The sequence below is a fragment of the Xenopus tropicalis genome, chromosome 2 (assembly GCF_000004195.4).
Source record: "Xenopus tropicalis strain Nigerian chromosome 2, UCB_Xtro_10.0, whole genome shotgun sequence".
In the NCBI taxonomy this organism is placed as follows: domain Eukaryota; kingdom Metazoa; phylum Chordata; class Amphibia; order Anura; family Pipidae; genus Xenopus; species Xenopus tropicalis.
The window spans coordinates 155,284,807-155,428,985 of record NC_030678.2 but is presented as its reverse complement, the minus strand read 5'-3'; the positions used below and the strand labels follow the sequence as shown (position 1 = coordinate 155,428,985).

The window sequence follows — 144,179 nt, the reverse complement described above, 5'->3', positions numbered from 1 at the left end:
ACTATTGTGGCTAATCTAATTGCAATAAAATGCCTCTGTAGTTTCTTCTCTTTTAATGATGAATTGACTTTGCTCTACTAGTTTTATCACAGAAGTACTCTAAGTGAAGATTTAATTCCATTAAAGATTATCGAATTGATTTCAATTTATGCACTAATCATATATTTCATATTCAGGTTCATGTATACAACAGGCTCTGATAGGGCACGATTATTGAACTTTGTAAACTTTAGTGGGGGAAGCTATCCTTTTTTTTTTTTTTTTTTTAATTTCTGATATAAGTGGGTTGTAAACTCACTGGCATTATGGCTTTGTAGACTTTGTACAGTAAATATAGTAAATTATAGTAACCTATCAAATATTTGATGCATATGACCAGTAAATGTTACCTGCTATGTGGTGTAGAATATTTTGTGGTTTTTGAAACTTTTGTTTTTGTTTTACTACTCTTAAGCTTAGAAGTTGAATTGCTAACTGGTTGCTAGGGCTTTATTCCCTCCCCAACCAGGCAGTGGCTTTGAATAGAAGGTCAAAAGCACAAGGCCTGAAAGCAAAGGTTAGCAGTAAAACTGAATCCTCAAAGCTAATGTTTTCTAATCTACAGAATGGGCAGTTTCATACAGAATGAGTTTTTTTTTTTTAATGGAAAATTTCATATTTTTTTTTTTTTCCCCCTGCTTTTCTAGAAACCGTTTCACTGTAAGGCAGAAGGATGTGATAAAGAATTTACCAGACTCTATCATTTAACCCGTCATTCACTCTCTCATAGTGGTGAAAAAAATGTCAAGTAGGTATTTAGTTTATTGTATTTTGGGCTCACGTTTGCCTGAGAGTACGGCATAAAGAAAGGGCTGGTGAAACTTCCCCTTCCTGTGTATGTGATTGTCATCATACAATTGCTTTGGTCTGTGGTGTGGATTGAGATGTTGCATGAGCTGCTACATTTCACTGCACACATGTAACATTTTTTTTTTTATGCTTAGACAAACTTGTGTTTTATTCCCACAATAACTTGGAGGAAAGGGATGCTGCTTCCCCACCTCTACGCTCGTTAGTGGGGCAAGTACCAGATAAAATGCACCAGTATAGCAGTAAATCACACCCAAGTATAAGGGCCTTGGTCTCTGGGGAGATTAGTCACCCACGTTAAGTCTGCACAACAGCAGTTGACCTCCCCAAAATGCTTTCCTGCTGGTGGGAATACAAGCGCATTGCTTTGTTTTTTGAAGTTTCCTCGTGAGTAATCTTCAGGCAACTTAGCAACGCATATGTTTTTCCACCAGGGACTGACTTAATCCTGGGTGGGTGCTGCATTGAACATCCTTTATCGCAGTGATCCCTAGCCAGTGGCTCTTGCTCACATACCCCTTGGATGTTGCTTTCAGTGCCCCCAAACAAGTAGTTATTTCTGAATTCCATGGAGGCAAGTTTTGGTTGAAGATTTCCTACCAAATAAAACCTCCTATAAGCTGATAGTGTGCATATAGACTGCCTAATAGCCAATCATAGCCGTTATTTGGCACTTCCATAAACTTTTATGCGTTGCTCTCCAAATCCTTTTTACATATGACTGTGGCACCTAAGTTAGAAAGGTTGGGGACCCCTGCTTTATCAGCTTCTTGACAATATCTTTCTCCTTTTTCACTTGCAGATGTGAATCAGAAGGATGTGATTTAAAGTTTTGTACAAAGGAAATCATGAAAAAGCACTTTAACAGATTTCATAGTCCCTCAAGCTGCATCTATGTGGTAATGTTGCACACTGGCACTCCTTTTGCTACAGATAATTATTTGTGGTAGATTCTGTAAATATTGCACTTTGTATGTGAAAGACTATTCAGGTAATATGTGCAGCTTTAGATTGTTTGGTTTTACTACTCTAGTCAAGTCAGAATCTGTTACAGACCACCTGTCAAACTTTTACATCTTTATTTTTTTTTTTAGTGCCATTTTGAGAACTGTGGCAAGATGTTCAAGAAACATAATCAATTAAAGGTTCATCAGTTCACTCATACACAACAGCTGCCATACAAGTAAGAACCTTCTGTTACAACATAATTATAATGGAGACTAGACTAGGAGGATGCTTTCAGGCAATTCAACTTTCTGGTACTGGTTTTGATTTCCCCTTCAGAATTCAGAAGCATGTGACCATTTGTATTGGATTTATATAGCACCAAAAATGTATACAGTCCGTTGCAAGATGTGGATCCAAACAGGAGTATAGCTATGTATTACTGTCTAATTTATAATAAGTGCTAGGAGTTAAAATGCCTTTCTTCTTATAGGTGTACTCATGAAGGATGTGACATGAGATTTAATGTGCCTTCTCGTTTAAAACGCCATGAAAAAGTCCATGCAGGTACCCTGACTATAACGTCCATTTCTAAAATGAACAGCATTCAGTATTTCTAGAATTCAGTCGGAGGCAATTTTGGGTCCTCGGAAAAAAATGAACCGACTCAGTCTCCTACTAAATTTAAATGGGAATAAAATTAAAAAAATAAAGCAACTTTAAATATCCCAATTCACAAACAGTCATAATTAATTACTTCTCTGCTATAAGAATAAAGCCCAATGCACGCAGTGAATAAACGAACACATTGAGTGACCATGAAGCATGCTTTTCATTGATTGTATGAATGTATAAAATACACTAGCATATTAAAAACGGAGTCGGGGTCTGAAGTATCAGAAACTGAGGAGTCGGAGAATTTATCTACAGACTCCACAGCCCTGGGAGTGTTTCAGTTGGGTTGTGCAGTACCCCAAGCAGCCTTAAGGTGGAGTGATCACTTGTAGGTCATAGGAACGTAATCTGCATAGTCTTATACCCTACTGTTGCTGGTCAAGGAATACTTGTTTGTATTGACATATCTAACATGAAATCTGATTTGAACCTTTACTTTTCAGGTTATCCCTGCAAAAAAGATGACACTTGCTTGTTTGTTGGAAAGACGTGGACTTTGTACTTGAAACATGTAGCAGAATGCCATCAGGGTAAGTGAAGATGTCTGTTGTGCTTGGTATGCCAGCTTTACCAGCCTAGCTCAATATATGTGAAGATTCTTTGACAATGCTTCCTATATTCAGCTATCACCACTTTCAACTGGAAGTCCATTGTTGCCTCATTGAGAAAATTGTTGCCCCCCCCCCCCCCAAAACAGGTGCCAGTTTTTGAATTTCTGACTTGGAGGCAAGTTTTAGAGGCCAAAAAAAGACCTGGATTATTGGCAACAAACATCACCAGTTATATGCCCAATTAGATTTAATGGTCACCTACAAGTTAGCAACCAATCTAATCTTTTGTGTTTGTGTTCTATGGGCACCACCACCGCTGTTTGTCTTCAATGTTATCAGCACTTTTTATTACATAAAATTGGGTTTTTCCTGAACTTTATGCTTTTTGGCAGATTTTCATGTGAAACTGGTACATTGTATGTAGAACATTGGTATATGCTTGATTACGCCAATTCGACAATTCTTTTACATGTCATCTAGAACAGGACCCAAAATGGCTCCCTCTGCTGTTTTAGTGTTGGTTCATGTGGTCTACTTTTAATAATAATCCAGTAAATTTTTATAAGGTACACGACCAACTATTGAAAATTATTCACTTATTTCATTTGGGTCCTCTTAGAAAAATGTTTAACACTGTTCTTGCATTAAGTGTATAGTGGCTAATCATGGGTTTGTTCTTTTGCCCTAAGTCTTATTCTGTCCCTGTTGTGAATGTGGTCTGGACAACTGGCTTACCGTAAACTACCTAGATTCTTATTTAATCTAATGTGCTTACGCAGACCAGTGCATTTGTGTATGGTTAGACTGGATAAGATAAAACTGGTTGGCATTGATCTGAACATCTGTGTTCTCTGCTTCTCTCCTGTCTGAATAACTAGGCTAATATATTAGTTGCTAATTGTATTATGATTTTAACCACCATGCTATCTCCTACCTACAAATTGAGGATTATATCTTTAACCTGCTTTCAGAGCCTCTAGTTTGTGATGTGTGTAAGAGAAAATTCAAGCACAAAGATATACTGAAGGATCATAAGAAAATTCACGAAAGAGAGAGAACAGTGTATCGCTGCCCTCGAGATGGCTGTGACCGGACATATACTACTGCATTTAACCTCCAAAACCATGTACTGGTATTCCATGAGGAACAGAAACCTTTTGCTTGTGAGCATGCTGGCTGTGGGAAAACTTTTGCCATGAAAGTGAGTACTAAGCTTTATGCTAGCTGCTGAAACACAGGCTGTAGCTTGTATGTTAGGTGGCAAATTTGGCAACACTTTATGGTTGCATAAAGCCATGTGTTGTGGTAATACTTTAACAAATCTCTAAGAGGTGCTGCATTCTATTTTATTCTGCCTAATAAAAGGAATAGCTGTACAGATGTTTCCAATAAACATTTTAGGCAGTTGGGTTGGGGGAGTTGGGGAGCAGTATAAGTTCATGGGAAGGGCTGTGATTGGCTATTTAGTAGCCTCTAGGCAAACTACCCACCTACAGGAGGCTGTTTGGTAGTACATCTTGTTTTTATTTAACCAAAACTTGACAAGTCAGGAATTCTAAAATAACCATCTGCTTTGGGAGCAATGTCGAACAGTTGGTGAGCAACATGTTGCTCACAGGCCCACGGGTCGGGGATCACTGATGTTAGAGGTCATTCACAACTAAAAATACTGCATTTAGGAAAATCATGGTGCCTGCTCAAAACTGCATCGCAGCGCATATGTTGTGAATTACCCCTTTTCAGGGCCGGAAGTAGGGGTAGGCAGAAGAGGCAGATGCCTAGGGCGCAACGATTGGGGGCGCCAGGCAGGAGCCTCTCGTGGGGGCGGGGGGGGGGGGTGAGTGGCCAACCAGGTTGCCTAGGGTGCCCGTTAAGCTTGGCCCACCCCTGCCCCTTTTACAGTCAGTCATGTAATTGCAATTGAAATCTTTATGCCTTCGTAACTGTTGCTGACCCCTGAAAATAGTACAAACCAACTCTTCGGTGAAATGAATTCCCTTAATGCATTGCATGCTTTACAGGTCTGTTAATTAGCTGTGTCCATTACACTGTTTTAGTAGTCAGAACTAGGAATTCAAAATGGCAAAACTACTATAGTGCTTTATAGCATTAACAAGTCTAAAACCACTTTTATTTTATGCTATTGTGGAAAGTTGCCAAAATATATTTAGGGGCAGATTTATTAGTGTGATTAGAACTTGCCACAAACTTAACCACCTTCTGTTCATTCCCATGAGATTTTTAGAAGCATATGTATCAAATGGTGAACTGTTTCGTATAATAAGCCTGTACACAATGCTGGGTGGTGCCAATGTTCCTTGGATACCTGGTGTGGAATCCCTGTAGAGCTGCATTATTGAAGTAAGAGCCACACATGCTGCATTTAAGGGAACGTACCCATTTATTTGCCCACAGAGTGCAACAGAATAACATTTTAGGTAAGCAAGCTACCCCTTTGTCAGAACTTCTGAAGAGGAGTAGCTTTCTTACCCAAAACTGTTTAACTGAATCAAAATGTTTTAGAGCCCCACACAACACAAACCCCCTAATACCTATCACTGTATAGTTATTTGGAGGATGCAGACTGGACAGTTGACTTACATTTTTTCTGAATTTCAAAGTACATTGGGAATCTTTAAAGGCTGCATATTTAATGTATCTTGCAAAATTGCCTGATTAAGCTTTTTGAATAGAGAATAATTTGGGTGGAGTTTCCCTTTAAATGCCAGCATGTTTGTGTGATTCCTACTTTTACAAAGCATAACTGTAAAGTTGCACCCATTGATACACTACTAAAAATCTCACATTTATCAATGAGTAAAAGTTAAGAGTTCAGTTTGAAAAATATACATCTAAAAATCCCATAAAGTAAGTTTCTGTGGTGAGCTCTGATCTCACTTTATCTGCCCCTATATTTACCACTATTAGAACTTATTATTGTACTTGTAAATAAAATAGTGTCTTGCCTTTTTGTATTCTCTGCTCAATGTAATATAACTGCTAAAACTTTTTTTTTTTTTTGTAGCAAAGCTTGGAAAGGCATTCTGTTGTACATGATCCAGAGAAGAGGAAGCTAAAGGTATTTACTTCATATTGGCCATTTCTGGGATTGTATTAAAATGGTGCCCTGCATGTTTGTTCTATGAGGGATTCATGTACTAGGTTTCTTTCTACTTTCTAATGGCCTTTTACTTATTTTCAGCACAGGTATACAGTGCTTTTAACTGTTTAGAATGCCATCTTTTATGGTGACTTGAATCTGTCTACTTTGGATATACTTTAAGTAGGGATGCACCAAATCCACTTTTTTGGATTCTGCAGAATCCCCAAATCCTTCATGAAGGTTTTGGCCAAGTACCAAATCAGAACCTAATTGGCATATGCTGGTTGAATATGCGTTTTCCACATCCGTGTTTACACGAGTCACGTGATTTTTAGGATTCGATTCGGCTGAATCCTGGATTCGGTGCATCCCTAACTGTTCAAATTCAGTTTAGTTAATTTTAAGCATTTATCATGTGCATACATGTGACATTTTCAAAGCAGAAGAATCTAGGCCAGTGTTATGAGGCATGTAAGGCTGCTCTTTAATGGGCTGCAGTTGTGGTCCTGTAGTAATAAGAATGAATTTGGCATGTTCATTATTGTCTTGTACTTTTGTTTTCAGGAGAAATGCCCCCGTCCAAAAAGAAGCCTTGCCTCTCACCTTTCTGGATATAAGCCCCCCAAGGGCAAAAAACAAACTGCAGCAGATAAAGGAACAGGAAAGACTGGTTCTTGTGGGAAAGATAAGCCCTCTGACACTGAAAAAAATGGCTCCTTGGTTCTAGAGAAATTAACTTTACAATAATTCTGTAAGAACACATTGAAGAATAATTTTTGTTAAAATTGCCTCAGGATGGTTAACCCATTTTTGTGGGTTTCTTATTTATAAACGGATGTTCTTTTTCTTTTACAGTTCTTCTGTATAAATGTTCTCTTTTCTGCTATAACACAAGGAATCTGTTCCAGACACATTAGCCAGTATTAGCCATGCCTACAGGTAAAGGCACAGTGTTAATGGCTACATTCCACTACCCCATTTTGCTATTAAAAGTGAGGTGCAGCAGTAGTTGGTGTGTTTTATTTGTAGTATTGCCTTAAGGCACTGGACTTCTCGAAAGGAATGGAAAGGTCTGAAATTCTTACCCCTCTACTGTATATAAGCAAACCCCCCAACTTGTGGTAAAAACACATGAGCTGCTTTGGCCCCTGTTGCTATGCCTGCTTTCTGACACCATTGTGTGTATGGAACACACTAGTTTGCTTCAGTTCAAGGGGCAGGAAGTCTGCACAACAGTTTCTTTTAATGGGAGTTTGTGGATTGTGCTTACTTTGGACATCGTTGAACATTTGCCTGCTTGCCTACTGCTGTTTAAAATACTTTTAATTTTTTTTCTTCGAAAAGACAAATATGTCAAAACTGCACATATGGTGTGGGTCAGGAATCACTCGGCTTGATCTTAACCTGTACCTGTAAAATGTTGCCACTGTAGGATTTTTCCAAGACTGGGACTCTTCAGTAGCAGATTTGGCGTTCCCCAGTCTGACCTGCTCTGTGCACAGCCAACTTCCTTTCAGGTCAACCTGCACGTAATTAAAACAAACTGCCTTCAGAATGTCAGTGTTTGTTTCATCCTAAAAGTGTAACTCCCTGTTAGGTTAAGAACCCATGGAACGGGTTACTTGTTTGCGATATATTGCTTTACCATACCTGAGTAAAGAGCTGTATAAGCTCCCTCTGTTTGCTTAAGATAGCAGCTGCCATTTTAGCTCAGCCTCAGTAGCTTCTGTGCTGCAGCTTTAGAGGCTGGTAGAATAAGTCACACATTCTTATGGGAATGAGTTATTCTGAATTCTTATGAAGGGCTGTGCAGACTGCCCAGGGAATTAACATTTTCTGACAGGAACTCTGATACAGAAGAACATGTTTACAAAGAAAAAACAAGAAATCCTGTGTTTCTTTTGATAGTGGACTCAGTGCAGCTTTTCTTCGAGTGCTTATGATAAAGCGTACTTTAGTTTACCTTTCCTTATTTAAGCTTCCACATGAATGTTTTGAGGCTGTCACAGCAATCTTCTTACTATTTTTGATGGTCCTCTATTTGTAGCTAAGCTTCCATGCAATGGCCTTTCTCTGTTGCTTTGTCCCAGAACGGACAATTTAGGTTTCATTTGATTCTTTCATAAGATATTCCCTATCATAAAGGAAACCTGAGCACTCACTTTGTATGTGGAAACAAGCTACAGCTACTGGCCCAGGGAAAGATTAGTTGCCCACAGTATCTGAAGTTAACTGCAGGCGGCTAGTCTCCCTGAAATGCTGTTGCTTCATTTGCCACAGTTGTGAAAAGTTTCTTGCTGTGACTCGTATGCTTTCCCAGCAGCAATCTGCTATATTGTCAATGGGGAAGATAATTCACCTGCAGTGGCTGAGGTTTTCCTAATAAGGGTGCGAACACTGATAAATATTTACATTTATCTAAGGATTTTTCCATGTTTTCACTTATGGACAGTTATGGAACACCTGAATCTTATCATTCAACACCATTGGATTTGCTTTATAGCGAAGTTTATAGTTACACCTCACCTTACATGCTGGGTATTGTCTCATGATTCGGAGGCAGATTTTGATATACTGTCTGAAATGTGGCGTGCATAAATCACTGTTTATCCGTTCCGGAGTGCTGCTGAGTCTTCCTTCCTAGTAAGGGTGATAGGCCACCTCTAATAGTGAGTTGTTCTAGAACACTTGCCACCTTCCCACCAATCTGTGTGCCTGTTTCATTGAAATTAAGTAGACTGGAATAGGATGAATAGAATTGTGCCTGAAGTGTAAATGTCCCCATACACAGGCCGATTATAGCTGCCGATATTGGTCCCTTGGACCGATTCGGCAGCTAATCGGGCAATGTATGGGCAGAACCGAGCGGCCTGGCCGACCGATATCTGGCTTGAAATTGGCCAGATCTCGATCGGCCAGGTTAGAAAACCCAGTCGGATCGGGGACCGCATTGGCTCGTTGATGCGGTCCCCGAACCGACTGCCCCATGGCCACAAATGTAATCCGATCGTCTGATCTGATTTTTTTTAAGCTACTTGCTACCCGATATCGCCCACCCGTAGGGATCTTATAGTGTATGGGCACCTTAAGATGTAATAAAAAAAAAAAAAAATCACAATTGAATGCTGTAAAGAGTCTATATTTGTAGAAAAATTAGAAACCAACTAAAAAACAAAAAAAAGCTATTATGACTGGTTAATTTACAAGTAAACCTCACCTTTAATACTGGTATCTCACTATTTGGATGGTACTTGTGGTCAACCTTGCTTGTGGTCATCTTGCTCGGCATGGATCCTTTATAGTCAGGGAACTGGTTTTTACGAACTAATATTTTGATAAAAGAACAGACTTCTTGGATGAAGCCTACTCTAGGAGGAAACCTGTTGGTATGGGTAGGAACAATCAACCTGGTAGAATGTGAGTATAAAGAATGGAAGGCAACCGACTACACAGACACTGCACCATATACAGGGCCGCTGCTCCCTATAAGCGGGGTATGCAGTCTGCATAGGGCACCAACTCCCAGGGGGGCACCAACTCCCAGGGGGGCACCATGCCAGCTGCTCAAAAAAATCATTTTTATATATTATAACATACTCCCCAACACTGTCCAGCCGGTTTTTATAGCGCATCCCGCTGTCCCAGATAGTTCAATCAATCTATGGGGGCAATTGGGGGCTCTTACTATGGGGGCATTGTCTATGGGGGCTATTGGGGGCTCTTTTTTACTTCCGTAAAATTTGGGGGAGGGGGCACAAAAGTAAATTTCTGCTTAGGGCACCCATTTGGCCAGCAGCGGCCCTGACCATATAAATCACAAGCTGCAGGGGTCTGAAAATGATTGCCGCAGCTCTCATGGTTTTGTGGGGGTGGGGGAAGATTGCACCACACTATCACAATACTCATGGAGCCCATTTAATATCATTGACTCCTGTTCTGTATACTATAATTAGTTTCTTAAACAAGTTATGGAGCATCAATGCCTATTCTGGGAAGTAGTATCTCTTGGACTGGCCTAAGTGAGTAGCTTATTAGAAGCTTTGAGCCTCAAAGGTCCTCCATGTCCTCAAATATAAGAAACTAATTTTTTACTAGAATGTTGATGTTTCACTTGTAACATGATTGTGAAGAAAAGAATAAAACAGCTGAACTGAACGTAACCATAATAAAGGACAAGTTGCTTTGCAATTAAGCTGTAGATTGCATTGAAGGCACTGCTCTGGGAAAGAGGTCAGACTTATTAAACACAGAGAAATAATTGTCTGATTCTTTACTGAATCTCTCATGTGATTTACAGCATTTTCTAAAAAATGCTCAGTAGAATGACCAGTAAGCACTGCTGTTCATCTTTTAAAGCTGCATATATTGATGCAACACGGTGGTGCAGTGGCGCCCAATGCTGCCTTGCAGTGCTGGGTCAATTCAATATCAACTCAGAGTTTGTGTGTTCTCTGTGCTTCCTGGTACTCCAGCTTCCTCCCATACATCAAAAACTTACAGGCAGGTTAATTGGCTGCTAACAAAACTGCCCAAACCCAAACCACAGCCCTTTAGCAGGGAAGCTCTGTGCCCCAAAGATGCCCCAGTATCTCCCCATTTTCTTTTCTGCTGATTCTCCGCACTTGATCTGTGCTGCTGTCACTTACCTGAGCTTAGGGACCCACTCTGATGTTACATGCTCTGGTTTCAGAGCTACCATGCACTATAAATCTGAATTACTTACTAATCAGCCCAGTGGTATCATCTTATATTACAGGCCAACCTCATTTTCCACCTGATAATTTACAACTACCGCTAAGCTCAGCTTATCAACAGCTGCCCAGAGCCCACTGAGCATGTGCAGTGCCACTGACAAATCCTGTGACAAATTTGAATGTCTGGATCATTGCTGTTATAGGGAGGCTCAACGTGGCAATTAGTTTTATATATATATATATATATAACTAATATATATATATATATAACTAGTATATAAAATATTGTATTTCTACCCATATTCATTTCAACAGTTTAGTTCTATTATAGACTCAATATGTCTGTTTAAGGGATAGAGGTTTGCCACATCCTGCAAAGTCTTGGGATGGAATGCCACCCACTTGCAGCGCTGCTTTGAGGTCAGGAATGCCTTTACAGAAATGAGGGTAAGCAATTTAATCCTACATTTACAATTTAATTAGGCAAATACAAAAAAAAAATTTGCACATGCAGTATCCTCAATATGAATGAATACATTGCTCTCTTCCATGCCAGCAGCAATGTGTATTTAAGCTTTTCAGTGCATTTTGTGCCAAATTTGTCCCCTGACAGGAAGTGGGTTCCAGAAAACAATATCATTCTAACTGTTATGGTTGTGCCCCGGAGTCTGTACTATTAAAGTCAGAACTTCCCCAGTGTGCAAAGTTATTCTTCACGCAGTTATTCCCAGCTTGGTCTGTGCAGCGGGGAGGACATTTGTCCCTCTATGTCAGACACTGCCTGTTGCCAAGTTCAGCTGGAAAGCTGCTTTATGCAGCCACCCGGGACATAGCTATGACCTTATGTGAGATGAACGGAATGCTCTTCTTTTGCTTCCTACTTTTTTTTTGGCAACAGTAATGCTGCTGATTTTACAGTTAACTGCACAGCAATGGATTTATTTGTTAAAACTCGGCTGGCACAAAGAAAAGCAGAGCCTCGGCTGCCTTGATTGCCACCAACCACCCTTGGAGACTCAGAGGAAAGAAACCATCCCAGAATAGGGAAAGATCTCCCTGTCACCTGCTAGCAGGCACAGGTGCTGACCCGACTGTCAGTTCCGACCATAGTACAAGATAAGCCGGGCTTTTGTGTGGTCAGGGAACACTTTGCCAATCACCGAGTTAGATGTCTTTATCAAACACAGAGGAACAGAGGAATGAAAAGGGTAGGGGCAACCTTGAGGTCACAAGGGGTTAAATTTAGTTAACATCTTAACAAGAGCACAAGGGAGGCTTCAGTGGAAGATGCAATTCGTTCCTTCTCTGTGGGCCATAATAGTTTTTTCATTCTATTGCCTGTCAGTGCTTCACAATTTTTTTTTTTTTAATGCCTTGGGGTCCATTCTCTTTTCAGCCTAAAGAAAAGTGTCTCTAAAAAGAAATGCAGGTGGGCGAGTGCACCATTTTTGTTTTATTTGAATTGGAGGGTTTGAAAATTGGCCCCCTGCCTGGGTGAGGGAAAACATAATTTGTTGGGGATAGCCGGGGCAAGTTTCCATGCCATTGCCTGTTGTAAGGTAAATACATTCAACGTGTGAATGGGCCCTTTGTCTTCCTATAGGTTGGCCACACGTGTTTCCACTCGGCATGCAGCACTAAGGCATACACTGGAATCACGGTCGCTGCTTTCATAGCAGGCCATTCTACTAGCCATTTAGTTGTAATAATCAGTGCTATTGATCTGGCCAGCATTGTTCCCTTAATGAGGAGCACAGTTATAGCTAAAGCCAATTGTATGAGCTACACATTGGGCTTTACAATGGGAAAATGACATTGTTTTGCTTTAATTAAATAAAGATGTAGAGCTTTAGTGCTGTAAATAACACTGGCAGGAAGGAGTAGGCACAAGTAAATAGGGGACTATTATAGTTGTTACTGTTGCTTTAATATTAAACATGCACAAAACCCAGTACAACTGCAAATAAATGTATTTTTTTGTTTTTTAGGGCGAGATGCAAGTCATTCAACGCAGTATTTTCTCCAATGCCAGTAGGTGTTAGATTTAACTGCAAGCTGAAGTAGTAGGAAAACAAATTTGTTGTTGTACCATCTTTAATCAGCAGAGGACGCTGCTTAATCGTTCTGTGTATTTACTAGATCAGTGCTGTCCAACTGGCGGCCCCCCTCTGTGTGGCCTCCCACCTGTCTGGCTGCTTTGATGGATTACCTTTGTGGAAGCTTTAAATGGTATCAGTACTGAGATTAACTGCCCCCCCGCATGGTTCTCACCTAATATTCAGCCTGTAATCCCCCTGTATTGTTTAAATATGTAATCTCCTGTACTGTTCACACCTTTTAATCCCTACATTGTTCACCCCCTGCATTGTTCACACCTCAGGCTCAGGCCCTAATCACGCACATTGTTCCCCTGTTCACACCTCAGACTGTAGGAGCAGTGCCAGCATTGTGTCAGTGTATGCTGTCTGTGTGTGCCATACACACAGGCAGCATAGGGCAGAGAGAGTATGGCACACGTAGGCAGGGTAGGGCAGGCAGAGTATGGCACATACTCTCTGCCCTATGCTGCCTGTATGTCCCATACTCTGCCTGCCCTATGTTGCCTGTGTGTGCCATACTCTGCCTGCCCTACCCTGCCTGTGTGTGCCATACTCTACCTGCCCTATGCTGCCTGTGTGTGCCATACTCTGCCTGCCCTACCCTGCCTGTGTGTGCCATACTCTGCCTGCCCTACCCTGCCTGTGTGTGCCATACTCTACCTGCCCTATGCTGCCTGTGTGTGCCATACTCTGCCTGCCCTATGCTGCCTCTGCCTGCCCTACCCTAGCATAACTAACCCATAGCATCCAATCAGCAGGTAGCTTTTACTAGTTATAGCAAACATCATTTGGTGGCTAAAAGTTACTGCTCCTGGGCAAATTTAGTGCCTTATATTACATGGAGGATAGACTGCTGGTAGTTGTCAGGGGGGAAGAACAATGAGGAAGTGCAGTCAAGGTGGCAGAAAATTGTTTGGCATGGAAGTTACACATGCTTCTATATGGGAATGGCTAAACTGCATCTATTTGGTATTTTGCCAGAGACTCCAGGTAAATGCCAAGGCACAGGGCAGCCAAGCAGGTATGGGGATGATTTGGGCACATCCTGTATGGCATAAATATTGCAACTAGTGTTGTATGGCTCTGGGGTGCAGTAGCAGGCCCGGACTGGCAATCTGTGGGTTCTGGCAAATTCCAGAGGGGCTGCTGTAAGGTGCCATAGACAGTCACTAATTATTGGGCTGGTGGGGGGTGTTTTGGGCCTCTGTGTACTTGGAATACCAGGGTCTAGTCTGAATTCCTGTCCAGACCTGTGAAGTAGCACCCTGCATAAAATAGTTCAGTGGTCCCCCATCAACAATCTAGAAAGCAGTGTACAAAGAACTCTAGTGCTTTTTATCTACTGACTGCTTGAAAGCTGGCTAAAATATCTTAACGTTTATTTAAGAGGATAATATAATAAATAAATGGGATACTGTCTGTAATTTTTCTTTATATATTACTATAATGCTATAGTGCTGATATGTTTATGCAGCACTTTACATAGATTATACAGAGATAGATAGACAGGATTTGTAGACAGGATGATGCAGATAAAAAACAATTTAAATAAAATACATTTCAAAAGGACAAGCTTGTTGTGGCAGTGTAAACCTACTTGAATTTGATCTCATGGTATCCTTTTTGTGTATTGGACTGACATGTTCCAGTTCACTTTGCAGATATTTCACAAAAGTCCCTTCCCCAGCAGAGCTTACAACCTAAGGTCCCTATCACATTCACACAGTAGGGCCAGGAGACATTTAACCTGCCTGTATGCTTTTAGAATACGGGAGGAAACCAAAGGAGAACCACAAAGACACAGGGAGGGCATACAAACACCTTAAAGACAGTGCCCTTGATGGAATTCAAACAAGGACCCCAATGCTGCCAGCAATGATATTCGCTATGCCACTATGCTGCCCACCAAAGGGTTTCTTTAGTCTGTAATAGTATCCAGAGCTTACACGGTACTTGCCCAGCAAAGATTCTTTCTCCTCCAACATCTGTTTCACTTCAGTCTCCTTGACCTGATTTTCTGAGGATGGCATTTTTGAATTGAAAATGATTTATTTGTGGTGGTACGCTGGCTCGAACGTCTGGGCATTTTGGGAGTTGGGTTACTTTATCTTAAGCAAGTGTACTGCAAGCCAACATCCTAAGGGCCAGGAATTTCAGGGTTCTGTGCTGTAGCGATGTGTGGGCCAGCCTTAAAACCTGAGGTTCAGACCACCTCAGCACATCATTGGCGGGTGGCTGGGGTTGGGGTTTGAAACAGGCAGGTTAGTGTTGGGTGTAGGTTGGTGAAAAGGATAGGTATGTTTATATAATGATCAGACACGAGTATATAAAAATGGTAGGGTTCAGGTTAGGAGCAGGCAAATTAGGGTTGGGTGTGAGTCAGTGGAAATCCAAGCGGCATATCACTCTTGTGCTGCTAAAGTCAGATGATTCAAAAAACAATGTCATCTCATCACCAAAAAATTGGGTTCTAAGGACTGTGTCGGAGTCGGAGGGCCCACTCTCCCACAGTAGCCATTGTAAGTCGTATTGCTGTTATACAGGGCTTTGGAGAGAACAAGTAAGGGCCCATTTAAAAGAGAAAGGGTCCACCAGGAAACTCCATGGATGTGGCAAGAAGGTACCTGAGGAAGGGGGTTGTCCCTGTAAAGCATCTGCCTTTGTTGTCTTCTATATATAATAGGTAGGATGATAGCCCACAGTATTCTATGTGCCTTCTCCCCTTCTTTTTGGGATTCAGAGAACATATCTTGTCGTTTTCTAAGTAACCGTTACAGTTTATAGCAAATAAATTATAGGTCAGAGTCTTGAATCCAAATGAAAAAATGAATTAGAAGCCACTGTTCTATGTACAGCAGCTCGCCGGCTTATTAGGCTGCCCAAGCATATTTATTTGCTTTTAGGCTCCATTATTGCAGGTATGCAGCTTCTAAGGTCTTCTAGCTCCATGCGCTTGTTATGTCACTGTAATTAGATAAATGTGTTAATCATGCCCCACTGGGAGAAAGCTGACAGGATTAATTAGTGGATGAATTTCACGTTAATAAAAGCTTGCATGGATTGTCTAATACAGATGGCTCTGTTTATCCTGTCGGCTGAATCCCCAGATCCACTTCATGTTCTAAATACCTGGGAAGTGTCTGGGAAAGTGGTTATATTGTAAGCGCTTCATGATACTGATTGCTGCAGGGACAGGGCTAAGGTTTCTCCTCGCTCTTTATGATCCAGTTCTTGGCAAAATGATGATAACCATTTCTACTTGTTTGTTCAGATATTTTAATTAAGAGCAAATATGGTAAGCAGCCGAGCATTAATTACTGATACTGTTGGTGGGAATCTATTATAAAGAATCAATCACTCTGCAGTCTGAAGGATGCCTGTTGAATGAGGCTTGATGGTTCTGGGATGTCATTAGTTAAAACATTTGAGACTGTTAGAGTTTAATTACTAAATAGAAGGCCTTGGCTATATTAATTAATTATACTGTTACCTTTTCTGAGCTCACTCAAGAACCTACACTCAGTAGGAGGAAGAGGGACAACATGGTGTTCATTGCCTTGGGATTCTTACACATCATTATTTCTAAACCTATTTGAGTTATCTAGGTTTAGCCATTACCCCAGCCAGTGTCGGACTGGCCCACTGGGATACCAGGAAAACTCCTGGTGGGCCCAGGTGTCAGTGGGCCCCCCTGCCTCTAACCATTTGGTCTAATTTATGGTCATTCGCTATTTCTCTATGAGAACAAAGAGAGTAAATATAAAGAAGAATAGATTATAGTATGTAAAGATAAAAGACTAGGGAAATATAGAGGTTGAGTGAGGAGTGGATGAAAAATAGTTTGGAGAGTGAGCCCATGGTCTAGGGGTTTTCTGGTGGGCCCCTGGCAACCCAGTCCGACACTGGCCCCAGCTATTCAGTTAAAATTCAGTATTCAGTAAAATTTGTATAAAAACACTTTTGGGTTTTAGACACAAATCGACTCATGATATTGGTTGTGCCCTAATAACAAAAAAGGAAAAGTTGTGCTCATCACTAAATTTTAAACCATTAAGTTGGGTTGCAATGAAGTTGGGAGCACAGACAGAAACAAGAGCCCCTCTGCACTCGCCCATTATCAATATATATAGGGCATTAAGACATTCTGTGCATTAAGCTACCAGGCAATACCCTCCCCTTTAAGCAAAACAGGGATTGTTTGTTCATATGTTGCAATGAACTTCAAGCTGGCCAACTAAGCCATCCCCGGTCTGGCCAGTCCTACACTCACTTTTATCTGATTCATTAGGAATTCTACTGCTTCAATATACATTTTTCACAGAGACTAAGTTTAACCTACAACTTGCTTGCTTTCAAGGTTAAAACTCCCAAACAGGAGCGGTGGCCAGCATCTTGTTGTAGCTTCCAGCCTTTCCTGCTACAGTGATCCCCGTGATGGCCAATAAAAGGGAAAATATTTTCTCTCCTCTGATCAATAGGACAGTCCAGCAGTTGATTACTCCCACCAGGGCCACAATTAGAAACTTTGGGGTCCCCCACAAGTGTACAGTACCAAAATCTTGACCGCACCCCTTGTTTGTGCAGTATAAACAGCTTATGTTACTCTAGAATAAGCAGTTCCATTGATTAATGTTTATTGGGGTCAGCAGCATTTTAAATCCTACACCCCTTTCTGCCCCTTCCTTTGCATTGTCGTTGCTTGATTTGAAAGTTACGTTAGTTTTTGCACAAGTTATGTAAACTGCGTTAGTTTGGGGAACCAATGATCTTGCTGTGGGGCCCCATAAGTAGTCAGTAGTTGATAAAAATAGTAAAAATAATTACTTAATTTCACAATGCAGCCAGACCCCCATTCCGAAGAAGATTTCACAGGGCCTGGCAAAACAACAACCCCCTCTCCCCCTAATGGCGGCCCTGACTCCCACCCACATGTACACATTTACGTTTATGGGTAGGGATAATCTCAGCCCATAAAATTAGTATGAATGTTGGGAGCCCTTATGTTATCAAAATGGCAGCATTTGACTAATTGGTTTAGGTTCATCAGTTGCAATTTGAAGCATGAATGTATGTTCTGGAAGTGATGCAATTTCAGCTCGGAAAGTTCTAGTCACAACTTGCACCAGATTCGCATCAAAATGCAAATGTTTTGATGCATTGGGTGCAATTGAAAGTGAGACTGCAATAACACTGAATTATGGGGGGAAACAACTAGATAGGCAGACCAATTATTCAGGAAATTAGGTATAAACATGTATTTAGAGTCACCACTTTCCACTGCATCTTTTTTTATAACTGATCCCTAATGAGAAATTTGAAGTTTTAGGTTTAATCAGCAAAAACTCTGCATTTGCTTATGCAGCAGAGCCAGCAGAGGGATTGTGGGACTTTTATTTCCTTAGTCGCTGGGGCATTTAAGGATCACTATCCTTCTGCCAAAGAAATTGTCTCAAATTGTCCAAAATCTAGAGAGGTAGGCAGGCCTTACCTATTAATGTGGCTTCTTAATGTGGCTTCATTAATTGTAGAATCCAAGTAGCATTAATCATATCAGTGGCAGCAGGATGGCAGCCAAAGTTAGCCAAGAATCACATGGATATGCTTCTGAGTTAGAGAGCTCATAGAAAACCAAAACAGATAAGAGATCTACGGATAAATAAGAGGTTTAAACCTTTCTCTATTTTTCCCAATCCAAGAATATTTTAGACATTAATCCGGTATGGCTAGGGCCAAGTCCAGACTGAGATTTAATACAGACCCTGGCATTTGAAGTACACAGAGGCCCAAACAGCCCCCCCCCAGCCCAATAAGTAGTGACTGCCTATGGCATCTTACAGCAGCCCCTCTGGCATTTGCCAGAACCCACAGATTGCCAGTCCGGCCCGGTTAGGGCATTATTGTTTAAATTATATTGCTGCTGAATTGCAAGCACTTTGTACAAGTTGTGTTCCTTCTTCAATCTCCAATCCATTTATCAGTGTAACACTGCCTTGTTCTGGGGTGAGTGTATCTCTACAGCAGAGAGTTGTCCCAAATGTATAGAAATTACGCAACTGCTGAGTTTAAACCAACCAAGCAGTATGTGCATGAGTGAGTGTTTTATGTGGTGCCATCACCCTCATCAGCATCGTATGCCACAAATTATATCACTATTAGTGAATAATATACCCCCTATTGTAAAATATAAGGATATTAGAAGCCACTTGCAAGGTAACTTCAGGCAACTATAGAAAAACAAAGCAACAAATGTTTTCCCACTGGAGATTTACTTATTTATTTACTAATTTATTATTGCCAGTGGGAAAGCATTTTAAGGAGATCAGTTACCAGCAGTCGAGCAGATATATTGCAGGTGACTAAGCTCCCCGCAACGATTGGGGGGGCGCCAAGCAGGAGCCTCTCCTGTCTAACCCTAGTCTGCTCTCTTAATCATTGCCCCCCGCCACTTGGCACTATCGCAAGCGGGCACTTGGCACTATCGCAAGCGGGCACTTGGCACTATCGCAAGCGGGCACTTGGCACTATCGCAAGCGGGCACTTGGCACTATTGCGCGCCAAAACATGTAGTGCCTATGGTATAATTGCTGTGCTTTTTTCTATAATTCAGTAATAGTACTGGGGTCTTACAGTGTGGCAGATCCAGCTCACACAAATGCAAATATTAAATAATGATGGTCTTTTTGTGCCAAAAAGTCCATTTCAATATTTTTTTTTATCTATGTTATCTCTAGGTATATTTACCCTTAAATGTTTTTTATAATCTATAAAGGGCCATATGTTATATTTTAGAAACCCTATCAACTTACAAAATGGCTAACTATCGCAGTTGGTCTCAAACATAGTTCAGGGTCATGTTGGCATGAAGCGAGGTGGCTCAGAGAGCCGTATGCCCTGCGTTGCTGTTACATAGTTACATAGTTACATAGTTACATAGGGTTGAAAAAAGACCTGTGTCCATCAAGTTCAACCCATCCAAGTAAACCCAGCACACCTAACCCACACCTACCAATCTATACACTCACATACATAAACTATAAATACAACCACTAGTACTAACTGTAGATATTAGTATCACAATAGCCTTGGATATTCTGATTGATCAAGAACTCATCCAGGCCCCTCTTAAAGGCATTAACAGAATCTGCCATTACCCCATCTCTAGGAAGGGCATTCCATAACCTCACTGCCCTCACCGTGAAAAACCACCTACGCTGCTTCAAATGGAAACTCCTTTCCTCTAATCTAAAGGGGTGACCTCTGGTGCGTTGATTGTTTTTATGGGAAAAAAGAACATCCCCCAACTGCCTATAATCCCCTCTAATGTACTTGTACTGTTACCTTCTAAAGTGTTTGTATTTGTTTGCCCAGTTCTGCATTCGCCATATATTCGCTGTAATAATTCTGTGTGTTTACAGAACAGATTTTGTACTGACAACAAACACAGCACCACAAAATAGTGAATGTTGATCCCCGGCTCTTTTCAAGGTTTCAAAAAGTCCCCTAATTGCCCAATTAGTTCTAATGCTCCACAGTGTTGACTGTTGAGTTGCTGCATATTGTGTACAGAACTAATTGTGATGAAAGTAATGGGCAAGAGACAAACAAGCTACTAGAAAATAATTACATGGAGTGTTTCTCTATAGTACCTGCACCGTCTATTTTATTTTAGTCAACAGCCTCTAGAGCTTGTAGAAAAAGTGGTATTTGTCATTTTCATAGAAACTTGATAATGACGTTAATTCATCTTAATGGCCCGTTCTATTGTTATAAATAGTAAAATTAGCTGAAATTGTCGTGCTTTTGCTGGTTTTGGATGGCTCTAGAGGGTCCCCACCGCAGCAGATGAGTAGATAATTTGGTGTGCTTGACAGATTTTCAATAATTTGTTATGTGGAACATGAGTAATGCCAGTACCATTAATGTTCATTTTCCTCTAAATTCATTACTGCCCTTTTCCCTTTTATCTTTTTTAATGCCTGGACCATTTTTCTACATTTCAAGTGGAACCACAAAGCCTATTCATGTAGCCTGCTTGCTATTAACATTCTGTACATAGAGAACATCTTGCGGCAAAACAAGTAGTTATGGAATGATTAGGTTGGTGGCTGTGTATGACGGAGGGGACAAAATGCTTTGCTTACAGGGATCGGAATATGTACTTAGCAATAAATAGGCACATTTAAATGTTTTTTAAACAGAGATATTCTTACAATACTAGAGAATTAAGCCACGTCAACATTTACCTGGTAACAGGGCTTTGTTGTAATAGTACGTGGGCATACGCTCAAGGCCGCCAAATGAATTGATCTTTATATGATTTGGATAACCGATGAACTGGACCAAATCAGTAGATATCGGACCAGTTTTCAGCAGGACCTCTGTAGGGCCCCATTCACAGCTCGATAAACTCCTGACTTAATCTGGAGTGGCCCAGTCAGCAGCTTTAATTGGTCTCTGTATGGTCACCTACAGAGAAGGAAAGGCTAGTAAAGAGTTAATCTCAAGCTGCAGGCATACCTTCAGTTCTCTCAATAGTGCCCTTAAGTCTCCCCATATTTCTCCCATTCAGATGATCAGAAGCCTCATAGGAAAAAAAAACGCTGAGCTCTTTAAAGAAAGTTCCCATAATGCCTCACTCCTGCACCGAGACCCAGACCGGTGTACATGCTTAGTTAGTTAGACTATGAGGAAGCTTGCTGCCGATTGGCTCAGATCCACATTCCTAAGGGGGAGAAGTGAGTTCTTAGCTTTCTTGAGTGAGGGGAGAGCAGGAGAGGGGGGAGAGCAGAGAGCTGCGTGTCTCTGGCACCGGAATTACAGACACAAATAATCTTTTTTCAGAGAAGTCAGTGCAGCGTTTCTGTGAGTGCTTATGGCTGTATTTACATAGACCTTTCTGATAAAGCTTATTTAGTTTTTACCTTTCCTTCTCCTTTAAAACTGAAGATTTGCTCATATGGCTCAAGTGGCCTGTTTAGACTCAATGGGATCCACGCCTCAGTGTGGTCCTCACCCAGCAGGATTTTCATGCTTTAATTGGTATCTGATTAAACCCTGACCAACTATCAATTGCAAGACCATCTTTATGGCCCCACATACAGAGTGCCCAAGTTGGCAGACAATATCTGCTTATGCACAGACTGGCTTTATATCTGGTGCTGCCATAGTTTTGGCCCAGTACATAAGTGGCCAAATCACTTCAATCCAATTGGAGCGTGTGTTTAAACTATTATGACCTCTTCCCCTTAGCTTTTGCTTTGGATTTCCCAGTATCTAGTGGTGAGATGAGGGCTTTAGAAATTTGGGAAAAGACTTCAAAGGGCCCAGTGGAAAAACAGTAGTCGTTGTACCAGTGGTATTATAACAATTGACCGAGCCACCCACCACTGCTTGCTACAAGTATATATTTTATATAGCATTTTAGACCCTTTTTTGGACAGGACTTATAGTCACTTTATAAATCAGCTTCTAGGTCCAAAATTATTCTTTAAATATGTAAATACTAAAAAAAATGGAGCAAGTAACCCTTATTGTCCCAGGGAGGTCAATTGGTTGATGAGAGCAGGGAAAAAGCAGAGATTCTGAACAGTTATTTTTTCATCTATCTAAACAAATCAGGAACTTGCTATGAAAGCTTCATTTTTATAGACCCAAATCTAATGAAACTTTAGTATTGATTCATGGGAGACTCAGTAAGAAATTCAAAAGAGACTAAAACTAAAAGTAAACAAAGGTCCAGGACCAGATGCTATTCATCTTAGGTTACTAAACGAGCTTAGCTTTTAGTTTTTTCCAAACCGTCTGGCTTGGTGCCAAAAGATTGGCGAATTCTTAAATGTTGTGCTGATATTCAAAAAGGTATCCTGTTCTCAGCCTGAAAACTAGAAGGAGTAATAAGATACAATCCTGAATACAATAAAAATAACAATACTATGAGTTTGTGCCTCATAGTTTTATGCATAATAAATCTTGCCAGACTAAATTTATTAGTCTAAAACAGTGCTGTCCAACTTCTGCGATGCAGAGGGCTGGAATTTCTCTCGCATACATGATGGAGGGCCACTAATGGAAGCCAGTTTTGGCTACTCCCCCATTTTAAACCACACCCACTTCAAACCACACCCATTTTATCACAATGGTTGCTGCAGGGATATCAACCATCATTCATATGTTAAAGAATTATATTATGTCATATTAAGACACACCCTTAAATCCATATGCCTCCTCCCCTGTGGATAGCACAGCAACCCTCAGCATATAATTACACACCTTAGGGACCATTTAATGTCTATTTCCAACTGCTAACAAACTCCCAGAACAAACCCCTGCCAGGTTCACCTCCCACAGGCAGCATAGGGTGGGCAGAGCATGGCACACACAGGCAGCACTCTGCCTGCCCTGTGCTGTCTGTGTGTGCCATACCCTCCCTGCCCTATGCTACCTGTGTGTGCCATACACTGCCTGCCCTATGCTGCCTGTGGGTGCCATACTCTGCCTGTCCTATGCTGCCTGTGTGTGCCATACCCTCCCTGCCCTATGCTGCCAATGTGCCATACTCTGCCTACCCTATGCTGCCTATACACAGGCAGCATAGGCCAGGCAGTACAAACAGTGTCTGAGGTGTGAACAGTGGAACAATGTGGGTGATTACAGCCTGAGCCTGAGGTGTGAACACTGCACGGGGTGAACAATGCAGAGATTAAAAGGTGTGAACAACACAGGGGATTACATATTTAAACAATACAGGAGGATTACAGCCTGAATCTGAGGTGAGAACCATGCAGGGGGGGCAGTTAATCTCAGTACTGATACCATTTAAAGCTTACACAAAGTTAAGGCATTAAAGCAGCCAGACAGGTGGGGGGCCACACAGAGGGGGGTCGAGGGCCGCATGCGGCCCGCGGGCCGCTAGTTGGACAGCACTGGTCTAAAATATAGACTCTGGGATGGCAGTGGATGTGATCTACTTAGACTTTGCTAAAACATTTGATACAGTACCACACAAAAGGTTACTGATTAAATTAAGAGGAGCACTGGCCTAGAACATAATATATGTACTTGGACACAGAACTGGCTGAAGGGTAGATTGCACAGTGTGGTGGAAACTGGAACATTTAGGAAGTTAGGAAAGATTTACTAAAGGCAATATTAGGATTTTAATGATTTACAAGTGATTTGTCTTATATTGAAAATGATACTTCCATAGTTAAAGATCTAAGCTGTACTAATTACTGGCAATATCTATTAGAGGCAGTGTTACTGAATCTGTATGGGCTAAGGAACTCTAGTTTGTATTTTTTACCTTGGTAATAGACAAACCGCAATATCTTGGAGGACATATTACCATAGATTACCAGTACTTGTAGAGCAGTGATCCCCAACCAGAGGCTCAGGGGCAACATGTTATTCCCCAACCCCTTGGATGTTGCTCCCAGTGGCCTCAAAGCTGGTGCTTATTTTTGAATTCCTGGAGTGGAGGCAAGTTTTGGTTGAATAAAAACTAGTTGTACTGCCAAACAGAAGCTCATTTTGGCTGCCAGTCCATATAGGAGCTATGAAATAGCCAATCACAGCCCTTATTTGGCACCCTCATGAACATTTTTCATGCTTGTGTTGCTTCCCAGCTCTTTTTACATTTCAGTGTGGCTCACAGGGAAAAAAGGTTGGGGATCCCTGTTGTAGAGGAATTTAAATGCACATGTATTTGAACTGCTGCTAATTTGGCTAAATATAAAGGAAGTAACAATAATAACAACAGTATATTAGCTCACATTGCTGAATAAATGACTAAACTAAAGCAATATAAGACTGCAGAGTATTTAAGCTTACCGGGTCTGTCGAGACAAGTCTTGTTGGTGAGTTCTAACTGCCGGCTACAGGTTACATGGAGTTGAGCAACTCTGCTTCTGTCTGAATGCTACAATGAGACTATTGGTGTAATATAGAAGCAGCCCAAATAGTTTTATGAATTATAGTAAAGTATGTGACTGTAAGGCTAATGTCACACCTGCTACTTTCTCACTAGTGGAGAAAACGCCAATCCGCTTTTTACTTTTTAGGGAATTACTATTAGCTGTGGCCCATCGTGATAGAGTAAAGAAAGAGACCTTAAGGCAAGGATAGGAGAGGCTCAAAATAGGAACAGAGGGAAAAGATGGGGGCAAAATATTTGGGAACAAAACCACAAGACAGCTGCAAAGGATGCTGGGAGGACACTGAAAAATTAAAGGGATTCTGTCATGAGTTTTATGGTGTAGTTTTTATTACTAAATGACACTGTGTACATCACAAATAATTCATTGTACAATAAAAAATGTTATTCTTGAACCAAAAATTTTTTTTTTAAGATTAATATTGGTGTGTGGGCAGCCAGCTCAGTGCATTGTACCCAGGGTCATACTGGGGGGTGCAGGGCTACTTCCTAAGGGGCTCCTGCACCCCCAAATGGCCCCTTGCCACAGCCTTCACACCCGCTTCAGTGGCCCCCACCACCCGTCCGCCCCCCTCCCCCGAGTGTGCATAAATTAAACTTACCTTCCGTGCATTGGGGGAAGGAGACCGGCAGATCGGGGGAGGGCCCGTCCAACCCTGATTGTGTCTGATTCTGAGCTCTCAGAAAGCACTACACAATACACCTGATTTCAGATAAGCTATTGTGTCTCTTACTCACTGTAACTGAAGGAGTCATGGTCAGACTTGGGTGTTTTACTATGAAGTGCTATTCTAATATCTACCACTAGGTGGGAGCATTTTTAGAAATACAGCTGTTATCTTGCTACCTTCCTATTGTTCTGCTGTTTGGCTGCTGGGGGCAAAAGGGAGGAGGTGATATCACTCCAACTTGCATTACAGCAGTAAAAAGAGACAGAAGTTTATCAGAGAACAATAGGCACCTGGGAAACAAAGAACATATCTAGCCCCATGTAAGATTTCAAAATAATATATAAAAAAATCTGTTAACCCTATAAAAAATGGATTTCAATGCAAGATTCTGCTAGAGGAGTGCTATTAACCGATACATTTTGTAAAAAACATATTTATCCCTGACATAATCTCTTTAAGTACTGGCTGGTAGGTACCATCAAGAAAATGAATTGTGTAGTTACCTTACACATGCACTTCATGCCTTTTGTCCCATGAAAGCCATACATGATTAGCCGGTGTGGTGCTGGGAACTGTAGGTAGATGGAGCAGTTGAGACATAATCTGGCTTTTAGACTGTCCTATTGATTTGCCTAGTATGTATGTATATCTTTTTTTATAAAGCGCTACTTTTATATGCAGCGCTATACAGTAGAATGCATTAATACAAACAGGGGCTCAGTCTAGTTCACTACCTGTCCTTCCTATTACTTTTACCTCTTTCTGTGGCTGTCACCTACAGTAATTCAGCCTTATTAACAGAATACTAACCCAACAGGGTGATTAGGAATGTACATGCTAGCCATGTGTTAACTGGCACATAGACAATAGGGTTGTGCTTATATAACCATAAGGGTTGTGCAATAACATGCTTATCTGCACTCAGGGGAGGGACTTGGGGGTGTGAGGCCAGGGCGGGAGCCACTTGTGGGGGTGTTATGCCCCTGGGATGGGAGCCCCGGTGGGCCCTGCACCCCCTAGTCCGACCATGGGTTGACCCCCTGATTAGTAGTGACCATAATGTTATTTCATTTGATTTTTGGTGCAAAAAACAAATACACGCTGGGGCAACAAAGACCCTGAATTTCAGAAAAGCAAATTTCAATCCCTTAAGGGCTGTGGAAATACAAATCAGATGGGATCAGAAGCTGCATTTAAGGAATATAAACACTATAACAAGTGTTGTAAAACAGCAGTCTGGAGGGCAAAGATAGAAAATGAGGAGCGCATTGAGGCAGAGTCTAAAACTAACCCCAAAAAGTTCAAGCATATTAATAGTTAAAAGATGCAGGCTGAGAGTGTGGCCCCATTTAATTATGGTAACAATATGGTTATAACAGATACAGAAATATGCTAAATCCGTTCTTTTCTTCTGTGTATACAATAGAGTAACAAGAGTGCCCACCCAATAGCTGCACTGTTGCCTCAGCCCAAACTAGTCAGCGGTTGACGCGGGATATGATACAGAAAGGTTTACACAAAGTTAATGTGAACATGGCAACTGGGCCAGATGGAATACACCCTCGGGTACTGAGAGAGTTTAGTTCAGTTTTACAATTGGAATAATGAGCAGTAATCAGCATGGCTTTATGAAGGACAGGTCATGTCAGACCAATTTAATTGCTTTTTATGATGAGGTAAGTAAGAAGCTGGACAGTGGGGATGCAGTAGATATAATCTATTTGGATTTTGCCAAAGCATTTGATACCGTTCCCCACAAACGACTGCTTTCTAAGCTAAGGTCTATTGGTCTTAGTGAAGCCGTTTGCACATGGATAGAAAACTGGCTACAGGATCGGGTACAGAGGGTGGTTGTTAATGGTACATTCTCTACTTGGAGTAAGGTTCTCAGTGGGGTCCCTCAGGGTTCTGTACTGGGTCCACTTTTGTTTAATTTGTTCATAAATGACTTAGGGGAGGGTATTATGAGTAATGTATCAGTGTTTGCAGATGACACAAAACTCTGCAGACCAGTCAATTCTATCCAGGATGTGACATCCCTGCAGCAGGATCTTGGCCAACTGGCAATCTGGGCAGCTAAGTGGCAGATGAAGGTGGATAATGGAGAGTGATTAATGGGGATAAATGTAAGGTAATGCACCTGGGATGTAAAAAATATGCAACCACTTATACTCTTAATGGGACTGCACTAGGCAAAGCTCCAGTGCTCAAATAGGATACTATTGAGTAAGAGAGGGTCCTAACTATTTATAAATATATAAGGGGATCATATAATAATCTCTCTAGTGCTTTATTCACCAGTAAGTCCTTGCACCTGACATGGGGGCACCCACTCCGATTAGAAGAAAGAAGGTTCTTTTACTGTGAGAGCTGTGAAGTTGTGGAATTCCCTCCCTGAACCAGTCGTACTGGCTGATACATTATATAGGTACAAGAAGGGGCTGGGTGGCTTTTTATCAAGTGAGGGAATACAGGGTTATGGGAGATAGCTCTCAGTACAAGTGAGGGAATACAGGGGTAGGGGGGATAGCTCTCAGTACAAGTGAGGGAATACAGGGTTATGGGAGATAGCTCTCAGTACAAGTGAGGGAATACAGGGGTAGGGGGGATAGCTCTCAGTACAAGTGAGGGAATACAGGGGTATGGGAGATAGCTCTCAGTACAAGTGAGGGAATACAGGGGTATGGGAGATAGCTCTCAGTACAAGTGAGGGAATACAGGGGTAGGGGGGATAGCTCTCAGTACAAGTGAGGGAATACAGGGGTAGGGGAGATAGCTCTCAGTACAAGTGAGGGAATACAGGGGTAGGGGAGATAGCTCTCAGTACAAGTGAGGGAATACAGGGGTAGGGGAGATAGCTCTCAGTACAAGTGAGGGAATACAGGGGTAGGGGGGATAGCTCTCAGTACAAGTGAGGGAATACAGGGGTAGGGGAGATAGCTCTCAGTACAAGTGAGGGAATACAGGGGTAGGGGAGATAGCTCTCAGTACAAGTGAGGGAATACAGGGGTAGGGGAGATAGCTCTCAGTGCAAGTGAGGGAATACAGGGATATGGGAGATAGCTCTCAGTACAAGTGAGGGAATACAGGGGTAGGGGAGATAGCTCTCAGTACAAGTGAGGGAATACAGGGGTAGGGGAGATAGCTCTCAGTACAAGTGAGGGAATACAGGGGTAGGGGGGATAGCTCTCAGTACAAGTGAGGGAATACAGGGGTAGGGGAGATAGCTCTCAGTACAAGTGAGGGAATACAGGGGTAGGGGGGATAGCTCTCAGTACAAGTGAGGGAATACAGGGGTAGGGGAGATAGCTCTCAGTACAAGTGAGGGAATACAGGGGTAGGGGAGATAGCTCTCAGTACAAGTGAGGGAATACAGGGGTATGGGAGATAGCTCTCAGTACAAGTGAGGGAATACAGGGGTAGGGGAGATAGCTCTCAGTACAAGTTGATCCAGGGACTAGTCCGATTGCCATCTTGGAGTCAGGAAGGAATCTTTTCCCCTCCGTGGCAAATTAGAGAGGCTTCAGATGGGGTTTTTGCTTTCCTCTGGATCAACTAGCAGTTAGGCAGGTTATATATAGGCATTATGGTTAAGCTTGTCTACTATATTACTATAAATGTTACTATGTAAGAGAATTAAGCTCAGCCTTGATTATTTTTCCAGGGATCCCTTAGCATGTTGCACCTACCCACGCAACAGATGCACCTAATGAATTACTGCATATGCTAACTCCATTTTTGCCACTGCAATCATTGTCCTAATGCCCCATAGTCAATAGACATATAGGGAGCAATACTGAATCTCACATATGTATTTTTTTATATGTTATATTTTTTTTATAAACCATGCTTGGCACCTTGCAACATATATATATATATATATAGTATAAAAAAGACCAGCAACTCCGGGATTTCTTGTGAAAAATCAAAACATATATTCAAAGTAGCATAAACAGCCGACGTATCGTTTCGGTCCCCATCGGGACCTTTCTCAGGCCCTGAGAAAGGTCCCGATGGGGACCGAAACGTTACGTCGGCTGTTTATGCTACTTTGAATATTTGTTTTGATTTTTCACAAGAAATCCCAGAGTTGCTGGTCTTTTTTATACTATTGGAACCCTTTACCGAGCACCCGAGGTATGTTATGTAGCGGTGTGCCATCCTTTGTGTATATATATATATATATAAGTCCAAATAAAGGTAGCACACCAAACAAAAGGGGTTGATACCTGGGTGCTTGTGCTAATGGTAAAATGTATAAACAAATAAATGATGGCACTCACAGGGATTTTCATGATTACATCACGCAAAGTCACTGATAGACAAAAAAAAAAGTCACTGATAGACAAAAAAAGAAATTTACCTAACAAGGTTTTTTATTACTCCAACGTTTCAGTTCCTTCCTCGAAATTCATCAGGGATATATATATATATACTGTATATATACACACAGTATATGCTCAGTTACAACCACAAGTGCAGTGTGCAAAGTGCAGTTTTAAAATAGCTTTTTAAATTGTTTTTTTTACCCATAATGCAACATTTGCACCCAAAGATAATTGCATCTGCAATTGCACCCAGGGCTCCATAATCAAAGCAATTGCATTCGGTTAGGGCTAGAACTAAGGGTAGGCAGAAGAGCCACATGCCTAGGATGCAATGGTAGGGGGTGACAGGCAGGTACCTTTTATGTCTGCTTACCCCTAGTTTAGACCCTAGTCTAGAATCCTGCCCACAATTGTGATGGTCCCCTCTGCCGCCTGCTTGTCACTCTACCCCTCCTTTGTCACCATGGGTCCTTGCACGCTCAAACAGGGGGCAAGTCCTAAGGTGGCTTGGCTAGAGCACCACTCCAGCTTGGCCTGGCGCTGCAATGGGTACCAAATTGTTCAGGGTGGCAGTAGCTCCAGGATCCGCCAGTGGCACTAAGTGGCCATACTCAGGCTGATAAGATATGCTCCTTTCGGATCCACAACAGGCTAGAATGGGCAGGCTTAAAACTCCTGTCAAAGTGCTCACCCCTCTCCAAATAGCAGATCTTTTAATGCATGGCCAGCAGTGTCGGACTGGCCCCCCAGGATACCAGGAAAACTCCCGGTGGGCCCAGGTGTCAGTGGGCTCTTCTGCTCTGGACCATTTGGCCTGTTTCATGGTCATTCCCTATTTCTGAATGGGAACAAAGAGGAGAAATAGATGGAAGAATAGATGCTAGCATGTAAATAAAAGAGACTAGGAGGTTGGGCAAGGAAAGGAGGAAAAATAGTTGGGAAAGTGGGCCTAGGGTCCAAGGTTTTCTCGTGGGCCCCTGGGGTCCCAGTCCAACAGTGATGACCAGCTTCAGAGCAACCATAGGGAAGTGCAAGGAATGTGGTTGGATGCAATTACCTTTAATAAATTGCCTCAAAATGCTCATCATTTGTGTCCATTTTAGCACCACTGCATTTGTGGCTGTATTCCAAAATGCACAATACAGGTATGGGACCCATTATCCAAAATGCTCGGGACTTGGGGTTTTCCGTAAATTTCCGTAATTTGGATCTCCATAACTTAAGTCTACTAAAAGATTATTTAAACAGTAATTAAAACCAATAGGATTGTTTTGCCCCCAATAAGGATTAATTATATCTTAGTTGGGATCAAGTACAGGTACTGTTTTATTATTACAGAGAAAAGGGAATCATTTAACCATTAAATAAACCCAATAGGGCTGTTCTGCCCCCAATAAGGGGTAATTATATCTTAGTTGGGATCAAGTACAGGTACTGTTTTATTATTACAGAGAAAAGGGAATCATTTAACCATTAAATAAACCCAATAGGGCTGTTCTGCCCCCAATAAGGGGTAATTATATCTTAGTTGGGATCAAGTACAGGTACTGTTTTATTATTACAGAGAAAAGGGAATCATTTAACCATTAAATAAACCCAATAGGGCTGTTCTGCCTCCAATAAGGGGTAATTATATCTTAGTTGGGATCAAGTACAGGTACTGTTTTATTATTACAGAGAAAAGGGAATCATTTAACCATTAAATAAACCCAATAGGACTGTTCTGCCCCCAATAAGGGGTAATTATATCTTAGTTGGGATCAAGTACAGGTACTGTTTTATTATTACAGAGAAAAGGGAATCATTTAACCATTAAATAAACCCAATAGGGCTGTTCTGCCCCCAATAAGGGGTAATTATATCTTAGTTGGGATCAAGTAAAGGTACTGTTTTATTATTACAGAGAAAAGGGAATCATGTAACCATTAAATAAACCCAATAGGGCTGTTCTGCCCCCAATAAGGGGTAATTATATCTTAGTCGGGATCAAGTACAGGTACTGTTTTATTATTACAGAGAAAAGGGAATCATTTAACCATTAAATAAACCCAATAGGACTGTTCTGCCCCCAATAAGGGGTAATTATATCTTAGTTGGGATCAAGTACAGGTACTGTTTTATTATTACAGAGAAAAAGGAAATCATTTTTAAAAATTAGAATTATTTGCTTATAATGGAGTCTATGGGAGACATCCTTTCCGTAATTTGGAACTTTCTGGATAATGAGTTTCTAGATAATGGATCCGATACCTGTATTAGGTAAAACAGAGACCTGGATCCCATCAGAAAGACACTGTGCAGATTCATTTGACTACACATGTTCCAATGTCATATTTTATAATATAAAAAAAGATTTAGTGTGGGTAAATTATATCTCTATTGAAAACGCAGATAATTTTGCAAAAATGGCATTAAACCCCATATTGTGCTGAAGTGCAGTGTTTTGTTCAATTAACTACACTCTGAGTCAACTTGAGGCTGCTGCTATTGGTTTCAGTGGCAGAATGAAATGCAGTTCATCATGGGTAATTGCAGGATGATCTGCCTAAAGAGCCAGTAAAAGCTTTTTATTCCAAGCTCATCTCAGCCAGGGATGACCAGAAATGCATTTAACATCTTATAACAAACCACAATTATCAAGAAAACATGAGGCTCGGGAGAACTTAGCAATGGACACACATTTTCAATGGTTAAAATGCTTTTCTAATACATTACTCGGCCGTTTGCTGGACTTAAGAGAGTAGAGCTTTCACGTGAAATGGATATATTTGGTACCAGGGCCAGGGGCAAAAAAGCGTTAGCAGGCACCCATTATTCCATACAATATTACTGTTATAATGCAGTGGTTTTTGGACTGTTTTTCCTAAGTCCTTATTTTATTTCCAAAATTTGAGCAGGAACCCCTTTACCTAATAACACAGCAGTTAAGTGTTTACCCCAAATCTCACCCTAGCTGACCTTCAAAAACAGGACTATCTTGTAGTGCAAATAGGCTTTGTCCCCAAATCTCAGGTAGGACTGGGGTGTGCAGGGCTGACACCCCAGGGACCCCCTTGTTGCCTGCACACACCCCCTGAAACACATATATGATACTTACCTTGGAGCATTCAGGAAGGGAGGTCGCGGTCACCAGTGGGAATTGGGTCTGGGTTGGCGGGGCCCATTAGGGCTGTGGCCCATCAGGTTTCCCACTGTCCCAGACTGACCCTGCCATAAGTGGTTTTCTGTCTGGTCCCCCTCAATTTACTGCTTGTGTAACCATAAGGTTAATGTCACACATGTTTTTTACTTTGCAAAACCACTGGTAAATAACATTCCACTTCCTACCATGCTTTCCCCATATCTTTCTCAGAAGTGATGTTGGGCTTGGTACCTGGGCAAAAACTTTTTACATCTGTTCTTAGGCCTAGGCCTGGATTAGTGGGAAGGTCACCATGGTCTGGGCCTAGGACGGCAAGGTTGTAGAGGCAGCATACTGACTGGGCAGCATCTTCACTGGGGACTGGGTGGGAGATATTAATTGCTGTCAAAAGCTCCGACGTCCCAATCCCCAATGACCTGTGAGGCCACGGGGGATGCAAGGTGTGAGCATGAGGGTAAGTGCAAGCAGTGACAGAGGGGGTAGAGTGAAGTGTGTGTCTGGAAACCCCACCATCAAATCCAGAGCCCTGCTTAAGCCTATATGTGTTCTCTATATGTGTCCTACCCCCCCCCCCCCCCGGCAGATAGAACCAATGGGGGGAGCAGAGGTTTATTTTAGAAGATTATATTGACTCCAAAAAGGATTTTCATGCCATACTCACATGCTCCTGTTATAATCTGGATGTACCAGTATTACTAGGACACCACTTCAGTTCTTTATTAATAACCATGATCAAAATGTTTTTGTGCATCAGGTAAAGCAGGCAAAGTATGAGCTACAAGTAGTTCCTTATATCAGTAATATCCAACATTCTGCTATCCAGCTGCAGCTGAACTAGTGTCCAACAACACAGCAGCCCGACCCGTGCCCTGGTAACAGCATTAGAGAAACAGGGACACCTTGTTAAGGATCAGCAAATCCTTCCAGTTTACCAACACCCCGCTGGCAAGCAATGCTGAGTTGCACATAATGTATGTGTTGGCTGCATTCCTGGCTTGTCCTTGTGATATTTAACTACTGCCTTTGTCATCATCTGGGACACTGAGTCTGCTGGTCAGGCTACCTAATGGCTTAATCGTGCTTTTGAGAAAATTCAACTTTAATTGATGTTTTGACAAGTACAATTTGTTTCCACCATGTAAATGTTACTGATAACCAAGGAAGGCTCAAGAGCAAAGTGATCAGGGGTGTAGCTAAGCCAATGCAGGCCTGCTGTTATACAGATCTAGTAGAATTAAGTCTAAGGGCTTTGGCACACGGGGAGATTAGTTTCCTCTCAAGGCAACTCCCGCGATTTCAGGGAAATCATGCCACTGCGTATGGCATCCCACGGACGATTTACATTTTCGCCGGTGGGGTGGCATTTTGGAGAGATTAGTCACCCACGAACAGGGAGATTTGTCGCGGGCGACTAATCTCCCCGTGTGCCAGAGCCCTTAGGGTGAAGACTGCTAATATTAGCAGCTAATTGTCATGGCTACTAAAATAGACAATACTGATCATTTACTGATAATTGTCTCTACGTTTGTTTTAGCAGAGGCAATTCTCAGTATTGTCTGTGGCAGGGGATTTTCTGGAGTTTAGTAGCAGTGACAAGTAGCTGCTACTAGTAACCCAGTATGTTTTTGCCCTAAAGCAACTGGACTTTCTGAGTTTTCTTGAAAACTTTTCACCACTCATCCAAGGAACTAATAAAGCCACTCGGATGAGTGGTGAAATATTTTAAAATCTAGTTGCTTAAGACTTAATTCTACTAGATACTGTAGGGTGAGAGTTGGGGAGAATGACCATTTGCTCTACAAGATAAACCTCAAAGCCCAACTTGAAGGTCAGTAAGGGTGAGATTCAGGGGGAAATATGTATTTGGTGTCCTAGATATTCTTGAAACAATGAATAAATGACTGGAACCAATATTTTCTATACTTCTACTCATTTCAGTGCTACGGGGGGCCCCTCAAGCAGGGCTTGAACTGAAAAAGTGGCAGCCACTGCATTGCACTGGATAGTCATCCCTAGGCTGTTGCCCATAGTCAGTGGCTCCCAAGCTGTGGTGCCGATTGCCTTAGAAGAACTCAAAGCAGTGAAACGAAAGGCCAAGCATGAAGACCAATAAAGGTATGATTTGGAGATTGTCCTTATTCAAGTCTGCCTTGATATGATGTTTTTCAAGATGTGGCCAGTGTTTGAATCAATTACATACATAGGACTCTGGTCAAAAAGATCAACTGTATCTTGGACTCAGATGGCAGAGCCACAGCTCTAGATGTGCTGTTCCGTTTGAGCAATGCCTTCTTCTGTGCTACACTCCAGTGCAGGCCATACAGTTATACAGAGCTCTGGGTATGACTGACCCATGTATAGTGGTAGCATCATGCTGTGGGGCAGGTTTTATCAGTAGGAACCCATTACCTTCCAATTTGTGCCTGTATGTTACCCAACCACTTAGATTGTAAGCTCTACGGGGCAGGGACCTCCTTCCTACTGTGTCCCATACCACATGGCACTTACTCCCTTTGTATTTATATATATATTTATTGTATTTATTTATTATAACACTTGTCCTCCCTGTGTGTAATTCCGTAAGATTGTACAGCGCTGCGTACCCTTGTGGCGCTTTATAAATAAAGTTATACATACATACATACATACATACATACAAGAGACCCTTTTTCAGTCTGCTAAAAGTAAAATATAGCAAAAGTTAATCTTTCTGGGGGGACAATGATCCCACACACAAGGCCAGAGTAACCCCAGAGTGCCCCAGGGAGTCAGTCCAATTAAGAATTCATGGCAATATTTGAAATTGGCGGCACTGTATGTAAGAATGGGAAGGGAAAGCTCAGTTGTCTCATAAACGTAAATGTATCATATTTGACTTTTAAACTGCTCAATTCTTGGCTTTTTAAACATATTGTTCTCAGTGGCGTAGCAATAAACGCTCCATGAACCCCCTGACACGGGGAAGGAAGATGGGAACGCCTGCCAAGGATGGTGTATTTAAACTCATTAAGGTTATAGGGCAGGTGCAATTACTGCCTTCATTACGGCAGCAACAGAACGCTGCTGTCATTGTATTTTATATATAAAGAGCCGGGGTAACATTTCAGTGCTATTACCCAAGAAAAGAAACCAATTTAATACCTCGATAAAAGCTGGAAGCATGTAACAATATCAATGAGAAATTGCTTTGCAGAGAGCAGGTTTCAGCTAATAATGTAATTATTTTTCTATTGCACCAACATTCAAACAACCATTCGCAGTGTAAGTACAGAGACAACTTAAATTACGGGTAATGAGGCAGCTGTAATAGTCTCACAGGAGCAGAAAACGGCACAGTCGGCGGATGAGATCCTTGCACCGAGTATGGGAACTTAAACAGCAGCATGTCTGGGGATGATGGTCATTGTAGTACTAGCAGAATACTGTAGGGGGCAGCGTGCATCTCACTACCTCTGCTAACGGAGCCTGCTAATTAAATGTACACCATCAAAACAAATTCATGTAAAAAAAAAAATCAGATATTAGTTTCTAAACTGTTATTATAATGATAATATAAAACCAGGGCCATTCGCTGTTCATTTCCCATTGGCTTAAAATTAAGTTAATGAGAAAAGGAAAGTCTTGTGATGTTGCTCTTCTCACCACATTAATTTTCAGCTGATGGGAAATGCAGGTGGCGTTGCTTTTCATATTCATTATATTAATGGTTTAAAAACTAAAAAAAAATTATAAAAAAATACTAATACATATAAATTACAAACAATTTTTTTAAGTTTTGTTTTGTGGGTTTACTAAAGTGTAATTAAAGAAGTAGAGCACAATTGCACATTATGTTTTGGGGATCTGTATCCGCCCAAGGCAACCACAGCCCTTTAGCAGGGAGTAAATTGTCTTTGTCTAAGTGGCAGGCCTTTTTAGCAAGCTGAAAAAATCCAGACTGGCGCAGAATCATTTTGACTCCTATGGAATCTCATCAGGGGAACAGGGGGTATTATTTTCATTTTTTTGCCTTTTTATGTTCTATATATAATAACACTCTCTCTTACTCTTCTGCCCAATGGAGAGACTGTTTCACTTAAATGGGTTGTAAACCCAGCCATGATGCTGTCCCACTGTGCCCCCTTGTTTTGCTGTAGTTGTTGTCAAAAAACATAATTATAGATGCAGGAAAATTCACCAATGAGCATTCTACTGACTAAAAACCTCATTATAAGTGCAAGAGAAGTGACCAATGAGAACACTGATTCCCAGCACTATGTCAGGCATCTTGCTGTTATCTTATATATAGAGATAATTATGTCATTTTTTTCTTTCATTATATGACACTGGAATCAGACAGGGGGATAAAGGGCAGGTTTGTTCAGTGCTGGAAAACTGTGCTTAAAGCTCCCAACTCCAATTGCAGGAACAGAACAGGGAGCCGGGTTTATACAGATCAGCTGGGATTCTTATTGGAGGATTTTTGGCATTTTAATGCAGCTACTGGCCCTGGAGATTTGGGGAAAAGTTTAGGAAACTTTTGTGCAATATTGCTTTAAGAATACAACAATGTAAAGAATACAACGATGTTGCTGGACTACAGCTCCCAGCATGCCTTTACCTTCATTATATGTTACATTATTCTGGGATTTGTAGTCCAGCAACAGCTGAGTAAAGTTTGGTTGAGCAGTGCCGTGCAGCAGGGTTTACTAGCCCTTTAAGGGACTGGATGGTGCAAGAGTTCCTGGTGACGTCTGGAGTTATGGAGGGGAGTCCTATACCATGTTTCGAAGTAAGATATACTTTGACTCAGCTTATACAAACTTCAGAGACAGTAACAGAAACAGCACAATCTGTATGGCCTCTATAAGTGTTGCTGAGGTTGCAGCCTTCTGAGAGTCTGATTCATTTATACACACTGCTGGGGTACCGGGAAAAAACCCTAGTAGGCCCCAGTGGCCCAGATCTCCCTCCTGGCAGAGGGTCGGAGGTGGTGGGGACCATTGGCAGGTGCAGGGGCCCCTGAGGCAGAGGCAGTGGGCCCTGCACTCCCCAGTCCGACCCTGCTTATACAAGGGATATATGGGATACATACCATACTTGTACAACAGCCCTGGTGCACTACACACGGATATCTAATAGCTCTACATAATACATTATGTTCTTTGTGCTTCTCTCCTCCCCCCCTCCCCACCAAGTCTATAGAGCCTGTACTGTAAATCTCCCCCTGTCCTTTTATCAGGTCAATATCAGCATTCAAAGAGCAAGATCTTTCTAATAACCACTTTAAAACTTTATTTAAGCATTTTTTTTGTGAAACACAAAATGTAAATCTTCCATTTGTCATCACAACAAATATCCATGCTTAAATAAATGACCCACAAGTATCCGGAGAATAAATATGAAGTTTTTTTTTTCCTTTAATACTCAAAAAGGTTCTGTTTCCATAGGTATTGCAAAGCCGGTCTGGAAATCAGGAGTTGATTGTTGGGACATTCAGGTTGAGAGAAGAAATGTATCGGGCACGAGACCCTTTCATTTCATGCACATGGTGATTATCACGAGCGTCCGATCAGAGTGCGAAAACTCGACGTGACTTCACAGCTCACCCAGCCAAGCACTTCCACTACCTGCTCAGTAAGAAAGGTCACAAGCACGTAGCACAATTTCATAGAAATATTGCAGTAAAAATATCAAAAGTTGTTCATACAAACAAAAAAACATTCATCGGGAAGATAAACCCGCGAAGGCGCAGGTGGCACATTCCTCTCCTTTGTACAATCCACGCCGAGTATGAAATTATTTTCTGACCAACAAAGAGAAAGCAATTATTGCACAGTACAAAACCCATTTGTTAAGAGTTGGCTTTGGACCCAGGTATAATGCTCAGATTGCTAAGCGACACAAGCAGATGGTTTGATATTATTTCTAAGGACATCTGTTACTGGCAAAGTTCCTGCGAGGTAAACCAATAACCGTCCAGTAGCAGCACATTATTTGGACACATGGAGCCAAGAAGAGTCTCAGATTTACAATGTAGAAAGCTGAAAAACTGAAGTCTCTGTAATAATTCTGAAATGAAAGGAATTCAGGGGCCGGCTGAGAACTTTCTGCATTGGCACAGACATACATAAATATGGCTTTAAAGACAATGACTGGCAGGACTAATTTGTAAAGGAGCTGGGGTGATATAAGGTACCAGGTACAATTTAATAACGATGTTTTTGTCAACACAGTAAAAAGCAAAAATATTGATTAGCCCTAAAGTTGTCTAGGAGTATGAAGAAAGGGTGACTAGGCCCAAAGTTAACAAAGAGACAGTAAGATGGTGACTGGACCCAGAGTTAATGAAGAGCAAGCAAAAAGAGTGAATAGGATCAAAGGTAACGAGCAAGAAATCTACCCTGGGAGGGCGATGGGTGGGCCAAATGATCAAATTACAATAAAGGGGGATACGATAAGTCACAAAGGTAACAGAGAATATGAAAATGGTGTCTATGGCCAAAATTAACAAGTGCAAGTGAAAAGGGTGATTGGGGCCTGAAGGTATCTAGGAAAAGGGTGGCTAGGTCCAAATTTAACAAATAGAAAGCAACATTGTGATGAGGCCCAAAGTTACCAAAGAGGAAGCTAAGAGAGCGACTAGGACCAAAGTTGGCAAAAGTACAAGCAAATGGCGACTATGCCTAAAGATAACAAAGCGAGGAAAGTGGGGACTAGAGCCAAAGCAAGCAAACGTGACCAAAGTTAAAAAAGAGCAACAACATGGTGACTAGACCCAAAACAAGCAATGATGATCACTAGGACCAAGGTTTACAAAGAGCAATAAAATGGCGATTGGGCCTAAAGTTAAAGCAAGGAAATGGTGACTATGGGCAGAGTTAAGAGCAAGCGAACATAGTAACTAGACCCAGAGATAAAAGAGAGCAAGAAAATGGTGACTATGGGCAGAGTTAAGAGCAAGCGAACATAGTAACTAGACCCAGAGATAAAAGAGAGCAAGAAAATGGTGACTATGGGCAGAGTTAAGAGCAAGCGAACATAGTAACTAGACCCAGAGTTAAAAGAGAGCAAGGAAATGGTGACTATGGGCAGAGTTAAGAGCAAGCGAACATAGTAACTAGACCCAGAGTTAAAAGAGAGCAAGAAAATGGTGACTATGGGCAGAGTTAAGAGCAAGCGAACATAGTAACTAGACCCAGAGATAAAAGAGAGCAAGAAAATGGTGACTATGTCCAAAGTTGGGGTGACTACACCCAGGGTTAACAAAGAGCAGGCTGAAGTCGTTACTGGGATGAGGAATAACTGGCCGGGCTTGAGGCGTGACAGCCGGCCCTCCTGCTTGAGACATGTCATGTAGCTGATTTGTAGAAAAAAGTTGTTTTATTAGCTCAGTATAAGCAAGTCAATCAAGGACAAATTGATTCTTGCAAAAGTAATCACAAACTGATTGGCAGAGATTTGGCCCAGCTTTTAACCAGCTATCACAGAGCACGAGAATTCACTCATGAAATCTGACGGTTCAAACAAGACTGCCAGGCCAAGAGATGACGCTGAGAGTTACTTTGTTCCGTTGCTCCTTAAGCATCGGTACCAGGGCAGAATGGCTCATTCCGACAGTCGAGAGTGCATTTACGGCAATAATCATATCCCCGCACCTGTACGGGAAATCAAAGGTGGCATTAAGGTGATGTTACAATGAATTTTATCATGCAAATAATCCATTACAAAGAGCTAACTGGCCTATTAAGGTATTAGTTTTATACCACACTAATGCCAATTACACCATTACTTAACATGACTCTTATCCTACAGTAAACCATTGAGGCCAACTGGGCGAGTTCAAGTGGAACAGGACTTACTCCTCATCACCCTCAGAATCTCAAGGGTCCGTCCACTTCTGCCATACCCTAAAACCAGTCCTGGTTGGCAGTTGTCTCTTACATATAAAAAATGGATTTTCTAATGGGAACAGTTTGTTTCTCTTTTGTTAAATATAAAGGTACTAAAGGCTGAGTGCTTTTCTACAGGTCATGGAACTTAGAGGTGACTTCTGATTTCCTCATATTTCTCAGCAGAGGGTACTATATTTATTATTATACACAAGTTTTAGTCACATCACTAAGCACCAATTATAACTGATGACATCATTAAGCACCATTTATAAGAATATAATTTACAGTTTATTCATGGCTCTTGTATATTATATCCTTATATTTTACAATAGGGGTTACATTATTCACTATATATATATATCCCTGGCCCCCAAGGAAACATACTTCAATCGGCCATCGTAATAAGCAGGAGTCCCGAGCACAATTGTCTTAATGAAGAAAGGCTGGTTTGTGTGATTCTCCTCGTAACCCCCGACAATACTAAAGCCCCAGCTCCCCAGGCTGCTCCTCCGCAGAACAACATCATGGCAGCTATGCAGGCAACTGCAAAAAGAAAGACAAGTCCATATTATTATATATTTATGATATCTAAATGTATGGCAGTAGTGATGGAGGCACAAGTACTATAGTAACATAGTAAGTTGGGTTGAAAAAAGACATACGTCCATCACGTTCAACCATAATGCCTATATATAACTTGCCTAACTACTAGTTGATCCAGATGAAGGCAAAAAACCCCATCTGAAGCCTCTCTAATTTGCCACAGAGGGGAAAAAATTCCTTCCTGACTCCAAGATGGCAATCGGACCAGTCCCTGGATCAACTTGTACTAAGAGCTATCTCCCATAACCCTGTATTCCCTCACTTGTACTGAGAGCTATCTCCCATACCCCTGTATTCCCTCACTTGTACTGAGAGCTATCTCCCATACCCCTGTATTCCCTCACTAGTACTGAGAGCTATCTCCCCTACCCCTGTATTCCCTCACTAGTACTGAGAGCTATCCCCCCTACCCCTGTATTCCCTCACTTGTACTGAGAGCTATCTCCCCTACCCCTGTATTCCCTCACTTGTACTGAGAGCTATCTCCCATAACCCTGTATTCCTTCACTTGTACTGAGAGCTATATCCCCTACCCCTGTATTCCCTCACTTGTACTGAGAGCTATCTCCCATAACCCTGTATTCCCTCACTTGTACTGAGAGCTATCTCCCATACCCCTGTATTCCCTCACTTGTACTGAGAGCTATCTCCCATACCCCTGTATTCCCTCACTAGTACTGAGAGCTATCCCCCCTACCCCTGTATTCCCTCACTTGTACTGAGAGCTATCTCCCCTACCCCTGTATTCCCTCACTTGTACTGAGAGCTATCTCCCCTACCCCTGTATTCCCTCACTTGTACTGAGAGCTATCTCCCCTACCCCTGTATTCCCTCACTTGTACTGAGAGCTATCTCCCCTACCCCTGTATTCCCTCACTTGTACTGAGAGCTATCTCCCATACCCCTGTATTCCCTCACTTGTACTGAGAGCTATCTCCCATACCCCTGTATTCCCTCACTTGTACTGAGAGCTATCTCCCCTACCCCTGTATTCCCTCACTTGTACTGAGAGCTATCTCCCATACCCCTGTATTCCCTCACTTGTACTGAGAGCTATCTCCCATATCCCTGTATTCCCTCACTTGTACTGAGAGCTATCTCCCCTACCCCTGTATTCCCTCACTTGTACTGAGAGCTATCTCCCATACCCCTGTATTCCCTCACTTGTACTGAGAGCTATCTCCCCTACCCCTGTATTCCCTCACTTGTACTGAGAGCTATCTCCCCTACCCCTGTATTCCCTCACTTGTACTGAGAGCTATCCCCCCTACCCCTGTATTCCCTCACTTGTACTGAGAGCTATCTCCCATACCCCTGTATTCCCTCACTTGTACTGAGAGCTATCTCCCCTACCCCTGTATTCCCTCACTTGTACTGAGAGCTATCTCCCCTACCCCTGTATTCCCTCACTTGTACTGAGAGCTATCTCCCCTACCCCTGTATTCCCTCACTTGTACTGAGAGCTATCTCCCCTACCCCTGTATTCCCTCACTTGTACTGAGAGCTATCTCCCATAACCCTGTATTCCTTCACTTGTACTGAGAGCTATCCCCCCTACCCCTGTATTCCCTCACTTGTACTGAGAGCTATCTCCCCTACCCCTGTATTCCCTCACTTGTACTGAGAGCTATCTCCCATACCCCTGTATTCCCTCACTTGTACTGAGAGCTATCTCCCCTACCCCTGTATTCCCTCACTTGTACTGAGAGCTATCTCCCCTACCCCTGTATTCCCTCACTTGTACTGAGAGCTATCTCCCCTACCCCTGTATTCCCTCACTTGTACTGAGAGCTATCTCCCCTACCCCTGTATTCCCTCACTTGTACTGAGAGCTATCTCCCATAACCCTGTATTCCCTCACTTGTACTGAGAGCTATCTCCCATAACCCTGTATTCCCTCACTTGTACTGAGAGCTATCTCCCCTACCCCTGTATTCCCTCACTTGTACTGAGAGCTATCTCCCCTACCCCTGTATTCCCTCACTTGTACTGAGAGCTATCTCCCCTACCCCTGTATTCCCTCACTTGTACTGAGAGCTATCCCCCCTACCCCTGTATTCCCTCACTTGTACTGAGAGCTATCTCCCATAACCCTGTATTCCCTCACTTGTACTGAGAGCTATCTCCCATAACCCTGTATTCCCTCACTTGTACTGAGAGCTATCCCCCCTACCCCTGTATTCCCTCACTTGTACTGAGAGCTATCTCCCATATCCCTGTATTCCCTCACTTGTACTGAGAGCTATCTCCCCTACCCCTGTATTCCCTCACTTGTACTGAGAGCTATCTCCCCTACCCCTGTATTCCCTCACTTGTACTGAGAGCTATCTCCCCTACCCCTGTATTCCCTCACTTGTACTGAGAGCTATCTCCCATACCCCTGTATTCCCTCACTTGTACTGAGAGCTATCTCCCTACCCCTGTATTCCCTCACTTGTACTGAGAGCTATCTCCCGTAAGTACTGTTCTAGATAGGACAGCTGAGTACATAGCGATTACACAAGGCTATAGCAATGGCTGCTGCTTGCTGCCTATCAGTAACATTGCTTCTGACAAATCTTCAAAGGGGAACTGCCATGCCCCTGGATAACCTGAACCACCAATTTAACTTTGTTAGAAATGGTGATTAGACCTGACGTTCCCTAGAAGCAGTGTTGGAGGGTTCCTTGTTCCTCAGAGCAAAAGCATGGCAGCTCCCACACATATCAATACATACATATGGGTAAATAAATATGGTAAGAATAACTCAGTCCTATGGTGAGAATAACTCAGTCCTACAGAACATTACAGTAAATGAAGACACTAAAAGCACTTTAAAAGAGAAAATCACCCTGTATTTATTATATGAATTCCAGTAAGTGCAGTAAGAAGGAGCATAACAGCAGCTCTGTGCCCCCATGTGCTATACATGACATGTTTTTATGGATTCATTCACTCATGAACTGATGGTTCTAATGCCCCCTGACACAAAAGGCAGTTCAGTTATTTAGTGGAGCTAAGTGACAAGAATCACAGTACAGGTAATGGATCCTTTATCTGGAATACTCGGAATCAGAGGAAGGCCGTCTCCCATAGAGTCCACTTTAATCAAATCATTCTGATTTTCAAAAATGATTTCCTTTGGGTTTATTTCATGTTAAATGATTTTATCAGACTTAAGGTATGGAGATCCAAATTACAGAGAGATCCCTTATCTGGAAAACCTCTGGTCCCAAGCATTCTTCATAATATATTCTATACCTGTACATTATAGGGCGTATTTATGTTTGCAGTGGGCTACTTGGGCTTTCCCCTGCAGTGAGTTGTGCATAAAGCCACTTTCATTAAAGGTTCTTGCATAAAAATGAGCTCCTTGCACTTCCGTAGAGTTGGGCCTGGCGCTGCTCAGTCTTTCCTGCCTTCTGTTCTGAATCAGGCGCTACTGCCCCGAGGCACAGGGGAGCCCTGGAGCTACTGCCACCTCCTGACCATGCCCTGTATCAATAGGAGCCTAAAGAATTGGGTGCAGACGTCACTCGCATGGCAAACACCATAAATGACACCAGACCCCCCCATATGTAATAAAAGCCACTAAGTTTGCCCAGGAACAGTAAAACATAACAACCAATAAGATGTTTGCTTTTAAACAGGTGATCAGTAACACTACCTGCTGATTGGTTGCTATGGGTTACTGCTCCTGGACAAACTTAGTGCCTTTTATTACATCACCCTCATAGAATCTATAGTGCTGACATAAAAGTACTATTGTGCCAACACTGCATATTCTACAGTTCCAGGTTTCCTTTTAATACATAACGTGTGGCGCGGCAAGACTAAACGTACCCACTGAAAGGGTTAAAGTGCAAAAAGTATTTTGCCCATTATTTACCCACAAGGAACATATTTCATTACAGCTATTGCAAGGCTGAGGCAGCTCCCCCTACCAAATGAGGCCGAGGGCTGAGGGAACGCTTCACGCAAGAGCGAGGGAGTATGAAGAGAGATAATTGAGGTGCTGGGAGAAATACGCCACTCAGTAGAAATACATATTAACAGTGCACTCCAACTGATAGAGCTTGCTAATGTGGCCTTTAAAAATAGAAAAAGGACCAGAGTGCCGGAGTCCATACAGGAACAGTGAACAGCAGAAAAATAAAATCCATTTCAGGATAAATATTTTAAAAAGAAACTATTACTCATTTTCATACTTTCAGTTGCAATGGCAGATAAAGCTAACGTCAAGGGACGTCAACATCTATCTTTGTGGGGCTTTTTTTCTGTAGCATCTTCCCCTTGGACTGAGCTATCTCCTTGGCCAACAAGGACAAACCCTTCTGGTTTCTTAAATGGGGACTGTAACACTACAGGAGGGCTATGGGTAAAGAGCTGCAGAATAAAAATAAAGAATGATAAATAAACATTTATAGGCACAAACCTGGGGAGGCCCAGCCACATTACCCATGATGGAGACCAACTGGCATCATATTCATTCTCACTAACGGTGCTCATTTCCTCTTTGCCTGGTGTCTGCTCCTCAATCACCTCCACCTCGATGGCTTTCAGAGAGACCACTGAGGAGGTAGCGCTGGCTTTCAGCATGGCCACTGCTTCGCTGTGACTGAGGTTGGTCAGATCAATGCCATTGATACTCAGCAGCACATCCCCTTAACAAGAAAGCAGGAGTCAATATTAAATATATAAGCAATAATGCCACCTATACGTGTAATATATGGTTCTATTATATGAACATATAGGACCTATTATCTTATAATTAAGGTACTATTTTAGAAAAAAGGAAATCACTTTTTAAAATTGAAATTATTCGATGGAGTCTGTGGGAGATGGTCTTCCAGTAATTCTTAGCATTCTGGATAATGGATCCCATACCTCTATATGAAATGAATATGTATAGATGCACAGCACAACTATATGAGGGACCCCGGCTGTAGGCTTAATGGGTAGAACAACAGGGGAGCAGAGTCCATTGTAGCAGGGGCTGTAAGCACTAGTGATCCTCCCCTTCCCCAGGCCCATGCAGCTAAATGAATATGAGCAGGGATGATGGAGCAGGGGGAACCTTGAGTCGTGTGTCAGAAAGGGAGCCCCCATATATTTTTTTGTTGGGTATCCTGGGACACTTGGGGTTGTAAAATCTTTAGCAACAATATACTGTGCCGCCAAGCTCTGGCCTGGTGTTGTAGTGTCCCTGTATCAGTGTGTAATGGCTGGTAATGCTGCCCGCGCACCTCGCTTGATTCTGCTGTCCCTTGCAAGACACCCGTGGGGTTGGACGCTCGTCACAAAGATTGGCAGCTCTCCGCTTTTGCTGCCTCTTCCCCCTGCCACCGTCATGCCCAGTGATTCCTGGGGCTCTTTCTTCACCGTAATATGCTTTTCTTGGCATTTAACACATTGTGCCAGATCCTTGGGAAAGCAAAGGCGTTTGCAATTAGAATGCGGTTTTATTTATACAGGGACATCTCTTATGCCCTATGCTGCTTTCATTAAATTCTATTTGTAGAAATGTTGCTAAGCAATAGCCTTGGGAGCTGATACTCTAGTGAAAACTTAAAAACAAGAAAAAATACATTCTAAAGAGGAGACCTCAGCCTCCCATTGTAACATCAGTACTGGCCCATATCATCTGCCATATACAACAGCCTATACAGCCTAGTGCAGGATCATTATTGTGAGTAATATAAATGTACACTGGGAGGTGTTTATAAAATTAGATATGCTTTCCATCCCACAATATTTCCCAAAATGGCAAGTGCTGCCATAAACACTGGAGCTCAGGGGTGCTTATTCTGTATACAGTATTTAAGATACAGTACTTACATGGCTCTACCATACGCCAGGCTTCGGTCCCATATATAAAATACAAGCCTGAGCACTGCTGGATGCACCTTGTATGCATGTCAAGTGCTGCTAAGCACCAACTGAAATGCAGGCAAGGCCTCAGAGATATTTTCTTGGGACGCCCCCCTTAAATCCATGTGAACTTGCCAGAAATGCTGTTTACACTTCAGATATAAAATACTGGGGCTACAATATTTCTACCAAAGATGTTTATCATGCAGCCCAGAGCAGCTGTAGAAGAAAGTGAAGGCCCTGTAGATACAAAGCTGCCAGATGCTATAGGATTGATGGGAGTTTGAAATTCGCAATCCTCAGGGACAGATATCTCTAAGGATGATTGTACAGGTGTTGCCATTACCTTATGTGCGCTGGGCCGGTGGTGATACACTTGCTGTGTGTGATGGTGGGGCTGGTTCATCCCCAGGTCTCTGGTTATATTCCCAGGTTGGTGCTTCCCAGGTCGAGATACAGTTAAATTCACACGCTCCCCACTGCCCTATACAGGACATAGAAAGCAAGACAAACTGAGTTACACACACACAAACACTTTATCTGTTATCTGTTGCCCTATTACTAGTTGTATCATAGCCAGTATAATACTTTAGTCAGCCACTACTGTAAGGATTAGCAGCCTTATTGCCCCCTAAGGCAAAACTCTAGTCTCCAAATTCACAGCATATTCAACTGTCATACAAAACTGAGCACCAAACACACCAGAAAGACTACTTTGTTGACTCAGAACTTTATGACTTTATTGAATCAGAAGCTGGGTGCACAGGCTTTTTTGATTTCACCCTAACCCACAAAACCCCTCAAACTCTGCCGCTGTTCAGCTAAGTAGGCTTCTGTTGTGCCTTGATGCCCATTTTGCTTGCTGTACTATGCTGTGAATGCTGTGAAACTGCTGACTTTTTGCGCACCCAACTTATATATAAAAGAAGGACAAACATAGCAACTACAGGGCTGTATGCATTTTAGCTGTGCAGAATGGGAGCTGTGAGACTGCCCCTTTATACCAAACCACACCACCCTCACTCCCAATACAGCCCTGTGCTCCCCATGCCTCATAATAAAAGGTAACTAGAGCAGCGGGGTGGTGGCTGCCATATCTGCCCAGTTGACTTCCCCTCCCTAGCCCTTTCTGGTGGCCATGAGAAGTTGAAGCCATTACTAAGGACAGAAGGACAGAGGCGCAGGTTACTCACCTAAAACAGCATGAGCCCAATCATAAAAATCTTTCAGAAATTAAAAAATCTAAAGGGAGTGAGAGAGACCAGCCCCACACCAGAGAGGCCAGTCAGAAAGGGCCAGGTGGATAAAGGGTTTTAAGGAGGCCGAAAACAAAACCCGCGCCATAAAGACGCCCACCGTGCCGCATCCATCCTCTGCCTCTCAAAAGAACGAATCTTCCAAAGCTCACCCAGTATGGAACCCACCACCTCTGAACAGGGGAGAACTTTGTGCCTAATGGGAACCCGGCTCCCTGTTCTGTTCCTGCAATTGGAGTTGGGAGCTTTAAGCACAGTTTCCCAGCACTGAACAAACCTGTCCTTTATCCCCCTGTCTGATTCCTGTGTCATATAATGAAATAATAATAATGACATCATTATCTCTATAGATAAGATAACAGCAAGATGCCTGACATAGTTCTGGGAATCAGTGTTCTCATTGGTCAATTCTCTTGCACTTATATTATAGTAATTAGAATGCTCATTGGTGAAGGGGGCGCAGTGGGACAGCATCATGGCTGTGTTTACAACCCCTTTAAGCCATGATGACGTCACTGACACCTGATTATCCCCTATGCAATGCTTCACCCTGACCAGCCAATACCTGGATAATCTGGGCTGCGAGTTCTGGAGTCCCATGCTTTAGGTCAAGGCCATTGATGGCGAGCACTCTATCGTTGCTGTGCAGCCTGCCATCCTGTGCCGCCAGCCCTCCTTCCAACAAATCCAGTATAAAAACACCCGATTCGTCAGTTCTGCGCACAAGCTTAATGCCGAGCTGTTCGTTGGAACCTCGTTTGTTGAGGGTGATATGAAAACTCTCATCTCTCTGAGAGCCGCCATCCCCGTGCCCATGGGCTCGGCTGCCAAACCGCCGCTCTCGCAGCACAGTGAGATGCAGCACAGTGCAAGGCTGGGACAGCACCCATCGGGCATAGTTATGCGACACATTGCTGATATCAAAGTTATTCACCTGGGGAGAAAAAATAAATGGCTGTAATACCTCCATCCAAACGGCATCTTATTTGATTATAATTATTGAATACTATTTAATATAAAATTAATATTTAAAACCAGAGAGTAAACAATGGAGACTTATGTAAAGCTGAAACTGCCAGCAAAGTTCACAGATGTTAAACAGAATTGTAATTAAAAATAATCTTACTTGAAGTATCTGGTCGCCGGCAAGAAGCCTCCCATCCCTGGCAATAACGCCGTCCCGATAAATCTCTTGGATCACGACATTTATTAGGGGCGTCTCGTTCCCTCCCACAATGCTGATTCCCAGCTCAATGTAAGGGTTGGAGCGATGGATTTCAATGGTCGTGATTTCCCCTTCGGGCAAGCTGGGAGGCGGATGTGTAGCTGTCAAGCAAGAACAGAGAGGGATATCAATAGCGTGTTTATGGGTCAAAACATTCAGTGGATGCGCAGCAAGAATCAATATTGTTCTACACAATGAGACAAACATTATATATTATGTATCAAAGGCAACGCTTAAGTAGTACATGTAGTCGGTCCGACCACCAGTGACTTCAAGCTCGGAACTGTGTCTGAATGATTTTAGACAAAGTCATTACTTGGGAGAGAGGTGTGAGCATTGGGAAGCCCCTGTCTGGGCCCCAGCCGCTGTAAGGGCCCCGCAGAGTAGGAGTTACAGAACTATGGAAGTTCCACACATTAAGCTCTTTTTTTTGGAAAGAGGTTGGAAATTCAGGGCAGAGTGTGTAATACAATGAAACAGTGTCAGCGTACAGCTACTATTCAACTACAACTCCCAGCATCCTCTCTCAAAAGAGGGGCTGCTGTAAGGTGCCATAGACAGTCACTACCTATTGGGCTGGTGGGGGGGCTGTTTGGGCCTCTGTGTAATTGAAATGCCAGGGCCTATTTTGAATCGCTGTCAGGGCCTGGGTTCCAGCCAGTACTAAATAATGTGTTTATACCATCACAACTGCACTGCTGCACTGGTACAATAACCTGTGTGCACACATGGCTATCTGCCCCAGTAACCCATCGCAGTCAATTAGCAGCTAGCATTTACTGGTCACCAGGCTGAATGCAAACATCTGATTGGCTGCTGTGGGTTGCACTGTCTCTGACAGTGTATTAGCCTAGGTCTTACAGGCAGGGGCGATACAGAAGTCATTGTAGGTCAACAGGAGAGGCCTGAATAGGAAGATAAGTAATAAAAATTAACAATAACAATAAAATTGTAGCCTCACAGAGAAATAGGTTTTTGGCTGCCGGGTCAGTGACCCACATGTAAAAGCTGGAAAGAGTCAGAAAAGAAAGGCAAATAATTAAAAAACTAAAAACTGAAGAACAGTGATTTGAATGAGAGACTGGAGTATGATGGTACAGCACCCGAATGTAGTGCAAGGGTGCACCCCTAGTAATCATCTAGAAAACACTTGCGCCCAGGGCAGTGCTGCTCTTTGCACAGAGTGTTATATTAATAACCTGTCTCTTCACCAAGAGGTGCACCTTAGTTCTGTCCTTACACCCTACCTTAGAGCAGTAAGGACAGAGTCTCAATGTTACATAGTTACATAGTAGTTACATAGGGTTGAAAAAAGACCTGTGTCCATCAAGTTCAACCCATCCAAGTAAACCCAGCACACCTAACCCACACCTACCAATCTATACACTCACATACATAAACTATAAATACAACCACTAGTACTAACTGTAGATATTAGTATCACAATAGCCTTGGATATTCTGATTGATCAAGAACTCATCCAGGCCCCTCTTAAAGGCATTAACAGAATCTGCCATTACCACATCACTAGGAAGGGCATTCCATAACCTCACTGCCCTCACCGTGAAAAACCACCTACGCTGCTTCAAATGGAAACTCCTTTCCTCTAATCTAAAGGGGTGACCTCTGGTGCGTTGATTGTTTTTATGGGAAAAAAGAACATCCCCCAACTGCCTATAATCCCCTCTAATGTACTTGTACAGAGTAATCATGTCCCCTCGCAAGCGCCTCTTTTCCAGAGAAAACAACCCCAACCTCGACAGTCTAACCTCATAGTTTAAATCTTCCATCCCCTTAACCAGTTTAGTTGCACGTCTCTGCACTCTCTCCAGCTCATTAATATCCTTCTTAAGGACTGGAGCCCAAAACTGCACTGCATACTCAAGGTGAGGCCTTACCAGGGACCTATAAAGAGCAAAATTATGTTTTCATCCCTTGAGTCAATGCCCTTTTTTATACAAGACAGCACTTTATTTGCTTTAGTAGCCACAGAATGACACTGCCTGGAATTAGACAACTTGTTATCAACAAAAACCCCTAGATCCTTCTCCATTAAGGAAACCCCCAACACACTACCATTCAGTAGATAGTTTGCGTTTATATTATTTCTACCAAAGTGGGCTGTGCCCCCTGGCGCTCTGTAAATTGTTCATTTGAATGACGCGCAAGTTAAGGGGTGGGAGGGGGACACGTAAATGCCTTCTCCCACCCTCCCTTCACTAATACAGCGCTGACTTACATCTCCGAAATGGAGCGCAGAGCCAAACGCAGCCTACAAAATGCAAATAAAATGGCTGATTCCGGCCTTCTGCCCTTAGCATGCTGTGCTCGGGGTCAAAAATTAATCAAATGGTTCACAAATGATCGCCAATGGGGTGATAATATTTAGGACTGCTGCATTAGAAGCCTGTTAGAACATGGTGGCACAGGCAGAAATATACCCCAGCTTGGTGCAATGTTCAGTGAAGAGGAGCACCTGTCCAGAGGCTTAAGGGTAGTGAGTGTTATTTCTTCCATGGGAGGGTAAAGGTTGGGGGGCATAATATATTGGCACCCTACAGTTATTATCTCTTGTCCTTTTAAGTGATACTGACACTAAAAAAACTACTCTTCAGAATATGAATGTACATTAAAAGTTCCCCATAGGTCACGTTGACCATTGTTCGCTGATAGAGCTGCTTTTGTAAGTAATTGTTACTTGAAGTTCCTAAACCTGACTATTTTGCCATCCTGACTGTCCCTTCTCTACCTGTCAGTTATAGCGTCTAATACTAACGGCCTCCTGCTGCACAAATATGACCACCCCCTCATAGAGGAACATCAGGGAGCATTGTGCCTGAGCTTTCAGAAGGAGCCAGGACTACGCTTTAGAACTGCTTTCAGATAACCTATTGTTTCTCCTACTCCCATGTAACTGGGGGAGTCCCAAGCCTGACTTGGATTTCTTACTATCGAGTGCTATTCTGATACCTATTGGGAGCTGCTATCTTGCTCCCTTCCCATTGTTCTGCTGATTGGCTGCTGGGAGGGGGGGATATCACTCCAACTTGCAGCGCAGCAGTAAAGTGTGACTGAAGTTTATCAGAGCACAGGTCAAATGGCTGTGGCACCCTGGATAATGCAGACTATGGCTATAGCCATCTGACATTTCAAAATTAAATAAAAAAAATCTATTTGTTTTTTTGAAAAAGAGATTACAATGCAGGATTCTGCTGGAGAAACATGTTTTCCCATGACAGTATTCCTTTAAGGCAAAAACAGAAGCTTTTTATTCTGATAACAACATTAATGGGACTCATGAGTTCTGCCTGCAGAGTGTGGGTGTGCAGTTAGCCACAAGAGTGGGCAATGACGACTCTATACTGATCCCTTAATGACAGTGCGGCCATGTCCTGTGCGGCCCTGCTATTTACTCTGCTAAGCTAATATGAGCCTACTGCGCTGTACTGCCGGGATAAACTGCAACTCTCCCCTCTCTCCCGCTGGAGAAGAACATTCTGCTGAGACCTTATCATTTATATTTAACATTCACAGATAAAATATGTAGATCCCCTAAGGCAGGCACAGATAAAGGGAAGATGCACCCCCACATCCTCGCTATTGTGCCTGCATCCCACCCCGGGATATGCAAACAGCCAAGCAATGCATTTCCTGCATAATATTACAAAGCATGGATATTTCTAGGAAAGAAGTCTCATTTGTCTGTTGCATTATGGGCAAGTAACAGCTCAACGCCTTGGGGTGACATAAATACAATAAAATATATCTTGTGATGGACGTGCCAGCAATATATATGACTATTTACTATCCCAACAGCAAATAGCGTGACCCAACTGCAGTGATCTTTATTTACTGCCTGCACGCCGCGTAAACCTTCTCTCTTCTGCGCTGTCCCTGCAAAATCCTGGATAGATGGGAGACGACGTCTGATGCTTGAGGCAGCTTGGAAGCCAGAATATCAATAGCAGAGAGCCCTTTCTATAGATAAGCAATAACAATAAAATGTTAGCCTTAAGGTCATTCTGTTGTCTTGGTGCCAGGGTCAGTGACCCCAACAACCAGATAGTAGTTAATTTCAGGCTTGAAACAGGCAGAATAGGAAGGATAATCATTCCAACACCATAGAAAACAAATATTATAGACTGCTTATATCAGGTCACTCTTTATTGTACTAAAGGTTTTTTAAAGGTGAAGTTCACCTTTAATGCCTGCCACTGCTTCCTATTAAAATAAATGGAAAACATGGTACCCATGGCACTGGCTGGTGATGCCAGGTGGGCACTGCTAGGGGATGCCAGGGGTGCACTGCTAGGGGATGCCAGGTGGGCACTGCTAGGGGATGCCAGGTGGGCACTGCTAGGGGATGCCAGGTGAGCACTGCTAGGGGATGCCAGGTGGGCACTGCTAGGGGATGCCAGGTGGGCACTGCTAGGGGATGCCAGGTGGGCACTGCTAGGGGATGCCAGGTGAGCACTGCTAGGGAATTCCAGGTGGGCACTGCTAGGGGATGCCAGGTGGGCACTGCTAGGGGATGCCAGGTGAGCACTGCTAGGGAATTCCAGGTGGGCACTGCTAGGGGATGCCAGGTGTGCACTGCTAGGGGATGCCAGATGGGCACTGCTAGGGGATGCCAGATGGGCACTGCTAGGGGATGCCAGGTGTGCACTGCTAGGGGATGCCAGATGGGCACTGCTAGGGGATGCCAGATGGGCACTGCTAGGGGATGCCAGGTGTGCACTGCTAGGGGATGCCAGATGGGCACTGCTAGGGGATGCCAGGTGTGCACTGCTAGGGGATGCCAGGTGGGCACTGCTAGGGGATGCCAGGTGGGCACTGCTAGGGGATGCCAGGTGTGCACTGCTAGGGGATGCCAGGTGGGCACTGCTAGGGGATGCCAAGTGGGCACTGCTAAGGGATGCCAGATGGGCACTGCTAGGGGATGCCAGGTGGGCACTGCTAGGGGATGCCAGATGGGCACTGCTAGGGGATGCCAGGTGGGCACTGCTAGGGGATGCCAGGTGGGCACTGCTAGGGGATGCCAAAATGAGCATTTTTGTGTAGCAGCCACCTGTCTCCACCATAGGCAGAGCTTGGACCTTTGACTTGTTCCTCGGCCCTTATAGGAATGTGGCAGCGGGAGAAGTCTTACTGCTCCTATCCTTGGTCGGTCTCACAGAGAGCTGGCTGCAATGTGCACTTGAGAGTGACTCTTGAGTGAAAAGACTTTAATCACATTTTCTGGAGCACATGTAAGAGCTTTATCAGCATCCTGGAGGAACAAGCCAACATCAATTATCTCCATCGATCCCATTTGGCACAGCACAACACAAACCTTACAAGCACGCTGCTTTTATAAGATATATCATGTTAATGATTCTGGGCCTCAATAGGGGCAGTCATGTACCTCAGCGGGGGGTGCTGTATATCAGCGGGCTGCGTCAGGGCAAGTTTTTGGGAAAAGGCACAAAATGTCCAAGTCCCAGAGCAGAAGAACTGAATTTGAATAGTTATAGATGTATAGTCACAGGAACGGTGTGCAATGCACCCCCCATTTTACATTTTTGTTGGTTAACTTTTTAAAAGCAGAAATACTATTGGATAATATGAGCATGATATAACAGTATTTGGAGCAGAGGGATTATGTTGGGAAACATAAAACAAGATGGTGTATCCTGTTAGGGGGGAGGCAGTAGTTATTCTTCAAAATTGTGTCGGGCGGAGGAAGGACTAGGGATGTGAGGAAGGAGGGCCCATGGGGCAGGGTGGGGTAAGGATGAAGTATGGGACATAGTAGAGTGTGCAGGAAGTACTTCATATAGAGAGGACAGACCTTTAAACTAAGTAAGAACAGAGGTCCAAGTGGCTCACTGGACGAGCTGTGATGGAGAGTCGTGAGAAGATCCTTGAAAAAGGTCCAGTTAAGGACAGAAACGTTGAACTACTTCTGTACAATGTGCTCACAATAAAGTTGTGATTTTTTACATCGGGTGTGCCAGTCGTAAATTATTTTGGTATATTTTGGTATATATATATATATATATATATATATATATATATGTGTGGCAAAGGCATATATCCATTCTTTCATAGGTAGCGGATGTCTTTGCTTGGGGAGCCTGGAAGAAAGTAAATTCAGCACACATACTGTAGCTACTCTTTCTATTTGATCTGCAATTTCTTTCTTTTCTCCATCCCTCGTGTGCTATTGCTTCCCACCCCACATGTGCCATTCTGCCCCCTGCCCTTGTAAGGCAACTTTAGGTGACTTGTGACTTCAGAAACCCAAAGCAATGCAGGGCCCTTAAGAGTATTGCCTGAGATATCCAGCCTTGGGGCTGTAAGATCTCTGTTAAAGCCACTGCATGAATATTCTCTCTCGTTTGTATTCAGGAACTGACAGCTATCCCCCTTTCCACTATTCTTATAGATTCATTTTACTGTGCAGACTCAAACCATAGCAAAGAACTGGCAGTTTATAATCCACATAATCCATCCGTCTATTGATCATCTGGGCTGGAGGATCTCACCGGGTTTATACAGAACATTCCCAGACACAACACTGCTATTAATAAGGCACATATAAAATAATATGTCAAGCTCAATAATATATATTTCTATAGATGTGTGTAATCATCCCAGGCTAGGAGTCCTATGGGATTCATAAACATGTTCAGAGTATATGGAGTGATGCTTTCTTGATACGTGGGAAATAAATAGGCAAGTTCCCCCTGTGCAGATTATTATGCAGACTGCGCCAGAGGTTGTGATCTCGGCAAACACAATGTCGGAGCGCTCACAGGCATAAAGTGGAAGCGCGGCAGTAAAGATGTTTCTGGGGGTCCGTAATCATTACTGATAACATTGTGAAGCATCATTAAATAATGCAAGTCCAGTCCTTAGAGGAACCGCAGGCATTTCAAACTGGAGGCAGTTGATTTCTGCTGATTGGCAATTGTACAACAACATCCCCTGAACTACATAACCCTCCCAACAGCCCAAGGGACGTATGGCTACAAATTGTAAACTACATACAAAAGACAATGAGTACCTAATAATATGCAATATGGACAAACATGATTTTTTTGCCACCTCTGGTCCAGGTCTTTATTTGGGGGGTGGTGGTGGGGGGGTGGAATTGCACATTTTGGGAAGCAATGGCAAATTTTGGGACATAAAATGCAAAAGGTAAAGCCGCTTGTTGATCTCAATGTGGTTTGATAGCTCTGACTGTGGTTTTTGATGGTTGAGGGCTTGGCCAAAAATACTGCCCCCCCCCTATATGATTCAGGGTCAACGCCATCTCTGGCTTGTCCTAATATATGTTCTTGCAGTAAAAGACCAATACACCCCATATTTTCTTGCAGAATTGTGCTTAGTAAAGGAGAACACCAATTGTGCCATAGGTTTATGGTATCTCAATATACAGGCTATAAGAGTTCCATCTATGGTAATGTCATATAACATGTGGTAATGCCATATGGTTATGTCATACAACACCCCCTGACTGCCAGAACATGCCCCTTCCTGGTCTGGGGGGCTATGGAAAGGAGCTAAGGAAAGTTCAAGATATCCAATAAGACCAGCAACCTCTGCAAGGTTGTAACTGCTCCCTCTTTTATGCTTATTAAATGGCGCTCTATTGACCTGCGAAGTCTAGGTTCACCAATAATGGTAACACAGCACAAAACCGACCAATTGCAGCTTGCTATTGGCAATTTTATCAAATGCAAAACAAGTAATACAACAAGTAGCTCCCATAGCCCTTGAAGAAGTCAGGACTCAAGTCTAAGTTTGTGCTATAGTGCAATGAGTTAAGACGTTTGTAATTTATTTCGCCAGGCACAATCCAACGTGCAGACCTTGCTCAGTAGTACAATGCGGAATGGAGAGACGCATGAAATATCTATCAGAGAGAAGTGGAGTCTAGTGAGGAGCGTTACAGATGTGGCGGAATTATAAAGGCAGTCACGCCGCAGGTGCCAGATTCTATTAAGGATGAAAATCCGCCGCGCCAAGGAGAGTGCTCTGACTTTGTTCCGACCTTACCTCCTGCAGGAATGTGCCGTTTTCCACTGAAAAGGAATGTAAAGGGGGATGAAACAGCAGTGCCTGAAAGGCTAAGCCTTTGGATTGAAACCTTGTAAGAAAGAAAGGTTCTAAATGTAACCAACCTCCCTAAGGCTTAAAACGAAACCCTGGCTAACATAAAAAAGAGAAAGAAATATTGTAATAAAAACTCATAATAATAAAAAATACTGGGATTTGAAATTGCTGTGTCAGACATTATATGTGATTTGGCAAAGGGCACAGCACAAAAATGTTACCAAAAAAGTCACCATCAGACTAAGGTGCAGAGCAGATCTCACCATCTGTTCAAATGCTGGCCCCTAGCCTCCACTGGAAACTATAGGACTCCACTTAAATAATGTCTTCACTCTCTTAGTAAAATGCAGCCCTACATGGGCAATCCTGATTTCCTTCTAGGTTTATGTGGAAAGGCCAGCATCAGACTGGGATGCCAGTGACCCACCAGAAAAGCTTACGCTATTGTCCCACTCTTCAAATAATTTTATCTTCTTCTCCTGACACAACCTCTTTATTCTCCTAGTCTCTTGTCTATACATACTATAATTTATTCTTCCATCTATTTAGCCAATATGTTCCCATACAGAATTAAGGAATGACTATGATTGTCTAGAAACCTGGAGCTTGCCTGGTATCCTTGTGGGCCAGTCCGACACTTGCTAAGGCTTTTGCAATGGTGGGTCACCAATGAAATAAGCCAAATGTCCTCCTTAAACTGGCCATACATGTAACAATTGTAATCTTTCTTATGACAAACAGTTGTTGGAAAGATCGTAGGTAAGCAGACAGGGTAACATTACTGTTGCAAGCAATCTAGCATATGCAAAGCTAGAAACAATAGGATCATTCCACTGCTACTGACAGATTCAAATGTACTGCTCCTTTATGCCAACCTGACCAATAACCATGGCACAAAGATATCAGTTGCCACCATCTTTCCAACCTACACATGTTGGAAGTTAAATGAAACTTCTTTACATGCAATTGTACCCCAAGAGCAGGCAAATACTTTTAATACCCCCAATTACACCTTAAATCATCCTTGTCTGAACTTTTACAGTACATTTTTACTCATGGCAACATCCAACCAAACATACTTTAGAGGGCTCCTTCTTTGGGAAGAGACATAAGCGACAGTCTCCTCCAGAAATCTCTCTCTCTAATATACTTACATTCAGTTTTAGAGACTGCTACTGACTGATTAAATATAATACAGGAACGGCTCATCTCCTCCATTGGACCAAAGTTGGTCAAGCTTTGTGAAAAGTTTCCCCAAGTGTGAGTGTCCATGAGTCTTTCATTGGTATATAAACCCCTGAAGATAAACACTGTTTTCCCACCACTGTTGAGAGGAACCTGCTTTCAGTCTTGGTGCTTATGTTCTATAGTCTACAGCTAGTGAACAGAAGTGTTTAATATCTACTATAAATCTGGGCCAGACCATAAAACCCTATACCCAAACAGAACAGATATGGCTGTTAGGAAAAAGAAACTTGAAATTTCAGTTGAATTATTTCCCCAAATTACAGCTGTAGCTTGTTGGGTAATATTAGACAACTGCCCTTTGACTACTTATCTTGCACTCTAGGGTGGAACCCATTCCATCTATGTTATTTCTAAAGGCACCCCCTTGTCTGGGGGATACTTCAATCAAATGTTATAGCAGATGAAAGTTCTGATGGTGCCCCCCATCCAGGTGGGGCTTCGGCAAATCCTACTTTTGCCCTTTAATAAAAGAGGCAACCTTGTACGTCTAGACATTCCTCTGTCCCACAGGCCACGGCACTTGCTATTTGTTCTTTAAAGAACTTCACTAGCAGGAGAAGGTAAAATAATCTGGAAAATGTCTGTTCTTTTGTGAAACGCACTCACATCCGCATCTTATTATCCCAACTTAAATAAGGCAAAAAGAAATATGAGCATGGATCAGAATCTGAGACTTATAATGCGTTCTGATATTGATGGCAAGAGAAGAATGATTACAATAGCAGTTGCTACGGTTTTCTCGTGTATTGAGGATGTAAACCACGAACACAAAGGGATTTCTGGAAGAAAAAAAAAAAAAAAGCACGGTACTAAAATGAACTATAAAAAGAATGGGAAGAGGAAGAGCCACCTTCCGCTGGTTACTGAGAGGTTCCTTTTATTAAGGTTCCAGTAAGAGAAGACATTTATTGTTTATGCGGCATCGTTAAACCTGAGAGCTACTCAGCCGCATTTTGTGAAAAGCAACCACAAGGTATAGCCATTAATGTATTCTTGGAACTGGATTGTTCTGGATATTGAGCATGCCACGTACTACAGCTTTAGGAGAACGGACCCAGGTGAATTCTGGGAACCTGTAGCATTTTAGGTACAATGGGCATGAATACAGGATGAGTGTCACCAACCACACCCAAGCACAGCTGATTACGACTAAATGGGGCCCTTGGCAGGGTAGTGCTTTTGGGGTCCCCATCTTTATGATACAGGTATGGGATCCCTTATCCGGAAACCAGTTATCCAGAAAGCTCTGAATTACGGAAAGCCCGTCTACCATAGACTGCATTTTAATCAAATAATTCATAATTTTAAAAATCATTTCATTTTTCTCTGTAATAATAAATCAGTACCTTGTAATTGATCCCAACTAAGATATAATTACCCCTTATTGGGGCAGAACAGCCCTATTGGGTTTATTTCATGGTTAAATGATTCCCTTTTCTCTGTAATAATAAAACAGTACCTGTACTTGATCCCAACTAAGATATAATTACCCCTTATTGGGGGCAGAACAGCCCTATTGGGTTTATTTAATGGTTAAATGATTCCCTTTTCTCTGTAATAATAAAACAGTACCTGTACTTGATCCCAACTAAGATATAATTACCCCTTATTGGGGGCAGAACAGCCCTATTGGGTTTATTTAATGGTTAAATGATTCCCTTTTCTCTGTAATAATAAAACAGTACCTGTACTTGATCCCAACTAAGATATAATTACCCCTTATTGGGGGCAGAACAGCCCTATTGGGTTTATTTAATGGTTAAATGATTCCCTTTTCTCTGTAATAATAAAACAGTACCTGTACTTGATCCCAACTAAGATATAATTACCGTATATACTCGAGTATAAGCCGATCCGAATATAAGCCGAGGTACCTAATTTTACCTAAGAAAACTGGAAAAACTTATTGACTCGAGTATAAGCCTAGGGTGGGAAATACAGCAGCTACTGCTAAGTTTTAATCAAAATAAATACCAATAAAATTTAATTAATTGAGGCATCAGTGGGGTATATGTTATTCAATATTTATTTCAAAGAAAAACAGTAAACTAGCTCTGTAAGTGGAGAAGAGGGTCAACAAAAACAATATGAGTACTACCCCACGCTCATTGCACATTGGCAAACTGGCAGCAGACCCAGTCCCGGAGGAGATGTAAAGGGAAATAAGTATTGCTAGTGGGAGCCTAGGCCAGGGTACTGGAGGGTCTGGTTGTGGGTGGCCTAATTTGCACACAAAGGAGAGAGGGTGCTAGTCTAGAGGGACCCATGGCACCCGACTCGAGTATAAGCCGAGGGTGACTTTTTTCAGCACATTTTGGGTGCTGAAAAACTAGGCTTATACTTGAGTATATACAGTAATCCTTATTGAATGCAAAACAATCCTATTGGGTTTATTTAATGTTTTATTGATTTTTTAGTAGACTTAAGGTATGGAGATCCAAATTATGGAAAGAACCCTTATCCGGAATACCCTTGGTCCCAAGCATTCTGGATAATGGGTCCTATACCTGTATAACAAATTGCTCACTGTGCACGTAGACATTATAAACCAGTCCTTACTCGGTTCCCTGTAAACTGTAAAATAAACCAGGGGAATATTCTATAATAATAGGAGAGCAGGGGGGAGAGCTCCAACACTGCTTAACTTCCAGTAAATATAACAGAAGCAGAGGAGTAGAATTATGCTGTGGTGCAAAACCAGGTAAGTTGCAGCAAAGTTCTGCTCCTCTGGTTCCTCCCCCATTTTTCTATTATATAGTTACTTTTGTGCCTGGACAGGAGCACAGGGGGTTAAGCCTTAGAGGGTCCATGTCTGCTATCACTGAAAATTATGTGATTGTGATTAACTTCCAGGAAATGTGGGGAGTTGACATGACTATAATATAAATATATACATTTATTGGGCCAAACAGAACAGGACCATATCATCACACAAACCACCTTTTCCCTTCTGTTCTTCTTCTTCTTTCCCCATATTTTCTTTCTTCTCTACTCCAGACTAAAGGTGGCCATACATATTACTATCTGCTCGTTTGGTCGAGGTCACCAAAGAAGCGGATCTTCTCCTGATACGTTCCCAGGGGCAGGTTGTGGGCAGGCAAAAACCCTATACTCTATACACTGTTCAAACCCCACTTCTGCTGGGAGAAAGATATTCTACCTGTGCATCACTACTTGTTATGGCTTACTGTCCTGGGGAATTTTCTGTACCTTTGACTATCCCTTTAACCCTTTCCCTGACAACAATGTAGAATCGACATGAATGGAAAGAAAGCAGATTCCCAACAACATAGATTCTATGTGTGCAGGTTCCACTGAACTGAATAGAAATGGACCATGGCCATTGGCAGGGAAAGGGTTGCTCTCTCAGTGCCTTAGAAAGTAAGGGCATTGATATTAAAGGGCAGAGCTGCTTAAAATAAAGCTGTTTCTATAAGCAAAGCAGAAACATAAAATATGTCATATAATAGGCTTATATACTAGTACAAGGACAATGAGCGGATCAAAAGGAAATCAGCCTATTGTACAAAGGATGTTTGATCTCTTTTTAGGTCCATAACAACCTTTTCCTGTGGGCAGCTGCTTCCCATTCATGTAAAGGGCAGCACTCTGCCTTATGGCACACAGTGTGTGAGGATCATGTGGAATGCACAAACCTGTGTCCCAGAACAACTCATGCTAAAAGGCACATTCGCTAAACTTCTTTCCTTGAAGAAATAAGATGATCAACACACCCCCTGTGCCCCTCAGTGTAATAAAGGGGTAGTTTACCTTCAGGGTATATTACAAAATGGCAACTTTTCATTCAGTGTGCATTTTTTTAGTTTATGAATTGTTTGCCTGCTTCTTCTGACTCTTTCCAACTTCCCAATGGCGTTCACTGATGCCTGCTGTGAAATATCGCTCTACAGACTACAGACTATCATCAGACTACAATTTTATTGTTACTTTTTATTACTCACGTTTCTGCTGCTGTCCTCAATTCATATCCCTGATTCTCTTTTGAAACCACTGCCTGGTTGCTACCCACAAATAATAAAAAAATGAAGACCAATTGCAATTGTCTTAGAATAACACTCTCTACATCAGGGGTCCCCAACCTTTCTTACTCGTGAGCCAAAGTCAAATGTAAAAAGACTTGGAGAGCAACACAAGCACCAAAAGTTCATGGAGGTGCCAAATACGGGCTAAGATTGGCTATTAGGTGCACACTAACAGCTTATTTGGTAGTAAATCTTGTTTTTATTCAACCAAAACTTGCCACCATGCCAGGAATTCAAAAGTAACTCCCTGGTTTGGGGGCACTGAGAGCAACATCCAAGGGGTTGGGGAGCAACATGTTGCCCCCGAGCCACTGGTTGGGGATCACTGCTCTTCATATAATTCAGTGGTATAGTATTCCCTTAAGCCAGAAATGTAAACCTGATTGCCTCCAGATGTTACTGAATTACAAATCCCTGCATCCCACTGGCAGGAGAATGCCAATAGTTTGGGTTTGCTGGGAATTATAGTTTCCTAACATCTGTAAGGCCTCGGGCTGCACATGAAAAAAGTCTAAATACAAAAATAAAATACCGTCAGCTACTGTGCTTTCCTCAAAGGCTGGGTTATCAAATCCGTGCTCCTCCATCCATGCAGGCATCACAGATGGCGTCACGTTCCTCTCCGGCAGCGCCGATCCACTCCTAGTTTTGTCGGATTCTGGCGACACAGGTCCCTGGTGATCGATCAGTACTGATCCGTTCTCACCTTCGATTTCGATCTGCAGTTTGCTGGCCCTGTGCTGGTTCAGTAGCTCCCTCCGGTGAGATGCCCCAGGACACCTTAGAACAACAGATCCATATATTTATTATCTGTTTGTGTCTTTCTATGCAATTAATTGCTTAGTGACACAAACATAAATACAATCCATGCTAAGCAAAGAAATTGTAATCATTTTCTGTTCTTTATACAAATAACCAATTTATATTCAGCCATTCAATTACACACAGCGACAGAGAATTAATAGGCTGGTGCTCGTATAGTGATTACTAATCAGAGGGAGAAGATGCCCTGTGTGATTAGCCACGTCACTGCTAGAGTTTCCCAGGTTAATTGTCTAAGTTAGACTGAGACACAGACAGGGCACCTTTATGTACAGCTCGTCATTAGGCTGGGGTCTGTATTGCAGTGTATGATCTTCTCCTGAGCACTGCTTGTGGAAAGTGCTGACAGGCAGGAGGCATTGCTCTGCTGAGAAGCCGATGTCTTATGGCTGTTAAAGCTTAAACACTGCTCACAAGCAGCAGAAAGCACTGCGGAGAACAGAAAGAAGAGCACTGGGGCTGTTGTGAGCTAAATTGGACTCTAACAGCACAAGGTATAGGCGGCCATACACAAGCTGATAAAAGCTTCTGAAGTCGGGGTATGGGGCCCTCAAACCGGCCAACCTGATCGATATCTGGACTAAAATCATCCAGATGTCACTTGGTTTTTTGGTAGGTTTAAAAATCCAGTTGGGATGAGGAACGTATTGGCTCTTTGCTATGGTCCTTGTCCTGACGGCCTACATCTAATCAATGTAATTTAATCATTTGGCCCTGATATGGCCACCTTAAGGTTGGATTATCTACCAAGAGTATCCCACAACTTAACAAAAACTCAAAAATCAAAAAGAAAAATAACATTTTTATTTAAAAATCCATATTAAAACATACAAACCCAAAACACGCCTGTTATAAATTTGGCCCAGCTTGACTGAACATTTAAGATCCTCCTTTTGGATAAAATACACCTTAAGGTTGGACTCTGGATACATCTAAAGGTGGCTATACAATGAAAGATCTGCTTATTTGGTGACCTTGACAATCCGGTATCACCCACCTCAAGGTGTACATATCAGTGAAAGATCTCCAAACGAGTGGTGTATGGCCACCTTTATCCAAAGCCACCAGCATATGCAGGGACACTATATCCTTTTTTGCCATTTGGGGGAACTTTAAAGGAGAAAGAAAGGTAAAAACTAAGTAAGCTTTATCAGAATAGTCTATGTACATACAGCCATAAGCACTAACAGAAACGCTGCACTGACTTCTCTGTCAAAAGATTTCTTGTGTCTGTAATTCCTGTGCCACAGACATGCAGCTCTCTGCTCCCTCCCCTCTCCTGCTCCCCCCTCCCTCAAGAATGCTAAGAACTCACTTCCCCCCCTTAGGAATGTGGATCTGAGCCAATCAGCAGGAAGCTGACTCATAGTCTTACAAACTGAGCATGTACACCGGTCTTAGTCTTGGTTTTGGTACAGGAGTGAGGCATTACACACTCCTTTACACAGCTCAGGGTTTTTTTTCCTATGAGGCTTCTGATCATCTGAACGGGAGAAATATGGGGAGACTTAAGGGCACTATTGAGACAACTGAAGGTATGCCTGCAGCTTGAGATTAACTCTTTATTAGCCTTTCCTTCTCCTTTAAAGAGATAGCTAATTTCTAGCCCTCCAGCACTAAGCTCCCAGCATTCTCCAAATAGTCGTTATTAATGCAGTCAGCTGCTAGTTCTCCTACAGCCAGAGAACCTATGTTCTGGGGTTAGAAGCACCCAAACCAGTAAAATGTAAGGGTAGGAGCACGCCACCTACAGATATTACATGGGCAAAGCTCAAGACTGGAGAACTTGGGCAGGACTAGTCCAGACAGTGATGTCCAGGACTGCAAGTCTGACCTGATACTTGGGAAGATGAGGGACAATGAAACTTCTTCACCCAGTGCAATGTTTTTTAAAAAGAGCAATAGTCTTGGAAATCAGATAAGCAATTACAGTCACTGGGGGGACCAAAAAAATTGACAAATTGAACTTTCCTTGTCCTTTAATATTTAGCTTCATATCATGTTAAACACATGCAGTATGCTTATCTGTCCTGTATACCAGAGGCATTCAGGCTCCTTTGTATAAAGTCCCCCTTAGCTCATAACTAAGTTATAGATGTAGTCAAATATTGGTGTATGAGTAATTTAGCCTGAGTGCCAAGAATACCCAGGACTGCATATTACCCCCCTCCTCCCATGATCTCACTGTAACTGACCTTCTAGCTGGGCTTTCAGGGGTATCTAAGAGAACATCTCCCCAAATCTTACCCTAACTGGCATTCAGACTGTTCCCATTCCACCACTGCTCCAAGGCCTACAGTTTGATAGCCACTGCCCTGTCCACATGAAAGAACTAAATATAAATACAGTGGTGTGAAAAACTATTTGCCCCCTTCCTGATTTCTTATTCTTTTGCATGTTTGTCACACAAAATGTTTCTGATCATCAAACACATTTAACTATTAGTCAAAGATAACACAAGTAAACACAAAATGCAGTTTTTAAATGAGGGTTTTTATTATTTAGGGAGAAAAAAAATCCAAACCTACATGGCCCTGTGTGAAAAAGTAATTGCCCCCTGAACCTAATAACTGGTTGGGCCACCCTTAGCAGCAATAACTGCAATCAAGCGTTTGCGATAACTTGCAACGAGTCTTTTACAGCGCTCTGGAGGAATTTTGGCCCACTCATCTTTGCAGAATTGTTGTAATTCAGCTTTATTTGAGGGTTTTCTAGCATGAACCGCCTTTTTAAGGTCATGCCACTACATCTCAATAGGATTCAGGTCAGGACTTTGACTAGGCCACTCCAAAGTCTTCATTTTGTTTTTCTTCAGCCATTCAGAGGTGGATTTGCTGGTTTGTTTTGGGTCATTGTCCTGCTGCAGCACCCAAGATCGCTTCAGCTTGAGTTGACGAACAGATGGCCGGACATTCTCCTTCAGGATTTTTTGGTAGACAGTAGAATTCATGGTTCCATCTATCACAGCAAGCCTTCCAGGTCCTGAAGCAGCAAAACAACCCCAGACCATCACACTACCACCACCATATTTTACTGTTGGTATGATGTTCTTTTTCTGAAATGCTGTGTTACTTTTATGCCAGATGTAACGGGACACGCACCTTCCAAAAAGTTCAACTTTTGTCTCGTCGGTCCACAAGATATTTTCCCAAAAGTCTTGGCAATCATTGAGATGTTTTTTAGCAAAATTGAGACGAGCCATAATGTTCTTTTTGCTTAAAAGTGGTTTGCGTCTTGGAAATCTGCCATGCAGGCCGTTTTTGCCCAGTCTCTTTCTTATAGTGGAGTCGTGAACACTGACCTTAATTGAGGCAAGTGAGGCCTACAGTTCTTTAGATGTTGTCCTGGGGTCTTTTGTGGCCTCTCGGATGAGTTGTCTCTGCGCTCTTGGGGTAATTTTGGTCGGCCGGCCACTCCTGGGAAGGTTCACCACTGTTCCATGTTTTTGCCATTTGTGGATAATGGCTCTCACTGTGGTTCGCTGGAGTCCCAAAGCTTTAGAAATGGCTTTATAACCTTTACCAGACTGATAGATCTCAATTACTTTTGTTCTCATTTGTTCCTCAATTTCTTTGGATCTTGGCATGATGTCTAGCTTTTGAGGTGCTTTTGGTCTACTTCTCTGTGTCAGGTAGCTCCTATTTAAGTGATTTCTTGATTGAAACAGGTGTGGCAGTAATCAGGCCTGGGGGTGACTACAGAAATTGATATTGAAATTGAAAATTGAAATTGATAAACCACAGTTAAGTTATTTTTTAACAAGGGGGGCAATAACTTTTTCACACAGGGCCATGTAGATTTGGAGTTTTTTTTCTCCCTTAATAACGTAAACCTTCATTTAAAAACTGCATTTTGTGTTCAATTATGTTATCTTTGACTAATAGTTAACGGTTTTTGATGAGCAGAAACATTTAAGTGTGACAAACATGCAAAAGAATAAGAAATCAGGAAGGGGGCAAATAGTTTTTCACACCACTGTAAATAGATATATAAAACGTACCTGTTTTTAAGGTGAGCTTCCATGTCACACCGTTGCATGGTCTCTTTGCAAGCAGCAGAGTATGGGCAGGAAACCACCAGTTTATCCAGCAATTTATGCACAAGGATACTGGATTTCTTGCACAACTTAAAGTGCAGTCTTTTCCGGTCCAGCGGGCAAAAGTCCTTCTCTTGTAAGAAGTTTCTGAGGCACTTGAAGCAGAAGGTGTGGCCGCAGGGGGTATCCAGCGGCTGCAGTAGAGGCTGAAGGCAAATGTGGCAAACCAGGTCATCGTCCACTTCATTCTGGTAGTTGTACAGGTGGTTCTCTCTTGTCCAGTGCTGCTGACCACACTCGAAGCAGAGGGGGTTCAGCGAAGTATCATCCTCCATTAACACTAGCTCCTCGGTGGTAGCCGTCATGGTGAGTTGTCAAGTGTTCCTCAGCAACTAGGCCTCCGTTTGGATTATACAGGGATCATTGCCCTTTTTTGTCTGTCAAAGGCAAATAAATAATTATAAGTTGGTAAGTATAGGCGCCATGATTACACAGGATGACTGATAATGGCTCCACACCCCACTCTTTCCTCCCATTACTCCCAATCTATAGCACTTGGACCGACTTGGCAGCTTATCTGGCCATGTAGGGGCAGAAACGAGCGGACTGGCCGACCGATATCTGGCCTGAAATTGGCCAGCTATCGGTCGGCTAGGTTAAAAGATTCAGTCGGATCGTAGGCCGCATTGGTCCCTGAACCGACTGCCCCATTGCCGCCTACATAATCCGGTCGTTTGGCCCCAGGGCCAAACGATCGGATTATTTATTTTTTTAACTTCAAGCTCCCCGATATCGCCCACCCGTAGGTGGGGATATCGGGGGAAGATCCGCTCGCTTGGCGATCTCGCCAAGCGAGTGGATCTTACCGTGTATGGGGACCTTAACACTTAGAACCCTTGATACATAAATACTAAGGCCTAGTCTGCCTACCTGTAATGTTAAGCATAACAAGTGACCCAAACACCTATGCACATTTCATTTTCCAACCTACACTCCACCCAATACCTGCATCATTTTTGCAATGACCCATGGGAACCCATCCTGCTACAGCTACTCCCACACTTTTCCTACCGTTTTTAGTTCCTGAAAGATGTAAAATAAACAATTCAAGTAGGAAGTTAAAAAAAAAAAAATCTCAGAAACATCACCTTATTCACACCAGCAAAGGGAAAAGAATATATTCCTCCTTGTAACAATTACACAGTAAATTACAAATGACAAGTAAACGTTTGAGACTTCAGCATATGTTAATCACACATTCCCCGCTACTCACAGTCGCGCTGCATGTGATATAATGGCTGCTGGGTTATAAATGGAGCCCAGGAAAAAAAAAAACCTAGCAGTTCTGTCATTAGAATTGATCTGTTTATGCATCTTTGGAAAAAACCAGAAGTTCGCGTATAAGGAGAGTTATGAATATTCCCACCAAGGGGTAGCGTTTCCTTTCCCATTATACAGCAGATCCAGGCCATTAGCATGCTAATTAAAGCCGCAGTGTCAGTGTAGGAAACAGGGCGACAGGGGTGTAGATAGGAGCCCACGGCTCTAGTGCAAAGTTTTTAGCAGGGCCAACTCCATAGCACCCCCTGTCGCTTTTAAACCTTCTTGGGCAAAAGACTTAATTGAAGTACCAACCCCTCTAGCTATACCCCTGGCAATATGGGCATTCTGTGAACCCCAGTCTGCCCGTTTCAATATTTTTTTCCTGGCGACATATTTTCTTATCAGTACTCTCCCTGCTCACTTAGACACCTCCAGTGGTTATACCTTTCCTTCCCCTTTAATGCCGCTTAGGGTTGCCACCTTTTCTGGCCCTCCTATATTTTTGACTTTTTCCCAATTAGTAAATTCAACATCAAGCATCATTTTTACCGGCCAGGCCAGTAAAATGCCGGCAACCCTAAATGCCATGTTGTCATTTCTGAAACATTCTACCCACTGCCAATTGCCGCAGTGGGTAGAACTCTTGCCGCCCCCAAGAGTTGTGGTTGATGAACTTTTTCTATTCAAGCTTTTCTTGGAGGGCCAAACTTTACTCTGCCGACAGTATCCCCAGATTCACCGTGTGACATACCCATTGGGGCACTCTGCCGACAGTATCCCCAGATTCACTGTGTGACATACCCATTGGGGCACTCTGCCGATAGTATCCCCAGATTCACCGTGTGAGTTACCCATTGGGGCACTCTGCCGACAGTATCCCCAGATTCACCGTGTGACATACCCATTGGGGCACTCTGCCGACAGTATCCCCAGATTCACTGTGTGACATACCCATTGGGGCACTCTGCCGATAGTATCCCCAGATTCACCGTGTGAGTTACCCATTGGGGCACTCTGCCAACAGTATCTCCAGATTCAACGTGTGACATACCCATTGGGGCACTCTGCCGACAGTATCCCCAGATTCACTGTGTGAGATACCCATTGGAGCACTCTGCCGACAGTATCCCCAGATTCACCGTGTGAGTTACCCATTGGGGCACTCTGCCGACAGTATCCCCAGATTCACTGTGTGACATACCCATTGGGGCACTCTGCCGACAGTATCCCCAGATTCACTGTGTGAGATACCCATTGGGGCACTCTGCCGACAGTATCCCCAGATTCACTGTGTGAGATACCCATTGGGGCACTCTGCCAACAGTATCCCCAGATTCACTGTGTGAGTTACCCATTGGGGCACTCTGCCGACAGTATCCCCAGATTCACTGTGTGACATACCCATTGGGGCACTCTGCCGACAGTATCCCCAGATTCACTGTGTGACATTCCCATTGGGGCACTCTGCTGACAGTATCCCCAGATTCACTGTGTGAGATACCAATTGGGGCACTCTGCCGACAGTATCCCCAGATTCACTGTGTGACATTCCCATTGGGGCACTCTGCCGACAGTATCCCCAGATTCACTGTGTGACATTCCCATTGGGGCACTCTGCCGACAGTATCCCCAGATTCACTGTGTGACATTCCCATTGGGGCACTCTGCCGACAGTATCCCCAGATTCACTGTGTGACATTCCCATTGGGACACTCTGCCGACAGTATCCCCAGATTCACTGTGTGACATTCCCATTGGGGCACTCTGCCAACAGTATCCCCAGATTCACTGTGTGAGTTACCCATTGGGGCACTCTGCCGACAGTATCCCCAGATTCACTGTGTGACATTCCCATTGGGGCACTCTGCCGACAGTATCCCCAGATTCACTGTGTGACATTCCCATTGGGGCACTCTGCCAACAGTATCCCCAGATTCACTGTGTGAGTTACCCATTGGGGCACTCTGCCGACAGTATCCCCAGATTCACTGTGTGACATTCCCATTGGGGCACTCTGCCAACAGTATCCCCAGATTCACTGTGTGAGATACCCATTGGGGCACTCTGCCGACAGTATCCCCAGATTCACTGTGTGAGATACCCATTGGGGCACTCTGCCGACAGTATCCCCAGATTCACTGTGTGAGTTACCCATTGGGGCACTCTGCCGACAGTATCCCCAGATTCACTGTGTGAGTTACCCATTGGGGCACTCTGCCAACAGTATCCCCAGATTCACTGTGTGACATTCCCATTGGGGCACTCTGCCAACAGTATCCCCAGATTCACTGTGTGAGATACCCATTGGGGCACTCTGCCGACAGTATCCCCAGATTCACTGTGTGAGTTACCCATTGGGGCACTCTGCCGACAGTATCCCCAGATTCACTGTGTGAGTTACCCATTGGGGCACTCTGCCGATAGTATCCCCAGATTCACTAAGTGAGATACTATCGGCAGAGTGCCCCAATGGGTATCTCACACAGTGAATCTGGGGATACTGTTGGCAGAGTGCCCCAATGGGAATGTCACACAGTGAATCTGGGGATACTATCGGCAGAGTGCCCCAATGGGAATGTCACACAGTGAATCTGGGGATACTGTCGGCAGAGTGCCCCAATGGGTATCTCACACAGTGAATCTGGGGATACTGTCGGCAGAGTGCCCCAATGGGAATGTCACACAGTGAATCTGGGGATACTATCGGCAGAGTGCCCCAATGGGAATGTCACACAGTGAATCTGGGGATACTGTCGGCAGAGTGCCCCAATGGGTATCTCACACAGTGAATCTGGGGATACTATCGGCAGAGTGCCCCAATGGGTATCTCACACAGTGAATCTGGGGATACTGTTGGCAGAGTGCCCCAATGGGAATGTCACACAGTGAATCTGGGGATACTATCGGCAGAGTGCCCCAATGGGAATGTCACACAGTGAATCTGGGGATACTGTCGGCAGAGTGCCCCAATGGGTATCTCACACAGTGAATCTGGGGATACTGTCGGCAGAGTGCCCCAATGGGAATGTCACACAGTGAATCTGGGGATACTATCGGCAGAGTGCCCCAATGGGAATGTCACACAGTGAATCTGGGGATACTGTCGGCAGAGTGCCCCAATGGGTAACTCACACAGTGAATCTGGGGATACTGTTGGCAGAGTGCCCCAATGGGTATCTCACACAGTGAATCTGGGGATACTGTCGGCAGAGTGCCCCAATGGGTATCTCACACAGTGAATCTGGGGATACTATCGGCAGAGTGCCCCAATGGGTATCTCACACAGTGAATCTGGGGATACTGTCGGCAGAGTGCCCCAGTGGGTAACTCACACAGTGAATCTGGGGATACTGTCGGCAGAGTGCCCCAATGGGTATGTCACACAGTGAATCTGGGGATACTATCGGCAGAGTGCCCCAATGGGAATGTCACACAGTGAATCTGGGGATACTATCGGCAGAGTGCCCCAATGGGTAACTCACACAGTGAATCTGGGGATACTGTCGGCAGAGTGCCCCAATGGGAATGTCACACAGTGAATCTGGGGATACTGTCGGCAGAGTGCCCCAATGGGTAACTCACACAGTGAATCTGGGGATACTGTCGGCAGAGTGCCCCAATGGGAATGTCACACAGTGAATCTGGGGATACTATCGGCAGAGTGCCCCAATGGGTATCTCACACAGTGAATCTGGGGATACTGTCGGCAGAGTGCCCCAATGGGAATGTCACACAGTGAATCTGGGGATACTATCGGCAGAGTGCCCCAATGGGAATGTCACACAGTGAATCTGGGGATACTATCGGCAGAGTGCCCCAATGGGAATGTCACACAGTGAATCTGGGGATACTGTCGGCAGAGTGCCCCAATGGGTAACTCACACAGTGAATCTGGGGATACTGTTGGCAGAGTGCCCCAATGGGTATCTCACACAGTGAATCTGGGGATACTGTCGGCAGAGTGCCCCAATGGGAATGTCACACAGTGAATCTGGGGATACTGTCGGCAGAGTGCCCCAATGGGTAACTCACACAGTGAATCTGGGGATACTGTTGGCAGAGTGCCCCAATGGGTATCTCACACAGTGAATCTGGGGATACTATCGGCAGAGTGCCCCAATGGGTAACTCACACAGTGAATCTGGGGATACTGTTGGCAGAGTGCCCCAATGGGTAACTCACACAGTGAATCTGGGGATACTGTTGGCAGAGTGCCCCAATGGGAATGTCACACAGTGAATCTGGGGATACTGTCGGCAGAGTGCCCCAATGGGAATGTCACACAGTGAATCTGGGGATACTGTCGGCAGAGTGCCCCAATGGGAATGTCACACAGTGAATCTGGGGATACTGTCGGCAGAGTGCCCCAATGGGAATGTCACACAGTGAATCTGGGGATACTGTCGGCAGAGTGCCCCAATGGGAATGTCACACAGTGAATCTGGGGATACTGTCGGCAGAGTGCCCCAATGGGTAACTCACACAGTGAATCTGGGGATACTGTCGGCAGAGTGCCCCAATGGGAATGTCACACAGTGAATCTGGGGATACTATCGGCAGAGTGCCCCAATGGGTAACTCACACAGTGAATCTGGGGATACTGTCGGCAGAGTGCCCCAATGGGAATGTCACACAGTGAATCTGGGGATACTGTCGGCAGAGTGCCCCAATGGGAATGTCACACAGTGAATCTGGTGATACTATCGGCAGAGTGCCCCAATGGGTATCTCACACAGTGAATCTGGGGATACTGTCGGCAGAGTGCCCCAGTGGGTAACTCACACAGTGAATCCCCAGATTCACTGTGTGAGTTACCTATTGGGGCACTCTGCCGATAGTATCCCCAGATTTACTGTGTGAGTTACCCATCGGGGCATATTTATAAACACTAGGCAAACAACCAATCAAATGTGTGCTTTCATTGTTTTGCATGCAGCTGAAAAAAATACAATTACTGACTGGTTGCTTTAGGTTACTGCCCAGGTGCAAATGCCCCCAGTATTGGTAAATGAGTCCCAGCAGTTTTAAAATGAGAAAGAAACACTGAATCCTAGCTAAGAAACACTTACATCACTAGCTAAGAAGCTGGGGCTTTTCTTTAAATTTATGTAGAACTTTCTTTTATTTTGGAGCAGTGTACCTCTAAATTATATCAATAAAGTTTGTCATTTATGATTCAGAACAATAATATATACGCAATCCCATGTGGCTGTAAATTTATTAAAACACACGCTCTCTAAAACTCGGGGGGAAATAAAAGTTTTATTCACCGCTGTGTAAATTGCTGCCAAGTAAAGTGCAACTGCTGCGCAAGCTAAAAATTGTATCAAAAATTGGAGGAATAATCCTACGTTTTATTCAAACATTAAGTGATAATTTATGTGTTGCCATTACCCATCCTGTAATATTACACATTAATGGCCAATGCTGTAGGGAACAGAGTAAATATAAGGGGGTACAGGAACAAATAAAGCAGATTTATTTGTAAATACCTTTGTGTTTAAGCCATTTCTATTCCAGCAAAATACAATAAACAATATGGGCATACTGTATATTTTCATATGAGCTCTCAGAACCAACTTGAACAAGAAAAATGTTAAAGGGGGTAGTTCATCTTTAAATTAACTTTTAGTATGATGCAGAGTCTGCTATTCTGAGACAATTTGCAATTGGGCTTCATTTTTTATTATTTGCAGTTTTTGATTTATTTAGCTTTTTGTTCAGCAGCTTTCCAGTTTGGGATTTCAGCAGCTATCTGGTTGCTAGGGTCCAATTTAACCTAGCAACCTGGTAATGGTTTGACAGAGAGATTGGTATAGGAATAGAGGAGGGTCTAAATAGAAGGATAAGTAATAAAAAGTAACATTAACTAAAATTGCTTACAGAGCAATAGTAATTTGGCTTCTGGGGTCAGTGACCCCTATTTGAAAGCTGGAAGGAGTAGCTGGAAGGAGTGAAGGGGAAGACAAATAATGTAAAAACAATAAAAAACAAGAACTAAAGACAAACTGAAAAGCTGCTAAGAATAGGTCATTTTATAACATAGTAAAAGTTACCCTGAAGGTGAAAACAGATTTTTTTTTAATCTAATTATGAAATGTCACATGGGGCTAGCCATATTCTTCATTTCCCAGGGTGCCACAGCCATGTGACCAGTCACACTTTACTGCTGTGCTGCAAGTTGGAGTGATATCCCCCCCTCCCAGCAGCCGATCAGCAGAACAATGGGAAGGGAGCAAGATAGCAGCTCCCAGTAGGTATCAGAATAGCACTCAATAGTAAGAAATCCAAGTCTGGCTTGGGACTCCTACAGTTACATGGGAGTAGGAGAAACAATAGGTTACCTGAAAGCAGTTCTAATGTGTAGCGCTGGCTCCTTCTGAAAGCTCAGACTCAGGCACAATGCACTGAGATGGCGCCTACACACCTATATTACAACTAAATAAAAATACATTTGTTAGTTCAAGAATAAAATATTTGAGTGAATGATTTGCTATACAAACAGTTTAATTTAAAAATAAAAAGTAAGCCATAAAATATGACAGATTCCCTCTAAAGGGTGATATGATATTTATGTATAAATATAAAAGAGGACCATTTAATAATCTCTCTAATGTAGTGGTTCTCAACCTTCCCAATGCCGCAACCCTTTAATCCAGTTCCTCAGGTTGTGGTGACCCCCAACCATAAAATTATTCCTAAGAACATTGGAAATATGTGTTTTCCGATCGTCTTAGGCGACCCCTGTGAAAGGGTCATTCGGCCCCCAAAGGGGTCGCGACCCACAGGTTGAGAACCGCTGCTCTAATGCTTTATTTACCAGTAGGTCCTTCTAGCAGACATAATAAAATGAGCTTTGAGCACATAATTGATCCAGGGACTGGTCTGATTGCCATCTTGGAGTCAGGAAGGAATTTTATTCCCCTCTGAGGCAAATTAGAGAGGCTTCAGATGGGTTTTTTTTGCCTTCCTCTGGATCAACTAGTAGTTAGGCAGGTTATATATACTGTAGGCATTAGGTTTGAACTTGATGGACGTGTTTTTTTTTTTTTTTTAAACCTTAGTAACTATATGTGCTTCAAACTACTGATTTTCCTGCCAAGAATGAACATTGTAGTTGTGGGCGAGTGCAGGGGACCTTCTGGCTTTGTCTGTATGAAGTTTGTGGTCACAGCCTCATTGCACCTCCACCTAATGGTTTCAAATTTAGTGGAGCACAACTTTCCCTTTCTTGTTAAAGTTTCTACAGGAGCAGGGTCCAGCTCCATGTTTTAGCTCCCACCCTTCCCAGCTAGAACTCAGGTGATCCCAGTGGTGGCCAATAACAAGGGCAAACATTTGGGAGATTACGCCTTGAAAAGCAAATTGCAGGTAAAACTCAGTCCCTATGTATAATGTATGAAGAAGAAGTAGAATTCTTAATGAATCAGATGAAAGTAAGTGCAGGACTGGCCAGGCCAGGAATGACTGATGTAGTTGGCCAGCTTGTATATATTTAATAGATTTACAGTAGAATTCTGTGTGCATTCTATGTGCTCCTAATACATACATATTAGAGATTATGAGGGGCTTTGTAATCACGTGGCACGAGGCAAGGTCTGCCTGCTGCTCACTCACAACCCACCCTCCCATTCCCCATCAGTCTGTACAACAAACCCACTGCTGGTCCCAACAAAGCCCAAGGGTCCTGGTTAAATATACAAGAAAGAGAGATCCAAGGTGATTGGTAATATCCTTATACAACACTGTTCATCAAGTGACATCACTAAGCACCTCTTATAACTGATGATATCACTAAGCACCATCATTAATGTTTTAGTGCAGATTTCTAATTATAAATATACATTTTTTAGCTGGGATTTGAAACAAAACATGCAAGAAATGAAGAGTCTCTATTGTGCAAGAGCCATAGCAAGAAACAAATCTCTATTAGAGAACATGGCTCCAGGATACAAACTGCTGGCGCTTCGGCTGTATCACAATGCACAAAAAGGAATCTTTTGTCAGTTCTCAGAACACAATGAACAGCTTGAAAGTTGACCCTGAGGAACTGGACAGAGTAGGAGGTAGAAAGTAAGAATAAGCAATTCTACTTGAATTGACAATACACAAACCCTTGGCACATGTAATGGAAACAAAAATAAACAGATGCAGAATAAGTACGAAGCCTCCGCCTGTGATCCGATATGGTACCGCAATGATGTCATGTGCGTAGAACTTACAGTATCTTGCCTACATGGCAACCTGTCTGTGCTTAGGGAGTAGAACGGGTTAGGGAAAGTGTTATCAAGCATTCTCCAGGATTGGAGACATTGAGTACATTTCAAAATATCTGGAGTAAAGGTCCCCATACACGGGCCGATTCTAGCTGCCGATATGGGTCCCTTAGACCAATTCAGGCAGCTAATCGTCCCGTGTATGGGCACTACCGACGGGCCTGCCCGACCAATATCTGGCCTGAAATCGGCCAGATCTCGATTGGGCAGGTTAGAAAATCTAGTCGGATCGGGGACCGCATCGGCTCGTTGATGCGGTACCTGGACCAACTTTTCCTATACCCGTCATTATTATTCGATCTTTTGGCCCTATACTCAAACCCATAATCTGTTGTCTTGGCTTGGCCAACAGATTATATTAGGAACCCTTGGAATGTTTTTTTCATAATTTTCATTTTTCATCAGAAGTTAGCTATTTTGAATGTGATGCAGAGTTTTCCTTTGTGCTGGTCAGTCTTGGTTTGACCACAAGGGTACCCCCACATAATCTTATGCTGGAATGCTAGTCTAGATAGGGCACATTCTCTGGATATAGTGGGTCATACCTATATGCTAGAATGATAAGGCATGTCCAACCAAGTGGTCTATGTGTGACAGAGCATACTAGTAAAGTATACCTCAGTGATCCCCAACCAGCGGCTCGTGAGCATCATGTTACTCGCCACCACCCTGTGGCCTCAAAGCAGGTGCCATTTTTACATTTCTGGTTTGGAGACAAGTTTTGGAAGCACAGAGACACAGTTTTAGTCCAAGCAGAGCCCGCTGCAGGACAGCTATCTACATAGGGCTACCAAATAGCCAATCACAGTCCTTATTTGGCATTCCCAAAGAACTTTTTTTAATGCTTATGTAGCTCACCAACACTTTTTACATCTAAGTCTGGCTCAGGAGTAAAAAAGGTTGGGGAACCCTGCTATACCCAATTGACGAAAGGGGCAGCCAAAAAGTACAAACATATACATTATAACAAGCCAATGACTGCAAACCTACACATCAAACAGTATCGTCATAGCAGACTCAGTTCCTACAACCAAGATCAATGAGCCAAATTGTAATTGCCTTTTTAGGTTGCCATGTCACACATCTGCCATAAAGTATAACCTCTGAAAATTATGGGTGACTAGATTTGACACCAGGCCAGTAAAAATGATAACTGGTGTATTGCTCATAGCAAGGAAAAGAGATAACGGAGATAGGCCAGGAAAGTGCCCGCCTGAGCTCTGACAAGTTATATTTTTTCCTATGGCAGTTCTCAGAAACCCAGTCTAGCAGATTCATATAAAGAATGGTGCATTATTGTATTAGAGAAGATCCTATGACCTTGAGTAGTGATAAGCGTCAAAATATCAAATTGATTTCAAACCAAGTCAAAATAATGACAGTCACATTTGGCAGTTTATTAGTAAATCACAGGAGGCAAAAACACCCTCTCGGGTCAAACATTCTCCTTCATCAGTCTGGTATCTTATTAGAGACAGTAAAATTATATATAAAACTACTTAAATGTAGTTCAGATCTCAGTGGAATCTGTCTAAAACAGCTTGTATTTGGGCAAATGCATGTTGCTATGGTGATGGGTGAGACCACACATTAATAACAGGCTTTATTTGCATTTCAAGGTCACATGTTGAATATCATGTCCTGATAACGGCCGTGTAAAAAGGTAAAGTACATGAATAATGATTATTTTCCCTTTCACAATGGCAAGGTCACTGGTTTGAAAGTTACAGTTATCAAGAACACACTGCAAGGACTGAAGAGTCTCAAGGGCTTATTTATATTCCATGAGCACCCTGTTGTCAGCTTCTCCCAGACACCTCAATATCACCCTGTGAGGAGACAGTCTAATCAAAGGATTCTGGTAGTGGCTAACAAGGTACAATTCATTAAATGCGGTGACTTATCCTCAAGGATTCTCACATGAAAAACAGACATGGACCTTCATGTGGCATTCCAGCAACCCTTTGTCAAGGAGAGCTGACATGTCTTATAGTGCATACTAATGGGAAAATATAGCCTTTTACTACACAGGGCTGACTTTCAATGTAGACGTCAATACTGTAAATTGAGACAGCACAGGCTATTTTGTACCCATTGCATTCCCTCTCAGCGTAGTCAATGAATAGTGCTGTTCTATAGCTGCCCTAAAATGGTCATTGTTCCAACTCTGTAGCTTCAGGATGGAAAGTTGGTACTCAGTAAAAACTGTGCGACATGCCAGTAAGACTGGCTAATTTATATAACCCTGCTCTGTATTAGAGTTGACAAGGACTTTTTACTTCTATTGTTGACACCTGTTGAGTTGACCATGTTCTCCTAGTGTTGGTAAGGTTAAAGAGTTGTATACTAAGAATTTCTTAGTGGGGTCAGTTTATATCTTAATCCAGCTGATCTTCCTATAGGCAGAGAGTCTTGGTGGGTGGTTGGTTTGTCTTCAAGCACTGGAGTACCATCAAGTATGACCATATATTGCTTTTTTTGTGCATGGTTGTATACCTGTGCTACTGCTGGCCAATGCAACCTAGGCCAAATGGAAATAAAACTTTTAACCTTCAAAAAGGTGAGGTTACATTACAGTATTAATTGTAGCTACTACACAGTCTGCAAAGTCTTAGTGAGACTCCCTGGAGACTGCTACAGAGGTGACATCCTGACTTACTGTAACAATTTTGCCTTACAAGCTAAACTAGCAGCTACTCTCTCTGAAGAATAAGAAATGGCTGACACTAACTGTTATACAGACAAAATAGGTGCAAATGTAGGAAAGATGGCCATACAATGGACATTTTTTTAGGTTCTTTAAACCAACCAACTGCAGGATGAACTGGCATTTATTGTGCAATGTTGCTATTCATGGAAAAAGGCATATTCTGTTGTTCTATTTATTTGGTCTAAAGGCCTGAGTAATTGGATCTGCCAGGAAATAAGGAAAACTTCCTCTTACTTCAACATTTGCCAATGCACCATGTACCTGCTGGCAAAGTGAATCAGCAGATGGCTCTCAAGGTGTCATAATTACCCCAAGAGTCAAGCAGTATGCTCACAATTGTACGAACTGGGCATGTATGGCAAGCTGTAACATAGTCTAGTCATGGCTAAGACTAGTTATATCGAAGACAAGTCGCTTGCACTTATCTACATATCAAGGATACATATTGAGTTCTGTTGGTGTTTGGAAATATTAGAAATATACATATTTGTATATTTTTAATGACAGCAGAAGGGTATTCATACTGAATCTGTGGCCCTGAACGAACAGAACTTGTTCATACAAAGAGAAGCATGCAGAACGCAGAGAAAAATACAGCATTGCGCATAATGTGGTCTGCAATGCCCACACTACAAGTACAGAATGGCCCAGAGACGCAAATATCAATGGCAGATAAAGTAGATTTTCTGATCCAAGGTCAATGTAATGAATTAATAATGTGCTGTTTTCCCATCATGCGTGCCCCTGTGTGTCACTCACAAAGCCGAGAAGACAATTGAGTATTGGAAAAGAGGATGTGCAGATTTGGGAGACAACAGTAAAGGCGACATTACTGTTATCTACTATTTATCTGCAGTGTTGAATCTTTCACTAAAATGATTGGTGACCCAAAGAAGAGATAGAGGCCATTCTCAAGTGTGTGCTTCTACAGTGCCTCGGAGATTGCTATCAACTACGAATACAAAGAAAAGAAAATGGAAAGGTATATAGAATTCAAATAAGAATAGATAGATTAAGGAAAACAGAAAAAGTAGTTACACACAGGAAAATAATGAAAAAGAGATGAGGACTATCTTAATTTGGAAAGAGAGAAGATAAGAAAAAATGGGTTGGGTTGTATGCCAACATTTCCTTGAACCAGGTTGTCCTACCTGGACATATTAATTTATTGTACAGATTCACCAAATCTATTATTTCTGGATTTGGTACAAAATCTGAACAAACCTAAAATTTTAATTCAGATTCTAAAGCTGCCCATACATCAAAAGATCAGTTCTTTTGGTGAGGTTGTCCCTAAGGGATTTTTAAACCTGCACAATTGACATCTGGCTGATTTTATTAGTCCCTGTATGGCCACCTTCATTCAAATTTGCACATAGCTGACATAATGGCATCATCTGCAAACAAAAATGTGTTGCCTTCAATTGCGATTTTACATTGCAGCCTCACTTTTGGGAGGTTGTGACGTAGAATGGTAGATCTGCCAGAAACTGGGTGAGTAGGCAGGTTTACAGAGCTGTTACGGTCATGGCACATGGGAAGATTTGGTATCTTCTCAGGCAACTTCAGGTGACTTCAGAAAAATAAAGTGATGGGTATGTTTTCCTACCAGTGATTTACTTTATTGCCGGTGGGAGAGCATTTTTGGAAGATTAGTTGCCTAGTGTAGAACAAATTTTTAGCAGGTGATTAATCTCCCTGTGTGCTATCGCCTTTAGGGAAATATAAGGGAGAAATGACTTGGGTGGGCCAGAGGCGGAACAAGTAGGGATTACAGATTTACCAGCAAGTAAATTTCCTGTAAATTTGTAATAATGGCCCAACCCAGCAAGTGGCAAATCTAACTGGGCCTAACTACAGCTTGGTTCCATATATTCCTCATCCTTTCCAACCCCATGGCACAGCATATACAACTGAGTACACTCTGGTCTAAAATTGTCCACAGTTGGGCTAATGGCACAGGGAGGTTTAGAACTTGTTATGATGCTGAAAAATAGTGGCCAAAATGTCTCATCTACCTGTCACTGCTTCCCACTGGTGGATGCACGCAACCTAGAGCTTACATGTAAGTGATAGTTGGACCTAGAATGTACCTTAGGACCCATGCTGATTGAAATATCTCCACGTGAGCTGCCAGTATGTCAGAGCTTATTAAACAGCCATTAACAAAAAGAACATATTTACACTAACCTGAAATCTAAACATGGCTACATTTTGTCATTGAAATGCTGATCGTACATCTTTATTTAAACTACATTTCTTCTGTGGTCCCAGTAAGAAAAAACTTTTACACAGACTTCATTTACTGGAGGCCAGTTTTGATACCAGCATAACAAGCTATAAAAAAAAACATGCTGCCATTTTCGGCCACAGCAATCACCACTCTTCTTTGGTCTCAGACAGATGATATTGTAAGAATTCAATTTTCTGAAACTATGTTCAAAGTGTTACTCATCTCGGCCTCACTCAGGAAATGAAATGAACAGGAACAGAATGTTCTCAAAATAAGAAGCTAGGCTGTGAACGCCAATAGCCATCACAGGAGTCATAAGAATGGAGTTATATAAGAGAAAATTGGACGGACGTGGATGTATTTGTCGGGAAATCTTCATCTAGACCAAAAGAAACTTTGCTTTGATTGACGTCAGGAGATTATTATATAAATGTAAAACAGAAGTGCGCTGATTAAAAGCTTTGGAATCAAAGGGTCGGATTATAAATCAAGCCCTGACAGCGATGCCGAACAGAACAGAAGAATGGAGCTCGGCAGGGCTTTTCTGATACCAAATCAAATGAAGGGTAAGTAGTATTCGTGTGCCATATAGTTCTATTTAGGATAACAGTGACAAAATAAGTGTAATTGGCAACATTTAGGAATTGTCTTTGAAAGAAATGCCAATATATCACACCTGTGAGGTCAAAAGAACGCTACTATGTTCAGTTAAAATTGAAAAGAAGCTCAATAATTAAAAAACGACAAATAAATAAAAATGAAGATGGATTGCAGATTGTCTCAGAATATCACTATATCATACTAAAAGGTAATCTTAATGTGAACAACCCTTTTAAGGTTTCAGACAAGCAGTTCAATTAATAGATGCTATTTGCAAATGTCTAGAAATAGGTTTAAATTGATTGGGGTGTGTCTGACATATTGGCACCCTCCAATGAATTTGGCTATCCTTGTCCCTTAAGTGAACTTGTGGAGAACACATCATTCACATAATCCACCATATTTAGATACATAAGGGGTCATTTACCACAACGTGTCATTATTTTTGCATTTTGCACTCTGCTTTCTTTTCTTTCTGCATTACTGCAGGTCTCTGCATGTTTATGGAGCACAGAGAAAAACAATAGCCCATAATGATTACTCAACTAACAGATAGTTTATATGATATTAAGTGGCCTATTAAAGAATCTCACGAAACTGGGATATATATATATATATAAACATGTAAACATTGGATTTTTAGATATTTTCCCTTGAGACGCCATTTTGTGATGGGCTGGGTGCTCCCTCAGAGATCAGCTGACAGGAAATAATGCAGCTCTGACTGTAACAGAAAGTAGTGTGGGAGTAAAAGACAGAAGTCTGCTCATGGGGCCTAGCATGTATGTGTGCCTTGGTTTGTTTGTGTGTACTGTGAATCATATGATCCCAGGGGACGGCCCTTAGTACCTAAAATGGCAATTTTCTACAGTGGAGGAAATAATTATTTGACCCCTCACTGATTTTGTAAGTTTGTCCAATGACAAAGAAATGAAAAGTCTCAGAACAGTATCATTTCAATGGTAGGTTTATTTTAACAGTGGCAGATAGCACATCAAAAGGAAAATCGAAAAAATAACTTAATTTCTTTGTCATTGGACAAACTTACAAAATCAGTGAGGGGTCAAATAATTATTTCCTCCACTGTATTTAGGATTACCCAATGCAACATACTACAGGTACTAAAAAAAAAAGCATATTTTTAAGAAAACAGTTTTTTGATGAAGCTGGGTTTTACGTCTGAAATGTTTTATTCAATATATTTTTATAGAGACCAGCACTGTTTAGGAGTATAGTTACATATGGTTGAAAAAAGACCAGAGTCCATCATGTTCAGCCCTTCCAAGTAAACCCAGCACACACAACCTATACTTACCAATCTATACCAAACATACATAACTATATATACAAACATTAATATGTGATATTAGTATCACAAAATAATGTGATATTAGTATCACAATAGCCTTGGATATTCTGATTGTTCAAGAACTCATCCAGGCCCCTCTTATAGGCAATAACAGAATCTGCCATTACAGCATCACTAGGAAGGGCATTCCCCAACCTCACTGCCCTCACCGTATAGTTTTCCTTTAAGTGTCAGAGCCCGTCCTGTCCTTACCTCTTGCTATAGGGCAGACACTGTTTGTGGCCTTCATCCTCTACTACCTGATGCTGCCCCCTATGCCCAGTATGCTCTCACATAAACACTTGCGAGTAAATGACCCGTATAGACAGTAGCAAACAAGGACATAAATAATCTACGCACAAAATTACTTCTACAGATAAGATCCATTCAAAGAGAAGATTCATGTAAAAAAGTATGAAATTTTTGTGGGGGGGGGGTGTTTAATCCTGCATCTCAGAATTCTACAGTGAATCCCTTTTTCTTACATGGATAGTTCTAATCCCATCAATGGAGGATTCTACTTGTAATTCCTGTATATATCCATCTGTCCTTTAGATTTCTACTCATGCCATATATATATATATATATATCCTTGTTGCATCCCATGCTCTGGGCACACATTTACATAGTATTAAAGCTGCTGAACTCTTCCATCTTATCCTGAATGCATCTGCAGCCAGATGTTAAGGCCATTGTCCCCCAGTTGGTTGCATAAGACAAAATCACTTTTCTACACGTTACATCACAGGAAATTACTTCCTTAAATACCCAAGTAAGCCTTGTCCCACAGCGAAGGTTTGTTTATTAAAGCTACACAAATGCTAGTAATTGAATTCCTGGATTAGCAGTGAACTATCTCATCTGCTCTCTGTAATGTAAATTAACTGGTTAGAGTCAGGCCTGTAACTGGTCATAGGGCAGCAATAGATACTGTAAGAACACAGCATGCCATGTAAAGTACACACACATATGAGAAAACTTCATGATCTTATGCATTACTATTACGAATTTCAGACTTTGTCTTATTGATGTACAGCTGCTCTAAAATGGACAGAAATTAGAGTGCATATTGATGCAGTTCCCTAAGGTCCAAGCCTGCTTCTGCATCTTCCCATGGTTGCTATTGCATCCATCCTGCCTCTTCTGATGAATGGTGCAACTATATCTACTGAGGCTGGGAAACCCTGAAACTATCACTACCCAGGACCAGGAGGCAGCCTCAGGGTTCCAGCAGCGGGATAGGTGCACTCCGACTCTTCCACTAACAAGGAACTGTGACTTCAACTGTAATTTCACAAGTGGGTGAAACCCAAGTGTTGCTTGTGATAAGCACATCAGGCATTTGGAACCACCAAGCAAGACTTGATGATATTTTCAGGAAATCAATCATGGAAGCAGGACTTCTTTACAGATATAGTAATTTTTAGAGTTAAAAGTAATTTTGCCAAAACTTTTGTAGAGGAGTCTGTAAACCAAACATTATGGATTCCATGCATCTCTTACCAATATACTAGTGCCTTTCACTACTTATGTTTTCTATGGGAATATTAAAAAAGCCCCAGGCCCGCAGTCCTCCTCCTGAATACATAATGTGATTTGTACTTTGGTCGCAGCTGGAGGGCCACATCTTAGCAATCACTGATTTCTATGTAGTAGAAGATAAATAGAAAGTGTGGAGGTTCTTCTACTCTCAAGTTGCATCATCTTTCTTATTCAAGTAAGTAAAAATGAATGTACTGGTCAGGGAGCATTGGGTGGACCAGTGATGTAGGTAAAAGGGCAATGACGTAGGTGGGACTATGATGTAAATGGACATGTGATTGATGACATTTAGGAGAGGGACCTGCAGCAGATTCTGGACGATCTGGACAAAGGAGAGATAAAATCAGGGCTTAATTGGGTGGTATTACCAATTTACTGGCATCTACATTGCTAGTACATTTTTATTATGGCCTTAGACTTGACTGGTAATTTACCAGCTAGGCCAGTGCAATACCAGTCAGATGGCAACCGTATATATATTCTAGACACAGTCAGTAAGACCTACCAACCAAATAATACCCTCCTATTAGTAGCACTCCTATTAGGATAAGTACCCTCTAAAACCCTTTCCCCCATATGTAATAAAAGGCAAAGGAGCAGTAACCCATAGCAACCAATTAGATGTTTGCTTTTAAACAAGTGACCAGTAAATGCTACCTGCTGATTGGTTGCTATTGGTTACTTCACCTGAGCAAATTTAGTGCCTTTAATTAAACAACCCCTTGAGACTGTAACCTTTACAGGGCAGGGACTTTTTTCCTTCTTTTCCTCTGAACACCTGGCACTTAACCACCTTTAACCATAAATACACATATACAAATATATTTATATAGGATATGCATGGGATCTATTATCTGACATATTTGGGACCTATTAATGGGATGTAAAATATTTTTAAAATGAATTCTGAAGACAAATACAAATTTGGTCATTGCAGTTTATTAGGGTTTCACAGAAATGAGAGGCTTCCTGTGCATATTACAATGAAAGTCGATTTCCCATTAAAAACAAGAGATATCTGAGCAATAACGTTTCCAGGTCTCCTAGGAGATGTGAATATACTATAAGTAATTGCTTAACACTCATAATAAGTCTCATCATTTATTTGCCCGAAAGACACCTCTCTGCCTATGACAAGCAGATAAATGAGGATAAACAATCAGGCAAACCAATTGCCCAAATCAAGAGAGGGTTGGAATAGAACCTGCTGCATAAAAACACTCTCCTAGCCAGTCTAGAACAGGTCTGGTCTGGGCTTCAAAATAGGCCCTGGCATTCCAAGTACACAGAGGCCCAACAGCACCCCCAGCCCAATAAATAGTGACCGTCTATGGCATCTTACAGCAGCCCCTCTGGCATCTGCCAGAACCCACAGATTGCCAGTCCAGGCCTGGTCTAGAAGGATTATATACCAATTTATACAATAAAAAACAATGCACCCTAGAGTGCTGTATCTCAGCTGAGCTTAGGATCATCACAAAGCGTTAGCAGGTAGTAAGAACCCCTCAGGTAAATAGATATAACTTTTAACCCAAGTATTATTACTTATCTGCCACATGGTCATCACCTTTGGAGTTAGGCAACCCTCTGCTCATTCCTATGCATCATGGCAATATTCTGGGGAAACCACAGAGACCTTATCCGCACACCCTAGCGCTCCAAACCTATATGCCCGGTGCACACTGCTGGAGGGATCGGCACCCTCCAAAAACAGTACAACCACAAAAAAAGCAAATGGCACTCAGGGCTATGAACAAGGGAAAAAAACCCTTAAAAAATTTTTTATTGCGGAGGTGCAGGTATTCTGGGGAAAACAAATTTTGCTCATAACATTTTAATTATGATTGCATTAGTAACCAATCACCATGCTTTAATATTGTGTAGGGCCTCATTTTGTTCAGGTTAGGCTGATAACGAATGTGCAAGTCAGTGCAGATCCTCAGTTGGTTTGACATCAACAATGTTATTCTAGGGAACCTAGAGCCCACCATAGAAGCAGACTCTTAAGTGTCTACCACCCTCTTTAAGACTGGCAAAATCCCCCCAGCCCCCTGTGACCCCACCCCAGCAGTCGCCTAACCCCCCCCCACCAAACCTTTCTCCAGATGCCCCAGTGAGCCAGTCCAGCCCTGCCTTCTCAAACTTTACTACATCTTTTTTGGCTAAAACACAAGACACACAACACACGCAAATGGGCTGGCATCCAAGGATACTCAACTGCTGGAGACTGCATTAGAAGTGCATGAAGAATGGCAGCATCATATATACTATTTATAGTGGCATTGTTTTTGTGCCACAATATGGACTTCCTGTCTGAGTTCCAGTTATAGGAGACAACAATGAGCTATATTACATACAAGTCAAAGCTACATTCAGAAAGGTGGGATTCCAATGCATTGCACCCCAGTGTTTCCTTTGGAGCAGTCAGACATGGGATGGCTATGAAGTCCCTTGAAAGGTCACATCCAGCTCCGCAGCCTCTAGTCATGTCCGTAAATAAATTGCTATTGATTTGAGCCTCGGAGCCGAAGGGAAATGAAAAGAAAAATCTTGTTTTAACAAATGTAATGTGTAATGCGTGTGCTTTACTGATGCATCTGGTGAATATTATTCATGTAAAAAGAAAAAAAAGGGAGTAGCTGTGTGTGTGTGTGCGCTTGCTCCATCTGTAGGGGATGTCTCAGGATAAACCCAAAGTGATCATTACTGTAGAAATTATAAACAACTGTTACTATGACCCAGTGACTTGGAATAGGGGTTATTTCTAGTGAATTGTTACCTCCCCTGCCCCTTCTGTGGAGCAAGAAAAGCTTGGGGGCAAAAAACTGTTGCCCCATCTGCCATTAACCCATGAACCAGTGTACACTGAGTAACCGCAAGGCTGCCACCAACAATAGGAAGTGGATTGATTGATTGACTGGCGCTTCCAAGTTTGCAGTCACTTATCTTCCCTATATAATGGCTGCTGTACCCCGTGACTAATACAGCAGCCGTAAAGTATGTCATTTTTAAAGATAGTGGAGCTCATTTATAAACACTCGCATGGTTGGACTGGGGTGACTGCTGCCCACCCTGGCTGCCACCCCAAGGGCCCCACCCCAGTTGTGCACCCCGTTCCTTACACAATGCGCACATGCACAGAAGTACATTGCCCCCCCCCCACCCCCATTCACACTGCTTTTTATTTTTTAAAGTTTAAGGCAGGGAGTGGACCCCCACCAGCTTTTTCCTGGTGACCCATTGGCCCAGTTCAACCCTGAATACTGGGCAGATTTGCCCACTGACAGTGATCCATAGCAACCAATTAGTGACTGGCTTTTTTTAGCCAGCTGTAGGTTGAACAATGAAATTACACATTTGATTGGTTGCTATGGGTTACGGTTCATGTGCAAATGTGTCCAGTGTTTAGAAATGAGCCCCAGTCTCTGTAGGAGCTTAAGTTGTCCTTTAACAACCTTGAGACACATAATTAGACAACCAGCCCTGTTATTCCTATTCCAGACAGCCGGCTACATCAGCACCAGATCAAATGCCAGAGGGACTGTATGACCAGAGCACAAAAGTGCAGTCCAAAATCATCACCGTGGCAACTTCATTTCATAGTAATACCTAGGTATCAGCTGGATATTGATTCCTTTTAGATACAACCTCAAGATGCTTTCTTACAAGAACCACAAGGCTTCTAACATGTAACAAGTCGTGCTTTCTGTGCACCATTTTTATTTCACAGGTTTTCGCAATTTAACATATTTTTTTTTTAATTTGAGTCTCACGTTGTAAAATGTGAGAGAAACGCGGCATTGACAGATATCACTTGCGCTCTGCTACCGTATTATATGTTACATTAGAGTTAACTGTTTAGTACACAAACAATATGAGACACCACGCCTGCACACTTATATTTAACAGTGACACTCTCACTACTTCCGTGACATCAGTAAATTGAATGGAATGTCTGCTGTGATGGTTTTCATCCCATAAAGAGAAGCACATACAGGCAGTGGGGGTTACAATAGAACCCTCAGTGGATATTAGCCCCCCCCCCCCCCCCGTTACATTACCACCTGCCACATGGAATAGAAAGGTGCCAACCCTACAGAGGCCCCAAAGATATATAAGAATAATGTGAAAAATTAAAGACGTGTTTCTGAAAGAAAATGAAATATAAACTAGTGCCATAATGCATGAATCTTCCCACTGGATATTAACTTGAACTGCAGGAAAGTAGTGCAATAGGTAAATTGTACTACACTACAAAGGGCACGGACTCAGTCGGTGCAAGTTACATAGTTACTGTATGTTTGGCTAAAAAAAGACCAACAAGTTCCAACAAGTTAAAAAAGACCAACAAGTTCAACCCCAAACGAATGAACATACTGTATACAGATATGGGACTTGTTATCCAGAATGCTTGGGACTTGGGGTTTTCCAGATAATGGATCTTTCCGATATTTTGATCTCCATACTTTAAGTCTACCAAAAAAATAAATTAAACATTAAATAAACCCAATAGGATTGTTTTGCCTTAATTAAGGGTTAATTATATCTTAGTTGGGATCAAGTACAGGTACTGTTTTATTATAACAGAGAAAAGGGAATCATTTAACCATTAAATAAACCCAATAGGGCTGTTCTGCCCCCAATAAGGGGTAATTATATCTTAGTTGGGATCAAGTACAGGTACTGTTTTATTATTACAGAGAAAAGGGAATCATTTAACCATTAAATAAACCCAATAGGGCTGTTCTGCCCCCAATAAGGGGTAATTATATCTTAGTTGGGATGAAATACAGGTACTGTTTTATTATTACAGAGAAAAGGGAATCATTTAACCATTAAATAAACCCAATAGGGCTGTTCTGCCCCCAATAAGGGGTAATTATATCTTAGTTGGGATCAAGTACAGGTACTGTTTTATTATTACAGAGAAAAGGGAATCATTTAACCATTAAATAAACCCAATAGAGCTGTTCTGCCCCCAATAAGGGGTAATTATATCTTAGTTGGGATCAAGTACAGGTAATGTTTTTTATTACAGAGAAAAATAAAATAACTGAAAAATGTAAATGTCTATGGGAGATGGTGTTCCCATAATTATGAGGTTTCTTGAAAAGAGGTTTCTGAATAACAGACCCCATGCATGTATATCTATATATACCAATATCTATGCTAACTTATTGTGAAACTTAAGATCACAATAGCCTATGCTTGTCCAAGAAATCATCCAAGCCCCTCTTATAGGCATTAATAGAAACTGCTATCACATCATCACCTGGCAGATCCAAACTGGCATTTAAGATAGGCCCTGGCATTTCAAGTACACAGACACATAGGCCCAATAAATAGTGACTGTCTATGGCATCTTACAGCAGCCCCTGTGGTGGCACCCTAGGCGCCAGTGCATGTAACGTCACTTCCAGCAGTGGGTGAAGTCACGTCCACTACCAGCATATGATGCCACTTACCTAGGGTTGCCACCTGTCCGGTTTTGACCCAGACAGCCCGGTTTTTGGAAGGACTGCCCGGGACAAAACCTCCTGCCCAGTGGGGAAAAGACTGGTGCCATTTGCCTATAAACCTATATAAAACTTGAAGAATAATCCTAATATGGAAAACATGCAAAATAGTTGGAAAAACCCATTTTAATAAGAATGACTCAATAAATACTATTCATGGGTTAGTCAATAGGTCCCTTCATGTTTTATTAGTTATTGTGTCTAGGGTTGTGGTATGAAAAAAGCAGTAACCCCTTTTGTGATACTCATTTTCTGCCTGCCCATAGGTACTTAACCTACAGATGCTTGTCAGTTGGATGATAGTACAAGTATAGGACCCATTATCCAGAATGCTCGGGATGAAGGGTATTCCGGATAAGGGGTCTTTTCATAATTGGATCTCCATACCTTAAGTCTACTAAAAAAAATCAATAAAACATTAATTAAACCCAACAAGATTGTTTTGTATCCAATAATGATTATTTATATCTTAGTTGGGATCAATTACAAGGTATTGTTTTATTATTACAGAGAAAGGGGAAATTAGTTTTAAAATTCTGAATTATTTGATTAAAATGGAGTCTATGGGAGACGGGCTTTCCGTAATTCAGAGCTTTCTGGATAACAGATTTACAGATAAGAGATACCTGTAAATGGCACAGAACCGATCCAATTTACCCTTAAATCACTGACATACTGTATCATCTGATGATAATGAAGGAGTGGGAGTGACTCATGGGGCTTGCCATTGTAGTTGACTGGAATTGACCTGCATTAATTTATTAGGCCTAGTTTTTCCAAGAAAAAGCAGCAGTGTCCAAACCCCCCTGTGCACAGCGCCAGAGCGATCAAATTAGAACCATTATAATTATTGATAGTGTTTTAACATATGCAATGTAAATAGGTTTGGTAACAGAAGGGGATAATTATACAGAAAAATGTAATCCCAATGTAAATATATAAAAAAAAAAACTAATTTAGCCAAGAATCACTGAATGCTACCCAGCGTGGTCGAGTCTAAGAGGATGCTGAGCAAATTATTTATTTCTTCTCTTAACCACAAAAACCCAGTAATTGGAAATCTAATAAAATATTTAAAGAAACACTTTCTTTTCTAGTAAACGACACAATCAATACTGGCGAATGGCAGGCAGTGAATATTTGATTTTGCATAGCTTAGTACATTCTAGTACTAACGTCTGTACTACTGTATTCACTCAAGTCTGTTCAAAGTCTTACTGATATGGAACCACTCACTAACACACAGTGCCATTTGTATCCAGTGTATTCTGGAACTCAAAATGCATTTTGTAAATCAAAATGTGTGCTTTTTATTTTCTGCTGAAAAACATTTTGCGTTTTGTTACAAGTCTTTATTTAGGCCACACCTGCTTTTTGACGACCATTCCCTTGACCACACCCACTTAAGGTAACAACCACAAAGTTCAATTAAATAAACAATAGAAAATAAATTCCGTTAGCATGTTATACTTTGTGTCAGCTGTAACCACTGCTTTCATATTGCTGCTGCTGTTATACTGTTGTCAATACAAATCAGTCCCCCTATAGCAGACTCATGGGGCAAAAATGGGGATATTCTTGAGCAAATAGCTATACTCTGTATCAGGGTACTTTTCCCAGGGACCAAGGTCCCAAATCAGGCCCGTTCCCCCTGAAACAGGGACTAATGGGCAACAATTACTTGGACACAAAACGGCACCCAGAAAAAGCAATTTACAAAAGATGCTTGCCCACAGGGGCGAACATTTAGGGGCAGATTTATCAAATTGTGAGATTAGCGCTTACCACAGAAAAATTCACCTACTTTCTATTCATTCCTAGGGGTTTTATCAATGGGTGAGAGTTAGGGTTGCCACCTGTCCGTTTTTGACCGGGGCAGCCCAGTTTTCGGAAGGGCTGCCCGGGTCAAAAACCTCCTGGGCAGGACTCCGTAACATTGACAAAGCTATCGGTGAAACCCCGCCCCCATGCCCCGCCTCCCCCTCCCCACCCATGACGTCACCCCACCCCCTGCCCAGCTAAGAAAGCCTGCAGAGGTGGCAACCCTAGTGAGAGTTCACCTTTTGATGAATACACTTCTAAAAAAACCCATAGGAATGAAGCCAATGCCCCCTGGCCCACCAGGGCACAGGGGTAATCACTCAAACAGTCCATTTTATATTTTTTAATAAAAAAAAATACTGTTGTACACTTGAATAACAATAATGTTTTGCAGCTAATGACAAATTGTGCTATTTTGCACTTTGCCTGCTACTTATTAAAAGAGCCTACTATAACTTTGAAAAAAAACACTTTGTAAAAATGCCTGATATATTTGTGATTACCCCAAAAAAACAAAAGTCCTCCCTACAATACACACCAACATATATTTTAATGCAATCAGGGCAGAGTTTTGTGAAGGAATGCATATTCCTGTAGAGAGCAAGAAGGGTTTGTGCTCTTTAAATCTCCCTCCCCTGCCTATGGAAGAACAGAGAGAAAGGGTGGGATCATGGCTAGGCTGGAGCTCACTACAAATTGTAACAATAAGGAACAGCTGTATTTATAATCACTGCTGGGAGCAGACCAGTGACTTTAGCAGAAAATTAAAAAACATCTTTTATTCAGAAGGAGTCCTGATGGTTTATGCTTAGGAGCTGTTTATTCAAAATGCTCCCCAAGACCTTCTCATAACAGTAATTGCCATGGACCTTTCTCTCATTAGGGCTGTTTCTACGTGTGCTGGCCTGCCGCGTCAGCATGTACAGAGGAGCTACTAAGATAAGGAGAAGGGTTGTAATTACTACAGTTGTTTTCTATATACTCTGCTGATCAAATTATGCTCTGTACATACATAAAAAGCTGTGTAATAAAAGTCCTTTGCAAATGAAACAAGAAGCCCAAATTCTTTTTTTTATGAAAACATCCATACCTGTTATAAATGTATTTAAAAATCTGAGTTGTCAATCATATATTGACTGCCCCACCTCTATGCCTCAGGTGTTACTTTCAATTTTCATTCAGCACTTACTAGATGTCACTGCCCTCCTCACATCCCCCCTCCCTCCTCACTGACTATACTTGTGTATCCCGTGCATGGGCATCAGGACCTCCATTCTGGCACATTCACAAGATTTTGGGGTGAGGCAAAGCTTCACAAAATGGCACCTGTCTATTAAATCTATTAATAAACAGAATAAAGTAAAGTAAGGACTGGTTCCAGGTACCCACCTCATCTAGGTTATAAGGAAAGAACTGGGATGTCTTTATTCAAACCATGGTCCCTTGGGTATCGGGCCGGCCTGCACAGCACTAATGGTTACCAAATGAAAAAATACATTATGGGTGTAAGTAATAAGCTGGTAAGCTTCATCTTGATCCAGTAAATGTTTTGCTTGAATGCTATGAAGAAAGCTAGCACATTCTTTCAACATGGCATCTCCCACTGCATCTCCTGTCCTGGGCCTGGTATTATTTTTATGCATAACTGCAATCACCGTCTACTTTCCTTCAAAGAACATTAGGAGGAGGAGCAAATTTCTATTTTTTGTATCCCTTGGGCTCACCCAGTCACCTATTTGCTACTAGAATCTCCCCCACTCAAAGTGGCTGCCTTCTTTCTATCATTGTGCCCTTCTGCCCAGGCCTTCCTGGATTGCACACAAATGAAGGTCTGATTAGGAGCAGTGACAGGTGGACAGGGGAACGTGATCCAGCACTCTTTTGCTCTGCCGTTATCCTTAGAGTTAACATTGTTGTGCCACCTTTCCCTGTGGCAGACGGAGCACGTGGAGTGTGCAGGTGCTGTCCCTTTATTCAGACTCACATTTGTAATGGACTCACAGTGCCTGCACTCACGTCTCAAGATCAATTTGCCTCGGCACAGAAAAGAACAACATCTCAATAGACACATTGCCCATCCAGCTCTGTATCCTTTCCTCTTTGCTCTCCAACAGACTCATTCAAAACACTCATCTGTACCTGCCAGAGCGCATGAATAATTTAAGGATAAGCTGAATGAATCAGGAATCGTCGCCTGCGCTGAAAATCGTGACTAGACAAAAGGCATATTTCTCAGACAGCGAGAACCCAAACACTGGGTACGTATAATGTCGAGCAATACGGCAGCAGCAGATGTGCAGGAACCACTGATGGTATAAATGCCCTCTTTGCCCCTGTCCCTAAGGGCTGTGACACACGGGGAGATTAGTCGCCGCGCAACAAATCTCCCTTGTCCACAAATCTCCCCAAAATGCCGTCCCACCGGCTAGAATGTAAATCCCCGGTGGGATGGCATACGCAGCGCCACGATTTGTCGAAGTTTGCGGAAGTTGCCTTGAGAGGGTCACTGCCCTAAGAGGGTGGATATAAAGATGTCCATCTAGCAATGATGAACCCTGCAACGCTCTACAGATAAGGGATGTATGATCGAGACCTGGGGTTTTCTAGATAACAGGTCATCTTGTAATGAGTAGCACCATGTAAGCTTTAGGCTACTAAAAAGATCTAAACCAGGGGTACCCAACCATTTTTTTTACCCTTGAGCTACATTTAAATATAAATAAAGTTGGGGAGCAACAAAGGCATGATAAAAGTTCTTAGTGGGTGACCAATAAGGGCTGTGATTGGTTATTCGGTAACCCAATGTGATCTGGCAGCCTACAGAAGGATCATTTTTGGCAGAAAACATGGTCTTTATGTGTCAGAAATTTAAAAATGGGCACCTGCTTTAAGGCCACTGGAAGCAACATCAAAGGGGTTGGGGAGCAATAAATTTTGTGCGAGCCTCTGGTTGGGGATCACTGATCTAAAACATTTAAAAAGTTGTTTTGCCATCTAAAAGGATCAGGGCTGGAACTAGGGGTAGGCAAGAGAGGCACCTGCCTAGGGAGCAACAGTGAGGGGGCGCTAGGCAGGTACTTCTTTTGCCAACTAGTAGTCCAGGATCTCATACCACCGGTGTTCGTTTCATGCCGCTCCCCCCTCCACAACATCTAAGCCCCTTGCGTGCCACACTTCCCCCTGCCCCCCCCTTTCCCCCTGGCGCTCGTGCACGCATGCAGTGGGAGTAAGGTGGCTTGACTCACCTCTGAAAAGGATTTATTAGGATTCTTAATGGCCTTTTACCCGTTCTCTATAATGACCCTTTATTGGCAACGATCTTGCATAATGGTTGCAAGTTCGTTGCACGAAAAGCCCTGACTATAGGCAACGTTTTGTCCCCCACACTGTGGAGATCACAGCCCAAGAAAACCACCTGGCTAACCTATAAAGGAATGTATCCATGTGGTGCACGAAGGTGCATCACTTGTACTTATGTGAAACAATCTGTATCCTTTCGAAGCTCTACATCAGATCAATCTTTCGACATGCAGGTGTACGCAAATTGCAATACACAGTATGTTGTATATTTGCTAACCTGCTTGAATTGTAATATCCAATATGTGGGTTGCACAACTAGGGCACTTAAGAATAGAATGCGGGAACATAAGGCATATAGTCACTAAAGACAGTCATAGTCCCATATCTCGACACTTTGTACAATGCTGTGATTCAAAAGTATCTTTTTTACAGATACAAGTAATAGATAAAGTGTTGCCTGATGAACGAGGCTCAGATAGATATGAGAAACTTCTGCGCCTTGAAGTTAAATGGATTTTTCAATTGGGCACGCGTCATCCTAATGGTTTGAATTCTGTTTTCGACATTACCTGTTATGTTTAGTTTAAGTTATTTACAGACTAATTGTGTTGTTGTTATGATTATGATCATATGATTTTTTACTTGTATATTTATCATCATTACTGTGCTAATTTAACAAATTTTTGTCTGGAATAAATAATAATGGATTGTTTTAAAGAAAAAGAGTTTTCGCCAATGAGATCCCCTATTGATGGGTTTATCACTAATGAATATATATTAACACAAACATAACACATAAAATATAAAAAAAAAAAAAACTCACCTTTGAATTTACTTATAATTGAATTAACTCCTCAGAGTTAACACATCATGATTTCACTATTCAGATCTCATTTGCCTTAAACTCTGTTGCGATCCATTTTTTATTTGTTTTGATATTATTTTAGAATTTTAACTTATTTTGACTTATAATCATCTGTTGTGCATATATACTTATATATATATTTATATTTAAATTTGGATTTTAATTAATCTAACTTATTTTGACTTGACTGCAAGTTGATATCAATTGTTTTGGTAGTAATGTGCAGGATATTCTTTTTCTTGGTCCGTCTTTTCCTTTAAGTTCAACAATGAAGGGGTGTGGTTTGAGTTGTCAATCATTGTTATGTCGTTCTTTGAATTTGGCCACCTCACTATAAAAACCCTCCCATGTATTGTGTCAATCTCTGCCTATGATTAAGTACATTTAGTGTATGAAACGCGTTAGGCGTTTTTGTTTTTAATGAACTAATAAAGACCGAGTTTTAAAAGAAACATCCTGCTGTCTGGTGTGCTTGGCGTTACCCTTTCAAGTTCTGAAAAGGATTTATGCTATCTTAGTTACCATCACTTGGGTAAAAGGTCTAAAGTTTGCCAACATCTAGCCAGTAAATGCTACCTGCTGATTGGATGCTATGGATTACTAATTTACTAGATTTACTGGAATACTAGACTACAAGTATTGAATTTAAGACTGGTTGTTACATTACCCCTAACCATGTTAGAAGGGGGTCACAGCTAAAAGAGATTATTATAATGTATTCTGGACAGGTTAAGTAACAGATTCCATAGATCCTGTAATGTGCTTTTGAGTCACTGGGGGTCATTTATCAACACTGGGAAAATTTGCCCATGGGCAGTAACCCATGGCAACCAATCAAATTGCTTCCTTTATTGCTCCTCCTGCAGCTGGCTGGAAAAAGCCTATGGGCCCATGGGCAAATTTGCCCAGTGTTGATAAATGAGCCCCACAGTGTCAATGGCTCCCATCTTTCCCAATCAGCAAGATTAGCAGTGCTCATTCCAAGCCAACAAGGTGCATTTATCTCATGCTAAATACATCCTGAATTTCTTAAAACAACAAATATCCCAATGGAATACACACAAAAATCCATTACAGCACAACAGTTCTTGGCTAAGTAGTGAGAACAGCAAATAACAGAGGTGTGATAGGACTTATTCAGAGGTGTATATCAGCTGTACAGTACGCGTCCCCCCACCCCCCCCTTCTCCCGGAAGGTACAGTATATTCAGAATGGAGAAAGTAGAGATATTGCAGCAAGAGAAGATAAGGGATCATGGGAAGGTGCTAACATTTTAGCTTGTTTTCTTCTTGACTCACACTCGCCCAGTGACACCCTTTATAAATATTGCCCAAGTGCTATCTACTTGCTACAGAAAAGTTAACATGAGTCATTTTAATTACACTGAAATAAGTACCAATATTAGCAGTATTAGCAATATTCAACAGTTCTGCACTGGGTGGAAACGAAATGAGATCCAATACACTGGATATCCTTTATATGAATGGTGCTTCTGTCTATCTAAAGATGGCTATCCATGCACTGACATCATACACACATTGTATTCCTAACAGGGAGTGAAGAGGAGCTCTCTTGTCTGTCAATGGACCATTTCACAATTGCCTAATCCTTTACCTGACCGACATCAACTTTACATGGATATTAGTCAGGACTGGTGGGGCACCATGCACCTACCAATAATAGTGCAAAATTGGTATGTGTCCATTTGGGCCACACAGGCAACATAGGTCAACTAGGTCTTAGCTTTGGAAAATAACTAGTTCCCCCTCAACCCCAACCAAAAGTTTTAGCATAACCCTCCTTACCTGAGGGTAAAACCGCGGGTCCTGTAGATCAACCTGCACATAACTATGGCTCCGGGGCCAGGATCCCCCCTGTATTCATTGAGTAGAAAGAATGCTGCGATGGCTGGTGTTATTCACATCTGGAGCAGCAATGCCATTTTCCAAAGATTTTAGTGGAAAATAGTTTTCACTGCATGCTCCACCTAGTGGTAGGATACAGAATCTATTGAAAAAGTGAATACTGTACTTTTACATTATATTTTGGGATAAAAATATAAAATAAACAAAAGTGACTCTATTATAAAGATAAGTAACCAATGGAAAGAAAAACATTATTTTGTCCCTTTTAGTTTTGGTGGCACTTCACCCCAAACAAGCTCTGAGAATCTCTTAATTTTTTATTATTTTTGGTCTTTCAGTTATTTATCTTTTTGTTCAGCAACTCTCCAGTTTGTAATTTCAGCAGCTATCTGGTTGCTAGGGTCCAAATTACCTTAGCAACCAGAGAGTGGTTTATATGAGAGACTGGAATATGAATAGCAGAGGGGCTGAATAGAAAGATAAGTAGTAAAAAGTAACAATAAATATACAATTGTAGCCTCACAGAGCAATAGTGTTTTGGCTGCTGGGGTCAGTGACTCCATTTTGAAAGCTGCACAGAGTCAGAAGAAGGCAAGTAATTCAAAAACTATAAAAAAATAAATAATTAAGACCAACTGAAAAGTTGCTTAGAACTGACCATTCTATAACACACTGAAAGTTAACCAAAAAGTTAACCACCCCTTTAAAGGAGAAGGAAAGGCTAATAAAGAGTTAATCTCAAGCTGCAGGCATACCTTCGGTTGTCTCAATAGTGCCCTTAAGTCTCCCCATATTTCTCCCGTTCAGATGATCAGAAGCCTCATAGGAAAAAAAACGCTGAGCTGTGTAAATAAAGTTCCCATAATGCCTCACTCCTGCACCGAGACCTAGTGAACATGCTCAGTTAGTTAGACTATGAGTCAGCTTCCTGCTGATTGGCTCAGATCCACATTCCTAAGGGGGGGAGTGAGTTCTTAGCATTATTGAGGGAGGGGGAAGCAAGAGAGGGGAGGGAGGAGAGAGCTGCCTGTCTCTAGCAGAGAAAAACAGACAAAAGAAATCTTTTGACAGAGAAGTCAGTGCAGCGTTTCTGTGAGTGCTTACGGCTGTATTTACATAGACCTTTCTGATAAAGCTTACTTAGTTTTTACCTTTCTTTCTCCTTTAAAGTGGTGCTGAGTGTAACTATACAGAAGTGCAAATAATGCATTTTTATGCAAGTACCTTTAATTAAAGTGGTTTAGGCACAACTCATTGCAGGAAAAGGCCACAGAAAAAAATCACTCACTTTTCATCTTTTTCTCTTTTTATTCCTATGGGATTTTTAGAACTGTATTTATCAATGGGTAAAAGTTAAAAGTCCACTTCTAAAAATCCCATAAATAGAGAGTGGGCGAATCTTACTATGTTGAGTTCAAAATTTCCATTTTAATAAATCTGCCCCTAAGGCTTTTTTTAATGGAACAAGGTATCATTTTTACCCTCACTGCCCCCCCCCAACCCCTTATAGATGGTGCCTATTAATAGTGAGCAAAATCCTAATCAATCTTGGCTTGAAATGGTTACTACAGGGAACAGGGCTGGTATAGTGCTTTCCACTTACAGCAGCGCTAGGAGGGTTAGAAATGACTGATCCACATTAAAAGGAAAAGCTGTCAAAAAAAGCCAAACTTCATTCTACTTAGACGATCTTTATTACAGGATGATTCATGTAGGGCGAAAATGGCTTAGTATTCCGGCAATAAATAGTCCTCTGTAAATAAAGTGCTTTTTCACAGTATGATCTATTTTTGGCATTTAAAGAATGGCTTCAGCTATATGTAGGTAATTTCATTGTACTGCAAGGCAATATGTTTAACTGCCTTATTGTTACCGAGAGCCTGTGCCTACCAGACTAAACTGCCTCACTGTAGGGTGCTCCTTCCATATAACCCCTACTGGAGAAACAGGTCAAGGCTGGCGTTATACAAAGGGTGACATTTAATTGATATATTATTTAATGCAACGTGTCAGGGGAAGTTATGGTGGTGCTATAAAATGGGAGATATCACAAAGCACTTTCTGTTTCATGGTCTGAAAATTATTCATTTAGTTCCAAACCCTGCTATTAATAAAAACTGTAGCAGGCGTGAATTTGCTCACAAAAATCTCTGAATGTTAGTAAATTGGCCCCATAGTGTATAGAACATTTACTGGTGCAGTAGCGAGCCTTTTGGAGCTTTTGGGATGCTAACAAGATGACTTTTAGGATTTCTGGGGAGACCAGACCACCGAGGACAAATGACAACATTTCTGTGTTGCCATAGTCCTTGAAAGGGTCACACACCTATAAAGGGTCACAAATAATCAATATATAATAAGCGGATTATTGCTGGCTTCGAATCAGTTGTAAAACTCAGTGTGCCTGAAAAGGTCGGACAGGGAGAAATGCATTGAAATAAATCTGAGAATCATTAGAATTCCCTATTCAGATTGTGGGTCACAGATTCAGGGCAGCTTTCACTATGTATGGTAATTGGCTGGAGTAAGCGTCGGGACGAGACGGGCGATCAAAGCCAAGTACAGTAATCCACAACGCACAACAGCATTTGGAGACTGGGATATCGGCCACTGATCTAAAATACACATTGCTCTGTATAAAAGGGACCCTGCTAATATTCACAAAGGCCGGATAAGGTTTCCAGGCCAAAACTAATTACATCTGAGATACAGCTTTGATTAAGGATGAGGCTATTTTGTACATTTCCATCAGACTTTCTGCCACCACAATAAGCCTAAATGGTTATGCTGATAAAAAATGAATGGTAAGTGGCTGTTCTGACATCTGTTCAGCGCCATGTTAATAGTTTTTCCAGGTCTGGAATCTGAAATAGGCCCTGGCATTTCAAGCGCACAGAGGCCCAAACAGCCTCCGTACCAGCCCAGTAAATAGTGGCTGCTTATGGCATCTGACAGCAGCCCCGGAATCTACAGATTATCCAAAATTTGTTCTTGGGTCCCCTGTACTGGCCCCCCTTTATCAATTCTCCCTGGTCATAGCAAGAAATAATTTTTAAAATGCAAAGTTGCAAAAAGAGGTTGGCAGTTTTCATGGCTGGCTTGACTGTTAGTCCTCGGCTCTGGGGCAGACCAAAAATGTGCAGAAAGCATGCGTTAAACCTAATGCTCAGCTGCAGAGGTTTCAGCAAAACCCTGCATGGAATGCTCTATATAGAAAGCCCAATTAAACTGGAATCTTGTGAGGAATCATCTTACATGCGCCTGCAGGGATTTCAGCATAGACCTACTACCTGGCACATTTCCCATAGGCGTATGTAAAGAAAGGGAATGTTGGGAGGAATATAACTAGTGTAAGGCTACTGGGATTTTAGCCCAGCCATGGTAAATTTCATATGAACATTCCTATTTAAAGGCACACATTGGAAGTAAAACACCTAATGAGGGATGCACGTTTGGGCACAGCTCTGCACAGTGATTGCACTTACATAAAAGACAATCAGGCCCATTTATTAAGAAATGTTAAGTAAAGAAGGAAGAAATCATCATAGATTTGCTCATGGTGACCGTAGGCCCAACATTTTGTGCTCCCAGAATAGAGCCTCTCTCTGTATGTGGGGCTGCTTGCATTTGGCAACACTTCATATGAGAGATGGCTGGGCCATGGGCGCCCCTACTGCCCTACTGTGCCTCTAGCTCATGTTATGTAAAAAATATATACAAGTATGGGACCTGTTATCCAGAATGCTCGGGACCTGGGGTTTTCCGGATAAGGGACCTTTCTGTAATTTTGGATCTCCATAACTTAAGTCTGCTAAAAACCACTTAAATATTGAATAAACCCAAAAGGCTTGTTTTGCCTCCAGTAAGGGATTAATAATATCTTAGTTGGGTTTAAGTACAGGTACTGTTTTATTATTACAGAGAAAAGGGAATCATTTAACCATTAAATAAACCCAATAGGGCTGTTCTGCCGCAATAAGGGGTAATTATATCTTAGTTGGGATCAAGTACAGGTACTGTTTTATTATTACAGAGAAAAGGGAATCATTTAACCATTAAATAAACCCAATAGGGCTGTTCTGCCGCAATAAGGGGTAATTATATCTTAGTTGGGATCAAGTACAGGTACTGTTTTATTATTACAGAGAAAAGGGAATCATTTAACCATTAAATAAACCCAATAGGGCTGTTCTGCCGCAATAAGGGGTAATTATATCTTAGTTGGGATCAAGTACAGGTACTGTTTTATTATTACAGAGAAAAGAGAATCATTTAACCATTAAATAAACCCAATAGGGCTGTTCTGCCCCCAATAAGGGGTAATTATATCTTAGTTGGGATCAAGTACAGGTACTGTTTTATTACTACAGAGAAAAAGGAAATAATTTTTAAAAATTAGAATTATTTGCTTATAATGGAGTCTATGGGAGATGGCCTTTCCGTAATTTGGAACTTTCTGAATAACGGGTTTCCGGATAAGGGATCCCATACCTGAATAAGAAAGGGTTGCCAACTGATGTTATAAGTAACCGTCTGCGGAAATAAAAAGTATAAATAACTGACGAAATCCTAGGGAGAAAAAAAAAATGTCCAAATATTCCAAGGGATAAACTTAAATGATTTGATGGCTCCAACACATATTCCACATGGGGTGCTGCCTTCTTAATCTGCTGGTTCCAAGCAGTAAGAAAAGATCTACAAATAAACATAAAAGAAAGGGCACGCTTCCATCATGTAAAAATGTACCAGTACCTTCATTCAAATAAAAATATACTTACAATGTAGCAGTTGACAAATTTATCAATGCATTGCAACGCACAAACCGGCGCATTCAAGATTATGAATGAATATAACGCAACTGAATATGCGTTATATTGCACGGGTTGATTTATTTTTGTGCCAGTTCTTTTTATGGGCATGTTGCAAATACTGGGCAATAATGTCGCAAGCAACAATGTGTTTTTTGGGGGGTAGCTAGGGGCGTGTTTTAAGTGCCCGGTTTTTGCGCGAGTGCGCCCTTTGCATGTATATATGTGCTATCTGCGCGTATATGCGCAGATTTGTGCAGGCGCGGCTGCATAATTTGTGGCATATTTATGACTGCGCGTTCTTCACCATTTGTGCTAGTATATTCGCTGATTTGCAATACAATAAACTCAATGAACTCAATTAATGTTTATATGTTTATATGGCGCAGGCATTTGCCTCAAAACTAGCGCATAAAACTTTAAGCGACCGTGTTTGCGCTATACTGTTAAATATGCTTATGCGCAGGGCAAAAGTTTTGCCTCTGCAACTATTACTGCGATGCGTTGATAAATGAGCCCCAATGTGTTTGCAATGCTTTTTGAGGGTAGTGTAGTGCTATATTGAATGTATGGGCTCTGAGATATGCTCTTTAAAACTGAAATTGAAAATTGGCATGAAATGTAATTGTCCCTGTGGACAGAAGGAACTAAAGAGCTTGGTACAGGTACAGGGTTCCATTGCATCTGGCAGCAATGCATGTATGGGCTCTGGGGGTGCTCTGCCACTTGGGTCAGCCCAAATTCTGGAAGGAATATACCAGTGGGGCTGCAAAGATTTGAGAACCATGTATGGTAAACGTCCCAAAAACCTATCTCTACAATGTGGAAAGTTCAACGTTAAGTAATAGAAGTGGGCTCAGATGTTTCAGCAAAGCCCTGCACAATACGCTGTATATTTATAAAGAAAACAAAAACATCTTCATTTCAATGCCATGGTACCCAATGTAAAATACCACATATTAATACAAAAAAAAGTATAATTTATTGTGAATGTGTTGGCAAATTTTATATTTTGGCATTTCTAGCATAAGCTAGGAAAAAAGCCCCATAGAAACTGACGATGCAGGGTATAAACCGACATGTAAGAATAGCAGAACTGTAAATCAGCCATTTATCAACTTTTACTAATTTTTTTTTTTTTGGTGTAAAATATTTTACACACCTTTATAAATACATTCTGTCATTCCCTTCAATAGGGATTCAAATGTGCAGTTTCCAGGGAAGAAAATGCATCGTAGCACTCCTTGTTGTGCTCAAATAAATCCGAGGATCTTCATCCTTTTACTCTTGAGCTCTACTGCCCAGCACTCCTAACAACTATATGTTGCCAAGGGGCTCTGGGAGCTGAAATTCAACACCGGCTCGAGGGATACAGGTTAATGTTTTCATTCCCTCATCTGAACTTTTTTGATTAATAATCCATATAGCTGGCTTTCCAGCTCTGGCCCATTCCCTGCTGAACATAGAATAAACATTAACGTCAATAAAGAAAACTGCAGAGGCCAGACCGGCAAAGTATCATTAACCCAAACCGGTACCCCAACAATACAGGATTCTCATCTTACCAAGAACCCCATTCCCCTCCCCCCCCAAAAAAAACAATTTTTATATTTATGTTTGTTTTCCAATCATTTTTATTGGGTTTGTACCAAGTCATTACAGCACAAAAATTAAACATTGATTTCAAATACACTATCAAATACTTGGGAGTGGAATCAATTGATATTGATCAAGAAATAAAAGTTAAGCACAAATGAAAATGTGTTTTCTTATTTTGAGTACAACAAGACATACAACTGCACATCCCCTGCATAAAATCTGGCCCTAGTGTAAGAGCCCAACGAAAAAGGATCCGGGTCTACTCATATTTCTTATGACTTTGAAAATATTGTACAATTTTGCTTACTAGTTAATACATTCCTAACCAAATTAAAACAAGGTGCAAGGCTTCTCCAGTTTCAAGAATTGACGGGGATGCATATTTATTAACTACTGAATTTGTGAATTTTTTATTCATTTCAATAAAATCGAACATTTTTCCAAATGTTTTATCAAAAATTTGAATACATAAAACTAAATGAATCAGATTCACATTCTGCTTATGATTTTTAATGGGTCTACAAGCTCTCAAAAAAATTCAGAAAAGTCAAATTTAAAAAAAAAAAAAATCACTTACATTTTGCCTACAACAACTACCATTGACTTCCATGAACTCCCAAGCTTTTAGATACCGAAATTTAAGTTTTTTTAAAAAAGATTTAATGATGCCCGGGGACATAAACAAAGCCATGAAAACCTTCTCAAGTACAATTCATGACCAAAAGTATCAGGACACCTGTTTGCCCAACATCTCATTACCAAAGCAAGGCTAATACAGGTATGGATCCCTTATCCGGAAACCCGTTATCCAGAAAGTTCAGAATTACGGAAAGGCCATCTTTAAAAGACTCCATTATAAGCAAATAACTCTAATTTTTTAAAATGATTCCCTTTTCTCTGTAATAATAAAACAGCACCTGTACTTGATCCCAACTAAGATATAATTACCCCTTATTGGGGCAGAACAGCCCTATTTTGTTTATTTAATGGTTAAATGATTCCCTTTTCTCTGTAATAATAAAACAGTACCTGTACTTGATCCCAACTAAGATATAATTACCCCTTATTGGGGGCAGAACAGCCCTATTGGGTTTATTTAATGGTTAAATGATTCCCTTTCCTCTGTAATAATAAAACAGTACCTGTACTTGATCCCAACTAAGATATAATTACCCCTTATTGGGGGCAGAACAGCCCTATTGGGTTTATTTAATGGTTAAATGATTCCCTTTTCTCTGTAATAATAAAACAGTACCTGTACTTGATCCCAACTAAGATATAATTACCCCTTATTGGGGGCAGAACAGCCCTATTGGGTTTATTTAATGGTTAAATGATTCCCTTTTCTCTGTAATAATAAAACAGTACCTGTACTTGATCCCAACTAAGATATAATTACCCCTTATTGGGGGCAGAACAGCCCTATTGGGTTTATTTCATGGTTAAATGATTCCCTTTTCTCTGTAATAATAAAACAGTACCTGTACTTGATCCCAACTAAGATATAATTACCCCTTATTGGGGGCAGAACAGCCCTATTGGGTTTATTTCATGGTTAAATGATTCCCTTTTCTCTGTAATAATAAAACAGTACCTGTACTTGATCCCAACTAAGATATAATTAATCCTTATTGGAGGCAAAGCAATCCCATTGGGTTTATTCAGTATTTAAATGATTTTAAGCAGACTTAAGTTATGGAGATCCAAATTACAGAAAGATCCCTTCTCCTGAAAACCCCAGACCCTGAGCATTCTGGATAACAGGTCCCATACCTGTAATAACCTCCCGTAGCCTTTATATATTGGGTCTGGAGTATCCAATGGATTTCAAAAAACAAAAATAATAAACTCTGGTCCTGCAAATCTAAGTTCTTTCTACCTCGGAATGGGAATTGCCATCCCTTGCAGATCCTTTGCCCCCATGGATAAACTAAGCCAGTCATACAACTAATCCCTCATGAAATATTAACAAGGTCAGTCATTTATGAAAGATTCATTGCTGTAGTTATCCATAAAATATTAACGGTAGTAGTTATTAAATATTAGTCATCAAGACTGATTAACATGACTAGGAATTAAATTTCAGATGGGGCTGCTAAGTGCCAGCTCTGTACTGTCTGATGTACATCTAAAGGGCCGAGTATTGCACCTCGGCTGCACTTTTTTTGTTTTACTCTTGTGTATTTGCCTCTTTGCCAGTAAATATTGCCCATTTCCCTTGAGCCACCATTTAGTGATGGGCTGGGTGCTCCCTCAGGGGTCAGCTGACAGGAAATAATGCAGCTCTAACTGTAACAGGAAGTAGTGTGGGAGTAAAAGACAGAACTTTGTCCATTCATTGGCTGATGGGGCCAAACACGTACAGTATGTGTGCCTTGGTTTGTTTGTGTGCACTGTGAATCGTATGATCCCAGGGGGCGGCCCTTAGTACTTAAAATGGCAGTTTTCTATTTAGGATTACCCAATGGCACATACTACTAAAAAGTATATTTTTATGAAAATGGTTTATTTAGATTCGATTTTACATATAGGCTGTTTTATGTGATATATCTTTATTGAGAGCTACATTGTTTTGGGGGTATAGTTTTCCTTTAATCCTTTTCTCCCCTGATTTCACTGCAGGTAATTTAGTATTATTTTATTCTATTTTTAGTTTTTCCACCATAGAGAGGATTTTCGGTTTCAAAAAGTACTGCAGTTGGGTATCCTGTTCCCTCCACATCTCAAAGCACCAATTTGCACTGAATCAACAAGGGAGCATCTGCCTTCCTCCTACACTGCAGCACAGATGCGCTTCTTCCAGCTGCTGTCATACATCTATCTCCAACTGTCATGCGTATCACAGACGTCGGGAGCCGAGCATATTAACTGACAGTTACAAATCAGTGCACCGCCTAGGATGTCACTAGTGTGCCTTTTTATAGAGAGAATAATGTACCTGCTATTGTAAAATATAAGGATATTAGAAGTCACAAAGGAGTTTCTTGAACATATAATGGAGCAAGGCCATATTATAAATAATAAAGGGGGTAAATGGCAGAGATACACCAGGCAATGCATCTTCTGCTCAATTGGTCTCCTTATACCATGGTGCTATATTTGCAGCTGTTCATTTGGTTGAGGATGATCTGCTGTGACATCTATATCCCACCCCTTGTTGCAGGCATTACAAACAGGCTGACAGGTAGCAAAGAACAATTCTTCTTCTTCTGTTTCCTGTCACAATGGGTGCTCATGCTGGCAGATCATTAGGAAATGGCTAGTCTGTAAAGATGATGGCAACCTGCAACCTTTAGGACATTCTTGGCTGTTGAAAACGAAGGTTGCCCACCTCGGCTTGGTTCCAGTTATAGTTATCTGCTATAGAATGCTTCTTTATTAGTGCCCCAAAATGCTAAGGAAAATGTTACAATCAAGAAGGTACAGACAGCCAGGTTCCTGGAAAGTAACCTGACATTTATAGATGTTCCACTTCCCAGAACTCCACTGTGGCTTCCTTTGTCTATAATGCTTCACCTTCTCCCAGAAACTCCAAATAAATGCCACCAGTGTTAAATTGGACTGATCAGCTCACTGCCAGCTATCTGTTGGATGATCATCCTAAAGGCTTTCTCCAATAAATTTATAAACTTTTGACAAAATAAAAAATAAATTTATTTTACTTTATTCTACTCTATTTTATTTTATTCTACTTTTATAAGGGCTTATATACTATGATGGGACAAAGTGTAACATGCAAAACACATACAAAAAGCACATCTTTTCCACTATGCTTCTTATCCTAAGCTACTCCCATGTTGTGCCTATAAAAGCCATTCATTTATGTATGCAGTGGCGCATGTGGGTGGGATGTCGCGCCCAATGGCACACACCTACTTTGTGTATCATTCAAGTAGAGCAGTGATCCCCAACCAATGGCTCGTGAGCAACACGTTGCTCACCAACCCTTTGGATGTTGCTACCAGTGGTATAAATGGAGGTGCTTCTTTTTGAATTCCTGGCTTAGAGGCAAGTTTTGATTGCATAAAAAAAATGTACTGACAAACAGAGCCTCCTGTATGTTGCCAGTGTACATTGAGCTTCCCAATAGACAATCACAGCCCTTAGTTGGCACCCCAGGAACTTTTTCCTGCTTGTGTTGCTCCTCAGCTCTTTTTACATTTGAATGTGGCTCACTTGCCAAAAGGTTGGGGATCCCCGAAGTAGAGGATACTAAATACATAAATACACAGAACTTGGACGCTTTGTATATGACCCCTAAGGGATACAATTTTGCACAAGGGGTAAAAAAAAAAATCATAATATTACTCATGTAGCCAGGCAAACATCAAACATTTCTGAGAAACCTGTCTGTTCAAGCTACATGTGCTTTGGGCATTGTGTTTTCCATAGATTACAATGGTGATAGACATATTGGGGCATTTAGACCAGGGCTACTAGCCACTGGTCTTGCTGTCAGGGTTAAAACAAAAGCTGAAGCTTTACCAGTGCAGAGAAGGTAACTACAATGTATAAGCAAGGATAATGCAGTACAATTTGCACATAAGGTGTTACCATCCAATTATCATTTAGAGGCAGGAGCTGCAACATTGGAACACTGAATACGAAATGGGATCGAGAAGTGCAAATAAACAAATGTCCCATAAATCTGATAAAAATCAAGCACAAAACCATGGCATTCTATTGAATACTAAGCAAGCAGAGTCCCGGTGCCGACTGCTCATTGCAACGCTGTCTCAAAGCATGCCTATAGCCCCAAGGGGTTGCCGGAGCTTTAATCAGATACATATATTCATACACAAGGGAAAAATAACCTGTTTCATGTCATTTCCACCCAGTTCTACTCTGCTTTGTTATATCACGTAACTCCATTTGTATTAGAGAAGAAACAGTTATTAAAATATCCTTTAAAGGGAAAGTTTGCAGTAATATTTAAGGTGGCCACACACCCTGTATACGACCAATCAGTCAAAATTATCTGAACAGAAGCAAGTGATAAGGACCTGTTCAGCGAAGGGCCGTGACACACGGGGAGATTAGTCACGCCGCAACACATCTCCATTGTCGCAGGTGACTAATCTCCCCGCACTGCCATCCCACCGGCTAGAATGTAATTGCGATTTGCCAAAGTTGCCTTGGGAGGAAACTTTGGGCGACTTAGACAAATCACAGTGCCGCATATGCCATCCTACCGGCGAGTTACATTCTAGCCGGTGGGAAGGCATTGCAGGAAGATTAGTCGCACGCGACAACAGAGATTTGTCACGGCTCGACCTGTGTATCATGGCCCTAAGAGATTAACTGATATCAATGGCATATACTGTATATACTCGAGTATAAGCCGAGGTACCTGGAAAAACTTATTGACTCGAGAATAAGCCTAGGGTGGGAAATGCAGCAGCTACTGCTAAGTTTCAATAATCAAAATAAATACCAATAAAATTACATTAATTGAGGCATCAGTGGGGTATATGTTTTTAAATATTTATTTCAAAGAAAAACAGTAAACTAGCTCTGTAAGTGGAGAAGAGGGTCAACAAAAACAATATGGCATCAACAATGATGCCTTAAGAGTACTACCACAGAACCAGTCCTGGAGGATACGTAAGCGGAAATAAGTATTGCTGGGAGCGGGCCAGGGCACTGGAAGGAAGGGCTTCTGAGGAAGTGGTGACGGGCCACGAAACGAGTTAAGCGTTAGACCCTGAGGGATGTGCATGTGCCTTTTATCTATGATGGAATAAAGACTGGATTTTAATTTTTTCCTCATGGTGCTCCGCTATTTATTTTTCTTATATACTCTGGTTTTTGGACCCTTGGGGGTCTGCGTGATAGCACACTTGGACTTGTGGTAAGTGCTCCCGTGTAATATATTTTCTATTTAAGTGTACTACAGGGCACTAGAAGGTCTGGTTGTGGGTGGCCTAATTTGAACACAAAAGACAGAGGGTGCTAGTCTGGAGGGACCCATGGCACCCAACTCGAGTATAAGGGTGACTTTTTCAGCACATTTTGGGTGCTGAAAAACTAGGCTTATACTTGAGTATATACAGTAGATATTGTTAGAATCATCTAGGTCACAATTACACACATTAAGTACACTGTAGGCCTAATACACTAAAGAAACGATGGAAGTAGCCACAACAGGGAATAATGGGCCCCATTAACTGATACATTCCCTTGTAGTGGAAAGCACAAAAGGCCACAGTATGGGAGTGCATGAGAAATCATCACAATTCTGTAATACAGTCAAATCAACAGACCAATACGCTTCCCAGAATTGTTTTGGGGCATTTAAATCCTTTGTAAACAGAGAAGATAAAGTTTCAGTTCTGAGGCATTTTTTTAAATGATCTATTTTTGTTTGTCTGTTTTGGCCTTGAGCTGCTGATCATTTATAAGACATCTGGCTCTTTCGCCCTTGGCCGGCTGGCATGTACGCTGGCAATTGTGTTATGCATGGGCCCTGTCAGAGCTGTGGAACAATAAGGAATATATTTAACTCACCAAATCCAATTTCAGGGGAGAGAACGAACTGCACAGCCCTATTCAGGGCAACAGTTAAGATTTATCATTTAATATGAACACGAACAGTACAAATAAAAAGCAACTGTAAGAATATAATATTGTGATACTGCCCTTAAGCAGGGTCAGACTTGCCTGCTGGGTAAAATCGCAGCGGGTCTCCCCTGCCTCCTGTGCTCTTAAAAGAATCAGGGAGTTATTACATGACACATTTTTAGTATTTCCCCCCCCCCCCCCCACCCCCAGCCGTTCATCATCAGCATTTATTTAGACAGAGCCAGCAAGTTACACAGAGCTTTATGTTCATTTATAACAATGCATTAGATATGGAGATGGCCCCTGTTAGAAACACGGGATACAGAGTAAAATATAGTATCTGCGGGCCCTATTCACAAGAAGTTGCAATATGGCACATGGGGTACTTTTTCCTCTATAGGAAATCAAGCTTTCCCCGCAGGTGACAAACACAGAAATAATCTTTTAATCCAGGTGAATAAGAATCACATAAAACGTCTGAATTGTGTAATTACACACAATTGCCTTCAAAGTCATTTAATGCAATTCAAGTTTTAACCCACAGAAATTTCCAATTCACCTGGATGAAAAAGTATTTTTAGAGGTGTAGTGCTCCAGGGGGTGGCCTAAAGTGCCCCATGTACTATCATTCCTATAGTAACTACACATCTGCTTGGCTAAATAAATTATGCTTCCAAAGGTGGCCATAAATGGGCCTGTGTATGGGCACCAACAATGGGCCTCCCCACCGACATCTGGCCTGAAATCGGGCAGATCTCAATCATGCAGGTTTGATTTTTCAGTCGGATCGGGGACCACTTCAGCTTGTTGATGTGCCTATGTCCACCGCTTTAGGACCGCTCACAGGCCATTATACAACGTTGCCAAACAAGTGGATCTTTCCCTGGTATGCCCACCTAATGGGGTTGGTATTGGGATAATCTGATCATTTGGATTTAGGCCCAAACAAAAAGACCCCAATGACAGGGATACAGGCCACTGGGGCAAGAACCTCATAAATGATGCTGTCCTTAATCAAATGGGAAAATGAAACCAGCCCCATCTACATGTGCCTGATTTTCTGACAGATATATGTTAGATAGTCAGTCAAAGGGGCTAAACTGTCAGCTTCAATCTGCCGTGCATGGCCACTTTTACAGACATATCATTCAGATACAAATGGGAAAGGACAACAGCTGTAACAAGGTCATGTCCCTACTGCCTTCCCTATGTCTGTAAGGACAGGGCTGCACTGTGGCCCCTGATGCTGTGGGCAGACCTGGGAAAAGTAAATGACCACATATATTTCCAACAATATCATAAATAAATTAGCAGAGTATTTTTGCTAATGTAAGCAGAGCACCATATAGCATCTGCTGCCATTAATAATTAAGCAATAAGAGACCATGTGATGTCATAACTACTATATAGCTAGCGATCTCATAATTAAATAAGCCCACATTCTATGGAAATGTGATTGCAGTGATTGTGGCCCCCAGCACACTGAGTTATAACCACATATCCCTTCTCTCCAAGCAGCAGGGGGTTAAGTGAAGTGTGGGTTCCAAAGCCCCCCTTAATTGTACATAGGAATCTATTATATTGCCGGATCAATCTCTGCTTAAGAAGCAATATTCAATGATAAAAAGAAACTAGAGGAGCACATCCAGGGCTGAATGAAGCTATTGATCGGGCCAAGACATTGAAGGAAACTCACCAGTGAGGACATTATAGTACAATGGGGGTTACACTGAAATAACTATGAAATAACGGACAAAGTTAAGCTGGCAACTTTTTTGAAACCCCCCCCTTTTTTTTTTTTTTTTTTTTTTTAAAGAAAAGAAAAATTGGATGAACTAGTAGGCTAACAAATATGGCTAAATGATTTCCTGGTGTAACTGAACATATTTTCCACTTTAACACCAATTTCAGGTTTTATGGCCAGGCCAGACTAGCAATCTGTGGATTCTGGCAAATGTCAGATGGGCTGCTGTAAGATGCCATAGTCCAGGGTTGTCCAACTCAGTTACATTGGGCTGGTGGGGGCTGTTTGTGCCTTTGTGTACTTGAAATGCCAGGGCCTTTAATGCCAGTCCAGGCCTGCTTATGGCAGTATTGTGACCCCCCTCCCCATGTTAGTAACTTAGTTCCACTGTATTTATAAACAGTACTGTATGGGCTCATTGAAAATCAGATGATGTTGTAGGTCACATTCAAAATTCACATTAAAAATATAGAAAATTTTAAAGAATTCACAAGCACCACTGTAGCTCTAAATCCACGGCAACCAATCACATTTTTTTCCTTTCATTATTATGACTATGGTTAATAACTGGTTGCTATGGGCTACTGTCCAGGAGAAACTGTTCCTAGTTCCTAGAGTAAGTAAATAAGCCTGACATGTAGGGACTTGTGCTTATTTCCATTTCCCCAAGCAAAGAAAGGCTGCATTAACAAGCTCATGAACCTTGCAGGGTATATAAAAGGGCAAGTAAAACCATAATAAAGCATCTTTTAAATAAAGTGCTATAATAAACATCCATTCATTTTCCCCTTTATTTTACAATAGTCCAAAATGTGACTTATTGTTGGTAACGTGACTTTTTGGAGGCAGCCCTTTGGCGCTCCTAATATAGCAGCAACACGAGGTGTTACTGGGAAAGTGCTCTTAATTTTGCAATAAATAACCTAGAGATTTGTCTCTGAATAATTGACTGGAAAGCCTTGGATGCATGAAAGGGTAGTTCCTGTTCCTCTAGAACTATGATTCTCATGGTTAGTCATAAAACAGGGGTAGTAAGTGATTTCTGAATAATGAGGGGTGTTGGATGAACTGCAAGCAGAGGAGCACATTGGGCCATTGCTATAAAGGGAATGACAGGGAACTGTTCATATATCCTTTCACTTTACATATATACATACAGTATCTATATATAATATACAGTATATATATATATGTATACATATATATATATATATATACAGTATATATTCTAATAACGCATGTAACACATATGGTCTGAAGTTATTCTCAGCAGAAAGACCTGTCTGTATATTTACAGTTTTCATTATGCCTGCTACTGCTATATTGATCGCTTTGCCCACGAGAATCAAGAATCGAAAGAAATAATAAAAGGGGACCTCAAGTTGGCAATTAAAGGTTTTATAAAGTGAAATAGTTTTACCTAGTATCCCCTAGTTCCTACTAACAGTAGTAAGTCTGGTCTCAGGCTCTCTAAAGTGTTACAGTTTGATACAAGAGTTGCTGCCATTTCTCAGCAGCCCCTTGATGCTGACTTGAAGCTTTGCCAGCAATTAAATTGTAACAGCGTAACCAGACTATTGGGAAATGGCTAGTAAATAAATAAATTCAGGAAAAAAGTCATTATTTGAGATGTACTATTTTACTGACAGATCTGCAGTGTGCAAAGTGTAATTCTGGATGCAGTTGCCACAAATGCAGAATCTTTCCTGTAATGCAAGTGTCATAGCAACGGCCATTTTCCTGACACAATAACTCTGAAAATTTCAGTCCAGTTGGTGTCACTTCTGGCATTTGGCACTGAAATGACATCTTTGCCCAATTCTTTAGGCCCTGGGGCCAAACGACCGAATTAGAACGTTGGGTATAGGCGTTGGTCGGTTCGGGGACCACACCAATGAGCCGAAGCGGTCCCCGATCTGACTGATTTTTAAACCTGCCCGATCGATATCTGCCCAATTTCAGGCCAGATGTCGGTCGGGCAGGCCCATACGCGGGCCGATAAACTGCCGAATTGGTCTTAGGGACCGATATCGGCAACTAGATTCGGCCCGTGTATGGCAGCCTTAAGTTCATTGCAGCAATTGATGCAAAACAGTGGTTCTCTCATGTCAATAGGCATTTGATTTTTGGAACAAACTGACACTCAGTGACTGCGGCAGTTTTGAGGGTCGGAAATTTCCCCCAATATGTTTTGTAAATATGTGTTATCCCTTTAACATAGGCGTTATATTAGGGTACGATCAGACTGCTGGGTTCAGCCCAAACAGTCTGTAGTATTTTGTGGTATAACCGCATGAAATATCTTTCTCCGCAGATCTCCTGGGAATCCTGCATGCAGCAGATTGTGCTTTTACTGGAAATCTACATGTACGAATCTGACATGTTCTGAAAGTGAGACGACAAGCAGTCACGTGACTTGAGCAGCTGGAATTCTCAGCGGCCCATCATTTAAAGCAAGCAGGGCTTGTGCATGCAGTAGCTGCGGCGCATCTTTACTAATGTGAAGGCTACATAGCACCAGTGCAGTTACCAACAGCAACATAACAACTGTTAGCAAATAGTGCAAAGGAAGACAATCAAAAGTTCATTCCTGATTAGTTGCTATGAGTCACAGGGATGACTAATTAAATACCCACAGGTCTTCTGGAGCCTGTTCCTGTGTTACTGATGTTCTGCACTCCTGTGTTTCACCTGTTATTATGTTTGTACCTTTCTATGAGACTTTGTCAGCCCTGCCTATCTAGCCAGTCCAATCTGCTTCCTCTACTAGCCACTTCCTGCCTCCCTTTCTAATTTTAAGGCCAGAGGCCTTAACAGTATGTTATGTTATTGCCATAGCAGCCTTTTCCTGCATTTGGAACCCATTCCTCAAATAGGGAATAACTACTATTAGACTAGAGACCCATGGGTCCATGGGAGGACCTGACCTCCAGGGCCCTGTCTCCACCCAACCCTCCCCAAAGATGCAGATGACCACCCTCCTGCGGACCACCCTTCCCCTGTCACCGATGACACGTACAGTACAAACATCTGCCTTACCACAAGACAGGGCCCACCAGCAGGAGCAATTTTGGTCCCAGCATTGCACTAAGGCAGAATTCCCAATGGCGCCCCCCACACTTAACTTTCAAATGCTGGAGCAGGTCAAGTGGGGGCTGCATCACTATTACTACTACTATACTAAGAGCAAAAACACCAATTTTGTCTAGTGTCTCGGCCTACGGCCTCACGGCAGCAGCAGCACCCCTGCCCATCGGGATTTCTTCCATTATCCCAGTGGGCCAGTCCAATGCTGGGAATAATTTACCCCCTACCGTTAACTATAAGGATATCAAAAGTTACCTGAGGCCACACACCATCAAGGATTAATGCTTGCTGGTCAGTATGTGTGCTGATTTATACCAGTTGTGAAAGCTATTAAAGTGACAGCACATTCTTTTGAGAAATAGATTTCTATCCTCCCAATCCCCCGCAGGCTTCTGTAATCCTTAGTACTTGTACAAGATATAAAAACACAGTTAATGATGCTCTGGGATCCCTGCCGTTTTCTATTGCCGACAGCAGCAAACTTTATCAGCACGTTTGCTACTGAAAATCCACAAGCTAAGAGTTTTGTTGGTGGAAAATCTTATTAGTAAAGCAAGGGTATAAAACAAATAGAATCAACAAGCATGTCTGGTAAGCTTAAAGCAAAGATATTAAATGTCATAATCCTGAGGGCTGCTTAGAAGTGACTGGCAATTTCAGCATCTGTTAAGGGAATGAAAAGGAAACATATATAAAGCACAAAATCCAGTAAGTGGTTACAGATTAGCTCTATAGCAAGGACCTGAATAGTATTACTGTACTGTAATGTTCTTCATATAAATACCGCCTCTTATATTATTCTTTTATGCAAGTGTGTTAATGAAAGCTGATCTTGTGGTTCTATTTTGCCTCCTTCCTAACATTCATAGGGCCTGGCTACTCAGGCAAGGAGCAGATTAATTATTAAGCAAGATCAGTATTTATATTTTCATATTATTTATCTATTCGATTAGACCTTTTTTTAATCATCCTGCAATCTTCTGTTCTTACTGTTGCCTGGTTGCTATTGTAAGCAGCACCATAGTAATCAAATATCAGTTTAAATCCAATTTACAGAGCAGCAGAACAAAAAGTGAATAGAATTTACTGTTTGCATCATACTAAAACACATATAGGGCACAGAGAAACACAAAACCTATACAGAATGGTACATTACTGTCAATAACACAAATGAAAAGGATCTAGAATGATTTCAGTAGACAAGCAATGCAGTAGAGCAGTAGGGAAGGCTAAGCAGACCAAGCTGTACTATTAATATCAGTAATGGGAAGGTTACACTGACACTTTATACTTTATTGGTGGGACCTCAACTTTAATACTGGGTTTGGCTTTGAGGGCCCTGTCTACAGAAAGATAGGAAAGGTGATCCAAATAGGCTTTCCACCATTTGGCAGGGATGATAATGGCTGGGGCGGGTTTGTGAGGGGGTGGGTCTGTAAAATAAAGGGGAGTTGTGACGTGAAGGGTAGAATTGGGAGGGAATTTGGTAAGTAGGGCATGTGTCTGTGGGATAGAGGGAGAGACCGAAAAAGGGATTGGGGCAGAACAGAAGTGTGCCCGGGGTGGAAGGACTAGCAATGTACATTGCTGGTACATTTGTAATATCTTCCAGCCCTAGATCCAAATAACAAAACCTTTTAGGAAAAACTTTAAGACCTGCTACAAGAAAGGGACAAAAACACAATCTGATAGAGTGTAAATAAGGTTTATGGCATGTAGGGTGGTATGACCCATTATTGTTCCTGTTGTCATGAAATGGAAAGAGCTAATGCACAGGGAGCAGTTACAGGCTGACCTTAGTGCCAAAAATACACTCACTGCTCCATATGTGTCAACCAGGGCGCTTTCTGTTTCATAACATCAGGCAAATGGGGCGTTATAAGCATCACTATCATTGTCTGTATGGCGGCAGCAGTCAAAATGCTATGTGTGCCACTGCCCTTAAAGAAATTAAAAGGGAACCAAAGGAAAATCTGTATTTACAGAAAACACAAGAAATAGCCTGATTTGGTGCAGATGGAATCAGTGGGTTTCACTGTTCTTGGGATAAACATAATGGTTTCTCAGTAGCAGCTTTTCCTGCTTTTCATTGCCTCCTGCAAAAAACACCCAAGAAAAGTAAATGCTGGAAAACATGAGCCAGTTGCCTTGCGTCCAAGACCTAATATTGTGGGTGTCTAGGAAGGGATGTGTAGGAAAGTGCTAACGCTCCAATTACAGGGAGCTTGCAGCTGTTCTCTCGCTCTGCCGCGCTCTCTCACAGCACCCGCTTTCCTAGCATGGCTAGGAAGGTGTCTGCATCAAGCAGGCGATGTCCCAGATTGTACCAAATGTGGTATTTATGCTCCAATCTGTAGCCTTTGTTGCTAGGAAAGGAAATGAATGTTGTTCCTAAGTGGATATTACGGCACAATGAGAGTGTTATTGAGTGTCTCAGACGCCGAGCACTAAGTGTAATCACAGAATTCATACAAATCTAAATACACCGTACGGCCCTGAATGGGAGAGACCCTAGATCTGATAAAATACTTGAGAATGTCTGACGCTTAAACCAACATAAACCAAGGGTCCGACCTATGGAAGATAGACTAATTAATCAGGATACCAATCAGTAACTCAGGATTATTACTACACTAGGCAACCATAACAGGACCCATTTTATTGCATACTTGCAGGGATTCTGTAAATTATCATTGTGACATCATTACTGTGATATAATTAATTGGTGCAATTTATTAAAACTGGGCCTCCCTATCCTGATCTGTAGAGTCTTGCACGGAACCAATTTTTGAATCCCCAACCTGATCCAGACCTGCAGCCCTCAACCCGCGACCCTCTTTTTTACCCTGACCCACATCTGCCCTATCAACAACCTGATCTTCAACCCACTGACTGCCATTAAAATATAAAATATAGATAATATAATATAAAATAATAAATATGGATAAGACCAGGAACCTGACCTGCAAACTGCAACCCCACTTTTCTTTGCAGGTACCCAACCTGCTGCAAGACTCTATTGCGCTGGTCTGGCATGGGTAATAATGTCATTTTGCTTGTGCGGAGACCAGAGGGCAAGTGGAAGTGCACAAGAGTAGCATCAAATGCAACATTTAAAGCACTGGTCTTACATACCTTCCTCAAATAAAGTTATTTAATACATGTCCTGTCTGTGCCCTGGTCCCTGCTTCCTCATTTTACAATAAAATGTAAATTCTCATTGCAACAGCAATACAGGTATAGGATCCCTTATCTGGAAACCCATTATCCAGAAAGTTCCAAACTACAGAAAGGCCATCTCCCATAGACTCCATTACAAGCAAATAATTCTAATTTTTAAAAATGATTTCCTTTTTCTCTGTAATAATAAAACAGTACCTTGTACTTGATCCAAACTAAGATATAATTACCCCTTATTGGGGGCAGAACAGCCCTATTGGGTTTATTTAATGGTTAAATGATTCCCTTTTCTCTGTAATAATAAAACAGTACCTGTACTTGATCCCAACTAAGATATAATTACCCCTTATTGGGGGCAGAACAGCCCTATTGGGTTTATTTCATGTTTAAATGATTCCCTTTTCTCTGTAGTAATAAAACAGTACCTTTACTTGATCCCAACTAAGATATAATTACCCCTTATTGGGGGCAGAACAGCCGTATTGGGTTTATTTAATGGTTAAATGATTCCCTTTTCTCTGTAATAATAAAACAGTACCTGTACTTGATCCCAACTAAGATATAATTACCCCTTATTGGGGGCAGAACAATCCTATTGGGTTTATTTAATGGTTAAATGATTCCCTTTTCTCTGTAATAATAAAACAGTACCTGTACTTGATCCCAACTAAGATATAATTAATCCTTATTTGAGGCAAAACAATCCTATTAAATGATGTTTAAATTATTTTTTAGTAGACTTAAGGTATTGAGATTCAAATTATGGAAAGATTCCTTATCCGGAAAGCCCCAGGTCCTGAGCATTCTGGATAACAGGTCCTATACCTGCACTGTGAAATAAGTGCCATACTTTATTAGACGTGGTCATGCCTATCAAAAATGAAATTGTAAGGATTGCGCTGGTCTGGCATTGGTGATGACGTCTTTGATCTCGTGTGGGGACCAGAGTGCAAGTGGAAGAATGTGTTAAAATTTAAGCATTTATAGGCGTACTGATGCCAATGTTCAAAGGTCTTCCATACCTGGCCAAAATAAAGTGTTACCCTATTTTTTAATACCTGTTCTGTCTGTGCCCCAGTCTTTGCTTCCTCCTTAAGGGCACAGGGCGACTAGTCGTAGCAACTATTTAAAAAGTGGCAGCGACTAATTGCCCTGACGCAAATCGTCGTGATTGGTTGCGGTGACTTAGCCTATAGCCTAACCATAGTCGCAGCGACTAATCGCCCCATGTATCTTCACCCTAAGGTGTGAATACACAATGTGGCCTGCTCGTTTGGCAAGGTCCCCAAATGAGCGGATCTTCTCCTGCTCACATATTGGAGCACTTTCACTTTCCATTCAGCACTCACTTTCCCCCTCCTCAACATTAATTATGTAGCCAGTGCGTGGGCATGGGCATCAGGTCCCTCATTCTGGCACATGCACAAGATTTTGGGGTGACACAAAGCTTGCCTTCATAGCATTGCCCAAAAAATTGTGCCCTGGCCTAAATCAAGCAAAATTGGCTCTTCATGGGGCACCAAATAAAGTAATGATCTAAGGTCACATAGGATTGGGATTTAGTTTGGCGGAAACTTAAAGTCATGTGACAATGACTTTAAAGCTCCGACTGAAAGTGTCAATTTGTTATGCCTGCAGAAATGCTAAGTAAAATATAAATATATATTTATATACCATAATATATAATTTAGAGATAACATTTAGTGAAGCTTTTTAGATTTCAGGTACAAATATCTGGTAAGTGCAGCAGTTGCGGACTCAGCAGTTTTTAGCCATGTGGAACTTCCATCGTCTGCATTAATATGATCAATAATGGAACTAAACTAGAAATAGTGATGTTTAATTTAAAATGCCCATATGCGGACAGGCTCTGTGTAATCATACTTGGAAATTCTCTGGTATACTCTGGGGATAGGAAGATCTCACAAAATAAATATATGCCAATGAAGCAACTGCTGCAGCTAAACAGTTATCTGACAAGACCAAGCAGTTTGTAGTTCCTAGATATCTACAGGCTGCAGGTTCTAAATTGACTTATTGCAGAGATTATATGAGCATTGAATTAAACAGTCTTTAGCTATTTGGAGATGTCTCAAACTTGTAAGTTAGTTAACAGGCTGTTGGTTTGAGATCCAGCTATAAAATATATTTGTATAGGTAGTGATGTGTCTCTAAATCTACTATAATAACACTGTTACTGTAACTTCTATACCTGCTATCCCACAGCCCCAGTCCTTTCCCAGAGGCTATTATCCCCCACTGCTACTATAGGCACCATCTCTCCCTACTACACCTGCTATCTCACAGCCCCAGTCCCTTCCCAGAGGCTATTATCCCCCCACTGCTACTATAGGCACCATCTCTCCCTACTATACCTACTATCTCACAGCTACAGTCCCTTCCCAGAGGCTATTATCCCCCCACTGCTACTATAGGCACCATCTCTCCCTACTATACCTGCTATCTCACAGCTACAGTCCCTTCCCAGAGGCTATTATCCCCCCACTGCTACTATAGGCACCATCTCTCCCTACTATACCTGCTATCTCACAGCTACAGTCCCTTCCCAGAGGCTATTATCCCCCCACTGCTACTATAGGCACCATCTCTCCCTACTATACCTGCTATCTAACAGCTACAGTCCCTTCCCAGAGGCTATTATCCCACTGCTACTATAGGCACCATCTCTCCCTACTATACCTGCTATCCCACAGCCACAGTCCCTTCCCAAAGGCTATTATCCCCCCACTGCTACTATAGGCACCATCTCTCCCTACTATACCTGCTATCCCACAGCCACAGTCCCTTCCCAGAGGCTATTATCCCCCCACTGCTACTATAGGCACCATCTCTCCCTACTATACCTGCTATCTAACAGCTACAGTCCCTTCCCAGAGGCTATTATCCCACTGCTACTATAGGCACCATCTCTCCCTACTATACCTGCTATCCCACAGCCACAGTCCCTTCCCAAAGGCTATTATCCCCCCACTGCTACTATAGGCACCATCTCTCCCTACTATACCTGCTATCCCACAGCCACAGTCCCTTCCCAGAGGCTATTATCCCCCCACTGCTACTATAGGCACCATCTCTCCCTACTATACCTGCTATCTCACAGCTACAGTCCCTTCCCAGGGGCTATTATCCCCCCACTGCTACTATAGGCACCATCTCTCCCTACTATACCTGCTATCCCACATCCACAGTCCCTTCCCAGAGGCTATTATCCCCCCACTGCTACTATAGGCACCATCTCTCCCTACTATACTTGCTATCCCACAGCCACAGTCCCTTCCCAGAGGCTATTATCCCCCCACTGCTACTATAGGCACCATCTCTCCCTACTATACCTGCTATCTAACAGCTACAGTCCCTTCCCAGAGGCTATTATCCCCCCACTGCTACTATAGGCACCATCTCTCCCTACTATACCTGCTATCCCACATCCACAGTCCCTTCCCAGAGGCTATTATCCCCCCACTGCTACTATAGGCACCATCTCTCCCTACTATACCTGCTATCCCACAGCCCGAGTCCCTTCCCAGAGGCTATTATCCCACTGCTACTATAGGCACCATCTCTCCCTACTATACCTGCTATCCCACAGCCCCAGTCCCTTCCCAGAGGTTATTATCCCCCCACTGCTACTATAGGCACCATCTCTCCCTACTATACCTGCTATCCCACAGCCACAGTCCCTTCCCAGAGGCTATTATCCCACTGCTACTATAGGCACCATCTCTCCCTACTATACCTGCTATCCCACAGCCACAGTCCTTTCCCAAAGGCTATTATCCCCCCACTGCTACTATAGGCACCATCTCTCCCTACTATACCTGCTATCCCACAGCCACAGTCCCTTCCCAGAGGCTTTTATCCCACTGCTACTATAGGCACCATCTCTCCCTACTACACCTGCTATCTCACAGCCACAGTCCCTTCCCAGAGGCTATTATCCCCCCACTGCTACTATAGGCACCATCTCTCCCTACTATACCTGCTATCCCACAGCCCCAGTCCCTTCCCAGTGGCTATTATCCCCCCACTGCTACTATAGGCACCATCTCTCCCTACTATACCTGCTATCTCACAGCTACAGTCCCTTCCCAGAGGCTATTATCCCCCCACTGCTACTCTAGGCACCATCTCTCCCTACTATACCTGCTATCCCACATCCACAGTCCCTTCCCAGAGGCTATTATCCCCCCACTGCTACTATAGGCACCATCTCTCCCTACTATACCTGCTATCCCACAGCCACAGTCCCTTCCCAGAGGCTTTTATCCCACTGCTACTCTAGGCACCATCTCTCCCTACTATACCTGCTATCCCACAGCCACAGTCCCTTCCCAGAGGCTATTATCCCCCCACTGCTACTATAGGCACCATCTCTCCCTACTATACCTGCTATCTCACAGCTACAGTCCCTTCCCAGAGGCTATTATCCCCCCACTGCTACTATAGGCACCATCTCTCCCTACTATACCTGCTATCCCACAGCCACAGTCCCTTCCCAGAGGCTTTTATCCCACTGCTACTCTAGGCACCATCTCTCCCTACTATACCTGCTATCCCACAGCCACAGTCCCTTCCCAGAGGCTATTATCCCCCCACTGCTACTATAGGCACCATCTCTCCCTACTATACCTGCTATCCCACATCCACAGTCCCTTCCCAGAGGCTATTATCCCCCCACTGCTACTATAGGCACCATCTCTCCCTACTATACCTGCTATCCCACTGCCACAGTCCCTTCCCAAAGGCTATTATCCCCCCACTGCTACTATAGGCACCGTCTCTCCCTACTATACCTGCTATCCCACAGCCCCAGTACCTTCCCAGAGGCTATTATCCCCCACTGCTACTATAGGCACCATCTCTCCCTACTATACCTGCTATCCCACTGCCATAGTCCCTTCCCAGAGGCTATTATCCCCCCACTGCTACTATAGGCACCATCTCTCCCTACTATACCTGCTATCCTACAGCCACAGTCCCTTCCCAGAGGCTATTATCCCCCCACTGCTACTATAGGCACCATCTCTCCCTACTATACCTGCTATGCCACAGCCCCAGTCCCTTCCCAGAGGCTATTATTCCCCCACTGCTACTATAGGCACCATCTCTTCCTACTATACCTGCTACCCCCCAGCCACAGTCCCTTTCTAGATTCTAATATTCACTGTTGCTGGCACCAATTTCCCATGAATGTTATGAGACTGACACCCATTACTCAAGGCTTCACACAACATTTTTGGCCTTATTCCAACAAATTCTGACACACAAATTCTGCTGTTGCTGGACTACATCACTCTCTGCTAGCCATGTGCATGATGGGAAACATTGTACAGGAAGTGTTTTAAAACATAAATATAGGAAAAGGAAGGGAGACATTTCAGCTCTGCAGCCCCTCTGCAGGAGAGTCACTTAACAGTGATCTATTTCCCCAGCGAGAGAAACCTCTCTGACTTGTATAGTATTCCACAAAATCAATTTATCAAAGTGCCAGAAAGAAAGGAAAAATCTCTCGCAGAAAATGAAGGAATCTGAGCGATTTGCCCCAGTTTGGGGTGAGCAACAGGGACAGATTTCCCACTGAGCTGCTGATTTCCAAGTTCTCACACACAAACATACACACGATAAATATGGTGCCCAGTTTGTTCACGCCGTGAATCCTCTGCTCAATAAGTGATCTTTATCCCCTGGCAGCCCTAGCGTGTCAGACTTTGGTCACTCTCAGTTTACGGAATGGGAGGGGGGAAGACAGGCAGGGTTGGCAACCCAATCCGCAAACTGTGACTCACACAAGGGAAGCAAAACTATTGAGCCCTGTGGCCCCTGCCATTGGGTTACAGAATGAACCTGCTCCCATAACAAAGCAGAACACGGGATCCATAGAGCATTGTTTGGTCTCCTGGCACAAGTTCCATCTCTCATAAACAAAAGTTTTGTATTTATATTGGTAGGGAGACTCGGGAGGCAAGGCAGGAGTATATGATGCCAGCAATAAGTAAAGTGAGAGGCAGGGCAGCACCGAGAGCATCTGCCAGTATAAATGTTAATGTTTCCATAAGCATGATACAGTCTGTTAGCAGCCAAGCCCTGATCTCAGAGAGTAATCGATGCCGGCTGGACTCACACGCTCCCACAGATCAGCAGCTGCCAGGTATCACTTTACAGTACATCTACTACCAGAAGAAAATGGATCCGTGCAATGGGTTTTGCACATGGAGAATAAACAATGAATTAACCATGATGTTACCATAGTGTTTACATTAGGCTTTCCCTGATCATCATAGACAAAGGAAAGTCTTTAAATGCAACATATCGCTTATCACTGACATTCCATGCACAATGGACAGTAAAAGCTGCCAGATCTCATTGAAGAAATCAAACTGGGAAGTGGGCGAGTTAGTGACAGGGGCACAGGCAGTAATGCAGGGCACCCACCTGTACCGGAAAGAGAGGTCTGTCTGTATCGTGCCCCCCACCAAAACAAAAGCATTCAGCTAAGCGTGATTCAATTTCTATTCGCTGCAAGTCCAGCCATAGTATTAATGAAAGGTCTTTCCATGGAAGGCACAAGAAATGATCCACCATTCAAAGAGGTACCTGATCTAACAGCCACAGGGCATTTGTACTGACTTGAAAATCTCAGTATCAGTATGTCCGTTATATATACATACGTATTATATACATATATATATACCCAAATGTATTTTATGTTTAATATTTTCTATTTACTTCAGGCAATATTTAATTTCCCCTGGAAATAAACAACATAGCCCAAGGGACTGTCTCAAGTATAGAACATTATTCCCAATACAATACACAACTTTTCCTTTGCTGAGGACCAGAACCTCTGCTGCCCACAATGACCACTCCAGAATGGTTCTGCATGCCCAGTTGGCACCATGCCCCCATACACACACCAAATGACTCCCTCACTGAAAGTTCATGCAACCTAGTACAATCAATGTTGGGAGAACTCATTTTATGGGGGACATCATGGGCACTGCACAGTGTTATTAGCAAAGGGACAATACAAAGAAACTGTGGCCATTCTTTGCAGTCTAGTTGTTGAAGAATTACCAGCATCCCCCCCCTAGGTGGGGATTATGGGAGTTGTAGTCCTGAAAGAGCCTTTATGTTAAAGGTCATCTATATGTGCTACTGACATTAAGGACCATTGTGCATGGAATGTTGTGTCCAGCCCTGCCCAATGCCAGGGAGAACACAATGCACACCCCCCGCAAATCTCACGCCTCAGCCAGAACAATGCTCCCTCCAACCCCCCAACCCTCCTCCCACCCCCAAAATAGCAGCAAAGTTATATCTTACCCCTGCGTGGGATGTTCTTCCCCTGCAGCGGTCGGGCGCTGTGCAATCAAAGGACACGCATGTGTGAGCGCCACAGCACTGTCCTGATCTCCCAATATGCCTGAGTGGGAGAGGTGCCGGCTCACTCCCCCTCCCTCCCTCCTCCTAGTGCTGCTGCTACTGACATACTCCTGCCAAAGCTCCGCTGCAGCGCAACCCAGACTCTGGTTACCGGGGAAACCATTATACCCGCCCATCCCGCTATACATGGCAGGGCCGCGCTTAATTGACAGCGTCCTCCGCCTATGCCCGAAGTAGGACCTTAACCTCTTCATGCTGTTGCCATAGCCTGGTGGCAGGTTGCGCTTATAGTTGGGTATTTAGTGTGTCTGCGTAACCTTGAGTAAGCCACTGGGAAATGCAAGGTAGGGTTAGTCTACCTGCAACATTCCCCTATGCTTCTCTATATCCCGGTGGTGGAATCATTAACCCTGGCAGCTGGTATCGCTGGGGTATTAACCATTTCAGCCAGGGCACTGCCTGCTCGGAGTTTGTATGAGCTCCCCTTACATGGGTGGGTTTCCCACACGATGGGTTACTTGGCCCCTGATACAACTGACCCTAATCTAGGGACACACTCAATCCACTATTTTGGGATTCAACTGAATCCTGAATTCTTCCTGAAAGATTTGACCAAATTTCGAACTGAATCCGAACCTTAATTTCCATATGGAAACTAGGGTCAAAGAGAAATAGGTTCCACCGGGCACTTCAATTCCACAGAATCCAAATCTTGCTGAAAATGGCCGAATCCAGAACCGTATACTAGCAGGGTTGGACTAGGGGGTTCAGGGACCACCGGGGCTACCACCCCAGAGGGCCCCGCACCCCCCAAGGTGCCTCCGCCAGCTGCGTCTCCCACAGTGGCCCCCTCCACTCACCCCTAACCTCCCACAGGGGCCCCCTCCACTCACCCCTAACCTCCCACAGTGGCCCCCTCCACTCACCCCTAACCTCCCACAGGGGCCCCCTCCACTCGCCCCTAACCTCCCACAGTGGCCCCTTCCACTCACCCCTAACCTCCCACAGGGGCCCCCTCCACTCACCCCTAACCTCCCACGGGGCACCCTCCACTCACCCCTAACCTCCCACAGGGGCCCCCTCCACTCACCCCTAACCTCCCACAGGGGCCCCCTCCACTCACCCCTAACCTCCCACAGGGGCCCCCTCCACTCACCCCTAACCTCCCACAGGGGCCCCCTCCACTCACCCCTAACCTCCCACAGGGACCCCCTCCACTCACCCCTAACCTCCCACAGGGGCCCCCTCCACTCACCCCTAACCTCCCACAGGGGCCCCCTCCACTCACCCCTAACCTCCCACAGGGGCCCCCTCCACTCACCCCTAACCTCCCACAGGGGCCCCCTCCAATCACCCCTAACCTCCCACAGGGGCCCCTGCCCGATGTCCTCCCCTGAACATGCGTATGTGAAATGCGTCAGGAGAAGACATCGACGGCCAGGGGAAGCGGCAATAGAGTCGGGTCTGGGCAGCTGGGGACTCCTGGGTATTTTTCCGGTGTCCCGACAGCCCAGTCCGACCCTGAATCCTAGATTCAGTGAACCCCACCATAATGTGGTACGAATCTTATCATGCAGTGATCGCTGCATTCAGCGCAATTACATGCCTCTCTGCAGTTTGTCTGTTTTAGCAGAATGAGAAAAAATAGGGCTTGTCCCTTGGAATTCTTGACATTTAGCAGCTACAGAAGCAGCACTGTGACGAGTCATCAGTTACATACCAGGTCTTGTTAAACTATAACACCCACATTACTGCCCTGTATGTTAATGGAAGTTTTACTTCAATACTCACATTCAGGTATATGGCACTTCAATTTCAGTATGCAACTAGGGTTTCTACCTTTTCTGAAAAAAATGCCTTCCTATATTGTTACTTTTTTCCCTGTAAATAACATTGGCATCAAGCAGAAAATGTTGTAGCCAGGCCAGTAAAATACCAGCCAGGTGGCAACCATATATGGAACCACAATAGCTACCAAGTGTAATATCAGGTTTCTGTGTGGGCAATAATGAGCATGGCCCCTTGCAGCACAATATATGGCAGGCTGAGATAATCTTTTAAATGAGTGTTGAAATTGCAAAGTTTCTTATGCAGTTAAGCCTACTCATATTTAATCACTTTTTGCAGGACTTCATGTAATGGAGAGTGAATAATTTAAGTGCAGATTCAAATTCAAATGTTGCAATTTATTCTTTTGCCTTTTCTTCTGCGGAATTGTTCTCAGAGAATCCAACTGGAGGCTTAAGTGGCAGATAAGTTTTATGGCTTCCACTCTTCCCAACGGGGTTGATAAACTTCTTTTTATGACATTATTAACTTAATATAGTTCAGTTGTTAAACATGCAGTGTGACAAATATTTTACCCTCATGTAAAAAGTTGCATTTGGTGACATCATTTGATGCATTTGCACATGCGCAGGTAGAATTTTTTGGCTTCAGTTCCCATTTAAAGAGAAGGAAAGTCATTTTGGCATTTTACTGCCAATAGATTTGCCACATTAGTGCCACCTAGAACAATATATTTATTCTGAAGAAAGCATTGACATACCTAAGTAAACAGCTTTAGAAGGTTTCTCCATTTGCTTAAGATAGCAGCTGACATTTTAAGTAGCTTCCTTCCTGCAGTCTAGCCGTTAAAGCTGAGATCACACATTTCTAAGGAAGAGGGGAGAGATTTCTTAGCATTCTGGTGGGAGGGGGAGCAGGAGAGGGAGAGAGTAGAGAACTGCACAGACTCTGGCCACGGGAATTAAGAATGTTTCTGAAAGAGGAATCAGACACTGGAACATCATGTTTACAAAAAAAGAGACAAGAAATCCCGTGTTTCTTTTGATAGAGGACTCAGTGCAGCATTACGTCTTATGGCTGTATTTACATAGACCTTTCTGATAAAGCTTACTTAGTTTTTAACTTTCCTTCTTCTTTAAAGGTGATGGTAAATCCTCTCTCAAGATTATCAGTCAACATAGATATCAGTGAATGTGCTTTACTATGAGTCTAGCAATTTATTATCTCAGAATTAAGCTCACTATGCTGCTTGATCTATTTGTCTACAATCAGTGCTGTGATGCACTGTAATGTACTGATATAAAGGCATCATAAATGCATGATTGATTGATGCTCATGTGTACAGGCATTATAACTTTTATCTGTTTTACTTCAATATATTTGGAATCACAGTAACTATTCCCATTATGTGACTGGTAATCCCTCCCAGTTAAACTGGCCATACACTTACAGATCTGCGAGGTTTCGTACGATGTTATCGGTGCGTGTATGGCCAGCTTAAGGGGTGTCCATGCCCATGTATTATAGAGCCAGAACTATGTAGATTTACCTGCATTATCATCAGCACTGTCTTGTGGATTCCCTGTGAATACAGAATTTAGGCCAAGGCCAGGGACACACAGTTGATTAAGTGAATCAGCATGTTACTAAAGGATGTAGCTAACCACCATTACTCTAGGTAGTGCAGTGGTGCTTGTTTATTTCTTTAGATGTTAAGGAAAATGTCCCTTTTCCCAGAAAAATAAAAAAAAAACACACATGCAAATAAACTTATCCTATTTGTTATGACCACTAGTGCACCATAAATGTTTCGGGGTGTTTCATTAGGGTAATTAAGATGAGCAAATGTCAACATGCAAACCCCCACAAAAAAAACTGAATCTGTTCAAAGGTCAATGGTAAGGCTTAGGATTCCTTCTCCTCCTCTAACCCACTCAGCCTCCTCCCTCAGGGCCGGAAGGGGCAGAAGAGGCACTGCAACATTGTGGCGGGGGGGGCGCTAGGAAAGTACCTCTTGCCTACCCCTAGTCCAGGCCGCTCAAGTCTCTCCAGTCCTGCTCGCAATACCTGACCTGCAAGCTCCCCACTGCTCCCACTGTTCCTTAATGGTTGCTCATCCCCCTCCAACCCCATAGTCATCAATGTGTGCAAGCCTGAGCAGGCAGGGGTGAAGCGAGGTGGCTGCCTGGGTTGCCTACGGTGCCCTGGCCCTGCATTGCCCTCCCTTTGGAAATGACTTGCCCTCCATTTGGAACTGACTTGCCCTCCATTTGGAACTGACTCTTCGCTAACTGAGCATGCTCAGTCCTTCTCAACTGAGGTTACCAAACACACCTTCCAGTCTAGCAACCAATAAAGAGACGGCACTGCTGGTTTTCATAGAAACTCTGCTCAACCTGTGCACTCTGCCAGAGAAACATAATTTTGTTCTCCTGACCTCCTCTCCTAAGCACAGTGCTCCATACAAGCAGGACTTTTAATCAATGTAAGTTCTGCCTGTGTAAGCCTGCATTATTCATTGCATGAACTTTATAGAGCACATGTGCTGTTTGTATGTAAATGTCACTGACAATGTCATAGGGAAAATGGCCGTTGGGTGAAATCTGCTATTTGTTTTAAGAAAATGTGATGGTGCTGGCAAACAGAAGGCATATATATAGTACAAATGATGCAGTGTGGGTGGTGGATGTGCCCAACTTATATACATGTAGAAAAATGTAGGGTTTACATGTCCTTAAATCCAACAGCACTGTTCCCTCTAAGCAGTGGAATGTTTTAATAAAGAAACAAATTTGGGCTTCATGTTTCATTTGAAAAGAACTTTAATTAAACAGCTTTTATGTCTGGATGACAGGTCCCCTTTGAAGGGACAGTATACACCTAAAAACACCTTTGCTGAAAATGAGCACATTAAATAGAACTTGTGTTGAAATTGCATTCATATTGTGTAATTAAAAATTTTAAAAACCTATAAAATAAATCTGTATTTTCCTATTTTTATTGCCATCATAAAGCACAAATTTAAAAGTTGGGTTATGTTCACTGAACTCTCCTCCCCCTTTATAAATAATTTGTTTAGAATTTCCCATTTATCAACAAACAAACCCCTCCCTTCTCTAAGCAGCAGCCTTTGAGCAGCTCAGTATCAGGGGCTTCTCAGTGGACGGTAATTAGTTTAATCAGCTTCTTTAAAGTTCATTGGGACCAGAAGTGACAGGAAATACTAAAGTAAAACTGGCTTCATATTCTTGGTTAGTGCCAAAAATAACAGAAACAATAGATATTTCTTAAATAAAACAATAGGCAAAAAGTATGTTCAACCCCACCCTTTTCATTGAGCTCATGTGGAAAAGGGCTGTATTGTTGAAAGTGACTGTAACTGGCATTCCATGCTTAGGCCAACTGTGCCATCGTTAACATATTCTGAACATTTGTTCAGTGAATGTGTGCCCAGGGACTGATTAAGATACCATGCCCTATATAATGATACAGAAATACTCACAACATTGCTAACACCCTCACTTATAAATAAGAGAAGTAATGATTCACCCACCCACCCCCTCACACTTCTCTCCTCTAATTATGAATTTATGTACAGATTTCATGCTTCTGTTTCAGGAGCTGACGATATTATCTGTGACCAAATCACCGACCAAAATCATTTCACTTCTGTGACAGAGCATACTTATGTCAAACAAAAGTAGGAGTAAACAACTTTATTCATGCTAGGTGATTTTAGAGGTAAGTATGTTACAGGTTATTGATTGCTATAGTGTATTATACGTTTATATACCCATCCACATATTTGCTCCTAAGGAGAAATGGCTGCTGTCACTACTTCCATCACTGAAGCTTGAAAATAGAGGTCTAAGCCCTTATGTACTACTTGCAGGGCAGGGTGTATAAAAAATACAGGCCCCTTATCTCCCATCAGCACCCGAATGGGCAGGCCTTTGCGCTACATAATTGGGCACAAGGACCATTGCTTCTACTTTACTGCTGCATTTGGCAGGGCTATATTTATGAGGGATGGTTGAGGGGAGGCAGGTAGATATTGCTTACCCCACCCCTGATTGGTTCCCTAACTTGTGCATATGAATGGCACACAAGTTTAGCAACCAATCAGGGGAGAGGGAGTGGCAGCTATGGAATGGAGCCCTGTTCTGAGTGGTGGCAAGGGCAGGGATGCTGCCAAGCCCAGACTGGCAATCTATGGATTCTGGCAAATGCCAGAGGGGCTGCTGTAAGATGCCATAGGCAGTCACTATTTATTGGGCTGGTGGGGGGCTGTTTTGGGTTTCTGTGTACTTGAAATGGCAGGGCCTGGGCATGGCTGCTGTGGTACACCAGCAGTGTGCTCTACATCTTGCCAGATTTTCAATCATGTATTAATGGGCAGGGCATTACTAACTAACCACTGTAATCTAAATCAGGTCCATACAATAGGGAGAGCTGACCCTGGGTTTGCTAGGGGACCCAGAAGTGTAGAAAGCCAAGTGGAGTCCTAAAAGATGGGAAATTTCAAAATATGTTAGTAATATAGGTGAAGGTTTTGTTGTGGGGGCCCAGTAACTTCTAATTTCTGCAGTGGTGTGCAAACCATGCTAAAATGCAGAGCTATGTTACATATATGTCCCTAGCATTAAAATGAAAAGCTGAAATAATGAGTTGGTAGCATTGATTAAAAGACACACATGCAGGGGGATGTTGAATTTAATTTAGGCAAAATATAAAACCACTTCTTGCTTTCAGGGGATGCTGAGGTTTGTAGTAAGACAACTGCACTGGGACTCTTTCCCATAAGTCGCCACTTATAGATAGAATAAAGTTGCAAGGGATACTTATGAACATGTAGAGGAATTAATTGATTCTTCAAATCTGTATTTTTTTTTAAATTATTCATACCTTGGCAACCAGAGTGTAACATAAGTGAGATCTGGCATGCTTGTTGTTAGAACAGCAATCACGATCCAGACAGACTGGGCAGAACTGAAACGGTATAATAAAGTAAATGCATTTTTTTGTTCAAAATAAAATGATTTATTTTGATAGTTTGCGGCTTTCTTTTATTATGTACTACGTATTGTTATATGTGTGTATTAATAGAACTGCAAGCAACTTGGTTCAGTCACTCCACTAAATTTCTAGGTCAGTCTTAGATGCTAATACAGTTATAGAAGGACCTGTTATACAGAATGCTTGTAACCTGTGGTTTTCTGGATAAGAGGTCTTTCTGTTATTTGGGTTACCATACTTTAAGTGCACTAAAATATAATTTAAACCCCATAAGGATTGTTAATTATATCTTAGTTTGGATAAAGTACAAGCTACTGTTTTATTATATGGGAGATGGCCTTCCCATAACTCACAGCTGTCTGGATAATCCTTACCTGTCATCTGATTGCCTACTGACTATCTATCTTCTCTACCTCAAGGGCCCCTTTTGATACTGGGGGCCCACAGCAAATACCCTCTCTACCTTACCCTCAAACCTTGTTCACTGTACATCACAGTGATCTTATGACCATCAAGAACAAGTTGTAGAGCTGCACATCCTCATAGGTATGTCAAAGACAATACAATGCACTGTCATCAGTTGTACACCATTCTTCTCATTCTTTAGACAGGGAAGGAGATTTTATCGGCAAGGACACTATAGTGGTCAAATCATCTAGGCCTATGACTAACTGCCACATTGGGTACATAATGCATAAGTCTGTTAAGCAAGAATATATTAATTTAAGAAACAAATCCATGGTTTAGAGGGGTCTTGTCTGGGTTCTTAACTGACAGACATCTTATCGTATAGTGTTCCCATGGATTCAGGCAATCGTCATTGAAACGAATGAGGGAAGATTAGGAATGTTTTGTCTCCTAGAAATCTCTCTCAATATGGCCTAAAATACCCCTTGTTAAATGTATCACCATCATTAGATCCTGACAGTTCACAATGAGAGCATAAGAGAATTCGGAGAATTACTAAATGAAACCAAGATAGAAATCTTCCCATCAATAATACTAAAAAGAAAATCCTTCCCAGGCTGGAAAACTGAGCGGCTGATCAAGAAGGCAAGATAATGAGCAAGATGAAGCTAGGGGAAAAGAGGCCTGATATCAACAGCTCATCTGTCGTTTGTTCTTTATCTGAGCTGAGAGCCTGAGCACTGTCAATATTTCTAGGCTGATGGGCAGAATCTACAGAGGGAGGCAGGGGCAATAACAATGTTCATCAAGATTTTATCATCTTTCTCATGGATTTTTTACAAAACCCAGGAAGTATGGGTCTCCTGCAAAAAAACAATAACATTGAGACATTACATTGTTATTAATAAAATACATTGTTGCTTAATATAATATATAGCATCAGATTTCATTATAGAATTGTACTGTTAATTTAAAGGGCACCTATCACCCTAAAGGTGATGTCGCCAAGTGAGCGGATCTTCTCCCGATATTCCCCACCTACGGGTGGGCGAGGGAGAATCCAGGGTAATTCGATCGTTTGGCCCTGGGGCCAAACAATCGAATTATAATGACAGGCATAGATAAAGTCGGTCCGGGGACCGTATCAACGAGCCGACGCGGTCCCCGATCTGACTAGATTTTCTAACCTGCCCGATCGAGATCTGGCCAGATATCGGTCGGGCAGACCCATCGGAAGTGCCCATACACGGGTCGATTAGCTGCCGAATCGGTCCAAGGGGCCGATATCGGCAGCTACTATCGGCCCATGTATGGGGACCTTTACATTGCTTCCCCACCAGAGGTACAGGCTAATAGAGCCCGCACTCCAGTTGGGGGAAACAATAGTCTTTTTTTTTTTTTTTTTAAACTAGCCCCCTAAAGTGTTAGGGCAGCCATGTTGTGGCACTCGTATGTGTGACATGGGTGAGTTGCGTCAACCACTCCCTCCCAGTGCACATGGCCTAGCACCAGTAGGGATTCTTATAGAAAAAAAAACAATTATTTCCCCCAACTGGACTGTGGACTCCATTAACCTGCACCTTTGGTGGGGAAAGCAAATTTAGGGGGCCCTTTAAGAATAAAGAGAACGGCCACTTGCAATTCTAGAGAGCTAAGAGGCATAAAAGTATGCAATATGGCAGCTGATAAGGACAGAGCGCCTTTGCACCAGTGTTTCCTAGCTTGCATGTTTAAATGGAGCACAAGGTACGGGAAAGGTAGGGGTAGGAATGAGGGATGCCTATGTGCCTCCCCCAGCCCGCCAATCATGAAAACAGTGTTGCTGAATGCAGGCAGCACTTGCGCTCCATCCAGTAGTGCAAACATGGCCTCCATCATGAATTACAGGGCCCCATACCTAAGTTAGTTGAGCCCTCCCCCACAGGGGTTCCTGTTATTAACAAATTGGCCACCTGAGCTTAGGGCCCTGGCAACAAGTAGAATGAGGTCCCAATTAAAATAAATGGCAAATACATGCATAACCACACCCTTTATTTACTCTTCATTATACTTAACCCCCCACCCCCCAATCCACCTATACCCCACAAGTCCTGTCCCCATTGCAACCCACAAGTCATAGTTTTACGACTCCTGAGGCCCCCTCTCCTCTGAGCTTAATACACCAGCCCTGGTGGCAGACCTGAGGGCAAGGACCTAGATCTGGGGTATTCCAACGTAATTGACCCTTTGATTAATGCTAATGTTGATCAAGACACTACTTCTTCACTATATTCACTTCCTTTTGTGTGTGCGTCCTAATGCTCTGTACCTTCCTCTCTTTATTCTTTAATTAGCTATATAATTTTATTATAGATTCTGATGTTATATATAGGTTTAGCAGCAATGTCTAGTACTAATGCCATTAAAATATGTGTGTATATTACTGAGGCAATGAAAATGCCGTGCGTGGTGGCACAGTCCTTACAGATAATGTGCAGAGAATAAAATCATAATGCAATTACCAACTGCAACCTGGAGAAACATATGGCTAAAAAAGGATATCTTTATCACAGTTGTTTCTGTCAATGGATTATTCATTTCACCGGCATTCCGTTTAGTAAGGAAACCACTATTTATAGATTTCATTGTGTGAGACTAATGCAAAAAAAGACAAAAATTAGCTTTTAATGTGTTTTAACCCATACCCTGCTGTGTGCGGCTGCGATAGCAATGTGACACTATTGATTAAAATATAACCTGGAAATGTAGTATATCACCCTGCACTCTGTAAGGCTCACATACAAAGTGCATATGAAGATGGACACTAAATTATGTGCCAATCAAGAATGGGTAGGAGAGGGGGGATGTTCCCTTGCTTATGGGCCAATGCACAAAGCTCTGTATATTACTAAATATTACCATTTTACTTGTGTCTGTAAGTTACCCACCCACTTAAAGGGGTGGTTCACCTTTAGGTGGTTCACCTTTTGGTTAACTTTCAGTCTGTTATAGAATGTTCTATTCTTAGCAACTTTTCCATTGGTCATTTTTTTATAGTTGGTGTAGTTTACAAGCTATATTAATGATAATTGTAGTTTCATAGTGTAATTGTCATGCTCTTCTGCCTCTTTTCAGCTTTCAAATGGGAGTTCCTGATCCTGACAGCAACAAAATGCTTTGTAAGGCTACAATTTTATTTTTATCCTATTTTAATCTCTCATTCAATACACTAGTGATCCCCAACCAGTGGCTCGGGGGCAACATGTGGCTCACCAACCCCTTGGATGTTGCTCCTAGTGCCCCCAAACCAGGGAGTTATTTTTGAATTCCTGACTTGGGGGCAAGTTTAAGTTGAATAAAAACAAGACTTAATACCAAATAAAGCCCCTGTAAGCTGTTAGTGTGCATAGAGGCTGCCTAATAGCCAATCTTAGCCCTTATTTGGCACCTCCATAACCTTTTATGATGCTTGTGTTGCTCTCCAAGTCTTTTTACATTTGACTGTGGCTCACGAGTAACAAAGGTTGGGGACCCCTGCAATACACTGCCAGGATAATAGGTTAATATAGGTCCCAGCAACCAGCTACCGAAATTCCTAGTTGATATTATGCTGATTATACAGCTAAATAATTTTAAGCCCACCCCCTAAAAGAATAAAAAGAGACCAATTGAAACTTCTTATTATTTCACTGTCTACATCAGTCCAAAACTGCAGTTGTGATCTACTGCTTTGAGGACAGAAATCTTGTTTAACACTTGGCAGATTTGCTAAAAAGTGAGCAGTCCTAAATGATTACCAGCAGCTCACATTTGATTTGCATTTTAAAGAATTCTTTGTTTCTCCCATTCTGTTCTCTGGGTCTGGTTTTTAAAATCATATTATAACAGGAGTCAAATCTTCTCCAGGTCTTTTAATGCAACACTGTTTCAAGTCAGAAGCAGGAGTGCAGAGAACCATAACAACTACACAGGCTGCTTTCAATAGTGCTTACATTTACAAATAACATTAAATGGATTGCATTTTTTCAGATTCAAGTTGCAAATACCATTGTGCCGAATCCCACTTTGTGAGCCAGCACCTGGGCTAAAGCAAAGGCTTCGGGTGCAGGAACAACAACAAGATTTTTGGAGCATAGGGGTGGATTATCGGCCCGTGTTTATCCACAGGCTGAGACTCTGCTCCAGTCTGGCATCAGCTTTGGAGCTCATCAGCAGTGCAGGACTCTTACCGCTCTCCCAAGTGTTAATCCCTGATACAAATTGTCTTTTCTGTGCTGGAGCCATTAGTTTTATATCTCCATATCTCTGATTATTTTTAAACTGGATCCTTTATCTTTACTATAATTGTATATATTTTTTATTTATTATATATTTATTGTAGTTTCCCCCGTCTGCTATTAATGTAGATATATATAGTACTGATTATTAAAGTAATGCAAAGTAATTCTTATTAAAGTGATTCATAAATAAAAATTATACAAAATGATTCACAATGTATGGGACTAGATGGTAAGACATTGCAGACACCAAACAACTAACACATTGTTTGAACTGAACACATAATGTGTGTTAATGGGTGCCATGTTCTTGGCTAATTTTAAAATACTGTGATATTGCCACTGTATAAATGTTCCTTGAATTATTTGAGGACAACAGTTAAAAGGAAACACTCATCAAAATAACCAAGAGATTCATTTGTTTAAAGAAGATTAAAGAAATATACAAGAGAACAAAAGAGCAGAAGAGATCTGAGAAAAGTTAATAGAAATTGAGTAAACAAAACCACTGTGACACCACTGGATTTCAGGCCACCATGTTTCTCAAGTAGGGAAGCTTGCTGGTCAAAATGCCCTTGCCCACTGGCAGCCAAACTAAAGGTGCCCATACACATTAAGATTCGCTCGCTTGGCTCGCCATGGGGCCAAACAATCAAGTTGACAGCAAGTTGACAGCAATGGGGCAGTCGGTTCGGGGGCCGCATCAATGAGCCGATGCGGTCCCCGATCCGACTAGATTTTCTAACCTGCCGATTTCAGGCCAGATATTGGTCGGACAGGCCCGTCGGTAGTGCCCATACACGGGCCGATTAGCTGCCGAAACGGTCTAAGGGACCGATATCAGCAGCTAGAATAGGCCCGTGTATGGGGACCTTAAGGCTAAGGAATGCCCAAGTGAGAGTTACCAAGCAATTCCTGTCTGACACACCTGCGTGAGCCATAGGCAGAGTCACAATCAGAAATAATGGGTCCCCAATTATCAGCCCACAGGTCACCTGGGTCCATGGGCAGTGACCCTTGCCAACAATTAGAATAGGGCCCCAATGGAAAAAAATGCCCTGTGCATGCATGACTACGTCCTGATCTTAATGGCCATGCCATTATAACAAAACCTTGCACATGATCTGCTCAATCTCTACCACCTACCCCACAATCTTTGCCCATAAATTGCATGTTTTCATCTCTTGGGGCGGCCTTCTGCCATGGGGACTCTGACTTGGGTGCCCCCTGTATCTCTCTGATGGCAGCCTTGGTGATTTGGCAACACATGAATGTGGATAGACCCACAAAAAAAAAAATATCTGCACTGACTCTGACCCCTTATATGGCGTCTCGAGGTACAGGGGAAAGGGTCGCTAGAGATGGGTGCCAACCTATTCAGCGCAGACCTCCAATGCTGCGTATTCAAATACTACAAAAGGGAGGAAAAAAGGCTGTACTCCTTCTCTGTAGTTAAAAGCAAGTATTTATTGTTTCATTAAAACTACATGTGGCTGCTATATTACAGGCTTTTCTGTAATATAGCAGCCATACATGGTTTTAATAAAAACATGCATTGGATCACATTGGGTTAATTTGCTTGTTTGGTTCCTGAACCATCAGTTTAAATATGAAGAGCTGTGGAGACACATTGGACATCCACAGACCCATGTGGTCCTTTCCAAATTGAATTTCCCAGCTTCCAGGTCTCTAACAGAACCCCAAATATTGATCAGAGAGGACATAGTTTTGACATGTAACACAGGTGTTTGACACAAGGACTTTGAGGTGACTGCTATCAGGCAATGGGGGGAGTAAGTTTATGTGTTTACATATCACCCCAAACTAATAACAGTTGCCCCAAAATTGTCCTGTGTGCTGTTGCTTAGAGAGACAGTGTAGATTCTTATTTCACATTATGGCAGTCTAATGATTTAATAAACAAAAACATGTGGAAATAGTAACCAAGTCAGAGCTGGATGTAGGAAAAGGCAGAAGAGGCCCTGTGCCTATGGGGACAACAGAGTGAGGGACGCAAGGCATGTATCTCTTCTGCTGACGGAGTGCTTGGATGGTTACTTGTTATTTCAACTCATCACCATGGGGCAGGTGAGGGGGAAATAAGGACCTTCCTGCTCCTGCTTGTCAGGGGTGACCTGGGGTAGGAGGTTTGCCCTGGGTGCTCTTTCCTTTGGCCTAGAACTGTCCCAGGCTTTAAAAGACAAGGAAAGCCAAATTCACCAGGGGATGCCAATATGGTGGGCACTCCTGTCCCAGTGAATACATAACTGTAGAGAGATATAATACACTACGTTTTACTGCAGTAATCTCTGTGGATACTTTATGATTGATATATTACTACGTCGCCTTTTCCCGATCACACTACGGCTTAACAGGAGTACAGAGAAATATAATACGGATACTTTTGGACTAATATAACTGTCAACGCCCCTGTTTGTCTTTCTGGAGTTCCTGATTTACATCCTTTGCCCCCCCACCGCCTCTTGTCACTAAAAGAGATTCCCCAAGTTTTAAACCTATCACGGTCTGAATGCATGTGCCACAGGTATTCTGTGAAAAGGCCTTTGAGCTTGCTTTGGGCTTTGTCTGCATGCACTCTGAAGACCCCACCCCCCCCCCAAGCAATACCCCAAAAATTTGGACAGCATGCTCCGCGTCCCGCTAATTCAGTTGGGGTAAAGCTCAGGGTTGACATCTCTGTGAATCCAATTGCTACATTTAATTGCTGGGCTGATGTGCCATGCACTGGCCTAAATAGTACATTGGCGGATAGAATTTTTAATCTTGTCGGATCTCCATGAAAGTTTTGTACGATCTCATCTGTGTGCGTATGGCCACTTTTAGTCTTGTCAGGGATGTTAAAAGGAGTAATAGTACAGAAATAGCTTTTCTTTGATTTACACAGCCAGTCTAAAAAAAACTTATCGGTAATGCCCCTTTTATTGAAAATTCAATTTCACTCACATTTTTTTGGCCCATTCCCAAGCAGCAATCTAATTGTAATAACATTCAATATTCTTGGGTAATGATTATAATTAAACCACAGTTTATCATTTACATTTATAACTCTCCTGTATATCTGAATAAGCACCTACAGAAAGTACAGCTAAACGGAGTGTTCCTGATCACTGAAAAAGAGCCTGTAAGAACTATATGTGGATTTTAGATTAGGAATGGAAACAGATTTTATTCTCATCTCTTTATTGTGGGTTGTGTTTGGTATAATAGTAAAAACAACAAAGCTGACCTGGAATACATATTAATTTAAAGGGAAGGAATTATTTAGGCAGCTCTCATTGACTCTAATCAATAACCCCTACCTTGGGCTGGTGCTCCGGTTTCTAAAAAAATGTTTTACCATGGGGTACTTTTGTGCAGTACAGCCACCGTCATCTTGTTCCAGGCACCCAGATATCTCCAGGGCGTACCTATTTTTGTAGATATCTGTATTACATGTGCACCCAGCTTGAATCAGTGCAGGGGATACCAAAGAGATAGTGGCTGCCTGCTTTGCACAAAAGTATCACAGGGTAGTGCGTTTATCAAGTTCAGCACCGACCCAGATAAGCTGCTTGAGTGAAATCCCCAGTCACTTTACATTTCTATATGCTGAATCGGTAATGGCCAAAAGTTAATAATAATATATATATATTTTTTTTTTTTTGAAGCTTTAGGTTGAAGACTTTGGACAAACTTCTTTTTATTTTGTTAGACCCAGGAAACATCTCCTGCTGCCAAATAAGAAGTGATAGTTATTCCTAACCAATGGTGTGGCTAACTGCTGGCAGCTATTAATAATGAATAAAAGTAATTCAAATATAATGTGCTGTTGCCCTGCACTGATCATGCACAGTGTTAATCAGTAAAGCCTTACATCAATGATATTACCAATGTGCCTGGAAAGAAAGGTCCATACAAAATTTTATTTGCAAAGGATTAAATGTTACTTATTCGAATCTGGCCAAAAAGGATCAAATATCAGGATGTGATGATGTAAGATTACAAAATAATAGCTGCCAACAGTTAGCCACACCATTGGGTAGGAATAACTATCACTTCTTATTTGGCAGCAGGAGATGTTTCCTGGGTCCAACAAAATAAAAAGAAGTTTGTCCACAATGAAATAGTTAAGGTGCTAGTAATGTAGATGCAACTTTTGAGATCTATTCAAATAAATAGGAAAAGCTGCTTAAGAGGCAACACTTGGCCCCAAACCAGCCTCTTTTAACTAAATTATTAATCCAACTATACCAGGTCTGAACTGGGACTCAAAATAGGCCCTGGCATTTTAAGTATACGGAGGGCCAAAACAGTCCCCACCAGCCCAATAAATAGTGACTGTCTATGGCATCTTACACAAAGGCTACTATAGTTTATATAAATACCTTGCTGTGTAGCCATGGGGGCAGCCATTTAAGCTGGAGAAAAGGCACAGGTTACATAACAGATAAGATCTGTAGAATATAATGGGGTTTTATCTGTTATCTGCTATGTAACCTGTGTCTTTTCTCCTTTGAATAGCTGCCCCATGGCTACACAGCAGCATTGTTTATATAAACCAGGGATCCCCAAGCTTTTTTACTTGTGAGCCACACTCAAATGTGGGTGTCAAATAAGGGCTGTGATTGGCTATTTGGTAGTCCCTATGTGTCTGACAGCCTACAGGAGACTCTGTTTGGCAGTACAATAGGTTATTATGAAACCAAAACTTTAATCAGCTCCAATCCAGTAATTCAAAAATAAGCCCCTGCTTTGAGGCCACTGGGAGCAACATCCAAGGGGTTGGTGAGCAACATGTTGCCCTGAGCCACAGGTTGGGGATCACTGATATAAACTATAGTAGTCTTTCTGAGGCAAACACACAACTTTCACCAGTGCA

General features: G+C 42.3%; 2 protein-coding genes across 4 annotated transcripts in view; one reads left to right on the top strand and one right to left on the bottom strand.

The window, feature by feature from the left end:
* gtf3a (general transcription factor 3A) overlaps positions 1–7,131 on the top strand; it is a 10,030-nt gene extending 2,899 nt beyond the window's left edge. Inside the window, exons 2-9 of the mRNA XM_002941536.5 lie at positions 687–787; positions 1,652–1,748; positions 1,944–2,032; positions 2,288–2,361; positions 2,913–2,999; positions 3,992–4,221; positions 6,046–6,099; positions 6,688–7,131. Coding sequence (XP_002941582.2) covers positions 687–787; positions 1,652–1,748; positions 1,944–2,032; positions 2,288–2,361; positions 2,913–2,999; positions 3,992–4,221; positions 6,046–6,099; positions 6,688–6,870 — 915 coding nt within the window. The 3' untranslated portion in view covers positions 6,871–7,131. The remainder of the gene's footprint in view (positions 1–686; positions 788–1,651; positions 1,749–1,943; positions 2,033–2,287; positions 2,362–2,912; positions 3,000–3,991; positions 4,222–6,045; positions 6,100–6,687) is intronic.
* Positions 7,132–38,239: 31,108 nt separating this feature from the next.
* Positions 38,240–127,949, bottom strand: lnx2 (ligand of numb-protein X 2). Of its 3 annotated transcripts, NM_001079138.1 has the most exon segments (11): positions 38,244–39,878; positions 40,095–40,626; positions 41,248–41,406; positions 45,881–46,109; positions 46,692–46,869; positions 47,663–47,800; positions 49,138–49,506; positions 49,699–49,898; positions 63,724–63,971; positions 68,014–68,486; positions 127,773–127,816. In NM_001079138.1, coding segments are annotated over 9 exon segments (2,058 nt in total). In that variant the 5' UTR covers positions 68,415–68,486; positions 127,773–127,816; the 3' UTR covers positions 38,244–39,878; positions 40,095–40,490.
* Between the last annotated feature and the right edge of the window lie 16,230 nt (positions 127,950–144,179).

Coding starts and splice junctions, on each gene's coding strand:
- lnx2 (XM_031896134.1), bottom strand. CDS start 68,414: ATGACGGCTACCACCGAGGAGCTAGTGTTAATGGAGGATGATACTTCG. Junction 49,507..49,698: donor CCGGCGACCAGATACTTCAA/GTAAGATTATTT, acceptor TTTTCTCCCCAG/GTGAATAACTTTGATATCAG. Junction 47,801..49,137: donor TCGCAGCCCAGATTATCCAG/GTATTGGCTGGT, acceptor TGTCCTGTATAG/GGCAGTGGGGAGCGTGTGAA.